Source organism: Natator depressus, chromosome 5, assembly GCF_965152275.1.
Source record: "Natator depressus isolate rNatDep1 chromosome 5, rNatDep2.hap1, whole genome shotgun sequence".
In the NCBI taxonomy this organism is placed as follows: Eukaryota; Metazoa; Chordata; order Testudines; family Cheloniidae; genus Natator; species Natator depressus.
This window is the reverse complement of record NC_134238.1, coordinates 88714710-88849165: the sequence shown is the minus strand read 5'-3', so window position 1 is coordinate 88849165 and position 134456 is coordinate 88714710. Positions and strand designations below refer to the sequence as shown.

The window sequence follows — 134456 nt, the reverse complement described above, 5'->3', positions numbered from 1 at the left end:
AGGTTGATGCTCTGCAAACATCAATAATGGGGATGTTGTTGAGAAAAGCTATCAATGCTGAAAGTTCCCTGGTAAAGTGTGCTGGTCCTGTTGGGGCTTGTAATTGATGCTTTTGATAACAAAAGTGGATGTGCATCCTGATATCTACTTGGATAGTCTCTGTTCTGAGATGGTTTGCCCTTTTGATCATTCCTTTATAGAGAAATAATCTCAGTGATTTTCTAAACATTTTTGTTCTTTCAATGTAGAAAACTAATGCTCTTTGAACGTCCAGTGCCTGGAGTGATGCCTCTTTTGTCTGCATGAGGTTTTGGAAAAAATCCAGGTAAGTAAATGGGTTGGTTCAAATGAAAGGGGGAGGCAACCTTCAGTAGGAATTTGGGGCGTGGTCTTAAGGTAACTTTATCTTTAAAGAAAGTTGTGTATGGAGGGGCTAGGGGATGTGCCATTAAGACACCTAGTTCTCCCACATGTCTGGTGGACGTAATGGCGATGAGGAAAGCCACATTCATAGATAGGTGGAGTAATGAACAGGTGGTCAGTGGCTCAAATGGGTTTTCCATAAGTCCGTGTAAGACCAGGTTGAGGTCCCACATAGGAGATGGGTTCCTTATTTCAGGATAAGTGTTCTCAATGCCCTTGAGGAAACATGTAGTTGTTAGGTGGGTGAATATGGTGACTCATCCACCTTATCATGGAAAGCTGTGATATAGCTGCCAAGTGTACCTTGATGGAGCTTGTGGAGAAGCCCCAGTTTGTTTAGTTCTAATATGTAATCCAGTACCCTTGGTAAAGAGGAGAATGTTGATGTGATATTTGTCCTGGCACCATATGTTGAACCATTTCCACTTATGAATATATGTCTATCTTGTATTTCAGAGGTTCTCAAACTCGGGGTCAGGAGCCCTCAGGGGGTTGCGAGGCTATTAAATGGGGGGTTGCGAGCTGTCAGCCTCCACCCCAAACCCTGCTTTGCCTTCAGCATTTATAATGGTGTTAAATACATTAAAAAGTGTTTTTAATTGATGGGGGGGGTCACACTCAGAGGCTTGCTATGTGAAAGGGGTCACCAGTACAAAAGTTTGAGAACCCCTGTTGTATTTGGTCTACTATTGTTCAGTAATATGTCTTTTACTTCCTCTGAACAGGTCATTTCATTTCCTCTCAGCCCTGGAGTAGCCAGCCCTTGAGGTGAAGTATTGAGGTTGGGATGGTGGATGTGTCCCGCATCTTGGGAGAGGAGATGAGGTATGAGAGGAAGATTTCAAGGTGGGCACACTGCCATCTTTTACAGGTATGGGAACCATGTTTGTCTGGACCATCTAGGTGCTATTAGGATGACTTTGGATTTGTCCTCCTTGATCTTGTTTAGGACCCAGGTTAGGAATAGGGTCGGCGGAAATGCATACATTAACGGTGCATCCCATTTGACGAGGAGAGCATTGCCTAGGGAATGGGGTCCCAGTCCAGCTCTGGAGCAATATTGTGGGAACTTGGTGTTCTGTGCTGTTGCAAAGAGGTCTATGGTAGGGAATCCCCAGTTTGAATATCGTAGGTAGAACTCCAGGGTCCATTTCCCGCTCATGATTCTGTGAAAACTCTGTTTAGTGCATCTGCTTTTGTGTTCTGACATCCCAGCAGGTAGGATACTGATATGTCGATGTTGTACCAATTCTAGAGCAGTATTGCCTCTGTGCATTGGGAGTGTGATTGTGCTCCTCCCCCCAACTCTTTGACGTTTATGTAAAACATGCACACTACATTGTCCTTGAGGATCCTGATGGCTTTTTTTTTATTAGTGGTAGAAAGTGCTCGTATGCGTTGTGGACTGCCCTTAGTTCCAGCAAGTTTATGTGCATGTTGGACTCCAGTGGGGACCATCGGCCTTGGACGGTGTTGTTGAGTAAATGCACTTCCTAGCCTATTAGGGAGGCATCCCTGGTGAATTGTAACTGTTGGAGTCGTTTGTAGAAATGGGATTCCTGTACAGACGTTCTTCAATTGTGTCCACCATTTTAGGGAGTCCTTTACCTTGTTTGCCATTGTGAGATGTCTGCTTAGGGTGTGCCTGTGTGGTATGTGCACTGTTCGAAGCCAGGCCTGCAGGCATCTCGTGTAGCTTGGTGTGTTTGACGACAAACAACATTACTGACATATGTCCCAAAAGTTGTAGGCATGTTCTGGCAGATGTTTGTGGACTGTCTGTCACTGTTGATATTAAGTTCACTAGCGTGATGAAGTGTTGATGAGGTAGGGTTGCTGTAGCTGTTGAACAGTCGAGACATGCTCCAATGAATTCCAGTTTCTGGACAGGTATCAGTGTTGACTTTTGTGTGTTTGTTTGTAATCATAAAAAAGGGTTATCATACTCTGTGTGGCATTTATAGCTTTGTGTTGGGGCCTTTATGAGGCAGTTGTCCAGAAATATCATGACTCCATGTCTGCAGAGGTGTGCTGCCACCACTGCTAAAACTTTGGAGAAAGGCCTTCGGGGGGTCATAAGCTGAAGGGTAGTACTTTGTATTGGAAGTGTTTTCCTTGGGTGAACCTTAGGAATCTTCTGTGTAATGGTAACATAGAAATATGTGTCCTGTAGGTTGAGGGCCGAGAGCCAGTCCCCCTTTCCTAATGCTAGCATTATAGTTGTTAGTGTCACCATTTTTGAAATGTTGGGTTTTACAAATTTGTTGAGTTTTCTTAGGTCCAGGATGGGCCTCCACTGTTAGAAAATAGTGTGAGTAAAACCCTTTGCCTCTATGCTGTGTTGGTATGGTGCCACTGCGCCTAGGTGTATAATGTGGTTCACTTCCTGTTACAGCAGGTATTCGTGAGAGGGGTCCCTGAAGAGGGATGGGGAGGTGGGATGGAGATCAAAGGGGTGAAATAACCAGTCTGGATAATTTCCAAAACCCATTTGTCTGCAGTGATGGTGCGCCAGACTCTGTAAAACAGTGACAAGCGATACCCAAATGGTCGGGAGATAGTTCCAGCGTTAGAATGAGTGATTGTCTCGTGCCCTCGACCACACCTTCAAGAGTGCTGTCTCAAGGTGGATTGTTGGGACGTCGAAGGTTGATTCTGGTTTTGTCGATGTCTGGTCTACTTTGCTTGTGGTGTTGGTCAAACTGCCTGTGTGGTTGTGTGTACGGTGGCAATGGGAATTTCTGTGTATAATACCTATGCTGTTTCTTTGTATTTGCAGGTGTGTAGATGCCCGGGGATTTTAATGTTGCCCTAGAGTCCTTCAGAATACGAAGGGACTCGTCAGTTTTGGCCACAAATAGTTTTGGGCCTTTGAAGGGCAGCTCCTCAACCGTTGACTGAACCTCTCTCGGGAACCCCGAGAAATGAAGCCTTGATGCACAGTGCATGACCACTGGTGTTGCAATGGAGCATGCCGCTGTTTCCACAGAGTCAAGTGAGATCTGCAACGCTGTCCTGGCAGTGAGATGGCCTTCGGCGATGTTGGCTTTAATTTGTTCTTTTTTGTCTTCTGGTAAGCTGCCAATAAATTCTGACATTCTCGAAAATATTGTATGTGTGTATTTTGACAGTAGGGCTCCATAATTAGCTATGCAAAACTGCAGTGTTGCAGATGAATACACCTTGTGACCAAAGAGGTCTAACCTCTTCCATTCTCTGTCATATGGGGTTATTATAGTATGGTGTTGCTCTCCCCTCTCATTTATAGCTTCCACCACTAGTGAGTTTGATGTGGTGTGTGTTAACAAGAACTCCACTCCCTTAGATGGCACATAGTATTTCTTATCCGATCTTTTGCATGATGGGGGTGATGTTGCTTGTGTCTGCCAGATGGTTTTGGCAGGCTCCATAATAGCATCTTTAATCAGCAACACTACCTTCGTCGCGGTAGATGTCTGAAGAATATCCAGTAGTTTATGCTGCGATTCAGGTTCCTCTTCTAGGGATATGGTCAGGGACAGCCACCCTTTTGAAGAGTTCCTGGAATTGTTTGAAGTCATCCCCTGTGGTAGGGGGTGGGGACATTATAGTTTTATCTGGTGATGATGTCTGGTTTGCTGATGGTAAGGCTTCTTGGTCTGAGATTTCCTCATTTTCTTCAGTCACCTCCTCCTGCATTTCTGAGGATCCTGGTATAGGTAGTGACGGAGATTGTGGTGCTCTCGATTTTGGTGGGCTGGGGGACTTGCGATGTTGTGCCCTGTATACTGCCTACAGGTCCCAGTAGGGCCAATTTAGTGAGAATGACATGGGAGGTGGCGCCCCTGGGTGCCCATACCAGCTGTGTGCATCTGAAGATGAGTGGTATCCTGTTTGGTGGGATGGACCTGGTCTGTGTGAGGAGTGATGAGGTGCACATATCTCGCCTTCATCCTCATCATCGCTGGAGATGGGGAGCCGATCTAGGTGGAGTGGTCAGCCAGCTCGGTACCGATTGAGTTGGAATGCTATTGGTACTGAGGAGCAGGGACTCCAGTGTTAAGGCATACAGATCTACTGGTCTCCTCAAGAATTGGTGTGGTACCATGAATGCCAGTACCGATGTCTGCATTGCTGGCAGTACAGGAGTGTGAGTAGTAACCGCCGGTGCCGAGGATCTTGTGTTGTGCTGTGTAGGTACCACAGGTGGTTCCATTGCGCCGCTCGGTGCCGAGTGTCTTCTTGGCTCTCTGGGTACTGAGGCGGAGGGTTTTACTTTGTTCTGTGAGCCTCCATCAGAGCTTTCTTGCTTATGGTCTTTCGCTCTCTGGCGGTCGGTACCAACGTAGACTTGGCAATTGGGGAACACTTTTTCTTAGCAGATTCCCACTGGTGAAGTCTGAGCCTGCTTTTTTGTAGCCTTCTTGGACAAAGGCTCTTTTGTAGGGGCTGTTGAGGCAGGACCTCTGTCAGAGGCTGCCAGTGGCCGGGCAGGGTCCGAGGCAGGTTGCAGAGATTTCTCCATCATAAGGATCTTACATTGAAGATCTCTCACTTTTCTTGTTCTGGCCTTCAGATTACCGCAATGTGGACACTTTTGAGGGATATGTATCTCACCCAGATAGCAGACACAGCGTGCATGTCTGTCAGATATAGGGATTGACAGCCTGCAAGTCAGGGAGTGTTTAAATCCCAGCAATCTGGGCATGCCAGACAGGTTCTGTCCCTCACTGAGAAGGGGAGCAGTAACATTATAGAAGCCTAAACTTATTTTCCTAATAAGGGGGATAAAGAAAGTCATTCTTACCCTTTATGCTTTTTTTAAATTATTTCTATCTCATTTGACTATTAACATAGCTTTATAGTTATCTAAAAATAGGTAAGAGGTGCTGCTAATTGCTCTGACTAAAGCCAAAGGCAGTAGAGAAGGAACTGAGGTACAGTTGGTCACGCAGCACTATGTAACTGCCTGAGGCAGCACGAGACGGTGACAGCGCATGCGCGACCCCGCTAGGCACTGCTACTAGACATCTCCAGTTACAAGCAGAGCGCATGGACACCTGAAGTGGAGCACCCACAGGGACACCCCTTGAAGGAGAAGCCAACCTTCCCCCTTCCACACCAGCCTGGGTGGTGGTTGGGTTTTTTTTTCTTGTTCCTTTGGAGAGCTAGTTGGAGAGGGAGAGTGTTTCTCTAGACAGCTGTGAATGCAGGACTCCTCCCGTAGTCTGAAAACCAAAATCCCAAACCTGAGGCTCATGTCACAGCTACTATGCCAATAGGATGGACTGTATCGAAACTAGTTAATAAGTACACTTATTTGATTGGCTATAGTGAAGCTGTGTGACTGATGTATTGTAGCTTCATCTGTGTTAAGAGTTCAAACAAAAGACTACATCTATATCTTTGAGTTTTACTTAAAAGTCCCACTACTGAAAGCAGAAGAAATGTGAACGATCACCTCCACAGTCTTTGATAGTGTTACAGAAAGATCTCTTTTGTTCCATCCCAGTGTGATATGGAAGGAGCAGTGAGTTAGCTGACTGTGTTAATTTGTGTTAAAGATAGCTTGCTGCATCTGCCTTGGTACACCACAGCTTCTCATGCTCTCTTTGATGTCTCTGTTCCCCATTGTCCTACACTCCAGTTTAATATATTGTTGAAAAATGGAGGAGCAAAGATCGTGTGTATGTACATGTATATATATTACACGTGGGGGCACTGCTGACATGTATTTTTTCCTCTTTGCTTCTGTTCCTGTGGTAGTCTTTCCCTGGGATTTGTAGGAGGGGCTGTGTGCATGGCTTTGGAGCTATCTGTCCTGCACCATGTGCAGGCTACTGGTTCTCATGCCCTCTCCCCTTGGTTTTGTTCCTACTTTATTTATCTGAGACGTTATGGAGGGATTGTTGAGGATCATCCGGCCCTCTGACTACTACCCCATTCTTCTTATCCATGTGGACACTAATGATACTGTGGGGTATGACCCTCAGCAGATGAGAAGAGACTACAGGGCTCTGGGAGTAAGGGTGAAGGAGATGGGAGCGCAGATGGTGTTCTCTTCGATCCTTCTGGTCAACGGTAGGGGCCCAGGCAGAGACAGGTGCGTCCTGGAGGTGAATGCCTGGCTGCGAAGATGGTGTCGCCAGGAGGGCTTCAGCTTCCTTAACCATGGGATGCTGTTCCAGGAAGGACTGCTAAGCAGAGATGGGGTCCACCTATCAAAGAAGGGGATGAGCATATGTCAAGGCTGAATCCCCACTCTGGCACTTGGAGTGCAGAAGATGGGGGCCCGCAAGGATTTTAAAAATTAATACTTGACACTGCAGGCTTCTATTACACTCCCAAGGTTACAGCTTTTCTCTGACCTTGGCTTGGTAAACGCTGCCACCACCCAAATGCAAAAAAAACCCTGGGACCCAGGAAGGAGCACTTGGGAATTCCTGTCGGGTACCCTCAAGCCCTTTCACCCCCCTCCAGGGAAGAGCTAAGAAAGAAAACAAAGGAAATTAGCTGTTGCCCCCAGCTAATTAAACAACATATGCACAAACCTCTTAGGCCACCAAAAATCCAGTTCTGTTCTTTATTAAAAACAAAAAGGAAGAAAATACATCTGGAACTTAGACTTTTGCTAGATTTTAAAGGAGCAATTCCAAAAATTAAGCACCCAGAAGAGCTTTCTTGGGGGTTCAGCTTAAAGGCTACAAGCAAACAAAAGCATCTGGGGTTAGCACAGAGGAGATCCACAAGCCGAAATAAACCTGATCGCATCTATCTAAACATTCCCTGTCCCAATGATTCCTTCTAGGTATGGAAGATAATTTTTCATACCTGGTTCAAACCTTACACAGCATTCCTGCTTATAGCATTGCTGCTCTGTGTCCCTGCAGCCCAGAGAGAACAACAGACAACAAAGGGAAGGTTTTTCCCAATTTTAAAAAGTTTTAGCCCTCCCATTGGCTCTTTTGGTCAGGTGCCCACTTTTTTTTTTTTTAAACCTGTCCAGTGAGGCTTTTTAACCCTTTACAGGTAAAGCAAGCAGAGAACAGCTACCAAGAGGGATTTTTACAGCTAACTGGCTGGCTTGGTGTCCATAAAAGGGAGCTATCCCCACTTCATTTATCACAGCATATTTGGATACAGACTGGCTAACCTAGAGAGGAGTGCTTTAAACTAGGTTTGAAGGGGGCAGGTGAGCAAAGCCCACAGGTAAGTCAAAGCCTTGGAGACCTGGGAAAAGGGTCAGAATTTGGGGGGAGCTTGGGGTGTTATATCAGGGATAAAGGAGAGAAGGCAGAACTGGGGGGTGGGGTGGGGGGGAAGGAATCTAATCAGTATCTTATGGATTCTCATATGGAGAATAAGCAGGAAGAACTTGAAATGCTAGTAAATAGGATGAAATTAAATAAGGACAGATGCGAAGTATGTCACCTAGGAAGGAGCAATCAGTTGCACACATACAAAATGGGAAATGACTGCCTAAAGGCATCTGGGGGTCATAGTGGACCACAAGCTAAGTATGAGTCAACAGTGTAACACTGTTGCATAAAAACGCGAATGTCATGCTGGGATGTACTTTCAGGAGTGCTGTAAGCAAGACATGAGAAGTAATTCTTCCACTCTACTCTGCGCTGATTAGGCCACAACTGGAATATTGTGTCCAGTTCTGGGCACCACATTTCAGGAAAGATGTGAACAAATTGGAGAGAGTCCAGAGAAGAGCAACAAAAATGATTAAAGGTTTAGAAAACATGACCTATGAGGGAAAATTAAAAAATTGGGTTTGTTTAGTCTGGAGAAGAGAAGACTGAGGGGGGAAATAACAGTTTTCAAGTACATAAAAGGTTGTTACAAGGAGGAGGGAGAAAAATTGGTCATCTTAATCTCCTGAGGATAGGACAAGAAGCAATGGGCTTAAATTGCAGCAAGGGCGGTTTAGGTTGGACATCAGGAAAAATTTCCTAACTGTCAGGGTGGTTAAGCACTGAAATAAATTGCCTAGGGAGGTTGTGGAATCTCCATCATTGGAGATTTTTAAGAGCAGGTTAGACAAACACCTGTCAGGAATGGCCTAGATGATGATTATTCCTGCCATGAGTGTAGGAGACTGGACTAGATGACCTCTCAAGGTCCATTGCAGTCCTATGATTCTGGGATAAAGGTTAATGGGAAGAGAAGCAACACCAGCCATAATCTCTATTGCTGCAGGGTGGGAGTGTGAATATTTGGAGCAAAGATTTAACAACTTAAAGATGGAGACCTATTTTAGTTGCTTCATACTTCAGCAAGATCCTCCTCAGCTGTGTCATCTTTCTCCTTAATATTCCCTATTGCTAGCTAATATGTGCCCAAGCAACACCAACTGTCTAGATTTATTTGTACTTACTCTCTGATGCAGAGGCATTTGTCCTAATTTTTTTAAAAGTTTAACTGCTCAGGAGTGATGGTTTCACAATTAAACTTAAAAACAAGCGTAAATGCTTGATGAATTAATGTAGTTCTTGTGAATAAAAACTTTTACACAGACGGGGTGCAATATATTTTAGATTGTAGGGCATAAATCAATATTAATCTTCTTTACTTGCTTTTCTCAATAAAATAGTCACCTGTAATGAATGACCACTGGGACAAGTGTTGCCTCTCTTGTAAGAATAAAATAGTCAATAACTTTTTCTGGTGTTCAGTTGAACCTTTCAGTTATGTGCTAGGTTAGGTGCTGGGGATGTTGACAGTGTATTATATTGAAAACGTAACAATTATTTTTTTAAAGAAAGGCCTTCCTTTTGCCTCCCTCATATCCAGTCCTAATATGCCGAGAGAACATGTCAAATATTCAGCAAAGACATGGGGGTGGTGCAGTGAAATATGATCAGAGAGACATGAAACATCCCAAGGAGACATAAGAAGGCAAAGCTGTTTTCTCTATAGCTAAAGAAAACAGTATCAGGTGAGATTAAACAGCTGCCATCTTGATTTGTACTTAGGAATATTTAGCCTCAGAGCCATATTTTCCAATAGTAATGGCTTAACTGCGTATACAAAAGTAAACGTTTGTGTGTGTAGACCAGCATTGTGTGTACAAATTGGCTAACAGAGCAAGCATGTAGCGCCTCTCCAGTGTCAGCAACACATTATGAATATTACAATTTAAAAGTGCAATATGCTCTTCGAAATATGTTCAGTTGGGTGTTACCAATGGGAACAGGCATCACATCGATGGACAAACTCCCATTGACTTCAATGAAAGTTGGCTCAGGCCCTCAGGCTTAAAGCAGAGTTTTTATAGATCACTTCAGGGACTTGTAATTCTAATCCTATTTACAAAAAAGTAATCTATGCTAAAATCCAACTGGAGAAGTGGATCATCACTGAAGGTATCCTCCACTATAATTTACATATAAGTTTCCTTGTGAACCAAAAAAAAAAAAAAAAAAAAAAAATAGAAAATTGAAGCATATAAACACTAAACACTCACCCAAATATTTTGAAACCTTCCAATCATAAATTTACTAACAAAACCCTAAATATTAGAAAGTCTGGGAATGCACAGGCAATACTTCCAGCCAACCCCCACCTGTGGTATTTAATGGTCAGTTATATTACCACAAATAATTGTGGGCATCTAAATAGCCATTTTAACCTAAATTCTAAAGCCAAATTTTAAATAAAATTAGACACTCAATCAAGCAAAGACAAAGCCTCAAAAATTTCAGCCTCCGGTAATTATTCAGAAAAGCATTAGCATGTGAAAATAGGAAGTTGTAACAAAGTATTTTGAAACCTGCATTAAAATGGGTATTATATTAAGTGCCTGTTAAAACTGATGCTTGGACAGAGATGCTAATTTTCCCTGTTACTTTCTTTGAATTTTTAGTTTGCCTTTAAACTTGACATCACTCTGACTGCTGTGGGTAGACAGGGTACATACCACAGTGTAAAGGCGATATAACCTAAAAATGTAATGCTGTATGTTTTGAGGGAGAAAATGTATTCTGTTTAATGAAAAGGAGTACTAGTGGCACCTTCGAGACTAACCAATTTATTTGAGCATAAGCTTTCGTGAGCTACAGCTCACTTCATCGGATGCACTGAATGCATCGGATGAAGTGAGCTGTAGCTCACGAAAGCTTATGCTCAAATAAATTGATTAGTCTCGAAGGTGCCACTAGTACTCCTTTTCTTTTTGCGAATACAGACTAACACGGCTGCTACTCTGAAACCTATCTGTTTAATGTTTTGCGTGGCAATATTTTCTTTTTACTGTGGTTTCTCCTCCTCTCCCCCAGGAAAATTCAGGCTTTACTGACTGTGCTATCCAGTAGAGATTTGGTTATATTATAATCCCAGTTTTGTAAAAGTGAAGCTCCTATCAGAAAAAAGAGCTACTAACATGTGATTCCTCAGTAAAATAACTACTCTGGAGAACAAAAATCCCACCAGCTGTGAAGTGCCCTTAGGTTCAAATCAGTTCTTCTGCAGATTCATTCAAACACAGCCTTAGGAGCACAATACTGAATTTTAAAGTTTTGGGACAAGATTCTAAAAGGAGGAGGAAATCCACACAGTAATTGAGTTTATTTCCTACAGCTTAGTTGTGCATGCAAAAAGGCAGATGCCCAATTCTCTTCTTTCTAATGTATTCTTCAACACAGCACACATTATTTCTCTCTTACCATGTGCTGCCATTAGTGTGACTCAGATCCTTTGGCCACACACTTGCAGCCAAATTAATAATTTGGAGTTTGGTTCTTTGACCCACCTTTAGATAGCTAACAGTGTTAAGAAATTCACCAGTCACTTAAATGTGTATAAAAGCATTTATGTATTGGTCTACATTCTCCAAAGTATCTGATAAGCAAACTATTCTTCACAGCACAACCCTATGAAACAATTATCCCCCCAGTGAGGCTGAGACTAGAACTCTTTATCAAGTGCTCATTTTACCTCAGCCTGTGCGCTAAGAATTAGATATGCTGCCTTTATATGTATCTGAAAAGAGAATGTGGAATAGGTTATTTTTTTAAAAAGTCATCCTAAATTTGTTGCAATTGATATGTAGTGTATGTTTTTGTTTGTATTACTCTGAATTTTTCTGTGCCTTCCTCTGTGAGAAACCTAATTTAGAACCTAACCCTGCATTTTCTGGGCACACAGAAATCCCTTTGGAGTTTATGGGGACTTTGATTTTTACATTCCTTGCTCATTCTATTCACCTGAATTCATCCTGTCTGATATATAAGGATGGAGTAGTTTATCACTTTGTTTTATATTGACTGAATATCCTGATCACAGTTGATTTGTGTGTTTTTATTTAATGATGTCATCTTCTCTGTAGTTGAGTTAAATGGTTGCCTGTATCTTAGATCTCTTGATTCAGTGGGGAGCTTGACTGAGCCCATTTGGAAGGCTTGCAGGATCAGCACACAAAAAAAATCCTGTCATATCACATACCTGAGTTGTGAAGTGAACTTCAACTCCAAAGTACCTGTAGCTTTTGACATGAGCCTCAGGTTTGGGACTGTGGTTCCCAGGCTATGGGAGGAGTCCTGCATTCATAGCTGCCTAGAGAAACACCCAACAATAACCCAGGCTAGAGTGGAAGGAGGAAAGATGGCTTCAGAATGAAAGGTGAGGGCATCCACAGAACCTTGCTCAATGTAACTTCAGCTAAAGGCTGGAAGACTTTATACTTGCATGTTTCATGGCAAAAGGTACTGAGGGGGAGGGGGCAGGAGGGAGCCTATGGGATAGGGAGCAAAAATGATTTTTATGAATATCTTCTATGGAAGGGCTGTGGGGTCTCTCTATGGCCACTTAGCTCCATAAAAGCATTTATCTTTCACTCCCATCCACAATCAAAGAAAACAACTTCAAATACAGGGTTGATTGAGCCATTTTATACACAGGAACTTCTGTATTTTGCTGCCAGGCAAATAAGCAGTACAACGAAAACTAGAAGTAACCCACCAAGGAAAGACTGAATTTTAGTTTTATGATAAAGTACCATCACCTGAATGTGGTCATTTTGTGTTAGTCTTTGGCTAAAATGTCTCAGTGTGTAAGTAAACAGATTTATGAAGTGATGAATTTTAGGATATATATACACACACTAACTCAATGGAAGTTAGGGACCTAGCTCCCTTGGCCCCTTTGAAAATCCCAGCCTACCTCTTTAATAAAGATGTAGACATTTGGTGAAAGGAACTATTAGTCTTAAAACATAACACCTTTTAAATAAGTAGTTAGGATAATATAATTTTACACTTGTATCAAGAATACTTGGAATTGTAAGTACAAGATAAGGAGAAATGTAGAAATTTCAAGTTTTAAGTTTTTATTTCAAAGTCATAAATAACAGTGGTTTCATTTTTACCATGTATTGATTCCTGCCCCCCCGAGAACGGGGTATGAAGGTATAGTACCAGCTCCAAAAGGACTTCAAGTAAATTTTAAGATGACAACACTAATTAAATCATTGACTGGCAGTTGGATCCTCTTCACAGGAAAAATGAAAAGCATTTAACCCCCATCCCCCATGGCTGATTATCACTTTTTTTCTGCCTTTTAGCAATTGTCTGTTGTGTTTTATAGGCCCTGGAAAAGATTCTTAGCAGCATCAAACAGGACTAACCTGCTTCTCAGTCTTTCTGTACACAAGCACAGCAGCATATTAACTCAACATCACAAAAGGAAAAAAACAACTCAGTGGCAGTGTGTCCACAACAGTTTCACAAAAAAGTTTACTAATGTTTGTTTTCAATTCTCCGCAGATAAAATGTTTGCAAATACATCAGTAGTAGTCCACAAACATTTTAAACATTTTACACAAGGATTCAGTAAACAATCAACATTAATAAATAGCATTTCCTCCTTCAAAAAAAAGTCAATTTTTGAAGAAAAATAAAACATTTGGCTTGCACACAATTTTGGTGCACTTTGAATGTTAAAATCTTGAAAATGAGCACCTGCTCTTATCTACACCTTTTACCTAAAACAAATACAAACATCATGGCTTTCTATTAAAATGTTCAAATAATCTATTAAGAGCAGGAGTCCATAGTAGGAGCACTGCATTAAAATCCATTGTCTTGGACTTTTAGCAATCTAATTAAAATAAAATACCATGTTTTCTTTAAACTCAGATTGAAGATTGTTTTGTGCTGCTGTCTTGTGAGCCCAGAAGCTTTAGCCAAAATGAACCTAATTTTTGAAGTGATTGGATGGCCTGTATTGCAATTTCAGAGTTCTTCAGTCCCCTCATGATTCTTGGTGGGTCCTCTTCTGTGAGGCTTTTCCCTGAGCCATGTATTTATTGGCAAGGCTGCCTAAACAGAAACCAAAAAAGAAAGTGTCACATTACTGAAGTTGTAACCAAACAGAAAAACAATGATCTGAAAACAAAAACAAACCATGCTTCCAAAATCTTAAGCATGCTCCACATTGCATGTTCCGTAGGGGGAAAGAAACTGGACACACTTGGTCTGAGCCAGATTACATTCAACCGTGGTAAACTAACGATTGACACCTCAACCTCTGACTTTCAGAGGGTCAGGGAACACCTATTCCTCTGCTGAAAGTCCCCATCCAACAAAAATCAGACTGCTATAAGGTATCAAGCTTTGGGCATGCAAAAAACAAAATGGTTAATCACTAGTCATTTCTTAAAACTTGGCCATAATACCAAATTAAAATAGATTTTTTTAAACAAGTGAAACAGGTGTGTAAGGGGGGTGACCGTTCTATTCTGCTTTTAACAGTGAATTCAGAGTGGGGATCTGGTGCAACTATAGCTCCCTTACTAAGGGATCTTTTTACGTAGGCAGTGGTTTTCATTGTTTTTAAAGCTCTCGCTTGAGCTTAACTATCCTTTGGCATGATCTGATTGCTGTCTCCTACTCTGCTTGATAGTTGGTTTATACAAAGAACCTGCTTTAATACCCTGGCCCCAAAGAAATTAATTGATCCTGTGGATTTCTAGAGGGTTATTTGAAGGAGGTCTCACATATGGTCCTTGAAAGGAACACTCCAAGATACATAAAAAGACTCAATTAGGCAGAAACAGGAGGACAGAAGGAAAAGGAATTGATACAAACAAAAATAGTGTACTCTGCTGTCACCCCTCACCTCCCCCATAAAAAACAAAGCCAAGTAACTATTGATGGTAAATAAAGAAATAAAACTAACAAGTAGGGCAGAGCTGAACTGCCTCACTGATTCTGCTGCCAGAGGGAAAAAAAACTTCTGGTAGACAAGAGGCTGGGCTTATCCCACAGGGTGCTAGCAACAAATCTAAACCGCCTTCAGTATCAACACAGAAAGCAGAGCACCCGTCAGTGAGGACTGGGGGAGATGCTCAATTCCCAAAATATGCTTTTAGGTACTGTAATTTCAATAAAGAAATTAAAGTTACAGTAGATTCCGCTTATTAGCGACCCCTTGGTCAACAGGGAAACGTTGCCATTATCCAGCAGTTGCCAATAAGTGGAAGGTGGCTTTGCAAGGCTACAGCTAAGGAAGGAAGTGCTGGTAAGTACATTCCCTGGCTGCGGCCTGCCTGCAGGCAGGACAAGGGGGCTGCGCTGTTTTCTCCAGGGATCAGGACTCAGCACATCCAACTGCTCCCTTCCCTGGCTGCAATCTTAAGAGAGCTACCATGCAGCTCTGGCATCCAGCTGCCCTCCAGCTACTGCCCTGCTCCCGCTCAGCTCACAGCCCCTTACCTCCTGTGCAGTCCCTGTGTAACAGGCAGGCTTGCAGGCTTGCAAACCTGCCTGTGATGGGTGCGCTCAGCATGTCCCAGTGCCTCCTTTTCTGGCGGCAACTGTGAAAAAATGTTCTTGATAAGTGGCATGCTGCTGCAAATATCCAACTCCCACTAACATTAAAAAGTCAATGGGACAGGATTGGTCCCCAGCAAAATGTTGCTGTTCAGTGGAATCTAATGTACAAACCTGTTTGGGGACTCAGGAATACTTTTCCTTTTTGTTTCCTGTTCTCCTCATGTAAAAGTATTCCCTAAAAGAGAGACATAGACAAAGATAGGGTGACCGGATAGCAACTGTGAAAAAAACGGGCCGGGGGGGAGGTGGGGGGAAGAAAAGGCGCCTATATAAGAAAAAGTCCCGAAAAACGGGATTGTCCCTACAAAAATGGGACATCTGGTCATCCTACATATAGATAAGCGAACATATAAAATTCAGCTATTAGGCAGGGAACAGTTCATTGGATTACAGATAAACAGCGTTGTACCTACAAAAGTGTACTGTAGTTGAAAACTGGTGCTTACTACTGTAAATGGTATTAAGTATACTAAAGAAGAATGTGATTCAGAAAATTATGCAGTGTTGACCTGATTTACTCTACCAGCATGTTTAACAGCACTGGGTGAAGAAGGGGATCCACATGAACCTTCTGACTTTGATCCACCTGAGAAATAAAAATAAAGTGAAAATTTACTGAAAAGGTAAAAATATTACCTTCCAATTAGAAACTCCAACAACTTATCATTATCTATATAAAGGCACTTGTATGCATGCCTCAACCCCCATCACCTCACAATCTTTAGTGTATTCAACCTCAACACCCTTAAGAAGTAGGGAAGAACTATTATCCCCGTTTGACAGAACTTAGGCACAGAGAGAGAAGTGACTTGCCCAAGGTCATACAGTAAGCCAAGGGAGACCAGGGAATTGAACTTTGCCCCCTTACCACTGGATCAGAGAACACTTTTGGGGCCACACAGAAAACAGAGTACAAAAGATTTAATCAACAGGACCACCCTCTCCAACACACATGTAACGATAGGCAACGGCCACCTCTGTGATTAATGTAGTTTACATATATATTCGACAACCTCATCACCACACTTATAGGCTAGAAGTGACAAAGGTCAATATACAGCAGGTCACCTGGACTGAAAAACAGCTGAAGCTGCTCCCACAGCAATGAATACACAGACATCTTGAATGCAGTAAAATATATTTTAGTCTTCACTCTCCCTACGTCACACTTCAGAGATGGGACAGAAGAAGTAAATTTTTAAGAGAAATGTGAATGAGGTATGAGGAAATCTGACCAGTTAGGTTTGGGAAGTGAATTCCAGGGGTAGGGCACAGGATTTAAAAAAGACATGGAGAAACGTGTGAGATAAGGTGGCACTGGCAGAATGAAGCTAGCATTGGCAGAATGAGGGGGCCAGGGGAAATGTGAAAGGAAACAGTTCAGAGACACAAAGCCTTGACGGTAAGTACAAAACGTTTATATCTGATGCACAGTGAGGTGGAAAACTAGACAAGCGACTCAGGGTCAGAAACAGGGTGCAGCACAGATATGAAACTTCATTTCAGATCTATTTGGCTAGAATCCTTGAATACCTTTTCTTCTTCAGCTTTAGTTGACAGCCAATAGGTGATGTACGTAATGGAGTATCTACACAGACACTGCACCACCCTAATTACATAGACCTAAGCACTACGCCTCTCACACAGGTGGAGTTGTTAGGTTGGTGTAGTGGGTGACTTACATCAGCGGGAGCAATGCTGTAGTGTAGAATAGGCCCGATTTGAGACTCTCCTCATGGAGAGAATTGATATGACAAATGCTGCTTTAAATGGCCAGGAAGAAGAGGAACTTTTTTCAGTGGCTTTAAATGTTCTGGGGGCTTATGTAAAGGTTCCAAGGAGGGCATCTTACCACCTCGGGAGATACTGCAATTCTCCATTCCTTCAGAGGCTAGTGATTAACAAAGGGGGCACTCCCTCACCTTTTCTTAGGAAAGGGCTCTATTTTAAACGAGTCCTACAAAAAGTGGAAACTAGGTCAAATAAAGGATGAATATAAACAAATAACACATGTTTGTGAAGGGACAAAATTAGAAAGGCCAAGCCGCAAAATGAGATTAAGCTACTAGAGATGTAAACGGTACCAAAAAAACGTTCTACAAATACTTTAGAAGCAAGAGGAAGACCAAGGACAGGGTAGGTCTGTTACTCAACGAGGGGAGAACAACACTAACAGAAAATGTGGAAATGGCGTAAGTGCTATACGACTTTGTTTCAGGTTTTCACAAAGATGGTTGGTGGTGATTGAACATCTAACATAGTGAATGCCAGTGAAAATGAGGTATGATCGGAGGCTAAAATAGGGAAAGAACAAGTTAAAAATTACTTAGACAAAAATTACTTAGATGTCTTCAAGTCACCGGGGCCTGAAGAAATACATCCTAGAATACTCAAGCAGCTGACTGAGGAGATACCTGGGCCATTAGCAATTATCTTTGACAAGTCATGGAAGACAGGAGAGATCTTTGGCAATCATCTACTCATTGAAGGAGGACCTGGCCTCATCCTAGGTATTCTGTATCACTCTTAAAGTCCTTCCCGAATCAGTGGTCTTTGAGAAAAGTAGCATTCCCCGCACAAGATAATGACAAAGGCTGCTGCAGGAAATGGATCCCCTCTGCCTGGCTGCTGATTTGAGAAGGTTCATTTCCTTATCCTGTTTGAATAGTAACCACTTTGTGCTTATTAGGAATGGTTTAAAACCATTTATGGGGGAAGGGGTCAAATGCTTAAACTTATTCAGAATGCAGTAGTTTAAGATGACAAGAATAGCTCTGGTGCCAGCCTTTGTGGATGTACAATGCAATGAAATGGAATCTAAAGTTTGAAAATGGAGCTAACAGGGATTCTGAGAAAAGCGGAAACAGCCTCTGGAAACAGGAAAACTAACTCTTCCCCACACGCAGGCCCAGATCCTCAAAACGTATTTAAGCACCTAACCTCCACTGAGCTTCAAAAAGGTAGTTAGGCACCTACCTTCCATTGATTTCAATCTAATTTAGGAGCCTAAATAACTTTGAGGATCTGGGCCATGCAGCTCTAATGGAAATCATGTCTCGTCTTTCCAGGTGACGGGGGTGCCCTTAAGGCAGGAGGAGGACTAAGAAGGGAAATTAGACAATTGCATCTTGTCCCCTTGAAAAAGGAAGGTTCAGTACTATGTCAGTATATTTGATGAGATATTACTCCAGACCCATTTAGCCAATCTCATTAAATACTCCAAAATGATAGGGTCTGTTTAAGATGTCTTAGAATGTATCTGGGTTTCATACCTGCAGCTCCTTTATACTGTGGGCACTCTTTTTTAATGTGGCCTTCTCTCCCACAGTTAAAACAACGTTTTTCTCTTAAGTCCCTGTCCTCCTGCCGCTTCCACTTCTCTGCTGACTGCCTGGAAGCCTTCTCTCTTCCTGTGTCCAGTGTTGCTCTCCCTAGTTTGTTTTTCTGAGGTGTACATAATATCGTTCCTTCCTTCACTGAGGTATCTTTTTCCTCTTTGCTTCTTTTCTCGTTGTTCTCGATGTACCTTTGGTTTTTAATATCTTCCTGATCATGTCGTCGTCTCAACCTGCAGAAGCAAAACAGTGACATAACAACAAATAGGCTTTGTCAGATGGAGAAAAGAAACTTTGTGTTAAATAGTATATTCTTAAAGAGGATTTATGTGACACGCAACAAAAATGAATAAACGTATCTCTCTTTTTCCTAAAAGTCTACGTGGTGGGAGAACCAACATAAAATATTAAATAAATTTAGTAATATTCATTTATGTAGTTGAGGAAAAAAAACTGTCTGCTGAACTCTAATGGAAAATATGAGCAATATGTAGTAAAGAAGCACCATACAATCAACTATGGCGAAAAAGCAAGAGACATCTTTACAACCAAAGTGTCTAACTCTAGGAGTAATTTTCATGGATTTCTCATCTAGCTGTACAAACTTCTACCCGGTTACAAAACCCTGAATATAAAGTACTCAGTCCACATTAGATTTGAAAAAACTTAAACCAATCTGGACCGACAGCACTGTTATACAAATAAGAAATGTTGACTTTTAAACATGGTGGTTTCATATTACATACTGTATATACACAGAGACGCATCTAAGGGAAAAAATTTATGACGTAAAGCTCAAAAACCCCCTCCACCATACAGTCAACCATGGCTGCTGCAGTCCATCCACTTAAGAGAAAGGCTCTAAGCAAAATGCTAAAAAGAAATTTAATATAATTAAAACTGGAACCAATGGTGGTAGTTTCAAAAAAAATGCTTGTGTTTCAGAGCCACTTAGAGGCTTTTGAAAATATACCCGATATTCTTTATTTGGGACTTCTGCTATGCTACATTTGCTTAAGCCAGGGTGCATGGGTTCTTAACCTAGATGTCTAAGCAATATCCATTTCACAATTCACTAATCAAATATAAAACAACAACATCATACAGAAAAGGATACTTCAGACAGTTTCTGCTTGCGTTCCTGATTTGCTCGCTGCCAAGAAAGTGTTTTGTTGCTGCTTTTTTAAAGTTTGTTGAAGGTCTTCAGGCCAACTGGTTCCCCCCAAAATAGGTTTGTTTCATGTCTGTAGCATGGCTAGGAATACGATTGAGTCACATTTTCCCTTCAAGGAAAGCGCTCTTAAGGAGGCAATCCCTTACTGCAAAAGCCCATGTTCTTGGAGTCAGTTGGTGAAGAACATTATCTGATCAACACTGGACTACTTTCTCCTCAGACATTTAAACGGTTCTGCTCAAATTTTCTAACTACAAGGATGAACTCTGATTTCTGTTACTTTTACATTTCTATCAGTAATCCGAGCCCCTTAAACACTGGACCCTCCACTTGGTCAATTTTCAGTATCTCTTGAATCCAACATTTCAGAAATTTATACAAACCCCTTGTACTACCAAAACCACACAACCCTTAAAAATATACGTACTTTCTCCTCATGGGACAGTCTTTCATGAAGTGTCCAATTTTACCACAAATTCTGCAGCATCTGTCATTTGGGGCCAGTTCTCCTTCTGTCAGGACTTCTGGGTCAAAGAAGTATTCCTAAAAGGAAAGAATGTAGTGTTGTGCACCTATTTTTTTTCCCCAAGATTTGGAAACCTAAGCCAGCTATGACTAGTGCTAGTGTAGACATGGCCTTTTTTGTTGGTCAAGGGAGTGAAAAAAACCACTGACAAAGCTACCGCTGCTCATTGGGGGTGGATTTATTTTGCTGGCAGAAGAGCTGTCTCCTGCCGGCAAAGAGCAGCTACACGGGAGACCTTTCAGTGGCGCAGCTGTAGCGGTACTAGTGTAAACACAGCCTAAGCGTGAGGCCGTATTAGCGCAAGCAGCTCCCCAAAAGAGTGAAGGTAGGTGTGCTTTGTATCACTCCATTGTGGTGCCTACTGTAGAATCAGGAAGGCCATCAACTGACCACAGCTCTACAAAGAACTCAGTTTAGCCTTCTTGAACTCCTTCGTGGCTATGAACATTATAGTCTGAAGGAGAACAAAGTTACAGCCATGTTCCACTCTCTGTAATGGGACTGCAATTCAGAGCTGTATAACACGGTGACAGGTGAGGGCTTGTCCTAACTCGCTCTCTGACACACTGCTGCTTTGCTCTAGGACAGCCTGTTTAACACAACACAACACAACACAACACATTTTAGACTAAGCTGTTTGGGGTAGACGACGATTTACTCTACGCTTGTACAATGGAGCCCCGACCTGGTTAATGTTAACAGGTGTTGCCACAATATAAGTGTTAAAAAAACCAAAACAACCCATCAACAACTTATAGGCAGAAGCCAAAAGAACCACCACGATGGAAGTTACCGCTGAAATTTGAAAGGAAACTCTTCATTTCCCATGCATAAATTACCAATAAGTTCTTAACAGTGTGCAATTGTTTTCATCGGAGTCATGTGTGAAGCTTCTCTTTTCATCTGAGTCATGTGTGAAGCTTCACAGTAGGTAAGGGATTTAGATACACACCCACTCACCCTCTACATTGGTATCGCTACATTCTAAAGACACTTACCATTTTTGAGGGATATTCTTTAGGAAATCCTTTTATTGGGGTACCAAATACCCTTCTGCCATTGATAAAAGCCTTCATTATAAAATTTGTCACTAGGAAATAAAAGAAAAAAAAAAATCAATTGTCTAAATAAATCAAGACCCTCAGCGGATTTGTGGAATGCTTGTGGACCGGGTAACTTACTTTTTCTTGATAAGCCAGCTCCAAGATTGTGGTTCAAATCAAAGGGATCTGTGTGAAGAAATCTGTAGGTATTACTAAAGTCCATACGAAAGCGAACTATGAACCAAACTGATTAATATGAACACAAACAAGCTAATGTTGCTATTACTGATGCAGAATCAATACACTGAAATTGATTTCTCCATATCCTGAAAGAGGATATATTCAGAAGACAGAATCTCAGCAGTCCAGCTATGAACCAAATTGACCGAAATGTTGAAAAAGAGCAATTTTTGAAGGTGAGAGGAAACCCCTCCCACCCCTGCAACCTTTCTATCAAAGTTAGATGAGCTAGAAAAACAATGTCTGCATTGACAAGATTTCCCGCACATGGACCCTGATGCAACACAGCACTGAAATATTTGGTGAACTTCAACTAAATTTTATCTCTGAGGGATTATTCGTATGCATAAAAGCGAAGCATGGATTTTTTACGTACTTTGCTGGATTAGGGTTTCGGTCTTCTAACAAAAAGGAACTGATTTAAAACATAATGCATTGCATCATTTCAACATTCTGCATAATGCTATAAGAAAGCTAACTGAAAAAATGTTTAAGCCAGTCAAACTGATTTGAAACTAGACACTTAATCTTTTCCAAATAAGGGATAGGATAAGAACTAAGTGGAGCTGGAGTAGAAGCAAGCTAAAAATCATTTTCAGCTCATCTGTAAAACATACTAGCCAATGTCATTGTTAGTAACTAGCTTTTACATTCATCTCTGAGTCTGAAGAATCTCTGAATCTGAAGAATCAGGGAAAAGATTATACAGTGAGACAGACAGACTATGGACTGAATTCCAGTTTCCTTAACCATTCTGACAGTCAGCCCTCAAACAAACAAAATAAAATGTAAAATTCGCTTTTCAACTTTATTTCAGTTGAAAAATAAGGGCTAAATTCCAACCCTACTGAAGTCAATGGGGGGTTTTGTCCCTAACTTCTGAGAGCCAGGATTTCACTCAATGTACTTAGCCGGAGGAAATATCCTAATCCAGCAGGATGAAAAAGTGAAAAACAACATGTGAGAAGAGCAGATTTATTCAAATGGGTTTTAAAGCAATTCCATCCCTCAATGAGCTCTGTATTAATTCTTACAATACCTTCAACAACAATATATTTGGAGGTCCACTGCTTCTTGAAAGTTGTAAGCAGATTTTTTCTTCTGATGCAGATAACATGTTCTTTGAAATCAAATTCTTCCGTGTAGAAGCGGAGAAGTCCCAGCCATAGCTCCCCAACAGATTCAGTGTTTGAACCATAGTCTGGCCAACAGGCTGGCTGGAAGTTAGAGAGAAAGATTTCTTCTTCTCAGGTTCAGCGATTCAGACAGATTAAGCAAATGCACATTCATCATTTCAGAGTGTTAGATTACACATAATTGTGGTTATACACAAGTGTGGTTTAGAGTTACTCTAAATCACTTTCCATCCTTTTATATAATTTGAAGGTTAATACTCAAATTTTGCCATTTAAATGGTCGGTGGGTATTTTTAGCGTGAAGAGTAGCAATGTGTTGTTTCTTTTTAAACAACTTGCTGTTTATTTTTGATAGCATGCAAAATTGATATGCATATTGTTAGTTTACGGTTAGGCTGGGTGCCCCTTCAACACAAAGTTATTTCATTGAAGGGTTATGTCACCTATCATCAGGTGGGAAGAAAGCAGCAGTATGGCACATCGGTGGTTATCCTTTAACAAACCTGATAGGATTACTGTTGAATGCAAAGCATTCAGGTTTTGCAAAAATATTTATTCACAGGTGCACTGGTCTCTTGTACTGTAGACAACCAACTATGTTATGGTAGCTTGACAGCACAAAATTGGGATTTTCACACATTTCCATTATATGTCAAATAGTTTTGAGTGAATGGCTTTATCCCCTATACCGCCTTGGAAATCTCAGCTTTGAGTGTTTTAATAAACTCAGAGATTTATATTTTGGAAGGTCGATTGTATTTTATTAGGCTAAGCCAATAAATATGCATATGTACAGTTCTATACAAAAAGAAAAGGAGTACCTGTGGCACCGTAGAGACTAACAAATTTATTTGAGCATAAGCTTTCGTGAGCTACAGCTCACTTCATCGGATGCATTCAGTGGAAAATACAGTGGGGAGATTTATATACCTAGAGAACATGAAACAATGGGTGTTACCATCACTCTCGTTACAGTGTGCATATAAATCTCCCCACTGTATTTTCCACTGAACGCAGATGATGAAGTGAGCTGTAGCTCACGAAAGCTTATGCTCAAATAAATTTGTCGGTCTCTACGGTGCCACAAGTACTCCTTTTCTTTTTGCGAATACAGACTAACACGGCTGCTACTCTTGAATTCTATACAAAAGTTTCCTGGCATGCCCTTTTACAAAGAAGGTACTCTGCTTTCAAGTTTCATGCTTGGCTCTCTGTCTTGAGTAACATTACTCTTTTCTCCTCCGAACAAAGTATCATGTCCTAAGGCATGTGCTGTTATAACAGTACCTGGCTCCATTTAACAGCGGAAAAATATTTAGCAGATTCTTTTAAGAACATTTTCAGCATAGTTCTGAACATGTTTAGATTACTAAAGCAAGGTGCTGAAGTATCGCTTCACACTTCCAATTGTAAAGGCTGACACAGCTAGGTCCAATAATAGCTGACATTTTATATAACTAAATGAGAAGCTCTCATTTTCAGCCCGTATGTAAAACGGATTAGCAAAAGTCATTGTTAGTAACTACCTTTTACAGTCATCTCCTGCATTTTTCAAATGCATGCCTTACCAGAGGTTAGTTTCACTTTACAGAGTTATTGCATGATAATGCTGTATCACAAAAGTGAATAGAAGACTCACCAACTCATCTATTTTGTCAAAGAAATAAACATTCCAACCATCAACTACAATTTCAGGCTTCTTTGGCTCCTTGTAGATCTAAGAACAGAAAGTTAACTAGTTAGAGCATGGCTGTTCAGACTTGATGATTTTGATCCCTATTTTGGTCAAGAGTGCACCAAAAAATATCTAACTGGGACCAATTTATTTCTTGACATACGGTACCTCTTGGAGAACAGGAATGACGGGTGGATTTCGCTGCTGAAGAAAATAAAGCACCATAAGAGTATATGCATAGGAGGACAGGCTACCTCTAGATGCATCTCCAATGTCACACATCTGGAAAGAGAAAAGCAAATTATAAAACTCTTTACTGGGGCTGTTATCACTTTCAGAGTGCCTGAAGCGTTACTCACCTTTGTAAAGACTTTCATTGTGTAACACAGATATTTTACTCTGGAATCAATGGCTGCATAAGAGGACAAGAGTCTTGTGTTATGCAGGGCCTGTAAATAAATAAGGAAGTCAAGTATGGGAAACGGCGTGAGGTGGAAAAAGTGGTAGTTAGCTAACGCCTCTGACCAGGGAGGCTTTGAAAATGACCTATTTCCTTGAGAGCTACAATGATTCACAACCACTTGCACTTGAAAAGCTTGCATATGTATGAGGGCTGTCGATTAATCGCAGTTAACTCACACGATTAACTAAAAAAAATGAATCGCGATTAATCGCACTGTTAAACAATAGAATACCAATTGAAGTGTATTAAATATTTTCAGATATATTGATTTCTATTCCAACACAGAATACAAAATGTACAGCGCTCACTTTAGATCATTAGTTTTGATTGAATTTGCATTGTAAATATGAGAAACAAAAGAACCAGTATTTTTCAATTCACCTCATACAAATACCCTCGTGCAATCTCCTTATCATGAAAAAAATACAAAATGTACATTTTTGTGTTACATAACTGCACTCAACAACAAAACAAGGTAACTCTTTAGAGCCTACAAGTCCACTCGGTCCTACTTCTTGTGCAGTCAATCGCTAAGACAAACAAGTTTGTTTACACTTACGAGATATACTCTGCCTGCTTCTTATTTGCAATGTCACTTGGAAGTGAGAACAGGCATTCACATGGCACTTTTATAGCTGGTGTTGCAAGGTATTTATGTGTCAGATACGCTAAACATTCTTATGCCCCTTCATGCTTTGGCCACCATTTCAGAGGACCTGTTTCTATGCTGATGACGCTCGTTAAAAAAATAATACAGTAATTAAATTTGTAAGTGAACTCCTTGGCGGGAGAATTGTATGTCTCCTGTACTGTTTTACCCGCATTCTGACATACATTTCATGTTAGAGCAGTCTTGGATGATGACCCAGGACATGTTCGTTTTAAGAACACTTTCACAGCAGATTTGCCAAAAGGCAAAGAAGGTACCAATGCGGGATTTCTAAAAACAGCGACAGCACTTGACCCCGGGTTTAAGAATCTGAAATGCTGTCCAAAATCTGAGAGGGACGATGCATGGAGTATGCTTTCAGAAGTCTTAAGAGAGCAACCCTCAGATGCAGAAACTACAGAACCTGAACCACCAAAAAAGAAAATCAACCTTCTGCTGGTGGCATCTGACTCGGATGATGAAAATGAACATGCGTCTATCCGCTCTGCCTTGGATTGTTATCGAGCAGAACCCATCATCAGCATGGACGCATGTCCTCAGAAATGGTGGTTGAAGCACGAGCATGAATCTTTAGCGCATCTGGCACGTAAATATCTTGACACGCCGGCTACAACCGTGCCATGCCAACATCTGTTCTCACTTTCAGGTGACGTTGTAAACAAGAAGCGGGCACCATTATCTCCTGCAAATTGTAACCAAACTTATTTGTCTGAGCGATTGGCTGAAGTAGGACTGAGTGGACTTGTAGGCTCTAAAGTTTTACATTGTTTTATTTTTGAATGCAGTTATTTTCTTGGATATAATTCTACATTTGTAAGTTCAACTTTCATGATAAAGAGATTGAACTACAGTACTTGTGTTAGGTGAATTGAAAAATACTATTTCTTTGGTTTTTTACAGTGCAAATATTTGTAATCAAAAAGAAATAAAGTGAGCAGTGTACACTTTGTATTCTGTGTTGTAACTGAAATATATTTGAAAACGTAGAAAACATCCAAAAAAATATTTACATAAATGGTATTCTATTATTGTTTAACAGCACAATTAATTGTTTTAATCACTTGACAGCCCTAATATGTATGAATATACATGTGTCTGTGTGTGTACAAATGTGTGAGCACATACACTTTCATCTATTTACAACTTAAACTGTTAAGTGCACTGAATTAAAAGGCAAACGCTGCAGCTGTTTGGAGCTCAGCAAAACCACTTACCTAGTTCTGCACATTAAACCCTGTTTTATTCAGGCAGGAAGCGTTCATCAGGAGAGTGGGGTTACCACCTGCTCTGGTGGGAGGAGCTTATCAAGATTCTTAACTTTCGTCTGCTCACAAACAATATGCAGAAGCATCCAAAAGGTAATATCTCAGAAGAGTGAAGCATCAAGCTACTACTGTATTTCTAAGGCATGTGGTAGAGCATAAATTCTGGGGCAGTTCCTAAACCCACAAACCTTTCATCCCAGAAATGCAGGCACTACCAACTGACACATACAGACGCGTAACCTGACGAACAGGCTTTCACCACACCTAGCATTTAAAATAATCTCCCTCGGCTGATACAGAGACTTACTGTCTCAATGAATTTGCTTTTGAAGTCTAGAGTCACTGATTAAATAGGTTCTTTAAAACATTTGGCCAAGTACTTGGGACATAAATTTTGCTTCCATGGAGAAGGCGAGCTGGGTTTGGGACCATTCTCAAAGTCCTGCTAACTGTAGCACCCGGGGCTTTTCATAATCCAGATAATCTACGGTTAAAACCCTCCAAGTTAAAAAGGCTTGTGTGGCCAGATTTGAATCTGGTAAAAGGAAGATTAGCTGGAAACAATGTTTTCCACCTTTCTCCAGCCTAATTCTCCAGAGCATAGCGTGCAATGGAAAGCGACTTATTTTGTTAGAGATGAGACAGCCCTGATACCTTGACAGTCCCCACACTTAACACATGCAGCGATGGTCTTCTCGCTGCCCAGGATGTTACTCCTTTCCCTCCAAGTCCTACAAAAGGATCAATGCACCCCAAAACACTGGTGTTTGCTATTATTAAGCTAACTAAATTTACTACTAGCGTACAATTTTAGCAGAAAACAGCTGCTCTGCCTCCTTTCACTTCACCCAGAAAGAGTCGAATTTTTAGGATTAGAACCTAAAAATCTAACTGGAATAGGTGATTTATAATCGTGATCTTACCAGTGTATTATATAAACTGATGTCTACTTCAAGACTGCTTCTCACATGGAAGAACTTGACAATTGGCACTTTAGCAGTTGTTATTGGCAAGACATTTCTTAGACCTAGGAAGGAATATTAAGTTTGGCTTTCACTTTAATACAATGATTATTCATTATTCATAGCATTTCTGGCATTAGTTTTCATTTAACATTAGCTGAAAACTAAACTGTTGTTTAAATAGCAAAATAGCATAAATACTTATATCTGGTGCAGAGTGAATGAAATGCTCACAAAAAGGCATTTACATGTGATTTTTACAGGAATATACTGTTACACTAAACTGTAATGTCTAGTGTGTGCCATCTTCAGCATTATTAATATTATTATTAATGTTATGTGTGAACAAATAAAAAAATGGATATGTAAATACAAACCTATAACCACTGTCCGAAGGGTCAAACTTGTAACTTAGGGCTTGTTTTCACGTATGTTATTAACACAGTATCAGAGTCTAATTTAGGCCTGGTTCTATAAACCTTAGAACCCTTCAATGGGCCCGGTCATGCAATGAAGGTCTACAAATGTTCACAATCTAAGTCCCCAATCCTGCTAACACTGAACTCTTCAGTGCATTAGTTATCTTAATGATATCTGTGTACTTATACCCCTGAACCTTCTGACTCCATAAATAGTATACAAATTCATGTACACAGAACTGTCCACTCTTATTCTCTAGGAAGGTACCTGAATGTTTCTTAAGCACTCTTGCTAATTCTTCAATGATTCTTATGCAATCAAGTCCCTGAAAAAGGAGAGAAAAAAAGATTTCAGTGCACTGATAATGTTTTGTGCCCATCGCAAAATTCTAGAAAAGCTCTATGTAATCATTACTATCAGACCATGTCCTAGCCAAGCCATTTCAGTTCATGTGCCATTCATTGCCCGTCATTAGGCTTAAAGCCATATCATTAAAAAGACACCTAAATTGTACACGCAGCGGCATTCATACCAGACAGTTTCAAAATGTAGAGTATTTTCAAGTCAACACTAAAGGATACCCTAATGTTCTTAAAAGAGTTTATGCATGCATAAACATGCATTTAAAGCATTTCCTAATTTATATAACCAAAAAGAAAGACTTGCTTCTTTCTCACCCCATCTTTGTTTTCTACCTTACCATGCATCAACACTGTGATGCTGAATCAATGTGCCTCATACATTTCCCTGTCAACTAATATTAACATTTTGCTGAAGAATGTACGAATAAGCTCAACGGTAAAGGAAGAAAAGCTTAAACCGGGTTAGCTGACACAGCAGCAAGACGCTAGCCAATTTACGTTTTTTGGTAGAAGTTCTATTTCCTTTTTCAGCGACTGCGCAAGTCCTTTTTGCAAAAGGATGTCACGAGACAGTGGTCACAGCAACAATAGCTCTATCTATAAAATACCAGTACAAGTTATACAAAAGAGCTCTAAGTCTACCTCAGAAGTTTCCAGTCCATCAATTGTCATACAGATATCAAGGTCACTTTGTTTGAAGCCAAAGCCATTTTTTGATGAGCCAAACAAGTTCAACCTGGTTCCTGTAAAGGACACGACACTATAACCACCTCTGATACACCATCAGTTCAGTTTTAATAGCTAGGGTCTGATTTGGCCAATGTTGAACACCATTTTTCTGTAATAATGGACTTTACAAGGAATATTTATTAAATATAGGGCATATTTCTTCATTGTCTATGGACGATAACGCTGTACACTTACTGGTCTAATTCACTACCTTTTAAGAGTAATAAATTAAAAGGCATGTGTGTCAAAGCAATGACTAAACCGTACAGCAAAATTTTCATCATTTTTGGCATTAAGAAAAAAAGGATTCGCAAACAGCTGTTCTTTATAGCCAGAGTATGCACACAATTTTCATATTTCCATTTGATCTACAAGATGACAGTATCCCTGCAATAAGCTTTCGTGGGCTACAGCCCACTTCATCGGATGCATAGAATGGAACGAATAGTAAGAAGAAATCTGTTAGTCTCTAAGGTGCCACAAGTACTCCTGTACTTTTTGCGGATACAGACTAACACGGCTGCTACTCTGAAACCTATCCCTGCAATGTCTCTTCTCTGGCTTTTGTTAATTTTTTGAACAACTTTAGTAACCTGCAGGGGCTTACGGAGCAGGTGCAGTAGTCATAGATGATTTTCAGGCCCCTATGGCAGTCTGAATAGTAATGGGGATTTGGACTGGAAGAGAGAGCCTGGAAGTAACTAAATCAGTGATTAACATAGCCCTCCACCTCTACCCTCCTCTGGTGACAAGCCACCAGTCTTAGGTATAATATAAAATTTAGGATAGGTATCAAAGTTAATATATTTACTGACTTTTCAGAGATTTCAAGGCCAGAAGAAAACACTGCGATAACGGAATGTGACTTCCTGTGTAACTATGATACTCACAGTGTTGGAGTCCTTCAGAAATAATGAATTTAACTTCACGTCACCCCTTTGAGGCAGGGAAGAACCCCCATTTTACAAATTGGAATGAAGACACAGAGATTAAGAAATTTACCCAGGATCAAATAGGAGTCTGACACACCCAGGAACAAATTAAGTGGCAAACTAACTAGATTAGCAGCACGAGGATTTGACAAAATCCTCGAGGATCTGGATAAGCGATACAAGAACTCTCTTTGGGTTACGACAAGTCTTTACAGATGCAACAATCTTTGGCCAAAAATTCCACATGCAGCCTGCATACAAATTTGGCAAGACTATGAACTGAAGCCCAGGTGGTTACCGTATATATTTCCAGAAATAGAAAGCACAGCTCCAGTCTACGGAGCTTTGCTGATAGCCAAGAGTTATGCCTCTGCTTTAGAATACTCCCAGAGTGATATACAGGCAGTACATTTTTCCTTCTACACTGAGAATAAGGGCAGAAAAATAAAGCTATTTCTTAGATGAACTGAAAAGGAAGGGGATACTTTTGGCCTGATCAAGATTCCAAGGTGGGGTGCCAGGGGTTTCAGAAAGTCTGTAGCGGTCTTACAAGAATACGACTGGAACAGCGAACTTTGACGCATGAATTTGAGATGAAAATGCTAGTTATGAAAGTTTTATTATAAAATTGTGATCACTGGTTTCTTAAACAGCTATTGTTCATGCCTGCTGATGTCATGATCTTTTCTCACCAACAGGATGTAAAAAAAATATAAATGGACATGTTTTTGGAGCTTTTTGTTTGTTTGTTTTAAGAAAGAGCACAATCTCAAGGAGGCAGGGCATAATCATAGAATCATAGAATATCAGGGTTGGAAGGGACCTCAGGAGGTCATCTAGTCCAACCCCCTGCTCAAAGCAGGACCAATCCCCACCTAAATCCTCCCAGCCAGGGCTTTGTCAAGCCTGACCTTAAAAACTTCAAAGGAAGGAGATTCCGTTACCTAGGGGAGGTGGTAGAATCTCCTTCCTTTGAAGTTTTTAAGGTCAGGCTTGACAAAGCCCTGGCTGGGAGGATTTAGGTGGGGATTGGTCCTGCTTTGAGCAGGGGGTTGGACTAGATGACCTCCTGAGGTCCCTTCCAACCCTGATATTCTATGATTCTATGATTATGCCCTGCCTCCTTGAGATTGTGCTCTTTCTTAAAACAAACAAACAAAAAGCTCCAAAAACATGTCCATTTATATTTTTTTTATAATGTATGAGGTGGAAACATCAAGCTTTAACAGTGAGCTGAGATTATTGCAACAGAAAATATTCCCAATTAATCTGAAGGCCTATAGCAGAGTCTTAAACAGCTGAACAGAATATTTTAAGAAGAAGTTTAAATTAGCTCACTTTGTTCTTTATACTGGTACAATGAAATTGTTGAAAATACTAAAAAAGTGAAACTTTAAAAAAAAACTAAATATGAGTATGAAAAGAAGCTACACAATTACCTGGAAACTCCTGTCTGATGAAGCTTTCCAGATTTTGCCGTATATGTTCACGAGCCTGATCCTCTATAATATTTGGAGCAAAATCCTCTTTAAAAAAGCCAGAAACACACCCATTCAGGCAAAATATGTAAAAACATTGCCACAGTTAAGTGACAGGAAGGGGGAAAAAAGGAAATTGATGTGGGAGGGGAAGGCAGAAGCAGACAAATACTAAGTCAAACAAAAAAATACATTAGGAAAACAGTCGTTTTGTCTGGTCAGAAGTGAAGGGTGCCATACTGAAAGACCAAACGAATGGGGGGCGGGGGGCGGGGGGGGCGCGGCGCGGAAATGGTTCAAAAAATCTGAAGTCAGCATATCGTTCTTTCTAGTAATGGTCCTGCCTTTGTTCTTTCAAACAGCAATTTCTGGTAATGAGATACAAAATATCACACAAAGAACCGCACTGAAGAGGGTCGGACAACATTTCTGGAAAAAGGATGCCTCAGATAGGCTCTGAAGTCTACGTATAGATGCCTAAATTTCAGGAATATCCAATATCCAGCAGCTTTCATTGACTCCATGTTTAGTTCAAGGAGTCATGAGATCAGCCTACACACTTTGGATTTTTACTCTTTGGAGGTACAATTTAGACTTATGAATACAACAAGTATCAGGTGCAATTTAGCAATTAAACTAATGTCATTACCCTACAGAATCTCACCTGCTGTACTAAGTTTGCTACTTTCAAAACCCAGCTCCACTGATGCTGTTGACCTCAGAGAATTCCCTAAAGTACTATTAAAATCTAGCTAACTAATTCATATTTTCCATAAACATATTGAAAGAGTGCAGTATTGATGACTTACTGTAACACTGGATGCAAACTTGATCTAAAATATTTGAAAACTTGGGTGTCAACGCTGGCAAAGGGTCTAGCTCAATTTTTTTGAAGTCTTCTGGACAATCCCTCTTTAGGTGACCTTCTCGTCTGCACAAGCTACATACAACCATAGGAGACTGCGTGAATAGAATGCAAGACGTTTTTTAAGTCTACGGCTCTTTCATGAATCAGAACTCTACTTAGTAATATTTCCTGGTGGTTAGATGTTAAAAGCTTACCTTGCCCTTTGTGAAAGCGGGTTTATTAAATTCATAAAAGAGCTCAGATTCCATAAATTGTCCTATTAGTATGCCCTCTTCACAAAGGCTTCCTTTCTCTAGAAAATCCTCTTCATTCAAATCTACCCTTAGAGATTTATCTACATGTTTTCCCAGCTCTGTCTCTTCATATTTAACAGAGACGGACAATTCTTCCTCAGACAGTGCATCTTCATCCCCAGATGCAGTGTAAGTATTGTCCAGCTCATCATCTTGTCCAGTCACAATACCACCACTTTCTCTTTGGTTTAGGAGAAAACTCTGTTCTCCCTCCTCTTCCTCTCCTTCCTCATCTGAGTTATTCATTTCAGATAACGAAGGTGCACGTTTGTTCAGGGAATCATCCAGTTCATCAGTCCCCTCTGTGCTCTCCTCATCCATGTCAGCCTTATCGTCGAGTATTACGTTGCACTCTAAACCAAACTCATCACTCTCTCTGACTACAGTGCTCTGAACACCTTCAGAGTCCGAAATACTGTATGTTTCAATATCATGCTCACTTGCTGGAATAGGGAGATCTCCATTTTCACTGTAGTCATCCAAGCCTTGATCAATAACTATCCCATTTTTCTGCCATTTCTCATCTTGGTCATGTTCTTCCTCTTCCTCTTCCTCCTCCTCCTCCTCCTCCTTTCCACTTTCTGTCTCTACACAGCTTGGTTTAAAGTTCTCATTATCACCAGAAATCATCTCTTCAATTACAAAGTCTGAATCTTCCTGAGCAATTCCCAAATGTCCTATATCATCTGCCAATTCTTCTTTGGTCACGCTTTCAGAGACAAACACCTTTGAAGGATCAACTGTACATGCCTGAGGCGTGTCTATACTTCTGTCAATAATATTAGTACAATCAGCTGCTACCACTTCCCCCATTTGGTCAGTTACGTTTTGCGTATGGGTGGCATCATGCTTTATGGCATCCTTTTCAGGTTCTAATCTTCGTGATGCCTCCTCATTGACATTCAAAGGCTTTTTGGGGCTGGATTTTGTAGGTTTTTTGTGGGGCAAGGCAAAATATTTGTAAGTTGCCCTTAAGCAGTGAAGAATATATTCATAGACTAGCTGACTGTTCAGAGTTCTTGCCACATTCCTCTTTACTGAGTAAGGGTCTGAAAGAAAAAGAAAGCCAGGAGCTGACTGAATACAAAAATCTAACACTTCATTGATGGATATAAGGAAGCAGCAAAGACAGGTTTGATTAGTCCTGTTTTGTTTTACAACAAATTTTAGATATATTGTCAATTAATTTAATGAACTGTTTTAGGAACGCATTAGCAATAAAGAGAGCTCTAGACTTTGTGGAGGAAACTGTATATGTTTAAAACATTTTATAATATCACACAGAAACATATGCCTGAAATTGTTTTGCTAACATATCTGACAGCGTACTTGGTAAGTCACAGGGCCGATAAGTCTTAATTGACAGACTTCAGGTACCTTCCACAGCCATGCGCTTTTTAGGCCAGTCCTTTGATTCACGAGACACTGGTTCTTTGAGTCGTATACTGATGACCAGATCAGCCAAATTAAACTCCAAGGCATAGAAGCGAAGCAGTTCTACCCAAAGCTGCCCAACTGGTGCTGAACACTGGTGTCCTGAATCAAACACTAAGGGAACCTGTTAATTGGAAAGCAAAACCCTCTTCAGTTTTAAGGTGGACGAAAAACCCTCTTTTATGGGGCAGAAAAATCATTCTGCCAGTCTTAAACTTGCTTTTCACTGACACACAGTCACACGTCTGCGACGAGTGTGCAGTCTCAACAATAAAAATTAATGCTCTACTCAAACAAGGGAAACTACAACATTATGAGAGTTAAACACACACTTTACAGCTACAGAAGAGGACAATTTAAAGAGAGAGTTATCTTAATTTACACTAACACCTCAAACTCTTATAAATCAAATGTAATAACGGTTGGACAGCGTATGATTATGGCTAATATTAATCATGATTGTGTATTTACATAAAAATGTTCTTGTGCTATAACTAATACATTTCAAAGTGAGCATTTCAGAGCATAAAAACCTCAGTTAGCGTGACAGATATAGCCTCATCAAATGCAAAACACTCTTCAGAAAGAATCACCCCGCATGGTCACTTAAATGTACAGGCACAAAATGTGCACTTCAAGCAAGAAGGGGAAGTGACAGACAGAGCAAATTACACAGTTTAAAATCTTTGTGGATATTTATTCTGCCAACTCTGAAAGTTTGTCCTCTTTGGTTGGAGTTGTTTCTTAGGGCTAACCATCAATAATTTGGCATGAAGCAAAAGACGTGGATGCTGGGATTGAGTGCTAATCCAGTTTGGTATTGTGACAAATTATTGACACAGTCTTTTAGAGTACATTATGCTTTTCCTTAGATTCAGGCGGTCCTAGCTTTTACGGCTATACATTATCTTAATATACTTGTAAGAATTTAGTTTACGTGAATTTTATAATGGCTCTGATTTATAAACACAGCACAAATTATTTTTAAAAGATTTCATATTTTTGCTATACAAAGATTGCTTAGTATTTTACCAAATAAGATCTTTTTAGACAAAGGTCATGGAGTATTTTACCCTTAAAAAATTATAAATGTTAGCCATTGCTGGATTAAGTTTACGTCACTTCTGTATTATAAAACACTCCCATGTGCGATTTGGACTGAATTTATACAGTTATGCTATTTCTAAAAAGAGCAATGCTATTAGATAAGAAAAATAGTAGTTTGAAATTAAGAGTTACTCAGTTGACACAGTCAAGTTTGAAAAAGGATTTTTGGAATTCTGTCAACTACAGTTGTCCCCTAGTTTAACAAATATTAACAACCCAGGACTGTGACCCTGGGACCTCTTGGTGCCAACTGGCTGAGGGCACAGGGGATCTGGTATCTGCATACTGGTTCACTGAAGCGGTCTCTAATGAAAACCTGTGGCACACTGGTCAGCATAATCATTGTGAGATGTGTGTACCGATAATATGTAAGGAGTTACGTATACATAGACCTTAAGCACATAATTTTCAGTGCGAGTTAAGGCAGGTCACCAGAAGGGGATCAACATACTCCTGCCAGGCAAGAGAGAAGAGATGCTTATCTCTGGCTGGCTGGTCAAGTGCATTATGTATTGTCTACTTCACAAATGGAAGCCTACCTACTATCTGAGCACAAGGCTAATCAAGAGATCGTAAAAACCGACAAGAAAGGAGCACAGAGGAAAAAAACAACTAATGGGAGGAGAGGAGGGGAATCCTGTTCACAAGTTAAGACAATGGGTTTTTGTACGGTAACTGTAGAGAGACAAACTGCATCTTTCACCTAGGAGACAAGCTGACAGCATGCTTCTCTTATGAACAGAGGGTCACAACCAACCTTGCTGCTAAAAGCCGGGAGAAAGATTTTTTGGATGAGACAACCTTTATCAGACAGGAAAAAAGTGTTGTTCATTAAGTTTAGGCCTTGGCTCTTTTTTGGTAAACTTATACTTGTTTTCACTATAAACAAATCTAAGTGCCATGTGTTAAGCTGACCTGTGGTCTAAGGAGTAACTGGGAAGCTGTGGTGAACTGCTCCTTTGGGAACAGTGGGTCTGGTAATTGTGTGAGTGTCCAGTGGTGTAGGGACTGGACACTGCAGGCGTGCTTGGAGGACTCGGGTGCTGGAGTGTGCCTATCACTAACCTGGAAAAAGAGAGAGTGGGGCCTGTGGAGGTCTGGAGGGGAAGTTTGCGTTGCCAGTAGCTGATGGAGTCAGAGAGTGATCCACAGCGGGCATAGAAAAGGCTTCCGCATAGCGAGGTGCCTTACAACCCTGGGTATCCCTGGCAAGCATCACCAATACCTTAAGACTTAGAATTACTTCCTGGTCTCCTACTACTTGTCACATTTGTCTTTAGATGTCGCATACGCAACAGAAAACCAGTCACTGAATTAGAGAGACAAGGTGGGTGAGGTAATACATTTTTATCACCACCCACTTTGTCTCTCTAATATCCTGGGACTGACACGGCCACGACACTGCACACAGCCACTGAATTATGCAGGTTAGCTTCGCAATACACCAACAATTTTACTTCACTTAAAATAAAGATGGGTGGTCATTGCTGAGAGTAGCAGTAGTGATTTCTAGATTACTACTGAAGTAACTGAAATGGTTCAGACCTTGCCCCTTTTAGGAGAAGCTTCTTTTGGAGAATCAGCATCATCAACAGCAGGATTATACTCCCAGACCACGATATCATTCTCAACATCTTTAAGGTTGAAGTTTACTAATTTGTTTAAGGAGAATCCTCCAATCTGGAGAGTGCAGAGGGAAAGAGGAAAAAACACCAGACACCTTTTTTATCTGAAGGATTTCAAACCAACATCCTCCATACTATTAATCATCCAGAAAAAAGTCAGTATTTCAAAGACGTACAAAAATCATCATATACTATACCCATAATAAAGACAAGCTTACTGAATTCTCATTCGATAGGGTTCTTCCTCCCCAGGTAATCGGCTTTCTGATTAAATGTCACCAATGCGCACTACAACTCCATTAGTCGATTTTCAAAATAAGAAATTACACGCAGTATCCATCTACTTATGATTTCTATTGGTATCTTTACTTTGTTAGAGGTTCCGTCACGTGGCTTTAAATAAAATTTTATACATACATCGATTTGACTCGTTAACCAAGATCAAGAGCTGTATGTAAACAGCAAGTCTGTAAACAATTCTGAAATATGCTAATGATAAAATAGATCAGTGTTTGAAGAAGTTTATTATAGGCCTAGGATAAACGTTAAGTGCCTAAGTCCCACTCAAAAGTTAGAGAGTTGTTTTTGAAAAAAATTACACATAGGATACCACCTTAATTAATCCCCCTTGTGCCCAGGCATGATTATACAGTCTTTAACTACATAATTGCATATTATTTTTTCCACAGGACCCCCGCCACATCAGTGCGCAGTATGGACCTGCGGTATGGGTGAATCAGGACTGTGCAGCCAAGGAGATGGGGCCACACACTGAACAATGAGAAAACAAAAGAGCGAATAACTGCTCATTAAGTGAGCACTGTCCATTCCGTGCGCTGAATGAGGCTAGTATCCTGTGGAAAATAATATGTGATCACGTAATTAAAGACTGCATCATAATGCTTGCGCACAAGGGGAAGGAATTAAAATTGCTCAACCAAACTTAATTGTGGCATATTCTTGTCACATATATTATGCACACAAAAACTATATTGATATTTTGCTGTTGGTGACTAAGTGTCTTACTGTCCTGCACAAGGGACAGGCAAGACACAAGCAAGTAATAATTTACAATTATAACAGAAAATATCACCCTCAGATTGATAAGACTTAAGTAGCACGTACCCACAATCCCAAATAAACAGGCAGAAATGGCTCTTTCCTCTGTTGTAGATAGAAAATGACCATTAAAGCAAACACGTAAGATGGCAAACCTCCTTCTTCAGGACGATCAGCACAACACAGCTGTAAAAAAAATTGAAACACGTTAATATTTTTCCACATCAAGCTTTTTATTACAAATAGTCTTTTTGGTATCGATCATCATTCTCCTATTTGCAAAACCGTCAATTTAAATACCGGAAGAGAGCGCGAAGATTTACATAACTCGTTTGTCCCCACGTTGTGGGATGTGTTTGGTTCCAAAGGACTTCATGTAGTCATTAAAATCACAGCCGGTGTTCTAGCGTAAGAATACTGAAATCACTTTTCTCGTATGCATTCCATTCTGACAATCTTCCAGCCAATCAAGCTACTGGCTGTACGCAACAGTTGGGATTTGCAGTGAGGGTGAAGGGAAATCGCGTCAATGAGATCTCGGCATAATTCCCTTCAGCTCCTTTAACGAACTGCTCATTTTCAGTTTCAAGAGTTATGGTATAATAAATTCAGAATCGTGACTCTTATCTTTGTACTGTAATCTTCTCAAGCTATTTCAGAAATCAAGACTTAAGGTGGCATATACGGTATGTATACCCAGAGTACTGTCTAACATTCACAAAGATGACTGGCTTATTTAGGACTTCAAACTTCACCATTTTCAAGCGACTTGCTACATGAAATAAACATACCCTACCTTCCGTCAAACACATATCATACTTGCATCAAATACGCAAAGCTTTCACTCATTTTGTCCACATGAACTCTTCCTAATTTGTTTCCATTAACTTCAAATGTGAAAATTACCTCATATGACAAATCTTAAGAATTCTTCACAAATAATCTTCCCCTTCTATGCACTTGAGGCACTTTTGCAGCTGGTACTCAGGTGCAGAGAAGCTGGGATTTCATAAGCAATTTTTTAAAAGACTAACAGACAAAGATATGCATATCAACATCTTTATAATTTCTAAGCGTTGCTATTAATGTGGTTAGACTCTCAGCAATCACGTAACAAAAGAGCTTCTTAAGCAACATCATGGTGGATTCTTTTTGGTACAAAGTCAAGAAATTCCAGCTAGAGTTTCACATCAACCTCTATGATCATATACAAAATGCTGCCTATGTAAAGAGATCTTTAACTAGAAAGGCAAGGTGGCACAGTTGCGGTTGCTGTATGCACTATATTTTAGTGCAACAATTAGATAATCTCAGTCAGTGCATGCACGTAATTGGCAAAGAAAATAATATACTGCACATAACAAATACTGTATTCCTCAGAGGAGGAAAGCCTGTGGGTCACGTTTAAAGTTCAAAGACGTTTTTGAATTATAAGAACCTAATAAAGCAACTGAAAGTTTCTTAAAAGCGTGAAATACTGTTATATTTAGATCATTGAAGCAACTGAATAGATTCTTTTTGTACAGTTAGAAAAAAAAAGAGTCACTCAATCTAAACCAGCGATTTTCAGCTTTCCATACAGCAAGCCCCTTTTCCATAGCAGGGCACACCGTCTATCCAACCCCTAATGGAGCCATATGAAGGACAGGGCAATTGCAATCTGTTTGTGACCGCCCGCATCCCCCAAGGTAGAGAACCCCTGCTCTAGATCATGCAAAATTTCAGACCAAAGAGTAATTTTTTCCCAAGAAGAGACTTAGAGCAATCGCATTCCTAAACTACAACTGGAGATTTACTAGCAGGACATTAGACTAAAAGATAAACACCATGAAAACCAGGATGTATCTTGGTTAAACTTTTGTACACTGCCTACCTTCTCTTATCCAGGTGCCTGTTTTGAGAAACTCATCACACAAGAGTTGGACAAAAAGAACGGTTTGAGACGTACACATCCATTTGTGGTTTTTATCAAAAAAAGACTCACCTTCGCCCAGTACCTGAAGGCAATCACTAGAGGTACAAGAGTTGGTTCTAGTTTTCCAAGAGTAGCCAAATGGTTTGTCGTCAGACAAGCATTTTCATTCCCTGCGCTTACTTTACAAACAAGGCCACTACAATGACAAAGAAACAACCTGAAAATCCTGCAGGTGTTTTAGGGAAAGCCGTATGTCAGACGAAATCTTACAACCTATCACAAAATTGAGGCTATGATGACAGATTTAACAGCCTCAGAGACTTAACATTTACAATGAAAGGAAGCAAACAAAACCAGTTTGACCTGTGTATTTAGTTTTACAATTTAAACATTTAAAGCTTTTACAAGAGCAAAAGGGATTTTAAAATTCACAGCAATTCATCACTCACTTTCTGGAGATTTTTTTTAAGCAACTAAATCATTTAGTCAATGAACTAAAACATCACACATTGTCATTTACTTCCGTGAATCAAAATAATTTCACTGTACCAAACCCAGTTACTAACACAGTTCATAAACTATTTCCAGAGTGCAGGAACAAAATCAGTAATGAAAGACCAAGGAGCTGCAAACAACTGGTGATAGATTCTACATCAGTAGCTAGTTACACAATATTTCATGAATCTGAAGTGGTATGTGGTAAGTGGGCAAAATAAAATGCCTCACTCCTTTCCTCATAGCACTAAAGCTATTTAAGCTCCCCTTACATTGTTTTTTAGGTTTCTTTCATTTGATATTAAATCTGCATCGTCTAGAAGGGAAGAAAGGAAATTTTCTACTTTAGCAATCATCCCCAGTGCAGAGGGGTGCACAGTGAAAAAATAAAAGGTTTTTTTTATTATTTTTTTTTTTATTATTTTTTTATTTTTTTTTTTAAAAGGGGACTGGGGAAGAGGGGGTTGAGGAAGAAATAACCCTTACCCTCTTATTCTAGGCTAGGAATGACTTGCCCATAAGTGTTTGTGTCAAGATCCATGGAACTGTAATAATTTAGTACAGAAATGTTATTTTTTCAGGTGTGGGTATGTGTAATTTACATTGCTATATGCTATTAGAACACACAAATTGACAACTGAGACCTTTGCTTTTCTCTGCACACCACCACTGGTACTCTAGCATGGAAATCTGCATCAACATCAATAAAAGATTCTGGGGGGGGAAAAAAAAGAAAAAGCCACATTAAGCACATTGTTAATAATATTCTTTGTGTTTAAGGAGAAACTCATGTAGCGCAAGGAGTAGAAATAGATTTTGGGTCTATCAGTCTGGCTCATAAAAGGATCACCTCCAATTAGAAACCTGACTAACTCAAGCACGAAAATAGAAAGTTAAGTCTGGTGGGTCAGTACTATCAGACACTGTGTTAATTTAGATTTTGAAAATATGAAAGGAAAAATGCAGTCCAACTATATAAACCTGCAGTGTTTCCAAACAAGATCACATTATTGTTGGTAGAGGAGGCAGCGACTTAGCAGTTGTGTTAAAGAAAATGCTACAAGGGAGAGAGCGGAAAGAAGGGTAAAACCTCACACACACACACACACACACACACACACACGGTAACACACGGTAAAACAGAAAAGGAGCCACCCTCCCTCCCTTTTTCCTTTGCGTATGTTCTATTTAGATTGTAAAGACCCCGTTTTCAGCTGGGTTCAACCCAGTCTTCACTGATGTGCATAAATTAGGACTGAGTGGCATTTTTTTAGTACCTCAACATGCAGGTGATGAGTTTCCATATACACATTCCATCTTGTGGACGAAACATCAGCACACCAAAAATGTATGTGCAGATGTGTGCACAAAGTTGTATATACATGAAAGGAGGCTAGGATCTGAAAATAGGGCCTTAAGTACTTTGGGACAAAGACTAGTCAGTCCTATTTCAAGTCAGAAGCACCATGCACACTTATGTCGCTAGGTAAATCATCCTCACAAGCTAGCCTGTGGAAAGAGGGGCATCCCCATTCCTGATGTGAATGAGAACACACAGTTAGAATTTCTACCACTAAAGGACATACTGTAGCTAGTATTTGAACGAAATACTAAAGCAGCTAAATTCTTTAGGCCCTATACAAGTGATGCATTTAGTATCTACCATTATCGATTCAGGGTAAGTCATTTGTTGGAATACACATGACAAGCCTACACTAAACAGCTTGTCTGACGGCATTAGTTCTGTAGCGTTGTTGTAGCCGTGTCAGTCCCAGGATATTTGAGAGACAAGGTACGTGAGGTAATATCTTTTATTGGACCAACTTCTGTTGATGAGAGACTCCAAGGCATGTAAAGGAGCACACCTTACTCTAGGGAGATTTGCACTACATTATGGGCTAGCAGGGGAATATTACAATCAACCTTTGTTTCTGTGATCCCATCAGCAGCGCTCACAGAAAGAGCTAGGGGATCATTACAGAACGTTACACCTTAGAGTGTTGTGGTACACACAATTTTAGGCTACCACTACATAATTCTATCCAAGGCACCACTCCTGCAAAGACTTAGGCCCCTGCTTAACTTCATGCACTGTGTAGTCTCATTTACGTCACATGCTTAAGTCTCAGCAAGGTCACTGACCAAGTAAATATAGCAACATAAAAACTCCAACTCTTTTCCCTAGCTGTGAAGGGATTTTGGAATTCAATGTACAAAATGCTCCCTCCTCCAATTATGTAAGCTTAATACCTTTACTCTTGTACCTGACAATTTACTAGTGTAGAAGAAGAATGAAACTACATATGGAGACAGACTTACATTATTCTGTAAAAATCAAGTAAGCATTTGAGCTGATGCATCTATTTAAAAAAGGTTTTGCATTCAGTGAAGGAGTACTGTGAGAACGGCAAGGGGTGCTTTTGAAATGAAACTGAAAGCAGTGAACAAGTATTTCTTACCACTATTCTTCAGACTTTCTTGTACAAGTAAGAGAACATCTGGTTGAGCCATCTGTGAAATGGAGTCAAATCACAGAAGATTATTATTTAAGCTTCTGAAACATTTGAAAAAAATGTGGTTTTTAATGATGGATTTTTAATACTTTCATATTGAAAAGACAGAGGAGGATCACTGTGACACCTAAGGCAAATCACAACATCTGAGGCCCAGTTTCCCCATCTGTAAAATGGGTATAAATCTCCTGCTCTGCCTCACAGGGTTGCTGGGAGGTGAGGTTTAACTCATGTGTGTTTGTGAAGTGCTTTGAGTTCATTGGATTGAAGATGCTATTAGCACAGAGTAATACCACTACTTTAACAACAGATTAAGATGATTTTAGTTAAGACGCAGTTAACAATAGCTCCCCTTGGAGCGATACATTTTGGTGAATAAAAATCCCATTACCACTTGGCACCTTTGTTATTAACTTGCTTAAATGTTACTATAAAAGGCAATTCAGCCAATTTTACAACACTCATCATAACCTACTTACTTACATTGGCTGGAAACTGGACATCAATGTTTATGTCAGATGTTCTGAAACCAAATCTGCTACAGGAGGAGCCGTACAGCCTTAGCGAGCAATCTGCAAAGAAAGCAATTTTTTTTTTTTAATATACTCAACATCTTAATCCAAATCCTGCGTTGGAGCGCAGCCACTTTGCAACGCCTTGCCAGCAGATTCTAGTCCTAGAACTGGCGTAGACAGCCATCAGAGGATCACCCCAATTCTGAAGAATCTTTCAGTAGCACAACAGTTCCTACACCTTATCCCTGCTGCTGGCGAAAGGGATTGAGGCCACGCCCAATAGGGCATGGCTTGGGCCTCCTCTAAACCCTGCTGATTCCCAGCCACTCGGTCAGTGGCAGCTGATGTAATTTAGAGCAACCTTCAGGCCAAAATACTGGCACCACGTCACCAAGCAGAACATACTGACAAAAATCAAATTCTATTATTGGTAGAACTTGTCAAAATCAGAGATTAAGATTACTCTTGCAGAGAAAAATGCTTTTTCTTTTTAGTATATTTGACCATCAAACCAAATGGCAGAGTTATACCTGGCAATTTTGGGTGCAATAAATCTTCCATCGCTGTTTTAATTTTGAGTCTTTGTTCCAAATCCTCATTATTTAAGCCAAACTCTTGCACTACGTTTTCAATGGCAACACCAATAGCTTGTATCTGGGAAGGTGTTGGTGGAGGCAGGGTAGTCAGCAGTTGTTCTTCTTGCTTTTCCTTCAAGGACAACCATATTTTAACATATTTAAATGACTCTCTTCAGTTGCTTTCATGAGGTAGGGGTAGGTACACACAACCTACCGCCATAAACATTTCTGTGTGCCCATCTATATTACGGAGCTAGTAAGCAGTTTCAAACAGTTGATGCGTTAGGACACAATTAAGGTCTAGAGAAAGATGATATACAATGATTCTATCTAGATAAAGAGTTAGAGACGTCACGAGGCTCCGGTAATGTACAAAAATCCATACACCTATATAAAAGGCATAGGAAAACATCCCTTTCTCCTTATAAGGAGTGGTATGGGATAATGACGGTGAAGACAAAAGGGAAACCCTGTACGTGCCTTTCAATTCCTTTGGTCTTCTGGGGCAAAGGTGGGGAAGGAGGGCAGGCGCAGCAGAAGTTTCTTTCAGTAATAATAAAATGTCAAAGTGCAGTTATGCTGGCCATAGTTTTCAATATATATAAATATAACGCTGTTATTTTAATTATTGATATATATTCTCTCATACTGGAGTATTCAACAACCCTTTCATATTATCTAGGCTATTGTCCAAATGGCAATTAAAAATTTTAAATTCATTCTTACCAACTCATTCTAAAACCAAGTATATTATAGCTGTCAGAACGCCACTAAATGACATATTAAGAAGAGAGCAGATACAGTTAATGATACCATTACACAACTCATGAACAACAAATAAGGTTAAGTTGTGACAGCTTTTTATTACACACGCAAAAAAAAAAAAAACCTTTAAAAAAAACTTATGACCTGCACAATAATACTGAATTATACATTGAATGAAAGCTCCCTTTAATGATGGTTATTAGGAGATATCAGTAATATCCTAGAGGCAGTCTCGAGTTCACTCTATGCTGGAAAAAAGTCTCAAACTACGTATTTGTTGCTTTTACCAATGTCTATGGACATTGGTAGACATTATATAGAGAAGCACTCTGTATAACACTAGCAGAATATTAAGCATGGTAAGAACAAGGCAAGACTTCAGGGCTAATATAATTGCATCATCATTAGCAGGATAACAATACTGAAACAAATATAAAGCATGGATTTCTAAAAGTGTCATTAACTCACCTTTATGTTTTTCTTGTGCTTCTTCTCTTTAATGTGCTTATGAGCAAATGTCACTGACTCAATCAAAGCATCACATAATTTGCAGGTATACTTGGCTGTGGGGTAGTTTCGAGGACGCTAAAATTGAGAGAGATTATTGACTAAGATACAGAAAGATGTTACCTTCATTTCATACATCTGCCACGGTCAGTTAAATTGTCCTAGGAAGTCCAAAAATACACCCTCCAACTTTCCTGGCAACCCGAGGGTTGCCACCTTTATAATTGCTGGTAACCGGACCCTCGAGACCCCGCACCTGCTCTGCCTTTTTCCCCAGGGCCCACCCCCTTCTCTGCCTCTTCTCCCCAAGGCCCTTGCAACATCTTGCTGGATCATCTCAAGGAGCCTGCCTGCCTGCAGGTAGGAGGTGGCCCCAGCTGAGCAGAGGCTAGCGTGACCTGGCGCCTCCCCCTGCCCCGTGGTAACCAAACTTTGGGTCTGGGTGCCATTTAGGGTTGCCAGGTCCCCTTTTCGACCAGACTTCCTGGTCAAAAACCGGGCACCTGGCAACCCTAAATGGCACCCGGACACAGACACCAAAAACCGACCGTCCGGGTAAAACACGAACGAGTGGTAACCCTACCTAACCCCAATCTTAGAGCCAAGCAATTTGAATATTACATCGAGGGACACTTGGAAATTCGAATACTGAACGTAGTCAAAAGCAAAGGTACACTCGTCTTCTTTTTATTCACTTCCAGCCACTGAACATCCATTTTGTTAAAATTTTATGGATTGGATCACTAACAACAGAGCCTTTAGCTGCATAAAGTGGAATTCTTCAGGAAGAGTGCAAACCTTTGATCTTTAATTCATAAATTAAAACCTGTATGTGATAAAATATCCAAATACTGTATATACAAAAAGAGAGTGGTGTCACCTTCTTTAGTCTGTAAATGCAGTCTCTCTTTAATCGCTCTTCAGCCTGCTGCAACCCTAGTAGTTCCTTCACTGACAGCATCGACTCATCTATAACCGGGCTTTCCACATCGTCATCTTGATCATACTCCTCTTTTCCTGTCCTTCTTGATCTCCTTGGCTTCCTATGTTTCTTCATTTCTTAAAGAGTTATCAGAACAAATATACTGTAACATCATTTCAGAGCACACAACAGAATGGAGAGTGAACCCAATGCATTCAATAAAGCAGACAAGATTCTCTACTTGTCACACCATTTCCTTTTCTGACATATGCAAGTCATCTTTTCTGACAATTGCAATACCTCCCACTCCCCGGTGGTGCATATTCATACTGTCTCCTAAGGTACGTTTGTTTTGACTCTTACCGACTACTGGAGAATGACCTCTGAAGTATCAACAAACAGGTTGACCCACAAAAAGTCAGTAACCGGGCTATTTAGAAATTCTTGTTTGATCAACACTGGTTAACGCTAATGGCAACAGGTTCTATGGTCAGTTTAAGACTCACAAGTTCGAAGGGATTAGGATGAGATGACTTACTATCCCTACAGAATTATTGACACTGGATGACTCCCCACTTCTGAACCTGAATACTTTCATCTAGGAATTTTGAAACTTCAATATTCCGGAGTCCCTAGGAACATGACATGAAGGTTAGCACCCCCTAAACCTAAATTATACCCAGGCAGTAAACAGTGCATGTGTCAGATCAGGCAGCTACAGGAGTATAGCTGACATGGAGATTTTATTTAATCATGTATATAAGACAGTGCACATTTCCCCCCCGAAACTCCCGTTCCTTACTCCCACGTAAAGTATAGCCCTCATGTCAAGATACTATGGTAACACTATTTGTTTTATACCCAGAAATGAAAGCTTCTTGCTCTTGTGGTGTCACCCGCTCTTCAACTGTACCAGTATATTGGCTCGAGACAATTAAAATAGCAAATTAAAAACAAGACAGTGATCCTTTTTAGCTACTCAGAAGAGGGAAGCAAAGCCCCTTTTTCACCTCAATAAAGTAATCCACTTGTGTAAAAATGGATGTACTTATCTTAATACAACTAAGTCTTGCAAAATAAACAGTATGATACATTTGTTGTGTTTACAGCTAAGCTTGTGGCAGAAGTCTGGCTGTAAATATACTGCCTATGCTTTGTGAGCAGCTTTATCAGCATTTTTGCAACAGTAGTTACGGGTCCAAAGCGTACAAATAAAAAAAACAAGTGATCTTTGGCTCCAGCAGGAATGAGTAAATACTGGCCAGAGTTTCAAATGAGAGCCAGGATTACAGCTCACCTCTAGTTTAGGTACCTAAATAAAGTTGCCAGAACAATGGCTCTTCCAAGTGCTTTTGAAAAATCTTTCTTACTCTGAAATCCTTCCACTGGGATCAGATTTTTTCCTCTACCGACTTTTAGAAGCCAACTCCAACAAGCAGAAAGTGAATTCATACTCAGATATTTAGGAAGGTTGCCCTTAAACACCATCTCTTTCAAGAGGCACTGTCAACTATCCTATCGTACTTTTCTTAAAAAAAACAAAAACAATGTTGCTATAACTTTCAGAGTAGCAGCCGTGTTAGTCTGTATCTGCAAAAAGAACAGGAGTACTTGTGGCACCTTAGAGACTAACAAATTTAGTTGAGCAGAAGCTTTCGTGGGCTACAGCCCTCTTCATCGGATGCATAGAATGGAACATATAGTAAGAAGAGATATCTATCTATCTATCTATATACATACACACACATTCACCTTTTCATGTTGTGTGTGTGTGTGTGTGTGTGTGTGTGTGTGTGTAAGTAGCCACACCAACTGTAGGAGGCTAATTAATTAAGATGCGCTATTATCAGCAGGAGAAAAAAACTTTTGTAGTGATAATCAACGTGGCCCATTTAGACAGTTGACAAGAAGGCGTGAGGATACTTAACATGGGGAAATAGATTCAATATGTGTTGACCCAGCCACTCCCAGTCTTTATTCAAACCCAAGTTAATGGTATCTAGTTTGCATATTAATTCAAGCTCAGCAGTTTCTCACTGGAGTCTGGTTTTGAAGCTTTTCTGTTGCAAAATTGCCACCTTTAAGTCTGTTACTGAGTGACGAGAGAGGTTGAAGTGTTCTCCTACCGGTTTTTGAATGTTATGATTCCTGATGTCAGATGCGTGTCCATTTATTCTTTTGTGTGGAGACTGTCCGGTTTGGCCAATGTACATGGCAGAGGGGCATTGCTGGCACTTGATGGTAGATGTGCAGGTGAACGAGCCCCTGATGGTGTGGCTAATGTGATTAGGTCCTATGATGGCGTCACCAGAATAAATATGTGGACAGAGTTGACATCGGGCTTTGTTGCAAGGATAGTTCCTGGGTTAGTGTTTCATGTTCTCTGTATGTCTGTATATACATATACATACACACACACACACACACACACACACACACAGACACCCCTTCTTACTATATGTTCCATTCTATACAGCCGATGAAGTGGGCTGTAGCCCACAAAAGCTTATGCTCAACTAAATTTGTTAGTCTCTAAGGTGCCACAAGTACTCCTGTTCTTTTTAACATTGCTATAAGGATCCCCTAAAGTTACTAGCGGTGAAAAAATTCGGATTTTTTTTTTCAGTTTATTTGGGCATTTGATGGCACTTTGTCTAGTTAGCTTCCCATTTGTGTAGGCCATCCCCAGCAAGAGGAAAAATTAAAATAAACCCAAACAATTGATTGTGAAACCACAAAAATTGACAGGGAGATTCAGCATATACAGTGTCTCAAACTGCTTTTAATTGAAACTATGCAAACGAGATTTCAAGGTGATGAAAGGAATGCCATGTCAGCTTCTGTCTAGCAATTGTCTGATGCTAAAAACTCCTAAAAATGAAAAAATGCTGGTCTTTGTCCTCCGCAATTCTCTCTCTCCCCAGGAACTTCATCCTTCCTTCAATCTGCTGCAATAGCTGGGAAAGACAAGTCCCTGGTACTTTACTCATCTCTCAACTTAAAAAAAAAAAAAAAAAAAGAGAGAGATTCCTCCTCACCAAATAACTCCAGTGCCTTCATCTGCTGTTCACAGCTTTCTTCTAAAAGCAGTATAAAAACCACTCATTTCACTGCTGCTCATAGAATGGCTTGACAACTTAGCCCAATGGTTAAGGATATGTCTCCGCAGCATTTTGGACAGAGCAGAAGCAAACCGCCCAGCCCACGTTGACAATCTTGGGCTAGCGGGACTCATATTAGTGTTCTAAAAACTACCTGTGAAGACAGCACTTTCAAGTTGTGGCTCAGGCTGGAGCTTGGGCTCTGAAACCCACCCCGCTCCTCAGGCTTCAGAGCCTGTGAATTCAACAGCAGCTTAGTGGCCAACTTTCTTCTCTTCCCTCTCAAGAAAACAAGCCAGCAGCTCTCTAGCTTCATGCAATCCACTCACCTGGTCAAAATATCTATTCATTCTAATCAAGGGAGTTTTCAGACTCTAGCTCTCTGGGTTCTGACAGGCAGCCGTGAAACTGATCACAGCCCTGTTAGTGTCACTCTTCTATAGCTTGGCAAAGCTACCAGGAACAGAGCCCTCTACCTGCACACTCCGCAAGATAATACTGCATCTGCTTACAGCAGGAACTAAAAAATTTTTTAAAAAACTTAAAATCCTGCAGAAAGTGATGGGAGAGGGGCCAGAAGACTTTTACACACTGCTGAAGAGCATGTGAATCACAGTTTGAAAATTAACAATAGTTCCAGGTACTCTAAGAATTCAGCAATGCGAGATTTGTTTAGAAGCCTCTCAATAGCCAATAAAGAAGTCAAAACTTGGAAAAAAAATCTAACCACCCACATGCCAATAGCAAGTAGGAAATATTCCTGGCAAGCAGGAGGTCTAAACCATCAGTTTCTGCTCAACTTTCAAAAAATAAATTCTTAAATTTCTAATCCTTTTGGAGTCCACCTTTACCACCATGCATGTAGCTTTCATGCGCACCAGGCAGCGCGTAACTGACAAGACTAATGTAAATTTCACTCAGCTGCCATTTAGAGAAAGCTATGATCAGAGGCTGCAAGTAGAACTCAACACCCAAAAGCAGACCAGCACAACCCACCATTCCTGCAGCAGAGAAGAGGCTGCAGTAAGGCTAGAGGAGCAGAAACCCCATCTCCACATAGCTGCAGCAAGGCTGGGCAGAGAGTGTGTTTTCTCCCTACCAGCAGCAGGTTAGTGAGGTGTCCTTCAAATTTATCTGGGACCTACCAGCCAGAAGCTGATAGTAAACAGGGACTGAGCAAACAGCGTCTAGGGATAGGACTCTGCTAGAAGTCCAAAAGTAGCAAAAAAGTAGAGAAGGAAGTCTGACTGGCTTTTCCCCACCTTGACTTACTTGGTGTCACCCCCTTCCTGCCATTCTCTCATACTATTTGAGCATAAGCTTTCGTGAGCTACAGCTCACTTCACTGGATGAAGTCAGCTGTAGCTCACGAAAGCTTATGCTCAGATAAATTGGTTAGTCTCTAAGGTGCCACAAGTACTCCTTTTCTTTTTGCGAATACAGACTAACACGGCTGTTACTCTGAAATCTCTCATACTGACTCTCTAGCTAATGGCAGGAAAACATTTGAGCTCTGCAATAGTCCTGTCGTTATGCTCTTACAGAACTCTGCCTCCCCATGATCAATATAAACGCTCTGATTAACACAATTTGGATATCAAATAAGTGACAATGCATGGAATTCTGCTCCTCATCATAAGTTAAAACTAATTTTTGTGAGCACTGAAATAGTTGCTTATAAAACAACAATATGCCAAGTAAGTAAAAACTCCTATCATTACTTGGTAGCTCCAATATTGGTTGAGACTAAGTATTTATACAGAGTATAAAAAGCAACTCATCCCAGGTCCTCACTGGATGATCTTTCTTTTAGTTCTTAAAAATGAAACAAGAAAGCTTACGCCACCAAATCTCTCACAATCTGAATAGTCTATCCTCTTATCACCTGGTCTGAAATGACTGCTTAATGGATAGAAACTCTTTAATACGGTCAGTTGATCTGCATGGCCCCACTTATCTAGTATGTTTAAATTTGAGATACTCATTCAGTATCAGTCAAGTACCGGAGGAGACACAAATATAAGCTATGAATTTCCCTAAGAGGCCACCAAAAGGCTCAGCGTACATCCACACTGCAAAAAAAACCAAAACACAGAACAGTGAGTCTCAAAGCCCAAGTCAACTGACTCACGCTCAAACTATGGGGCTAAAAAGAGAAGCGTAGGCATTCTCGCTTGGCCTGGAACCCGGGTTCTGTGATCCACCGCCTTGCCGGGTTTCGGAGCCCAGGCTCCGGACTGAATGGGAACATCTACACTGCTATTTTTAGCCCCGTAGCAACAGCTCGGGTCAATTAACCTGGGCTCTGAGACTACCCGCTGCAGGATTTCTTTGGCAGTAGAGACATACCATTAGCGCCCGAGGTTAAGCTTCAATCTTGAAACCTGGTTCACTTATTTATTACAGGTTGCCATCAGTTCAGTTCAATCAGCCGCCATGAGGCGAACAAAAGCCCCTCTAGGAAAAGACAGGCAGTGCTTGAGAAGCTACCAGACGGAACATGGGGAGCCAGAGGTTCCATGGCAGTTGACTGAGTGAAGGAGCTGAAGGGATGGGGAGACATCATAAAAACTTGTTAAGGACAACCAAGGCCTGGTCTCCGCCGGAAACTTAGATCGGCGTAGCTACGTCTCTCAGGAGTGTGAAAAATTCCTACCCCTGGGAGACGTGGCTATGCTGAGCTAACCCCTGGAGTAGACAGCGGTAGGTCAACGGAAGAATTCTTCTGTTCACCTAGCTACCGCCTCTCAGGGAGGTGAATTAACAACAGAGCTGTCAGAACCCCTCCCATCGCTGTAGCGAGTGTCTACACTGAAGTGCTATCGCTGTGCCACTGCCACGTTATAAGTGTACACACAGCTAAAGCGTGCCACAGGGACTCAGAGTCAAAGCCAAGTCTACCTCAGGGTGGACTGTTGTCAACTAGTATTCAAGTTATCTAACTGCAGAGTACCATATTTAAAGCTTTCATACAGGAAACAATTTGTTTCAGATCATTTATGCCAGTGGTTCTCAAACATTTTTTTTTTTTTTGGTGACCCCTTTCTAGGGTGACCAGATGTCCCGATTCTATAGGGACAGTCCCCATTTTTGGGTCTTTTTCTTATATGGGCTCCTATTACCCCCCACCCCCATTCCGATTTTTCACATTTGCTGTCTGGACATCCTACCCCTTTCACAAAGCAAGCCTCTGTCTGTGACAACCCCCCGCCCCATAAGTTTAAAAATGGGGGCATTAATTTAATGGGGATCAGGGATGTCAGCCCCACTGAGCTGACAGCTCGCGACCCCCTTGTAGCCACCTTGCGACCCCCCCTGAGGGGTCACGACCCCCAGTTTGATGCATTTGTTTTATACATAAGTATGTTTATTTTATAGAAGTATGATTGTCTTGAAATATTTGGAAGACCGTTGCAGTAAAAGGACATAAGACAAATATCCAATTTAAATGAAAACACAAAAATACCACCCCTTCTTCCTCCCACACATGACCTCAACAACTCAAAGAATTCTCTTTTGACCTTTTCTGTAGCAATGTTCTGGATCATCCTGATAAATGTCAAATGGCCTTCATTTCTTCTTCACGCCTCATTTTCCTACATATTTTATCTCTTTAGTTCTTCCATTACTGTTCCATTTCTCTCTTACTTCTACCTCATTAAACCCTCTCAAGACCCTGTATTCATCATCTTCCATCTTGCCTATACTGAATTACTAAGTGAGGAAATGAGAGAGGTCTATAAAGCCATGAATTTTGTGTGAAGAAAATGAATTAGAAAGTCTTATTTACCCCTTCACATACCACAAGAACTAGAGGTCACACGATGAAAATAAGGCAGCACGTTTAAAACATCCATAAGGACGTATTTCTTCTCACAACGCACAGTCAACATGTAGATCTCATCGGAGGACCTTGAAAAGGCCAATAGTATAACTGGGTTCAAAAAAGAATTAGGTAAGTTCATGGAGCATAGCCATGCCATCAGTGGCCATTAGCGAAAATGGTCAGGGACACACCACCAGGCTCTGGGTGTCCCTCAACTTCTCACTGCCAGAAGCTGGGACTGGAGGACAAGGGACGGATCACTCGATAATAGCCCTGTTCTGTTCATCCTGGGCTAGATGGACCATTGGTTTGACCAAGTATGGCCATTCGTATGTTCTTATATTGTCAGTCACCTCATTTAGATCTCCAGACACAAAATGCTATCATATACCAATTTAACAAAATTCCCCTTTTATCAAGCTATTCTAGTTCTCACTCACTAGCACTGCGGCAGTGGCACTGCAAATGTTCACATCAAGAAAGTTTAACAAAAGACAACGTCTAGATAGCAGCCCTCAGCATAGTTAAACTTTACAAGGTTTAGCACAAGGAAAAAAACACACACACTCCTCACCCTTTTTGGGGCCGGGCAGGGCAGGGCAGCAGGGGAAGAATAGAGACAAGTCACTCATTCATTGTTCTTTTTAAACAACTAAAACCTTTCTAAGCATGTGGTTTACAGTGTCTCACCATCCAATTTAGTGCTTCTCTACTTGAAGGTCACTACGCTATCAGGATAACACTTTATGCCAAGATTGGTGAATATGTCTCTATAGTGTGGATCTTATTCTTCTCTCCTTACAGAGGAAAAGTTCCTATTCAAATAAGAATAAGCCCCCCCCTCCTCTCCCCCATGACAACCTCCTATTTTACACAACACTGTAAGACTTTTACAGTTTTTATTTTAAAGTTACAGATTGAAACACGTATAGAAGTTACCTGCATGAGAAGATAACATATTAAGTTAGCTATTTTCCACCTTGCCTTATTCCCATTTCCTTTTCACTTTTTTTAGCTAACTTACTGAACAAGTTGTAAGTTTACCATGTGGTCTTGCAGCAAGTAATGCCAATTACCTGTGCAACTTCTTCAACAATGCTTAAAGACTGGAGAGATTTATATCAAGCTGTATCTTGGAAAAATGAAAAATATTGAAGTTGCAGACTAGGACATCACACTTGTCGCTATATACTTGTCTAACGTTTATAAAGCGATTGACCTACCAAACCAACAAGATGGCTTCATAGTACGACCAGTTTATAAAAACAATCTTTGTATCATATACTGTTACAATATTGCTTAAAATGCTGCCATTGAGTACAGTGGATACTTTGCAAGATAGAAGTGTTACGGAACAGAAATGGTTTTATTTAATTTTTTGCATTAACAGTGAACCTTAAAGTTGTACTTTCCGGACATACACACAGTAATCGATTTTACTTTAAAAGCTATGTAAAAAATGTGTTCATTACCAGAGTTTCCTTTCTGTGTGTCTGACATTTCTTCATTTAAGTCTTTCTGAAGCGGTCTTCTTACATTTCTGCTTCCTGCACCTTCAACCTCATGAAAAGAGTCTTTTCTTGTCCTGTTAAGCACAGGAATCCGAACTGTAGATTTGTACTCTCTCCAGCTGTCTGAATTGCCACGATGGTCATCGGATATCCATTTCTTAATTTGGTCTTTTTGGGTATCATTTATCCTCACCCCTTGGTTGTGACCCATGTTTTTAAAAGAATTTGAGCTATTCAGAATACAATGTGGTCCTTTTCTGGGACTGTTTCCACAGTGAGCTTGTGTTCCCTTTTTCTTCGGAAAGCCTATATCTATTTTTTTGCCAGGTCCGTAAGCATCCATGGCGTGGCAGTCCTGTTGTAAAGGGCTCCTCTTCAATTCCTCCTCATCTAAAACTCCCCACTCCTTTTTTCTTTTGGCAAAGCAAGGTTTTGCAGCATCTCCCATTGTAATTGCTGTTCAATAGAATACTTTGCACCTGAAGGGGAAAAAAAACAAGGTAGTTTCAAATAATCAACTGTTTAACAACAGATTCAAGAGGAATAAAAACATAACAGGTTTAGGAAATGAGTAACTCACGGTTTTCCTCAGTACACATTGCATATCTTATCAAGACTAAAGCTGGGCAATTTCTTTCCCGCAGGAAATTACAAATTGACCAAAATATGAATTTATCAGGGCACCAAAACTATTTGCCAATATGGAAAATAGTTTTAACCAAAAACAATTTTTTTTGACATGATGAAACATTTTATTTCAACGGTCATTTTGAAACAATGGTTTTTTCAATTTGCAATCAAAACTTGTTTGTTTTCACCTATCCACCCTCCCCCCCCCTTTGCTTTTGGTGAGAAATCCACAAATAAGATCTATATAAGTAAATGTTAAGCATTTGCATTGTCTTTTTACTGTATTTCTTTATTCTGTATCAAAGCAATATTACTAATTTAATTTGAAACTGAACGGTGCCTGCCATCATATATATATTTTTTCAGGAAGCTGTAGCTCAAATTTAAGACAACATTTTGAAGGGCTCAACCCAGGCATGAATAAACAAAACACGTCACCCATCTGAAAAGTATTAGGTTTAGCTATACCAGGACACACGAAGAGGAAGAAAAGGTCAGATGTACAAAGGTATATAGACACCTAAAATTGAAGACAGGCACTTTTGAAAAATCCAATGAGGCACCTAAGTTTATGTCTACACTGCAATAAAAAACCTGCAGCACTAAGTCACGGAGCCTAGGTCAGCTGACTCAGGCTTGCAGGGTTTGAGCTGCAGGGCTAAAAATTGCAGTTTCCATGTTCAGGCTGCAACCTGAGCTCTGAGACGACCCTCCCCCCGGCCTGTGCACAGCAATTTTATAGCCTTGCAGGCTGAGCTGCAGGAGCAGCTGTGGCCATGCTGTGGGTCTTTTATCACAGTGAAGATGTACCCTGAGTGAGTTAGCTTCCCAATTGGCAAAAAGAAAAGGAGTACTTGTGGCACCTCAGAGATTAACAAATTGGGACTTACATGACTAACCTGCTGAAGTGCTTTCATAAAGCCTGCTAGGCCCTACACCTGCATCTTTAGGAACCTAAAGACATCTGTACATCTGACCCTAAGTTTTTAATTCTCTCTCTCTCTCATACATTTTATGAAACTTTCTATAAATAAGAATAGGTTATTTTCAAATGAAGCGCTTGAAACCACACAGACATTGCACTTAAAATGAAGGCATCATAAAGTAGGCAAATGCCTAGATGGGTGTACTGGTACTAAATCCATAATTACACAGTGTTGTGGAGCTCCACAATTGCTACTGGATAAGGGGAGAGTTTTACACCCTTCAAGATAATCTATGGTGGGTGGGGAAAGGTAACAAAGAATCAGCTATGCAGCTATATATTAGTGATCTAACAACATGTTTTATAATGGTCCCGGAAAAACCCAACTACACACGCAACAACAAGGGAAGGTTATGAAATGCACCACGCACACAGGGAGGAAGCGCAGAGTCAAAGTACAGGACGGGATCTGCCCACGAGGCTGACCTGTCAAACCGCCGCTGCTTCCTGGCAGGGTGCGCCCGCCTTTGGGTTTCCTCTCCGCCCCCGCCGGACCTCACGGGCTCCAGCAAGGACCGGGGACACGCCAGCCCCGCTCGCACCGGGCGGCCCTGTCCCAGACACTCGCGCTGCGAACTGCCGACCCCGCGAGGCCGCCAGACCAGGCCGGCAGCGAGGGGGGCCCGCGGCCCCCGGGCAGCCGGTCCCCGCAGCGCTCAGGAACTCAGGGGCCCGGCCCCTCCTCCTGTGCCTGCCCCGGCACGGGGTTCCCCGGAGACTCCCAGGAGCCGCGGGGCAGCGAGACAGGCCGGGCGGCAGGTGGTGGGGGGAGGGGGGAAGTAGGAACATAGGACCTGGGGGGCGGGAGAAGCAGCTCCCCAGTCACCGCGGGGGGTGGGGGTGGGGGTGGGGGGAGGTGTCAGGCTCGCGCGCCCGGAAGCCCAGCGGTCGTGGGAAAGGCCCGGGGGAGGCTCCGCCGCCGCGGCCCCGGGAAGGACACTCACCCTCGGCCCTTCCGGTTATTGCTCCCTCTTCATTGTGCCGACTCGAGGCGGAAGCGCCTGAAGCCCTGCAGAAACCCGTCCGGGCAGCCCTTCCGGAAACCCTCCCCCATTCCGTCATCGCGCACCTTCCCCTACCCGGCGCGTAGCGATGACGTCACACTCCGGCCGCCATGACACCGGAGGCAAACTAGAACGCATTGCCCTGTGCCCATGGACAACAGGAGAGGACGGGGTTGAGGGGCGGAATGGCCTCCTCGGTGGTCCGAGCCACGGTCCGGGCCGTGAGCAAGAGGAAGATACAGGCCACCCGGGCCGCCCTTACTCTGGTGAGTAACGCGGGGGGTTGCGCTGCGCCCGCGACGGCTGTTAGCCCCGGGGCCAGGTCCGTGGGGCCGCGGCGGGGCGGTGAGCGGAGCCCGTTTCCGGCGGGCGGGGGGTCGCTTCTCCGGGCGATGGCTGTGCAGCCCCCTCCCGTGGTGAAGGGCGGTTCCATGGCCCGGCCTGCGCAGCGCTCCCGCGGGGGCGGTGAGGGAGCAAATGACCGGAGCCCCCCCCCCCGCCCGGCCGCGCTGTTCGCCTGCGGGCTCGGCCAGGCGCTCTCGGTTGGGTCGCTGGTGAGAGCTGGGGCGCGCGCGGTGGGATGAATCCTGGGTCGCCGACTGTCGAGGTTTCATTGCGAGGTTGGCGATATTTGATGCTTTTCGGAAAGCCCCTGCTCCTGGAATCACGAGATTACACGAGACTCTTGGCTTTCACTTACCTTTAAAGGAGCCTTCACCTCTCGGGGTTAGGCAGGAAAGCTTGAACGGGGCAAGTGAACGCACGGTAAGGGCTCAGGAACCAGAAGAGACACAAAAAGATCCCTGTGTAGAAATACACTCACAAGCACAAGTGTATGTTTCCAACCTCCAATTTCAAACCAGTCTTGTGATTTTTACGAGACTGACTCACTATTTTGAATGTTTGGAGTTGGCAAAATTGTTACCTCCAGTTACAATTCAAGAATCTCTCGCTGATGCCACCTACTCAGCCGTAGAGGGATGTCGCCTGTGCTCTGGCTGAGATATTACAGTGTGTTAACAAGGGGGCATGGGAAGAAGCTGTGGTGCTGATAAGTCAACTGTACCAATGTTCACACACATCCACCCTGTGTTTCTCTCTACCCATCTGCACAAGTACAATCAAGGTTCTTTTAATCCATGATTGCCCTATCGAAATGTACCTCTCAAGTGGCCCGTGGCTTACATGGCACTTTACGTTAAGGGTACTTTCCTTGTGCTGTGTGCTACTAAGGCCCCCATTGGACTGCTTGTAATGTGTTTGCATAAGTACCTGTAAATAGGTAAGATTTATACTTATGACCACCCGTTGCTTTTTTTCTTTTGATGTCATGTCAGAAAAGATCTCTATGGCATGTCATCATCTAAAAAGGCTCAGAAAAGGGCACTGACATGAGCAGGCACACTTGTGAATGAGGGGACTTCTGATACAAGGACTAGTTTCTTTAGAAAAGACGAGTAAGAAGACCAATGATAGAAATGAAAGAGACAGGGGCCTACTTAGATGTTCTTATGTATCCTTCCCCCCACAGTATATAGGGTAAAAAGAAAAGGAGTACTTGTGGCACCTTAGAGACTAACCAATTTATTTGAGCATAAGCTTTCGTGAGCTACAGCTCACTTCATCGGATGCATACTGTGGAAAGTGTAGAAGATCTTTTTATACACACAAAGCATGAAAAAATACCTCCCCCCACCCCACTCTCCTGCTGGTAATAGCTTATCAAAAGTGACCACTCTCCTTACAATGTGTATGATAATCAAGGTGGGCCATTTCCAGCACAAATCCAGGGTTTAACAAGAACGTCTGAGGAAGGGGGGGGAGGGGGTTGGTCAAACTGGACAGTCTCTACGTAAAAGAATAAATGGACACAAATCAGATGTCAAGAATTATAACGTTCATAAACCAGTCGGAGAACACTTCAATCTCTCTGGTCACGCGATTACAGATATGAAAGTTGAGATATTACAATAAAAAAACTTCAAAACCAGACTCCAACGAGAGACTGTTGAATTGGAATTCATTTGCAAATTGGATACAATTAACTTAGGCTTCGATAGAGACTGGGAGTGGCTAAGTCATTATGCAAGGTAACCTATTTCCCCTTGTTTTCCTAACCCCCCCTCCCCCCCTTTCTCAGACGTTCTTGTTAAACCCTGGATTTGTGCTGGAAATGGCACAACTTGATTATCATACACATTGTAAGGAGAGTGATCGCTTTCGATAAGCTATTACCAGCAGGAGAGTGGGGTGGGGGGAGGTATTTTTTTCATGCTTTGTGTGTATAAAAAGATCTTCTACACTTTCCACAGTATGCATCCGATGAAGTGAGCTGTAGCTCACGAAAGCTTATGCTCAAATAAATTGGTTAGTCTCTAAGGTGCCACAAGTACTCCTTTTCTTTTTGCGAATACAGACTAACACGGCTGTTACTCTGAAACCAGTATATAGGGTGGCACTTGATGGATAAAAAAAAAAAGAAAAGTTAGGACCTAATTCTCCCCTCCATTGCCCATTCTGTCTCTCTCGTTCATGGCGTCTGCAGACCAATATTCGAGTAATATAATTGTAGGTCCGTCAGCCATTTCCCAGTCTCCTCAGAAAGTGAAAGATGACCTTCATGCAGTCCCTGCTGTGAAGTGATAAACCGTGACTAACGTCATCAAACTGGCCACTAAACTTTGACTGTCAACCTCCCAGTCAAAAGAGCAACAAAATAAGCACACAGACAAAGTGCTCATTCTAAAACAGGGCTTGTATGCAGATAATCGAGTGTAGAAATTGGCCTTCAAAATTGACAAAAGGAGTATGATTATTAAATTACATGCTTAACTTGTAGAACTCACATGCCACAGGCTATTATTGAGGCTACTTGATCAGTAAGACTTATAATTGGACACTTGTAAATTAAAGGGGGAAACTATATTAACATCTGAAGTGTTGCTTCTCCAAAAATAAAGAAATACAAAATTAGTAGGGCTGGCAAGCAATTAAAAACGTTAATTGTGATTAGTCTCACGATTTAAAAAATTAATGTCGATTAATTGCGTGATTGATCGCACTGTTAATAGTAGAATACCATTTATTGAAATATTTTTGGATGTTTTCTACATTTTCAAATATATTGATTTCAGTTACAACACAGAACACAAAGTGTACAGTGCTCGCTTTATATTTATTTTTGATTACAAATATGTGTGCTTTAAAAAACAAAAGAAATATTTTTCAATTCACCTCAATCAAGTACTGTAATACAATCTCTTTATCGTTAAACTTGAACTTACAAATAACTGCATTCAGAAATAAAACAATGTTAAACTTTGGAACCTACAAGTCTATTCAATCCTACTTCTTGTTCAGTCAGTCAGCCAAACAAGTTTGGTTGCATTTGTAGGAGATAATGCTGCTCGCTTCTTGTTTACAATGTCACTTGAAAGTGAGAACAGGCGTTCACATGGCGCTGTTGTGGCCGGTGTCGCAATGTGCCAGATGCGTTAAAGATTCATATGTCCTTTCATGCTTCAACCACCATTCCAAAAGCAGTGCATCCATGCTAATGAGGAGTTCTGCTCAATCACCGTCCAAAGCACTGCAGACTGACACATGTTCACGTTTATCATCTGAGTCGGATGCCACCAGCAGACAGTTGATTTTCTTTTTTGGTGGTTCGCGTTGTGTAGTTTCCGTATTGGAGTGTTGTTTTTTTAAGACTTCTGCAAGCATGCTCCACACCTCGTCTCTCTCATATTTTGGAAGGCACTTCAGGTTCTTAAACCTTGGGTCGAGTGCTGTAGCTATCTTTAGAAATCTCACATTGGTACCTTCTTTGCATTTTGTCAAATCTGCAGTGAAAGGGTTCTTAAAATGAACACGTCCTGAGTCGTCATCTGAGACTGCTATAACATGAAATATATAGCAGAATGCGGGTAAAAAGACTCTCCCCCAAGAAGTTCAGTCACAAATTTAATTAACGCATTATTTGTTTAACGAGCGTCATCAGCATGGAAGCGTGTCCTCTGGAATGGTGGCCGAAGCATGAAGGGGCATACGAGCGTTTAGTATATTTGGCACGTAAATACCTTGCGATGACGGCTACAGTAGTGCCATATGAATGCCTGTTCTCGCTTTCAGGTGACTTTTGAAATAAGAAGCAGGCAGCATTATCTCCCGTAAATGTAAACAAACTTCTTTGTCTTAGTGATTGGCTGAACAAGAAGTAGGACTAGTGGGACTTGTAGGCTCTAAAGTTTGACGTAGTGTTGTTTTTGAGTGCAGTTACGGAACAAAAAAAAATCTACATTTGTAAGTTGCACTTTCACAATCAAGAGATTACATCTCATACAATACCATAATGCATTGACAAATACTATTTCTTTTGTTTCTCATTTTACAGTGCAAATATTTGTAATAATAAATAATAATATAAAGTGAGCACTGTACGCTTTTGTATTCTGTGTTGTAATTGAAATCAATATATTTGAAAATGTAGTAAAACATCCAAAAATATTTAATAAATTTCAGTTGGTATTTTATTGTGTCTGAGGTGGTTGCTGGATCTTGAGGTAATGTGGTGATCCGTGGGTTTCTTGTGTAATGTCGTTTGTAGGGTTCCACTGTTGAAGCTAATGATGGTGTACAGGAAGTTGATGCTGGTGTGGGGAATGATGTGGGAGTGTTGATGCTGATGTGGGAGTGTTCTTGAGAGAGATGGATGGATGGATGGTGGTGGTTGAAGTTGCGGTGGAAACCTGAAGGAGTTTAGGTCTTCTGTCCAGACGATGAAAATATTATCAATCTATCTCGGGTACATCGCTGGTTTCATGATTGATGATCTTGCACTCATAACCGTACGTCTCTCTTTTTTGTAGGTTTGTTTTTTTAAATTAAAATAAAAAACTTCTAGTGGTTATCTGTGACCGTTACTGGCAAGAATATAATATGAATCCAAAGGACTGTTGGGGCATAAACTGATTTCCAGCTCGGGTCAAGAAATTTCCCTTCAGCATATAAATTAACCTTGAAAAATTAGTCAGAAGACTTATCTGAATAGCTGCCAACACTCCAAGTGCATACAGGATTTGGGGGACAGGCTTGGAAGGAATTGATTAAAAATTCACAGATTAGAGATGTAATAGCTTTACCCCTCAAAACTAAGACACAAATGGTTTTAACTTCAGAACTCCTCAGTGCACGATCTGCTCGCTTGGGCTGTGTGCTGAGATCAGGACATGAGACTTAGTTGATGATTTTGTCCGATTCAGAAGGAAAACTGCATCAGAGTACAGTTATTTCGACTTGAGAAGGTTATCGTCACAACTATAAAAGCAAGATTTTTTTTTTTTTTTAATTTTGATTTATTTATTTATTTTTAATGAAAACTAAACTTCTGTAGAAACTGCCCCCTATTTTCACCATGGAAATTTCCTGCTCACCATTGATAAGTGAGAGAATGCATTTGTCAGTTTTGGCTTTATTATGGTAGATTTATACCATTATGAGGGCTTATATTTTCCTTTGCATTAGCTGTCAGTCTTCACTGTGGGAGACATGCTACTGATGTGTTTCCTCTCTGGTATTGCAATTCCTGTGTTTCCCTGGTGATTGAACATCAGACAACTTGCAGGTATACAAAGTAGACTTCTTTGATGGCTTTATTTGTTTCTGAAGCCAGTTCTCTGGCACCTAGACCTTGATAAGACAGATTTGTGCAGAGCCAGAGTCTGGCTAGCTTCTCATAGAAACACTGTCAGATTAAAGATCATAGTTTAAACACAAGAAAACTTATTTTGTTATCTTTAACTGAAAGCATTTCAAAAGTCTCAGTCTCGCGATCTATTTAGTTCTTCTGACGTTTCACTCAGACTGGGCAGTGAAGGCATACTAACGTTTTCTGGGTTTTATGCACTTGCACGATATTGCAGATATGGTTGCAAAGTTAACAAAAAAAAAAATATTGTGACAAACTTTTCTTGAGAAGTTTCTCAATTTTCAGTATTGTATTTTTCAAAAAGAGAATTTAAATTTTAGTCCCAAACTTCCTGTGATGTATTCATTTATTATCTACAAATGTGTTGTCTGTCTGGTGGGAGGCAGGGGGCTATTCGATCCCCTTTACATTATGGTTTCAGCTTGTGGTGAAGTTAATTTATAAACTGCCCTTTTCAGTAAATCCTCATGTGCATTAACCAGGTTAATTCTATGAGACCTTGTCTACGCTAAAGGGAAAAGTCGATCTAAGCTGCACAGTTTGAGTTACATGAATAGCGTAACTCAAATCGACGTAGCGTAGATCTACTTACCGTGGGGTCCACACAACACGACGTTGACGGGAGAATGATCGGCGGTCGATTTAGCGGGTCTTCCTTAGACCCGTTAATCAACCGCTGATGCATCGATCGCCGCAGCATAGATCCTCCGGTAAGTGTAGACAAGCCCTGAATCTACGTCTGACAGACAGGGTAAAATTGTGCAATTTAGGGTGTTAATTGTGGTTTGTAACTGAAAAACACAACAAGTTGAATGGCTAGTTTATACTCTCGCTAGTGACACCGATGCGAGAGGTGGACTTCTAATGTGCGGGAGGAGAAGCTGAACTGAAAACTTGAAAGCTGTGAAGCTGGAATGAAACAGTGCTTTTATTTGCAATGGACAGTAGAAGCAGTAAGAGACTGAATATTATTCAGAACTGTTAACATTTTTCAAAGCAGGGAAAAGTTAATAAAATCTCTTTATTTTTCAGACTCCGTCAGCTGTACATAAGATCAAACAGCTTCTTAAAGATAAACCTGAGCACGTAAGTACAAATGGAAGGCATTCTTGTACGCTATTCTAATAGTTTTAGCTTACCTTATGGAGAGCACTCTTAATTAGTATTATACTAGCAGCTGTCCTGTGAAGTACTTGTGATCAGTGTACAACAATGCAGCTTGAAACAATCACTGTGGACGCTATATAGACACGAGATCTTCCTTTTTTTTTTTTTTTTTTAATAAATGCGTTTATCCAACAAGCTTTATTTTCATGTACAAAAATCAATGAGGTGGCGGGAAATGACTATAATGACAATAAGTCAACTGTCATAATCTTTGAGACAGATTAAACTCCAGCATGCTTTCCTTAAAGGTTTAACAAGATTTTAATGTATGTCCGTACTACCACTTTAATGAAACTAGTCTAATCTGTTGATGCTAGTAAGGTAACGATTTCCTCGTATGACCAGAGATCTCCAACTATTGATGTGAAGGTATTCTTCAAATAATTTTATGAAACTTTTGAATTTCTCAAAGCAGGTTATTTTGTTGTGAAGTATGTTATGTCCTTATAATGTTGCCCCTTCTGACCTGAGGGTTAGCCAGTATTTGGGGTCTTGCTTGTTTCCGTTAGGAGAAGACATTGATGCTACTCGTCAGGTATTTCTTTGGTGTGATCCTGTTTATTTACAAGAATGTACACACAGTCCTGTTTCTCTGAACACAGTAAAAACAAACAGCAAGTGTTTTCCTTACTCAGAGATCCAAGTCTGCTCCAACAAGTACTATGCCCAAAAGAAAGTCTGTCTCTTATTTTCTTACCAGGGCCACTCTCACGACTACTTCTCTCACTTTCTGTTTATCACACACACAACTACAACTTGTCAAGTCCCTCGTCCCTGTGTTTGTAACTAGTCCCAAGAAACCCTCTTAGCCCACATGGTTTAGCTTCTGATCGACTTTGCCACGTGGCCATTGCCTTGGGTGGTGGCCTGCTTGTTTCCAGCTATCGCTACATATGGGGCATTTAATTGTTATATGCCTGTCAGTTTTTACAAGGTCTGTGATTGTCATAAATTAAAGATCTTGTTGGTGGCAGCCATTAACACTGTCCAACACAATAATTATACAGATCATTTCCTTTCCTCCCTTATTCATAATTATGTAGTAAAGATTTTATGTGTAGCGTACAATGTGGCTGTTTGGAATAGACAGCGTCACTGTGCAGAGTGTTTTCTGGTCCACATGTCCCTGGCAACTTCTCCTCAACTGTTGTTTATGCAGATGTTCTTTTTGGTCTGATCTACGTATAGTTAGTGGTTAGAATATATTGACTGAATTATGAGTCAGTATGGCTTGCTGGGTCAATGTAGAGCAGATGTTAAAAATGGGAAGGGCTGAGTGGTAATATGGCTAATGAAAATTGCAATCCATGGAACTTTTTAGTATATTGTGAAATAGAGGTTATCTCCACTAAGCAGCATAGCAATGCTGTGAAAATGTAGCTGTATTTGGCTCAGCCTCAAACTTGCCAGCATTACATAAATTGTTTCAATTGCTCCTACAATGAGGAGAAGTAAGCGCCGGCCTGCAACTCATTGCAACAGGCATAGAGAAGATCCTGTACTACGATTTTTACTGGGCGGGATGAGAGCCGGGTGAGAGAATTTGGAATGCAGCACATTAAGCTCTAGAACTGGCTTGCTTTCTGTGGTGAGTGTGTGTTCAAGTTTGTAAAGTGCTGTGGACGGACAGTACTGTATAAAGATAAACTGTCTCATTTGAAGTTATAAAACCATTTGGCTTTGAAGCAAGATTTTCTCATCCAAACTGTTTATAAGGCCAAACGCCTACAAGGGTGCCAACAGTTTTATTATTGAATTACATTAGAACGCTATTTTTACACACTGTAGGTCTTTGTCCACAATAGGAACACTCATATGTGTAGCTTTCCACTATTGCAGCACTGCGTGTGATAGCAAAAGTAGACGGGAAGTTGTAGTGTAGGCAGGGCTTAGGCTAACCCTGACAATATGATGGTAGAAGTGCCTCTGCTCCGTTGACATTTTCACCACTATTACAGCCACTCGTGTAGAATTATAGGTCTCAATTGTACCGGTGTACTGCATAGGAGTTAGGCTTCAGTTTGAGTATATATTATGCATTTTATAACTTAAAAGTTCGGACTCACTTTTCTAGTCAGTCTGTACCAAGAAAGAAAGAAACCCAAAACATTTCGGCTCTTCAGTCTTAAAATGAATTCCTCCTAATTTTAACCCTAGATGACAGGGGGAAAACATTGAGTGGTAGCTATCGAGTTGATTCGTTCACTGAGTTTCCAACTCTCTGCTGGCACACTATAAATTTAAATAAAAGTGACTAAAACGCTCTTATATTTCAGGTAGGTGTGAAAGTTGGAGTCCGTACAAGGGGGTGTAATGGACTTTCGTACACGTTAGAATATACAAAAACAAAAGGCAACTCCGATGAAGAAGTAGTTCAAGATGGTGAGTGGTTTATTTGTTCTTATCTATTTGAAGCAGTAAAAAGGAGGGGAGGGCAGGTGCAGAATAACTTGATTACTAAACTTCCAAACTATAATGGAGTAGAGACAGGCTAGAATTTGCTAGCTGCATGAAGTTACTAAGAGAAATCCTTGGATACCCTAGTAGGAATTGCTGTTGCTGTCCCTTTAGATTCCATTGTAAAAGTACCCACTTGTTAAAACTTCCTGGATTAAATTTAAATACTGCAGCACAGAGGGTACAAATTGCATCCTTTTTCCTCCCCACCATATGTCCAGGCGGTACCATGGGTTGGACTTCTCCAAGAGCTGGGAGGCTATGTTTACATCTGGTGGTGGGGTGGCAGCTTTAAGTTAAGGCTCGGGTATCCGGATCCTCCTTGTGAAGGTTGCTTAGTGGAGCACATCCTCCAGCAGGCTCTGGTCACAAGCACTTCTTTGTCAGCACAGCCTACTTCTTTTGGCTAACCTTGGAGGCTCCAGGCCCCTGGGGTTGCTGCATCCCTGGGTTAGATTGATATACACTGGCACAGAATATGCTAAAATGAAACAAAGGACCTTCCAAAAACCACTGCTTTTATATAAACTAATGGCTTCTCGTCTTTGGCTTATAATTATTGGTATTGTTTTTTATTTCTTCATCTACAAAGCCAAATTGGCTTACTAAAATGAGCAATCATAAATAGTCTATAAATCAAAACTGCAGTCTTAATGTTCAACATCCTGCAGCCTGTGAAACTTCTGTTTGCTATTGGAAAAGGCAGGATTTCCAGGTGTTAAGACTTCAGAAGCACTAATTCCTAGCCCTGATCGTTTGTAGTATATTGGATGGATCTTACACCTCCCACTAGTACAGAACTAAATAGTGCTAGTAATTCAGCTTCACCCACATAACTTTGGCAAGGGGAAGGATAGTCCATTTGAGAAGGAAATAAGAAAATATTTTTGAGGCAGGTTTTCTTTAAAAAGTCAGCTGCTTGAAAGCAGCCCGGAGCTTTGGACTGTTAGTAATGCCAATAGAAATGGATTAATGAACATAATTCATAGACATCAAGGTCAGAAGGGTTCATTGTGATCATCTAGTCTGACCTCCTGTGTAACACGGGCCATAGAACTTCCCCAAAATAATTCCTACATCATATGTCCTTTTAAAAAAAATCCAGTCTTGATTTAACAATTGTCAGTGACAGTGAATCCACCATGGCCCTTTAAGTTGTTCCAAGGGTTAATTACTCTCACTATTAAAAATTTACATCTTATTTTCAGTCTGTGGGAGTGTCAAAGCTGCACTTTATTGCACAGTTACACAATTACGTTGGTATGACCCCTCATGAAGTGTAAATAAATATACCATAATATCAGTACTTAACCATTTACAGATAGCAAGCGATAGTCCAGATAGCCCTGGCTGGGATGATTTAATGGGGGATTGGTCCTGCTTTGAGCAGGGGGTTGGACTAGATGACCTCCTGAGGTCCCTTCCAACCCTGATATTCTATGATTCTAATCTCAACTTGAGTTCTGTAGCAGAGGCAAGAAAAGGATGAATATCGTGAAAGAAGCAAGAAAATGCAACAATAATTACATTGTCAGACTTCAGTTTTTAGCTTCATTTTATATCCTCGTTATCTACCAGATTGTACTGTAATACAAGAAGAGTTCAAAATGAGCAAAACCTTTGTCAGATTACATAACAGTTGTTTTGTGTTTGTCCCATTCTAGGAGTCAGAGTGTTTATTGAAAAGAAAGCACAGCTGACACTTCTAGGAACTGAAATGGACTATGTAGAAGACAAACTATCCAGTGAATTTGTCTTCAATAACCCAAACATCAAAGGAACATGTGGCTGTGGAGAAAGCTTTAACATTTGAAATCTCAGGAGTATTACCTTGGCTTTTAACACCATGAAACACTTCTTCATGACTTTCTAACGCTGTCACATTTCTTCCAGGTTTTTAGGCTTTGTAAAATGTGTCTGCGTTTCAAGGAAAATAAAGTGAATGCATTTGGGAAATGTAACCTGTGTGTTAAATTTCAGCACTGGTATATTTATTCAGTCATTTGGGGTGAATTGGGCTCTGGATGGTCAGAACAGCAAGGTGCACTAGCACTTCTGTGTTTTCATATGTGAAGGGAAATAAATCTCAATATTTCTCCTTTTCTTGTCATTTCCCTCTCCTTCACCCCTGCCAGCCACCCAAAAAGTGTTCTCTGAGAACACACGGCCTGTGCATTCTGCTTTAATTAGAAGAAAACTATAAGACTGTATATGCATGAATAGGCTTCAGAATTAACTTACCTTCTTTTGTGTGTGTTTTCTTTTTAAATGAGTGTATGTATCTGACAGAGGTTTCCAATGTCTTCACCCCTTGATACTTTGAGCATGGCTTTACTGGTGATCTGTTCTCCAAGGAAAATTAATAAGCTCTAAAAGGGAGGAAATCTTGCCTCCTTGTGCTCAAATTTTCATGTTATGTCACCAACCGTGGCTATATCTTGGAATGAGCTAATTCAAGTCTCCAAAGTTGTGCTCACCCTTGCATTTTGAGTTATCTGATTCCCTATATAAATGTTTTCCTTTCCTTGTAGCAAGCACAATCTCCTTGCTGCAGCCAGGAAGACAAGCGGTGTGGTGTTCAAAAATAATGTTGCATCTTCAACTGTTTGAATGTTAAGGCAGAATGTGCTCAGGCCTCCTTTTCCCACACCCCATATTTCTGTCTTTGTCCCCAGTTGACCAAGACAACAAAATTCCTAAACTGCTTCCAACCCAGGTCCTCGCTTTTTGCAGTACATGTATGTATTCCCCCTATGCTGTCTGGTCACCCAACAAGGAAATTGTTTTATAATGGTGGAAGGAATTTTGTCACTTTCCTGTGGTCATACTCATGACTGACTTTCTGTCACAGCTTGAATCTCATTGGTAACTTGAGTAGATGTTAGGTTTTCCTGTGTAAAGTTGACTCTAAATTCTGTTCAACAGTTGTTTGGGGTGAAGGTAACTTTATAAAAGGTAAATTTCACTGTAGTTTAAAAAACACTTCAGAATCTTTGTTTTTATACAAGTCATAATGAAATTAGTTCTTTTGTGAAACTGACACTGGCATTAATTTAAAGGAAGACAAAACTTATTGCTTGGAAGAAGCCATTTGCTTTGATAGAAAGAAACTAGTTTAATCCCCCTCTCGCTCATTAAGATCCTTCTGGCTACGCACCAATCTTCCCAACTTGTATCATTCTTCAGCACCTCCTCCCCAGCTACTCAGGCATCAGTAAACATCTCTCCAGGCTTTCCGGAAAGCCAGGGTAATTCTAGTGGCTAGGAATGCACCAAGCCACTCCTGCAGCTTGCAGGAGTAGAGGGGGAAGAAGCTATTGTTACTAGAGCAGTTGAGCTGAAAGTTTGCCAAAAAGAGTGGGGGGTGGGGGGGAGACGGCGGTGGAAGGGAGCTCACAAGGAATACCTGAATGCTGTCTTTAAATAACAAAGGAGTTTGAGTCGGGGAAGGAGATGGGACTGAATAAGGCATAAAGCGTGGAGAGTGACTATCCAGGGTTGAATTCATTCTGGAGAGCTGTTTATTGGTACTTGAGAGGGAGAACTGTGGACTGTTACTTGTTGAGGGAGTGGAAATGTGGCTAGAACTGGCTGAGGGAGGAGGAGATAAAACTATGGCATCCTCCCTGCAGTAGTCAGCACAGCCCACAAAGCACAGCCCACAATAATAGAAGGTTGAAGCTTCCACATGTATTGCTTAATTAATATTCATACTTGAATTTTAATTTTGTAATGTATGCAATTTTGATGTAAAAACACTGGAGTTTTCATTTATCAACTCTCATACACAAATAGTTGCTTTATTATATAGTAGTTATAGAACAGTAATAAAGTAGATGGGGAAAACCTGACAACAAGCTCAGTAGATTTGAATTTTTATTGCCACAGTCCTCCATTCTTGCCAAAAAATAATCAAGTCTATGTGGATTTGTAGCGCTAATGTCTAAAGTAGTCCAAATGAGAGACTAATTCTCACATTTGTAAATCTGTTCCTTACTGGAAAGTTTAAAAAAAAGAATGTAACTGGTGGTTGGTAAAAGTGCTATCCTTGTATTCACTCTAACTCTGTTTTTGAGTTCTTGCGGGCTTTTGCATATTCATGGATTTGTGTATATGCTCTGTGAGTGAAAGTTTACACTTCAATATTCTGTGAAATAGTCTCTGAAGAGAGTTGTCATATTTACTAAAGCACCTAACGCACAATCAATTAAAGTACATTTATGTAAATGCTAGTAACTTATGTATGAATATAGTTTTTGTTAATCAGTCCATCTATAATGTGTGCAATACTGTATGTAGAGTTTTCAGCTGTAATAAATAACTGCCTGTTGGCAAACATTAAATACTCGTGTCTTGCACAAACTATAACAAATGAGCACTTCAGGGTCATACAAGTAGCTCAGTTATAGCATAACGTATGGCTTGTAAACTGATGTTCACAGAGGAATATTCACTTCATGTTTTCTAAGTACTAATAACACTGGAAAAATACAGTAGGTATGTAATTGTCAGTTTTAAGTATAAAAATGAAAATATTTTGCTTGTCAATATACGTACATTGAAGTCGTTTTTATACCTTAACGGGAAAAGTAGGGTGATAGAGTAGTTAACGTTTTTTGTTAAACTGTTCAGCTTTCTCTCTTGAGGCTGAAATTCAAGCAGCCAGATGTTCATTTTTAAAATGTCTACCTGCCAAATACACATATCATAGATTCCTCTAAGAGGAGGAAAAGATTGTGTGTTGGTATAAAGGTTTTATTTACGTGAGTTTGCAGTGTCTGCGTGACTCCCAAGTGGGAGAAATCATGAATTATCCAGGTCATCCCAAAGAAGTGCTAGTAAAATCTTTATCTACACCAGGGGTGGGCAAACTACGGCATGGGGGCTGCATCCGGCCCTTCAGATGTTTTAATACAGGCCTTTAGCTGCTGCCGGGGAGCGGTGTCTGGGGCTTGCCCCGCTGTGTGCTGTGGCTACTGGAAACAGTGGCATGTTCCCTCTCCAGCTTGTATATGTAGGGGCAGCCAGGGGTGCTCCGCACGCTGCCCCTGACCCAAGCGCTACCCCCGCAGCTCCCATTGGCTGGGAACTGAGGGTAATGGGAGCTGCAGGGATGGTGCCTGTGGACAGGGCAGCGTGCAGAGCTGCCTGGTCGTGCCTTCATGTAGGATCAGGAGGGAATATGCCACTGCTTGAGGTGAGTGCCACCCAGAGTCTGCACCCCTGACCCACTTGCGGGCCCCAGCCCTGATCCCCCTCCTGCCCTCTGAATGCCTTGGTCCCATCCTGGAGCACCCTCCTCCATACCCAGCCCCACCCCAGAGCCTGCACCCATAGCCAGAGCCTTCATCCCCTCCCGCACCCCAACCCCCAATTTCATGAGCATTCATGGCCTGCCATACAATTTCCATAACCAGATGTGGCCCTCGGGCCAAAAAGTTTGCCCACCCCTAATCTACACACACACCACATTGTATTTTCTTATGCTGAGTTTTAGAAAGTATTCCGCTTTTTATTATCCTTCCACCTGTAGTGGCCACCTTACCATGTACGGACTTCTGAGTGACAGGAGAAATTAGGAGAAATACATTTTTGTAAATCCATTTGTCATTTATTTTAAAGTTCAGTATCTCATGATGCAGGAAGGGTACATTCAAGTGTTTTATATAATTAGGGAGTCTGGAATTCCAGCAGGTGTCTTCTAGCTCTGCCAGCTGTAAGTACAGGATCTTAACACAGTTTCTTGCTCAGCACTGACTATAGCAAGTCACTTTACCAGATTTGCCCTTTGCGGAATGTCAGGGCATGTTCTTTTGGGGGAAGAGAAATAGCTGTTTGAAAGCAGTTAATAAATTTGGTATGTTAATAGTCCAAGATGGATTAATGGGGAAGAGTGTACATGAGCTCAAAGGTGCAAAATGAAAGTGGTTAATCCCAGGGCTTTAGAAAGAAAGGAACACAGTACATGGATATAGTCACCCTACCGTGTAATGCTCTTTTCCTTGCTGGAATTAAGGCTCATCTAGCACATATCACTTCTGGTTACATTCTTTCACTTTTTTTTTTTAAGTTGCCACTTCACCAATGAGAGTACTACAAATTTGTAAAAGTATTTCTTCTATTTTGGTTATCTGACCACAGAGTAATCTCATTCCTTGTGCTATAGTATTTTTTAATGACACTGCATTTTATACAGTCACCTCTGACGGGTTTACTGAATGAGAGCTCCTTACCTTAGGGGAATAAACTGGTAATGTATGTACTTAGATGATTTTTTTGTTCCTGAAAGGCATTAACAAGAATTCTTGAAAATATGTCGGTGTTTTAAAATAACAATGTACAAGGCATATTGGTTAGAGATGGGTAAAGACCAAGTGGATTTTAACGAAGCTGCTGTACTTTGGTGATTTGGGTGGTTAGCAATCAACATTCATAGTCATGTTCTCAAAGGAAAAGTTTAATGAAATTATATTCCCTGTACTCCATGGAATATAGTATTAGGGAGTTTTGTAACTCTTAGAAATTTGAATTCTAGCTTTTGCATTGTTTTTCTTGTCTAGTGTGTGCTATGATGGTTTATACCATTGCATACATTGAGAAATCATATTGTAATAATCTGATAGTAACTGAGTCAAATTTGAGTCCTAATGTGCAAATTAAGACAAATACAGTGATTTTTGTGATGTATACAAGGAAGAGTGGAAGCTACACTGATTCAGACTTCAAATTCTCCTTCCTCTCCATGGCATTCTGTAGCTGTATTGCCCTGATTAATAAAAGTCCATTAGAGTCAGTGCAGAAATGTCACTACCCCAGTGGGAGCTCTGGGAAAAATAGATTCTTCTTTGAGTAGTGTCCCTGTGGGTGTCCACTTTAGATGTCGGTGTGTCCCTGCATTGGAGATCACAGATTTTTGGTAGCAGTGCTTGGTCAGGGCACACGTGCACAGTAGTCATCTAAAGGGGCCATTGGCGCCTCATCGAGTGCACGCACGACCCAACCCTTCAGTTCAGTCTTTACCGCAGAGCTCTGTGAATGAATTCTGAAGTAGAGGGGAAGAGGGTGGGTAGTGGAGCTGCCACAGTGGGACGCATCTCAAAGAACCATTGTTACTACACAGGATGAGTAACTTCCTCTTCTTCTTCTAATAGTGTCCCTGTGCGTGTTCCACTTTATGTGTCTGTAGAGCAGTGCCCTTCTGTGGATGGTAGGGGCTTCAGAATTGTACATGTGGTGGCAGAGAGCACGGTAAGACCTATAGCATCTGACATAGAGCATTGAATAATGGCATAGTGTTTTGCAAAGGTGTGCTCTGATGCCCAGGTGGCAGCCCTGCATATATCTAATAGAGGGACATTGTTTAGGAAGGCTATAGATGTAGACATGGCACAGGTAGAATGGGATCGGATGATTTGTCAAGTTGTCAAGATACAACTGTTTTCCAGTAGTGGCTTTAGGCTGATTCTAGCTACATATCCAAGGGTCCACCACACGAGTACCAAAGTTACCCACACTTAACCCACCAGCTACAGCACCACCGGGCCACTTACAGGTGGGCAGAGAGCTGGATAGGACCCTGAAATTCTCACTTTTCATAGAAGCTCACTGGCCCTGCTGCTCGTGAATTATATCTTGGTTCATATTTATGACTGAATTTGAGAAATTAGTTATTCTCACTAGATGGCAGCAGATTCAAATGCATTTGAAAAAACATTACCCAAAAAACCGGTCCATCAGTTTCTCTTTACAAAGAAGTTCTCCTGTCTTGCGAAATTTCTCTTTATTCTTCCTCTTCATACATCCTAGACACAGAAGCCATTATGTATTTTCTTGACAGAGAAATTAGCAGTACAGTAGCGGATTACCATCATTCCTTTAAAAAGAACCCTACAGCTTCATTATTTGATATTTTCTTGAGAACTGTTGTGTATCTATGGCAACATTGTAAGTTAAATCACTTTGGAAATAAGTGGCCCCACACTAATCTCACTCATACTGGTATAAATGAGGACAAACTCCCCCAAAATCTGTGGAGTTACTTTGGTGAAACACTGGAGTAAGGGAGGTTAGAAACAGGCCCCAAAACTACTTTGAAGTACCTTTATTTGTGAGCATCTAAAATTCACCTTTTCTTACTCTTCTTTTCCCCATTTAATCTTTCTACAAGAGTAGTTATGTTCAGAGGCAGGCAGAATATTTTTCACACAAACAACAAAGAGCTTCCGTGGGTTGATAAAAACTTACATCAGTGTAAATCAGAGGTAATGCCAATAAAGTCAAAGACATTATACTTCTCTGTGACCAAGATATGGGTGCTATTGGAACATGCGCTAGGTTGCTGCTGGGCTTAACAGCTGGTCTTCTGAATGTTCCAACCAATCAGTTAGTATAGCCAGTCAGGCAGCCAATTACACACCAGCTGGGCTTGTTAGGTAGCCCAGAGATTGGCTCTGCTGCAGGGTCTGAGGTAGAGCCAGTTTGGAAGCAGGGCCTGATTCTTGACAATGCTGTTAACACTGGTGTGAGAGAACAAAACTGGCCCTCTAAATCCTACACTCAGGCACCAGAACACTAGGCTCCTGTGCGATAAACAAAGTTGGGGGATAGCTCCCTTTGATGGACACCCAGCCAGCCAGTTAGCTATAAAATCCCTCTTGGTAGCTGTTCTCTACTTGCTTTACCTGTAAAGGATTAAAAAGTCCCCCAAGTAAAGGGCAAAAAAAGAGTGGGCACCTGACCAAAAGAGCCAATGGGAAAGCTACAACTTTTTAAAATGGGGAAAGAAACTTTCCCTTTGTCTGGTTTCAGAGTAGCAGCCGTGTTAGTCTGTATCCGCAAAAAGAAAAGGAGGACTTGTGGCACCTTAGAGACTAACAAATTTATTTGAGCATAAGCTTTCATGAGCTACAGCTCACTTCATCGGATGCATGCAGTGGAAAATACAGTGGGGAGATTTTATATACACAGAGAACATGAAACAATGGGTATTACCATACACACTGGAACGAGAGTGATCAGGTAAGGTGAGCTACTACCAGCAGGAGAGAAAAAAAGCCTTTTGTAGTGATAATCAAGATGGGCCATTTCCAGCAGTTGACAAGAACGTGGGGGGGAGGGGGGGAGGGAAATGGGGAAATAGTTTTAGTTTGTGTAATGACACATCCACTCCCAGTCTTTATTCAAGCCTAATGTAATGGTGTCCAGTTTGCCTGTTGCTCCCCGAGAAAGAGGGGAACAGAGGGCAGCAGGAATGCTGTGTAAAGCTTAAGCCAGGTATGATCATAAATCATCAGATCATACCTAGAACTACTTATATGAACTCCAAATGTGTATGTAGATCAGAATGTTTAGCTAGACACGATCAGGATTATTTCTGTTTGTTTATTTTTAAGGCTTGTGCATCTCCTCTGTGCTAATCCCTGATGCTTTTGTAACCTTTAAGCTGAACCCCCAAGAAAGCTATTTTGGGTGCTTAATTTTTGTAATTGTTTCTTTTAAGATCTAGTAAAAAGCCTGAGTTCCAGATGGATTGTTTTCCTTTTTGTTTTTAATAAAGTTTACCCTTTTTAAGAACAGGATTGGCTTTTTGGTGTCCTAAGAGATTTGTGCAAGCAGCTCTGTAGCCCCTCTATACCTTGTGGGGAAGAATCCTCCCCTCCCTGTCCAGCTAGTCAAGGTGGAGGCTGACATGTGGGTTTAGCCCTTCAGCTTCCAGTGTCCATCAAAGGGAGCTATCTCCCCACTTTGTTTATCACAGCCGGATTCTCTACTTTCTTGCACCTTCTGTTGCACATTTACAGCTGTGCCAAGTGAGTGTGAAATGCTACCATTCTGAGCTGCAACTCTTTACATCCACTTTGTTTCACTCATTTTGCTTAGGTGTAAATGACCACACAAGGTGCAAAGCAGTGGAGCATCACACCTACAATCTCCATCTCAGGCCTTGTCTACGCTGTACTGCTAGAGTTATAGTGGCAAACCTTCCCCTCCCCCAGTGGGGACACAGCTTAGAATGCTTTTGCTGGTATAACGTATTCCAGTACACCAAATGAAAAAAGCTACACTGATTTTTTTGCTGGTATAACTACACTAAGGCTTTTGCCAGCATAGCTATGTCAGTTAGCTGCTAACTGACATAGCTATGCCAGCACATCTTTTAAGCATAGACCAGCCCCAAGTCTCTGTATTCCCCTGTGATGGGATAATGAATTCTGGGTGTGACAGTATTCTGGGGCAGCAATCCAGGACATGTGCTCACCTCATAAAAATCTACCTCTCCTACTCTTACAGCAACCAGAAGGTTTTGATGAGGTTGCTGATGTTATGGAAATTATTAAGTAATAATCTCCTACACCCCACTGATTCCTAACTAGTCAGCTAACTGGAACATTTTATTACTGTTTGATTATATTGGATAGTTTTACAATCCCCATGTGTGCTCCATTTGCTAGGTCACCTAATTTCTCAAACACCATCATCCTAAATTAGAAATGCAGAATATAACAGCTAATCACTTTAATGGTGGTAGGAGGAGTATATATAATTTTACTATTGACTGATTTATTTTTAGCTTTCAGAAAAAAATTTAAATTGTAAAAGTGTTAAAATAAAATGTAAATTATAAATATATTATATATATATATATATATATTGTGTGTATATATCTAGCTATCTCGAGATAGATATAATAGGCCAGATCCTCAGCTGATGGAGCCAGTGAGGTCAGTGGTGGAGAGGCACTACCAAACACAATTCAGGACACGAGTCCATTGGACAAGAGGATCCTCTGGTGCAAGCAGCTCTGTAGCCCCTCCATACCTTGTGGGGAGGAATCCTCCCATCCCTGTCCAGCTAGTCAAGGTGGGGGCTGACACGTGGATTTAACCCTTCAGCTTCCAGTAGTGTCACCACAGTATTTTGTAGGGCTGTATAAATCTTTGGCTTCATTAAAAATCAAAAAGTAGCCCACTGGATCTCCCAGTGTATCCTGTTTTATCTTAGGGAGCATGATGGATAACCAATTGAACATGAGCACCCCATGTGATGCAGTTGCTGAGAGAGCTAACAAAATCCTTGAACCTATAAGCAGGGGAATGTCAAGTGGGGGCTGAGGGGTGGTGGTATTATTTCTGTATACAGGATTAGTGAGACCATTAATGAATATTGTATCTAGGTCTGGTGTCCACATTTCAAAAAAGATGCTGCAAAATGGACAGGGTTCGGAAAAGAGCTATAAGAATGATTTACAGTGTGGAAAACATGCTTTATTATTACAAATGTAAGAAGCTCAGTCTACTTAGTTTATCCAAGGGAAGAGGTGACTTAATAATGGGGAAGAGATTTATAGAAGTTAAAGGCTTTTTAATTTAGCAGTGTAGTGGCTGAACCCTTGCAGTAGGGGGCATGGCTGAGAATAAGAGGGCATAGCTATGGCTATTGCCAGCTGCCAAAATGACTCTGGGGGCATGTGCAGATAAATGTAAGCAAGAATACCTCAAGGATGCGCTGATTTCTCCTAAGGATCAGACTAGACCACATCTAGTTCCAGAATCTGGGGTCTGAAAAGATGGCATAAAGTAACTGCTCTGCAATTTATGTTACAGGTAGCCTGTGCAATGGAGTAAGGCCTTGTGTGGCTGTATAATACTATTGGTCTATAAAGAAGAAGATAATGCTGGGCAAGAGAAAGGGGCACAAAATATATTAGAGAGGTCACCAAGGCTTTGTGTCTGCAGCAAACAGACAGCAAGACAAGAGAGATAAAGCCCCAGGAAACATGCAAAGTGAGGTACAAGGCCTTTGGAGCAGAAGGAAGCAGGCTGGTACTTGAATTAGAGAGAGCAGAGAGTTGGATCCTAACAATGCAAAAGGAGAACTCGAGAGAGAAAAAGACCTGGAAGCAGAGAATGAGAGAGGAAAAAAAGGCATATGGAACACTGGTGAGCAAAGTTGTTTTTGGCTGAATTTTCCCTTTCTAGCCCATATATTCTCAGGAGAGCAGTTGACATCAGAAAATTTGGATTTAGTCCCAGTGAGCATTAAACACATGGCACTGGCTTTTAAGAAAATTTTAACACCATTATTTGATGTTTTTTCCAAATGTTGAATCTGCATGATTCCTTTGTGAAAAATTGACTCTATTTCTACTACAGGACCACAACCCAGCAGAAAACCAATTACTTACAATAGACAAACAAGTGATTGTATTTTAACATATATGCCTAAAACAATCATCATCATCATAGTACTGTATATCCAGTGTTAGGAATGTTATGTTAATTTATCTATTTATAAGTATATAAAATGGCATATATGAGATTTTGGGAAAAGATATTTCAGAGATGGAGAAATTGGCTGTTGGGAATGTCAAAAATGTAAACTCTTAAACCAAAATTTTGAGTTAACTCTGTGTGTTTGATGTTGGGTCCTTAGATATGTGGCTTATGTGTGAGAACAGGTTTGTGTTGGAAGGGAATATGTTATGGTGAGGTTTAGGATAGAAATATGGATGTGTATTGTTATATGTGGTTGTGAAGAAAGTGTGTGGGTGACTCGGAAACTAATACAGTGGAGGTGCAAGTTGTTAGCCACAAGCCTGCAGGGTCATTCAGTATAAGAACTAGTGTATTTGCCTCAGCCATGGAGCAGAACCTTTCTGCCTTTAACAAATCTTTTGTGATTAATAAGAACAATGAGCAAATGTGATAAATGAATTCTATAATAAAAACAGATCGCATTTTGAATGCAAAGAGAAAGGACATGGGATTCTTAATTACAATCAAACCTATATTTATCATGTTTCAACCATTAATCTAGAGTCCATTATGGGAAACCAAAACAGAAATATAATGTCCCAAGCAAACAAACCAATCAAAGCCCACTGTGCTACAATCCCTGTGACTGTCTTTAGGATGTGGCGCTCCCAAATCCCCTGGATTACCAGCCAGACACTCAGAAATTGTATGAAGCAGCAACAGATTAAGGGACATGTTCTGATATCTTTACTCGTGTTGGGTAGCACCTTGCTCTAAGTAGTCATGCTGACTTTAGTGGGACTTTGTGGAGTGAGGTACTCTTCCTCATGAATAAAGGTATCAGAATCTGGCCCTAAATTATAATTCCCTAGACTTTTGGTGGTTGTATTAATGAGAAATGCTCTTAAAAAAGCTTAAATGAAAATTATCAACTTTTTTTGTGGTGGATTTATATGTCTATGTGAGCGTATGTATGGTGGTTATGTTAGCTTGCTGCCGCAAAGCCAGTAGAGGCAAACACAGGACATTGCTTTTCAGCGGCTCCTATGTACTGTAAAGATATGTTGTGTGGTGTGCTTTTTAAAACGTAGTTTGTTTTTTGAATTTTAGTTTGCTGGGAATTAAACAATGACGACTTGTGAACTCTGCTGGGGCGGGGAAGAAATACCCAAAAAACCTTAAACAAAAAGGCTACTCTAGGTAATAGGTGAATTTAAACTACTGTATCATGGGTGCCCGGTGTTCTGAGAGGGGGCTAAAAATCTCTAGCCTGATGGTGATAAAAATCATGGAGACCTTAGGGGAAAACACCTGCAGCAGTGCATTATAGTGTGAGCCTGCTGTAGAAATCTAAAATTAATTTAGCCTTTGATATTTCTCATTTATCATCATTTTTGATCAACTAGCCAAGTGGGCAACTGCAGATGTTAAGAAAGAGTTTCATAAATTAGAGGAAAATTCTATTAAAATTGAAATTGCTCCATAAAGCTCATTAAGTGGGAGACATTATGTAGCATATAGCTTTGCTGCAGTAATAACTTCCTCTCCATCCATCAGCTGCTTCACATGTAAAATGCTGACTCCATGTGGAATCAAGGTTTTAGTGCAGTTTAAATGGGAAGTTATCTTCAAGGTCTGCTACCCTGCCATCTTGTTCTGATGATGTCTAGAGATGTGCTTATTCAGTGGATTCATTAAGCAATCTTAGCAAATGGGGCACCTATGGAGTTCCTGGCAGAGATCAGAGATGTCCTTCCCCAGAGAGCAATGCCATTCACACTCCCTGGGGTGAATCTCACCCTGTTATTCAGCAGGCCTGGCTGGTTCAGGCCTACCTGGTTCAGGCCTACCCCAACATCTCTGCCTCAGTCCAGTGATGTGCAAGATGCACAAAATGTGAAGAAACACCTATGATTTTATATGAACACAAGAATGGCCTTACTGGGTCAGACCAATGGTCCATCTAGTGCAGCATTCTGTCTTCTGACAGTGGCCAGTGCCAGATGCTTCACAGGAAATGAACAGAACAGTGCAATTATTGAGTGATCCATCCCATGTTGTCCAGTCCCAGCTTCTGGTTTATGGACACCCTGAGGAGGGGGTTGCGTCTCTGAAATCTTGGCTAATAGCCATTGATGGACTTATCCTCCATAAATTTATCTAATTCTTTTTTTAATCCATTTATACTTTTGGCCTGCAACACATATCCTGGCAATGAGTTCCACAGGTTGACTGTGTGTCGTGTGAAGAAGTACTTCCTTTTGTTTGTTTTAAACCTGCTGCCTATTAATTTCATCGGGTGACCTCTAGTTCCTGTGTTATGTGAAGGGGTAAATAAGACTTCCTTATTCACTTTCTCCACACCAGTCATGATTTTATAGACCTCTATCATATCCCCCGCTTAGTCGTCTCTTTTCTAGAATGAATAGTCCCAGTCTTTTTAAACTTGCCTCACATGGAAGCCGTTCCATACCCCTAATAATTTTTGTTGCCCTTCTCTTCACCTTTTCCAATTCTAATATAGTTTTTTGAGACTGGGCAATAAGAACTGCATGCAGTATTCCAGGTGTGGGTGTACCATGGAGTTATATAGTAGCATTATGATATTTTGTCTGTATTTACTATAATTTTGTAAATTGCTACTAGGAAGGAGTGGGAAATATTCTGGAGTGATATCTTTCTGTTTTTCTACTGAAAAACAAACTAATTCTGATGCTGGCAAAAGTTAGTGATTTGGCCAAACATGGGATTCAACAACAACATGTTGCATTTTTATAGTTTGTCTCAGGATCTAAAAGAGCATTTCAGACATTAATGGAATCATCTTATTACACCCAGTGTGATGGGTAAATGTTATTATCCACATCTTACTTATAGAGAAACTGAGGCACAGAGCGATGAAGTGACTTGCCTGAGGTCACAGAATGAGTCAGTGGCAGTGCTGGGAATAACAACCAAATCTCTTGACTCCCCATTCAATGTCTTAACCACAATACGGCCTCTGCAGAGAGTTCCCCCACACCTAGATTGCTGCTTTTTTGTTTTACGGTATAGACTCAAAATCACAAGTGCTACAAAGTCACAAAATCACAAGTGCTACAAAACTGAATTTACACCCTGCAGAACATATTCCCATTGCACGATATCACCTCCACTGGATTTTCTGTGTCCCTACCCTTGGACTGGTTATACTTGTAGGCACTATTTGACTCTGACCAACAGCAGAAGGCAGCAAGTAGTATCAGAGTAGCAGCCATGTAAGTCTGTATCCGCAAAAAGAAAAGGATTCCTTTTCTTTTAGCAAGTAGTATGTTAGTGTCTGCACATCTGTGATGTATAGAGGGAAGAGATAGTACAGAGTGCAGCGAGTGACAAACTGAAATTAAAGAAGTTCCCTTTCCTTTTTTTTGGCAACAGTTAAACATGCACCAACAGCACACCTTCCATTACTGATATTCTGAAACCTAGAACAGCAGAGTTCCTCAAACCGCAGTCCTATAACGTAATGAAGAATACACACAGCTGCAGTAACAACCACGTAATTATTTAATTAGTTTTTGACAGCTTCAAATTGCACAGGCAAAGGAATGCATGATCCACATGTGGAAACCTGCCAACAAAGATTTTCTGTGTACACAGATGGCTTTAGCTATTGTAAATGCAAAGCCAGGTTACTGTACTTTTACTGCAGATTTTTATCAGAGGGAAAAAACAGCATATGCAATTATTTGCCCCCTGTTCATATCATAGTATTGCTTGCTAAGATCAGAGAAAGAACATTTTAGTATCAGGTTAAGTAATCTGCAAGTAATGCCGACTTTGGCATTTTAAAGCTTCAAGCGAGCAATTATAATACCACTAATTACCATTTATATATCCCTTTATATTTCAAACCCCTTTACAGAAACAAACAAATTAATACTGCTTTGAGGTAGGTAGGTATTGTCATCCTTATTTTGCAAAAGGGAAACTGAGGCACAGAGAGGTTAAATAAAATTGCCCGAGGCCACAGACTGAGTCAGTGGCAAATCTGGTATAAAGCTAAGGATTCCCGGAGTTCCCATGCTCAAACCACAAATTCTGAGTACAGGAAAGTGGGAAGAAAAAAAGTGCCTTCAGGAGCTAAAAGGGAACTGCTGAGGATGGAATTGGCATTAGCAGTGATCTGTTTCTGGAATACAGATTATTCCAAAGAGAAGGAATATAATTTAGAAATTAAGTGAAGCATGATGTACTTTAAATATCTGCTCTTATGCGGCTGCAAAAGCTGATATCCATCTCATAAGTCACTCTGAAGGGTTTGTAATTTCCATGACTAGCAAGCTTCATGATTTTATATTAGAGGGGAAGTGATTTCTCATTAGTACACCTACACAAGGTAAAATAAGAAGAGACTCCAACTTCACTCCAAATTTTGTCCGAGGTTCAGAAAGTGAAGTCCACTTTTTTCATGTAGCTGCACTTTTCATCTTTTCCAGCCTTTGCTTTTTGCAGGAATAGGAAATGCTTAAAACCCACAAGAAAAGGTTATCCTTCAAGAGCCATATGAAATGTTCACAACAAAACCCCAAGGCATGCATAGCACATGTGGTTTCAGGTTGTGTAAGAAAGTCAAAACCAGGTCAGGGCCCAGTTTCAGGCAAATCTGAACTGATTCATGGTTTCAAGTTGAAACCATGCAAAATGTGCACTTTGGCACGGACTGAGATGAAAACTGGCAGATTCAAATGAGCTTCGTGCACACAATTATTGTTTATGCATCACTTATGTTTGGAGCAAATCTCCAAAATCATCTCGCTGATCCTTCTCCAGATCTTCAGGTTGGCCCTGTGTGCAATGAGTGATTAGGGTGGACTGGAATCAGCTACATTTTGGGGAAGGAAATTGATTTTGACGGTGCTCTCCTTTCCCATACGAATAGGAAGGCCAGCTCTGGTAATTAATCAGCTCACTGTGAGGTTGGTAACTGCTGCCCACTCAGGCACCTGCTGAGCCCTGGGTTCTATCCAATTGCTTTTGTCACAGCCATGACACTTGCTACAGTGGGAACATCTGTCCTCCATCCCAGACCAGTGCCATTAGGAGTGAACCAGCAGGTGTTCCACTGGGGCACCAGAATGAAAAGGTAGATCATGCTGTCTGTGCAATGAGTGAGAATGCTGCAGCTGGTGCAACCTCCTTCTCTCCCTCTCAGACCTCTCTGCCCAGGTTTGTAAAGCCAGTTGTGGGAAGGAATTTGGAGCCTCACTCCTAGGATTACCTGCTTCCCTACCTGATTTCTCACACACCAAGTAAGAAAGGCTGCCAACAATCAAAGGAGACCTACCCACCTCAAGGGCCAAAGGGGACCCATTTTCCAATTGACCTCTGTTGGGGGATATGCACACCCCGTCCCCCTTTTGAGGCAGGGCAGGGCTGTGATACCACTGCTGTTACAGTCTCCCTGACAGTCTTTAGGCCAAAAGTGGCATGGCCCAGAGGCTGGAGACGGTATAGCAGCCCTTGCGTTCAGGGCAGCGTGGCTTAGCGGCCAGAGTCAATATAGCCACCCTCAGGTGTAGGGCAATATGGCATAGTGGCCAGAGTCCATATAACAGCCCTCTGGTACGGAGTAGTGCTGCCTAATGGCCAAAGTCAATATTACAGCCCCTAGATGCAGGGCAGTGTGACTCAGTGGCCAATACCCAGGAAGGAGGAAGGGGCTGCCACTAGGGGGATGGCAGCCCGGGTAGGGAGGCCCACGCAACTCCACCGGGGCTCAACCCATTGCCCTGGCAGTGGTGGAGTGTTTTGGCACTGGGTTAGCGGGGACTCCCACCAAAACATGCTGACCTCACCCGGGTGGGAGGTACCACTCGCGCACCCTCCCTCGGTCACTTCCTACTGCGCTTCCAGACACTGTAGTCCATTGAGCATTGGGATTTCCAGGCTCCTCAGCACGGGTGATTCCCTGCGGCTCCGTTGGCCACAACCCTTCAGTCCAGCTCTCAGATCTCCAGTTTCCACAGGCAAAGGCTGGCACCTCTGCTCAAGGTCCTTCACCTCCAGTGATCAGCCTAGAGTGAGCTGGGCTGCTCCCTTTTATACTGAGGCAATAGCTGGAGCATGCCCAGCATGGTCTGAGAGGTGGGACTTCCAACATCCATAGTGTGGGGTTAACCCTCTCTTGTCCAGTGCGGGATATGCACACCACGTCACAACCTCCCAGCTCACCATAACAGGGGATCTCCTTCTCATCCAAATGGCCAGACATTGCAGGAAAATTGACCTGTTACTATAGCTGGTAATGGCAGCAGGACATCCACCTGCTCCATTGCTCTTTCTGTGAAGAACAGCTGTCATAGAAGAGACCCATCTAGAGAAGTTTCCATGAGGTGGTACGGAGAAGGAAGTATGGTGGATTGAAGGGACAAGTGGGATTGTAGAAGGATTGTTGGGCAGAAGGTGAGAAAGAGTATGAAATTGTTGGATTTCTGAGTAGTGAGAATGAGTATAGAATTGATGGTTTTCTTGGGGTGGAGTGAAATAGTAGCTTACTCAGGGAACGTCACACTTACCACCTGCTAAATGAAGTAGAATACTTTTAGGGAGCGTCTTGTTAAAATATTGGCAGTACAGGCACTGCTGTGTCGGGGAGAATGGAACCTTCAGAGTGACCCTACAAATATCAAACCCAGGAGAGTATTGGAGAACTCACATGAAATCCCTTGGACTGCTCAGGTGCCATACTGTAGGTCTCTTGCTAGAAGACTGGGAGGAAAGGGGAAGAGCCCGGAAATATTTAAAGACTATTAAAAGTCTGTGTTGAATTTCACTGACTTTGCTGTCATTAGATTTATGTTAATGTCTCAAGCCCCATGGAAATAAGTATAACCTTATTTTACTTAAGAAGTTTTTGTCTGATTAAGAAACTGAAAAACCACAAAGGTTATATTAGAAATGTCTGCGTAGTCAGACACTCCTTCTGAAGAAAATATACAAACAAAAATGTTTGAAAAATTTAATTATTAGCCAGGATGTCTGCTTCAGCGTGGAGTTCGGAACAATAACACAGGAAATACACTTGAAAATATCACTGCATTTTGCAAACTTTTTTAGATGTAATAGAGAGAGAGAAGCCAATTATTGGTACTATTATTTAGACTCCATGATCTAAAACTAAATCTATAGGGATGATGTCAAGATAAAAATTATGGGCTAAATTCTGGTGTTGCCTGGGTGTAATTCAGTACAATTTGTCCCAGTGTCTAAAATTTCCTTAATTATGTTTTTAATACTTTCTATTATTTAAACTGAAAGGTTTTAAAATCAACCCTACTTTTAACAATCTATACTTTTTGCTTGCTTTTAGCATTTCACATATCATGAGCAATGAAAATTGGTGTGCCCATTTTCAATTGTGGTTATAATAATGTAAACAGAATATAGCATTCTCTTTACAACCTGGTTCATTTTCTGTTTCTCCTACGCCGGCACAATTCTGCAGTGTTTGGGGAATATTTAAATGTGAAAAACTGTTTTTACTGAAGTAAAAAAACAACAACCATTTCTACTCAGATTGGGCCAAAATTTCAGTGAAGAACAGAGCAAATGTGCCCAGTGTGCATGGGCACACTAACATACTTAAGTGAGTGTAAATTGGATAACTACATATCAAACTACCCAATGGCGTATACAGCTTCCCTATTTTGTCATGCAGTGCATGTTTTCAGTTGCACCAGTTATGGCCACGTTTGGCAGCTAATCCCACCAAAGCTCTGATTCTCCACCCTTGCCTGACTTTGATTAGGTATGAGATCCTAAATAACAGTTCTGTACATGGAGTCTTTGCAGGATTCTGTCCCAATGTTTGTTCACCTCCCACTGTTTTTCTTCCCAAGCTTCAATTTGTGGCTTTAAACAACATGTCTTTTGCTTTCAAAAGTTGAATCCAACATGATTTTGCTCCAAATGTTAACAAATGCCTACTATGTGTAATTTATACCTATGTTATTACATTCACAGAATCAAAGAAATTAGAAACGAAAGGGACCAACTAGAACCATCTATTATCCTGCTTCTGTAAGATCAAACCCTACAGCACATTTACATACCTTGTCCTGTCTAACTGTAAATTCCCCAACTGATGGGACTTCTATCATTTCCCTTAGAACATTTCAAACAAGCACCTTTGTGCTTTCTCCCATGGCATCCCTCATGCTTGAGGGGAGCTCCCCATTAATATCCGCAAAGCTACCTCATTATCCTCCTTCAAAACTGTCCTTAAAACTCTCCTTTGCTGTGATGCCTACAAAAAACTTGACCATGGTTAGGTTGGTAGTGTGCTGAGACCACCACTTGTAATGCTGACCAATATTGTTTCTTTGTACTTCCCTGTCTGCCTGCATCTGTCTTATTCTTAGATTGGAAGTTATTTGGGGGCAGGGACAGTCTTTTTGTTCTGCATTTGTACAATAAGGTCCTGGGCCACGACTAGGGCTCTGAGGTGTGATGATAATATAAACAGATCATGATTATTTTTTGCCCTGCCGCTTAAAACATCATATCTTTTAAGCCCTGATTCAGCAAGGTACATAAGTACATTCCTAAATGTAAGCATGACTTCAGTGGGACATGCTTAAAGTTATGCAATGTGCTTTAAAGTACCTTGCTTAACTGGGGCCTTCAAAAGCAGCAGGGAGTGAAAATTCCCCTCCATTCAGATTAATCTGATCAGTGTAGTTATCTTTACTAGGAGAAATGGAAAATATGAAAGTATCAAATTAAGTTCACTTAAGCAGAGAGGAAGTGGAACATCTGTTCTGCTTCATCCCAAAAACTTTTCTTCGCTTATCTTGCAATGTTTGTCAACATAATTATAACAAATAGAGAAGATCAATTCAACAAGTGATTATTTTTTTTAAAGAAAACACATGAGGGTGTATTATTTTGAGGAAAGCATACTTATTTGTAATGAGGGCAGCACAAAAATGTCAACCTTTTTGTTTAAAATGTTCCCTTGCTATGTCTGAGCCTTCACTTATGTTGAATTGCTCGTGTTTAACAATGAGATTACTTGTTCTACCAATAGAAAAAAGAAAGAAAGAAAAGAATTGAGTTGAATCTACTGTTGTGCCAAACCACAGCTTCTCAGCTTTGTAAAGTCAAGCATATGGGCATGTTTCCCACTGCAAAATCAGCATAAATATCTCTCTAAGCACCATTTCATTCCTAAATAAAAATAAATAAATAAATAAAAATAAAGGTTGGCAGTTTCTCATCAATGTTCCATCCATCCATAAATTGATATGATACCAAACAATCTTGAGCCTCATTGTCAACATGTTATGTTTAAAAAGGGGATTAGCAAATATATTTTCATGTAGGAGACAGATCTTTTATTGCAGGGTGGCCAACCTGAGCCTGAGAAGGAGCCAGAATTTACCAACGTACTTTGCCAAAGAGCCACAGTAATACGTTAGCAGCCCCCCATCAGCTCCCCCCAGCTCCCAGTGCCTCCCGCCCACCACCAGCCCTACAGATCAGTGCCTCCCCTTCCCTCCCCACACCTCCCGATCAGCTGTTTTGTGGCATGCAGGAGGCTCGGGGGGGGGGGAGCAAGGGCACGGCAGGCTCAGGGGAGGGGTGGGAAGGGGTGGAGTGGAGGCAGGGCCTGTGGCAGAGCCAGGGGTTGAGCACTGGCACATTGGAAAGTTGGTGCCTGTAGCTCCAGCCCTGGAGTCGGTGCCTAGACAAGGAGCTGCATATAAACTTCTGAAGAGCCGCATGTGGCTCTGGAGCCACAGGTTGGCCACCCCTGTTTTATTGCATATGATTTTGTATCAAAGTTCCTAGAAAACTGTCGGCACCATACTACTACGTCTTATCCTACCTCCCTTTCTCATTGTGAATAGCACCTGACTCCATAAGTAGCCCCATTAATGTCATTGGGGCTACTTACAGAGTATAGGGCTACTCAACAAGAGTAAAAGTAGCATAACCTGGCCCTTAACAATTAACAGTCATCACTCTGTATATTCCCCCCACACACACACAGCAAAAATGAACGAGCACTATTTTACAGATTAATCACATTGTAGTCATAAGGCGGTGTGTTTTCTAACTTCCAATGTCATTCTATAGTGGACAACTATTTGCGGTACCTGTTTTGGATTATCGTTAAATGGCAAATATCACCTCAAAGGATGGTTAACTACCTTACCTGTCAGTTTGAGCTGAAGGGAATAACTGCCATTGACAGTTTTGCTTCTTGGCAGCCAGTTTTCTTCATCTCAGAAGCTAATTTTGCCTGGTATGGTGGGAAAAGTGAACAAACAAGGAAATGCTTTCAAAATTACCAGCTATTAAAGAACAGTCACTTGTCATACTCCACATCTGGGCTCCACCCAGGTTCCCTTAATTATCTACAAGTGTAGTGCCTGCTGCTGTCTCCGATTTTCACTGAATGTACTAGTTTAATCTGAAAGTTATTTTGATGCACAAGTGAAAGAATATTACATTGATGGTTAAGAGTAACAGCCGTGTTAGTCTGTATTCGTAAAAAGAAAAAAGAAAAGGAGTACTTGTGGCACCTTAGAGACTAACCAGTTTATCTGAGCATGAGCTTTCGTGAGCTACAGCTCACTTCATCGGATGCATAGCATATCGTGGAAACTGCAGAAGACATTATATACACACAGAGACCATGAAACAAAACTTCCTCCCACCCCACTGTCCTGCTGCTAACAGCTTATCTAAAGTGATCATCAAGTGATCATCAAGGAAGGCCATTTCCAGCACAAATCAAGGTTTTCTCACTCTTCCCCCTCCCCCCCCCCCCCACACACACAGACACACATACAAACTCACTCTCCTGCTGGTAAGGAGATTAGATGCTATAAAGCAGTAACAACTAAAGGTAACTATTTTTCAACTTTTAAAACTAAGATACCCTTTTATTTTATGAAGATCATGAAGGCTTAATTGTCGCAGAAAAATATTTAACTGGTCAGTAAACACCACTAAAGGCTCATGCCCAGATCCTGGCTCCCCATTAAGGCTTCTGTCTGTACTCTGGGTGACTTAATTCAGAGTCCTCTTAGGTTTCAGAAACTTTTTTTTTTAAACTCCTGATGTGTAGGTGAATTTAAGAGAGTAAATGGTTCACTCACTTTCAAGCCCTGTTCACATTACAGATACAGTAATATTTTTGTAACCAGTGCATAATGGTTACATCAAACATGGTTTGAGTGGTGTCCACACAATAGCCTATCTGCCCCACAATCTTGGCTGACCTGTGTTTGTGCAGCCACACCCACCACATTGCCTCACCATGTTTGTATCAATGTATTCTGGGAAAGTTTGGGTAGCTGGCCCATACTACCTCAACAGGTGACAGACTATGGAGAGTGCATGCACAAGGGATGACACTGCAGCTCGAGGATCAATGCACTCTGGAGCATCCTGCTGCACAGATAACTGAGATGAAGAAAGACAGGACAAACTTATTACACAGGCACAGTTCTGTCTACATTGCAAACAAAGTGCTAAACCAGTTACAGGAAATAAACCATGGAGTGTTTCCCCCATTGCCGAAGTGGAAACACTGCTAGAGTTACAAATCGAGTATTAACTATATGATGTCCGGACATGGACCATGCGTAGAGCCTACTGTGCCACTAATCAATGCAAACATTGGAGTGTAGACAAGATGCTAGAGGGTCACTGAAATTGTAACTCCCAAAGTTGCTCTGTCTTCAGACTAACTGGAGCATTTCCTAGAACTTAGAGAAAGATGACTGGACAGCAAATCCTTGACCATTAGAGCCCAAGAAAAAATATCTTCCTGGTTAGGGTGCTGGATTCTTTGGAGAGGATGAGTTTTCTTAACCGTAGCAGCCCTCTGCATAGCCTGTGCATAGCTGCTGTTGCTTCCCTATGTCATTGCTAAACTCTTCCCAGATGACCTTGCTCTCAGTCAGGAAATGAGAGCAGGTCCCATTAAAGCTAAAATACTATTTAAAAAAATAAATGGATACAATGACTTTCAAAAAGACAAGTTCAAGGTTAACCCCTTAAGGCCTTTAGTGCTGGCAGACCTGTGTTGGAGGGGAGATATTTTCATCACTGCCTAATTCTTGGTCTTTTTAGTTATTTTGATGTATCTTGGGCTTTCTGTACAGAATTTATTGAATTCTCATTCTCTTTCTTCATGGTGAAAGTTCCTTTGATGGTGATTGGGCCAGAAAATTTGCCAGGAGGGAATAAGCCCATTGTCTGCAAGAAGCTTTATTTTTCTCTAAGGAGGATATACTGTATCCATTATTTTACCCCCAAATTCCTATCTAAATATTGATTGTATCTTAACACATTGCAAATGGGTGTTGTCTGAGAAAAGAGAACCAGAGAATAAAAGCCAGACAGTTATTACTGTAACAAAAGTGGCAGAGCTCTATAGTGAGGAGGGACCCCAGCAGATAAACCCAGGTGAGGTATACAAAACAGTTGTGTTTAAGTTATTTGAAAGAGCTTACTCAATCAGAGATACCAAATATTTCAACTTTGATTCACCTCATTGTTCTAAGATATGGAAAGAGAGCTAAGAAAAGCGAGGGATCTGAAATACAAAGCTGGTTGAAAATTTTCTATCAAATCTGTTTTTTTGATGGAAACTGAGATTTTGATTAAATATTTTAATGTATTTATTTATCCTTACAAAAAGTGTCTGCTTTACACAGACATTTTTGACCTGTCAAAAACTGAACATCTGAAAAGTTTTCAGTTGGATACTAAAACGTTTTGATTCAGAAATGCTGCCACACATGGGAATTGTAGTTCAGATGCCCAAAAACTCCACTTAGCTCTATGGGCCAGGCTCCCCTTCTCCTACGGTGCATCACAGCCCAGGGACTCCAGAGACGAATTTTGGCAGATCAGCAAGAGGTGGACCGTCACCCCTCCTAGGCGATGTAGCCTGACGAGGGAGCCATTTCATAGAGGAGAATGGGGCACCTCCTCTGAGGCACCTCCTCTGAGAACTACACCTCCTCTGAGGCATCACAGAGGCATTTCCAGATCAAAATGTTCAGTTTTCAGCTGAAAGATCCAGATGAAAATTTTCCAACTTTTGATTTTTCAGTGAATTTTCTACTCCTATCACACTGCTCAACTGATAATTGGGACAGGAATCATGTGGATGGGCCACATGGCCTCTTTTTCTGTCCCAAAATATTTTTTATCTTACTATTATTCCCCTGCAGCCCCCACGCTGGCCCCATCTAAGTCCCACCTTCCTCTCTTTTTATTAAAGGCCCTCTGCGTAAGATGTGCAAGTATGTCATTTGTCATCCTGCTGGTTTGAGTTCTTTCAATCAGATATAATGTGAACAAAACTCCTCAGAGTCAACTTTTCAATTACCTTTGTTTCACAGAACTGCTTTATCCAAGGCTTTAGCTCTGCCGTTGACCCAATTTTTGTTTGTTTTTATTTTGAAAATAGAAAAAAACCCTGTTCCCGAGGTTAAGTTTAGCATTGTTTTAATTCAAAGCTGCAGGGAAAAAAAAACCCCTTAGATGGTTTCCCACCCCCCTGCCCCTGAATTTTTCTTCCTTGGCACCTCATTGAGGGCCTGATCCAGTGCTCAGTGATGTCAATGCAAATCTTTCCATGGACAACAGTAGATGATCAGTATCCAAATGGAAATGTAAAAATGATTAAAAAGCATCATTTTGTGTAAAGAAAACAATAAAAAGCACTGGGCACTTGGGCAGAAAAGTTATGTTGGCAGGTTTCACTTTGTTACCTACATTTCTGGGAACGAGTCTGGTAGACACTTGGTACTGTTCCTTGCTTACCTAAGCTCTTTGCTGGAATGAATGGGAGAGAAGCACCTGGAGTGTTCATTTTTCTTTTCAGATCAAATATGTAACATAGACCTGTTTTTTAAGCAAAGTTTCGTAATCCATATGAACAGTTTGTCCATCTGTGTTCCCTTAACGTTGTATTGTCTTGTTTTAAATAAAATAAGAAATCTTTGGATCTGGTTCTCCTCTCACACTATTGTAAATCAGGAGTGGCTCTTTTGAAGTCAATGGTCTTACATGCTCAGGGTTTAGCTGATCGCCATATCTGGGGTCGGGAAGGAATTTTCCTCCAGGGCAGATTGGCAGAGGCCCTTGGGGTTTTTCGCCTTCTTCCGCAGTGTGGGGCACGGGTCACTCTGCACCTTGAAGTCTTTAAACCGTGATTTGAGGACTTCAATAGCTCAGACATAGGTTAGGCGGGGTTTATTACAGGAGTGGGCAGGTGAGATTCTGTGGCCTGCATTGTGCAGGAGGTCAGACTAGACGATCATAATGGTCCCTTCTGACCCTAAAGTCTCTGACTCTATATAAGCAAAGGACTGGCTGCTCCCTGCAGCACTATCCCATCCCCAACCATACTCCACTGCAAAGCCCTGACCATACAAACTCCAGCAGTGGGGCACCTGCAGGACTCTAGGGAAGTTATCAAGGTGGCACTCCCTCCATTCCATAGGGGTAGAGGTGAGGAGCAGAGTTCAACCTGCAGGGAGGATGCCTAAGCCCTGGGGTTTTTAAAAGCTTCCTCTTTTAATATTCTTCAGCTTCTTTTCTAAAACTCCCTACCCCTCATTCTTTGTTTTGAAACGTTGACTTCAAACTCAAACTTGAATTTCATCTTTTTGCTATACAAGGCCAGATCTTCAGCTGGGGGGTGTAGCTTCATTCGTTTCACTGGAGCTATCCCTATTTAATGCAGCTGAGAGTCTGGATCACAGAATCTGCTCAGGTTTCTGCACATTGCAACAGTTTGTAAAGAAATCCATCCAAAATATGCTATTAAACCTCTTCAAGCCCCATTCATTAGTGGCACCAGTTTGAGGTTTATGTTTTCTTGGTATTGTACAGTGTATTAACTAAGAAACCAAGTTAAAAATCTTTTCTTCTTTTCCTCCATGTTTTTTAGTTGGCCGGCTTAACTAAAACATTCTCCAGGAAAACTAATTCTATAGAGTAGACATCACCAGTTCCAAATCACCTAGCTGTGTGATTCTTGAAGATTTTATTTAAGACAAATTGGAACCTTATGAACTATCAAAGCTCCCTGCCAGAAACAAATGTCAGTGTGATGGATATCTAGAAATTCTCCTTTTAAAGCCATTTTTAAAAAGTCAAGTTCCAGTCCTTAAGTTCCTGGGAGAAACCTTGCTAAAATTGCTTTTCATTGTCCAGTTACTTAAAATACCCTAACCAGAAACAACTCAACTATATTAATGAAGAAAGAACAAGAAAAAACAGGTGAGTCATATGCAACAAAATCTTTGGTGATAATATGGTTGGTGGGTTTTTTTGGTGTTTCCATTTTTATTAGCCAAGAGGAAAGAAAAAGGGGGATAGCACTTACTCATATGCTTAAATCTATCCTTAATCAGGAAAGCATATAAGCTTAAATTTAAGCATGTGCATAAATCTCCTTGAAGTCAATGGGACTTAAGCACGTGCTTAACTTTGAGCACATGCTTAAGTGTTTTGCTGAATAGAGATGCTTTCCTGAATTAGGGTCTTGGAGGGCCAGATTCAACAGTATATTCTGCCATGTTTGCACCACTCTGTTGATGTGAAGCTGTTGTAATCCAAGGCAGGTTTTTGGCTGTGCAGCTTTGCCTCGCTGGAATGTGCTGGTGATTCTGGCCCAGAAAAGGTACAAAGAACAAATATTTTCAATGTACATTAAACCTCCTAAAGATAAGCCAACAACCCACAATGAAACTGGACAGACTAAATGAAGGAGAAAAAGTATTAAAAAAGAAGCTTTTTTAAAGAAAAACATCATATTGAGTAATTTGCTAGCATTTCTGTGAGTGTGGTAGAAATATTTTATGTATTGAAACAAATACCGGGGCTTGGCATATCTTATTAGGTTTGACTTCACATGGAGCTTTCTCTCCTAATGCCAGGAAAAAGTGTATTTTTAATTCAGCAAATAAATACACTGATAGCCTCAAGGAAATTTTGCAGCAGTTGTCAGAGCTGTTTGACTCAATTTGTTCTAAGACAGAAACATGAGTTATGCTTTCTTGTTGCTACCTGTGAGTTCCTCACAGTCAATGCCCGTCTAAGAAGGCTGTGGTGCCAGTCTGGCGGCATTACAGCAGCCGCCGCCTCATTTGCTGGCTGCTAATCGCATGTGGGTGAAGAAAAATAGTGATAGTTTGGCCGACTTAAATATAACACCTTCCAGAATATCAGTCAGGCAGCATTAGTCTCATCCAACAAAAATGGGCTCTCCGTTAGTGTTAGCCATTAAAAAAACACACACGGTGGTTCAAAATGTAAAAAGGAGATTTTCAAAGAGTTTACCAATCCAAGATGTGAATGGGAGCTGCATGCTTGGAGTGATGACCTCAGAAGGTTCTGAGAAGGTTCTTAGAGTTTGTACTTTTTTGTCCTGTTGACATTTTGGGATTTTGCGTGGGAGTGCATGACTGGATGGAATAGTAACAGCTGAACAAACTTATTTGAAAGATGCAAAGTCAAAGCCTGGGCTTCGTGGTAAGCTACCAGAGAGGGGGATCACGCCTTAAGAACAGCTTTGGGGTGACATTAAAAAAGAGAACAGTGAGCATTCAGACCGTGTATACGCTGGAAGAATTAGAACACGTTGGAGCAACTTCACGCAATGAGGCTGTTGCACGAGTGGTAGCAACGCTGTAAGTGCCAACGTAGACAGGGCCAGATCTGTCGCTTCAAGGAGGTTTTTGGAGGCACTGTCTCTCCAGCTCTCACCTACTTCTTCCCCTGTCAGATTGCAGAACTGGCATTAATTCAGCTGCAGAACTGCGGTGAACCAGCCACAGAGTGTACCGTGCCCAGTCAGATAGGAGAGAGGACAGTAACATAATTAGTGAACACAAAGGGCCTGGTTCTCAGTTACACTAAGCCCACACTGCTTCTGGTAGTGCAAGGGGGCTTTAATGTAAATGAGAATCAGATTCAGAGTGTGCAGACGTATTGGTGCAGGAGGACTTTGTATAAGTTGAGTTTCTACTGTAACAATGGCAAATACTGTATTGCTGTGAAGGCAATTTATTTGTGTGGATCTCACCTGAGAAGCAGAGAAAGAATTGAGGGAGGGTCTGTGAGGATAAACAGCATGTGCAATAGTTTAGCTGAGGAGAAACTAAGCCAGAAACTAAGGTACAGAGGCACAGGATGCGAATCTTAAAAAAAAATAAAATAAAATAAAAAATGGAACATTGTCCTGTGGAAAGTCATGGAACAGAGGTTAGAGTGGAATAATCATAATCTTGTAATAATGAACTGTTGAATGATGTGTGTCCTGGAATGCTTAGTGAATCCAAGAGTGGACAGTTAGCAGAATATATTTTGTCAATTGTCAATTTATTACTATCTCAGACTTTGTAAAGAGAAAAAGTGTCTTGGTGATGGAAACATTTCCTGCTCAAACTGTATTATCCAGATTCCTTCAATATAATAAAAAACAGTTATGCTGGGGATTTAGATGAAATTCATTCAACAAGAAAATAATTTAACATCCGAATTTGTCATCCATGGATAGCAAACAGAATGCATTTCTTTAAAAAGGAAAAAATAAGTACTGGGAGCGGATTATAGACAGTAAAAATCAGATTAAAACTCAGTAATTACAGATTAATTTGCTGCATATCAGGTTAGGAATATATTCTTTTAAACATAGTTACAGTATATTATGCAAAGCAAAAATCTGCATCTTTTCCTTTCATACAGCCAGCTTTGCAGGGGGGTTTAAATTCTTTAATAAAACTTGTGGGAAAGAAACAAAGATTTACAGCAATGTTACTCCATACACAGAAGGAAAAACAGATTTGTTACGATGCAGCTTTGCTCCCCACTGAAATCCTGGAAATCTTAGAACTGTTTTGTTGCATATGTTGAAAGGTGTATACCTGTGCCGATATGCAGGCTTTTAAATATGTAATCCCTTGTACGTGAAAATTAGTCTAGACCTCCTTAAGCATTGTATCACATTTTGCTTTGGAGAAACTGGGCAGGGGAAGGGGAAGAGAGTAGCTGAGAAGACAAAGTCCATTAAAAAAAATAGTGTGAATGATCAAGCAGAGAGGAGGCAGAGTGCAAAACAAAACCTGAGACTGTGAAAAGAGTGGTAAAGAGGGAGTGAAGGGGAAATAGAGTTTAATTAAAAATTACTAGTCCATATAATGTATATATGCTTCCGTTTGTGCCAGACTAGCTTTTGGGGGGATTCTTCTATTCTTGACTTCCTTTAGGTAGAAAAACCTGTTTTTCTTTTTAAATGGAATCACCATTGGACAAAAAGGGTTTAAACAACAGGAAGAACAGGTTCTAACACTCAGATTAGTTCTAGAAACCTCCAAATAGTTTGTGAGGTTCTCATAATGCTGCACTCCACAAGGCTTGTCTGAACTGCTGAGAAAACTTGTCTTCATGAGATCACCAGTTCAGTTTTGCAGAACAAAGAAAAGCACCAGAATATTTGGGTGCTCATCCACATGGAACAACCAAACCTTTTCTGATTTGCTCATCACCTTTTAAAATAGAGGAAACTTGTAACAAATATACATTGAGACAGAATGTATCAATGGTACATGGTCAAGATTTTTTACTGTGTCCCCTTTGCTCTTAGTGAAGATAGTTCAGGCAGTGCAAAGGGAGCCACAGCTGGCTTCAAATTCCCACTGGGGATTCCCCTGCTATGAGGACAATCCTTGTTAGCAGCAAAACCAGCTTCTATGGCACCCAACGCACAGCTACCTGGAGTCAGGGTCATGTCAAGGGCAGAGAGAGGTGAAAGAGGAGTGATCAGAGCGTGCTACACCCAGTAGTCCCCAGCTGTCTCATGGTCCCTTGGGGACCATTGCCAGAGAATGCATATTACAGCAGCCTCTAGGCTACTCTTATTTGCACCAAGATCTGGACAGAGAATTAGGGACCCATGACCATCTTCCTGCCAGCCCCTCTTACGTGTGTCCTGCTTCCCAATTGTATTTTAACATGGGAGTGTTTTCTTTGCTTCCCAGCCTTCCCTTCTGTATGCATCAGCACTGATGTTATGATACTTTGCTAGTGATGTCACAGACTATTGCCTTGAAGATGATTATGATGTCAAAAATTCCACATTATGGACTCAATTATGGCCACCTTTTATAGGTGTCTGGGAGGAAAGGGAAGGAGACAAGACAGCTCCTTTCCCATTCGCACAACTATGTAGGAGGCATCCATAATTTGTTTGTGTTTCCAGAGCACTAAGCAAGGAGTTAGCCAGTACTGCAGATACTAGTAAATGGGTCAGCAGGGGCATTTTGGGAAAGATGGGGGTGTGGTCACTGTACCACTGCCCCCTGCAGCTGCAGAGGAGCACAGGCTATGCTTGCAGAACAAGAGCAGCAGCACCTTCTCTGCATAGGTGTAATGCCTACAGGGCCCTGTGGCCATGCTGTGCTCCCCCTTCCCACACCCACCTAGGCGGTGGTTCATAGAGCTGTAAGTGTACTCTGTGATCTCACTGCAGGATCATCTGCTTCTGGTTGGCATATGCTGGGATTAATCCCTTTATAAATTGCATTCATGTAATAGCAGTAATTAGCAAACATGGAAATAAACATATGAAAACACATGGGAGGTTTAAATTAGTTTTGTCTGATCTGGTTGTACTTTCATTTTACATTTTCCTGAGAAACTTCAAGTCCCCCCTTAAATACAACCCTTCCTCTCTCTTTCCTCTGGCTTGACCTTTTCTACACTATCGTGTTACGTCGACATAAGTTATGCTACTCCAGCTACGTTTATAACATTTATAACGTAGCTGGAGTCAATGTAGTTTAGGTTGACTTACTGTGGTGTCTTCACTGTGCTGCATCGATGGGAAATGCTCTCCCACTGACTTACCTTAATCTTCTCGTTTTGGTGGAGTACCGGAGTCGATTGGAGAGTGCTCTGCGGTCAATTTAGTGGGTCTTCACTAGATCTGCTAAATCGATCCCCGCTGCATCGATTGCAGGAGCATCGATCTGCTGTAAGTGTAGACATGGCCCTAGAAACAAATTTAAAGCACATCAACTTGAAATAGTCACATGCCATTAAGCACTGAATCCTCTAGGCAAACTACTTCTACTTGCACTCACACTAAGGACATTTGGATTCATACACACACTAGCTTTATGCCATAAGTCAACAGACATTAGTTATCACTAGGTCTGTCCTCTCTAAAGCATCCAACTCTTAGATAGCAAAAGAATTGTATTACCTCTGACATTTCTCTGTTAACCTGTTTTCTCTCTCTTTTTGCATTTCAATTTAACTCTAATGTCCTGTTATCTAAATACTGCATTCCAGATACTTACAAATTTTATTATTGACAGTTAGTATATTCCCAGACAATAAAACTGCATTAAAACGGACTGAGTGTATGTATTAGTAACTTAATGGTGAAAAACTTTATAGGGGCATTGTAATTATCCCAATTATCCCCAAGCATTACAAACCCAGGAAACTAATGAACTGTTAATACGCATCAGCTGGGTCCACATAGACAGTCCATGGGAAGTTAGCATGGGATAGATTGCTGCACACTAAATGTTCATGTAGACCAGCGGTAGGCGACTCACACTGCCTGGGTCCTGGCCACCAGTCCGGGGGGCTCTGCATTTTAATTTCATTTTAAATGAAGCTTCTTAAACATTTTAAAAAACTTATTTACTTTACATACAACAATAGTTTAGTAATATATTATAGACTTATAGAAAGAGACTGTCTAAAAACGTTAAAATGTATTACTGGCACGCAAAACCTTAAATTAGAGTGAATAAATGAAGACTCGGCACACCACTTCTGAAAGGTTGCCGTCCCCTGATGTAGACAAATCCTCAGCTTCTCTAGAAGCCTCATTTAAAGTCTAAATAAGTTATGTGCATCCGATGAAGTGAGCTATAGCTCACGAAAGCTCATGCTCAAATAAATTTGTTAGTCTCTAAGGTGCCACAAGTACTCCTTTTCTTTTTGCGAATACAGACTAACGCGGCTGCTACTCTGAAACCTATTATTAAGTAACATTCATGCCCTGTAAGGATTTTACTTGCTTTACCTTTAAAATTAGGGCCTTTTTGATTAACCTTATTTCATGAAGTCTTCCTTTGTAAAATTTCATCTTACTATGTCTGTTTTTGATAGCTTAGCTGCCCCTTCGATGTTGAAACAAATTATATTGTGGTCATTATTGCTCAATGGCTCAGCTAATGTCACTTCTTGAATGAGCTCCTGTTTATTACTTAATAGTAAGTCAAGAATAGCCTCTCCTTTCTGTACTCTAGAACAAGCTGTTCCAAAAAGTAACCACTTAAAATGTCAAGAAATTATTTGTCTAACTTTGTCTCGTGCTATTTCACTAGTTTATAGTTGGGTAGTTGAAGTCCTCCATTATTATTAGTTCATTCGATTTTGTTGCCTCTTTGATTTCTCTCAATATTATGCGCTCAATTTCCATTTCTTGATCCAGAGTCCAGCAGTATAGCCCTATTAATATTTACATTCTGATAATGTAGGGCCTTTCCCATCAAAATTTTTATCTTGCTAGATTCTATAGCATCCTTTAAATACAGCACAACTCCCCCACTTTTCAGCTTAGTCTGTCCTTCCTGTATAGTTTGTAACCAAGGATTCAAGAAGACCATTATTTTCTCATTCCACCATATTTCTACAATAGCAATTATATTAAGGCCCTCCTCCATCACAAGGTAATCTAGTTAACCTATTTTTGCTTATAAGCTTCTTGCACATAGACATTTATAAATAAAAACAGGCATCTAGTAAAAAATTAATTCCTTAATCTGACATGTTGCTGATTTTACAGAATTTAATTTCTTCTTATCCTGTCCTTGCTCGAGTTCAGTTGTACTTTGCTTCCAACCCTTTACTGTGTAAACAAATACTGTTTTATTACTGTCTTTAACAGATGTGTCTCTCTGATGTGTGTGCTCCCTCAATAGCTTCAGCCAGCATTCCCCCTGCTCTTAGTTTAAATATTCCTTCCGAATCTTATTTACTTTACATGACAGCAATCTGGTTCCATTTTGGTGGAGTCTATCCCTTCTGTATAGGATCCCTCTTCCGCAAAGTGTGGGCCTAATAGACCTAAACTCCTCTTCTTTGCCCCACCTTCTCAAACACACTTGTAAGTTTCCACTGCCTAACTGAATCTGTCTAGGGTTGCCAGGTGTCCATTTTTTTACCAGAATGCCTAGTCGAAAAGGGACCCTGGCGGCTCCAGTCAGCACCTCTGAGGGCGGGGCAGTTAAAAGTCCGGTTGGCGGCGCAGGCATGCTCCCTACCTGGCTCTGTGCGACCCCCGGGAAGCTACCGGCATCTCCCTCTGGCTCCTAGGTGGAGGGATGGCCATGGGGGCTCTGTGTACTGCTCCTACCCCCAATGCCAGCTCAGCTGCTCCCATTGGCCAGGAACCATGGCCACTGGGAGCTGAGGGGGTGGTACCCATAGGTATGGGCAGTGCACAGAGCCACGTGGTTATGCCCCGACTTAGGAGCTGCTGGCAGCTTCCCGGGAGCCATCTTAGGTAAGCGCCTTCTGGAGTCTGCACCCTGAAATCCCTCTCACACCCCAACCCCCCACCCCAGCCCCGAGCCCCGAGCCCCCTCCTGCACCCCAAACCCCCGCTCCACCCCAAAGCCCGCCCCCCCCAGAGGGAGCCCTTACCACCCTCCTGCACCCCAACCCCCTTCCCCAGCCTGGATGCCCTTCCTGCCCCCTGTACCCCTCATTTCTGTCCCCACACCAGAGCCCACACCCCCCCAGCCAGAGCCCTCATTCCCCCGCACCCCAACCCCCTTCCCCAACCTGGATCCCCCTCCTGCACCCCAAACCCCTCATCTCTGGCCTCACCCCAGAACCCGCTACCCCAGCTGGAGCCCTCACCCCCTGTCATACCCCAAACCCTGCCCCAGCCTGGTGAAAATGAGCAAGTGAGTGAGGGTGAGGGAGAGCGAGTGAGGAAGGGAGAGGAGATGGAGTGAGCAGGGGGGGTGGCCTCAGAGAAGGGGTGGGGCAGGGGGCGGGGCAAGCATGTTCGGTTTTCTGCACATACAAAGTTGGCAACCATAGGGCTGCCCCTGGAACCAGAAACATTTCAGAGAAAACTACTATGAAGGCCCTGGGCCTAAGCTTTCTACTTAGCAGAGTGAATATATATTCCAGGACCCCTCTCATATGTCTCCCTACATATGAGGGAGAGGGCAGGCTATTTCTGGTAAACTTAATTATCTTGGATTTATGTTTTGATTCCTGGCACTGTTGGTAAGGTTAGGAATTCTCTGGTGGCTGGAAAGTTGCAACTCTCTACTTTATAGACATAGTTGAGCTGTTTGATTTAGAAAGGCTTTTGTGTGAGGAATCTGGCAATATTCCTGTCGCCAATGGTGGTAGAGGAGATCTCTGCACACAGCATGCCTTTAAAAGAGAAAAAATAATATTGGGGAGCTGAGAATATCCTATAGTAAAGGGAAACCCTTGCTTGATTCCACTAGGTGGCAGAAAATACATTCCTTAGCATTTTGGTGTTGAAGATATTTGAAGCCCGGCTTCATGTTGGTGCTGTTCAGTAACATCCTGTTCATTGGAGCCTTCCTTATTCATAGGCCTTCAACAACTGTTTGGCCATTAATGACTCCAAGACAGATTTACATCTTATGGGGCTCTTGTACACCAAAATTCTGATTGACAATCTGAGACCACATACCTTGTTTGCTATACACCACAAGCATGAAGTTGCATGCTGAGATTAGCCACTAAGCCATCCTGTTCCCTTCTGCCATGGATAATATAGTCCATGACTTGTTTATCTAGTAGCTAATAAGAAGTTTAGAAGTTTTCAAAGCAGTCACTTATCATATACTGTAACAGGCAGATATAATGAGCACCACATAAAACCTTTAGTTATAACTTGGGTATCCAGGTGATTGACAAGATCGAGACAATTTACATGAATCAACAGATTTTACCTTTAAGGCTCAGACAACTTAGTACCAGTGCATGGGCTCCCCTGCATGGTAATCAGTTCCGATCTAATTCAGTGTGAAGTCTGATGTCCACCTAAGAAGTGGGTATCCACATTCCCACTGTGAAACCAAATGCCAGCAATACTTACAGGCTGCTCCATACTCTAACCTAACCACTACTAAAATTAGTCAAGAAGGGTGTTTCTTTCATAACTCTACATGAAATATTTCAGTGAGGTATAAAGTTAGTATTCCCCTCCACTGACATTCCCCTCCACTGACATTCTGAATGATATGCCCCTAAAGCTTGTAGGAAAAGTTAGCAGGGAATAACAACAATGTAAAAGCACAAATACTCTGGCTACAGTTCAATATACATTAGTCAACATGGTACATAACATAGTTGGAATCAATCCAAATGTAATCAAGCAAGTTTCAGACTGCCTTTTCTATCACATCACATAGGAGCATTTCACTTACATGGGATTAATGTCCTAACCTCTTAGCTAATTAGTGTGAAACACAATCATGTTTATGTAATAAGATTAGGCAATAGAAGATGAACTCAATACAAATTTCTAATCAATTTTCCACCAGCTAGAACATATAATGAGGGCTGGTAGACTTATAACTTAGTATCTGTTTGTGCACATTATGGAAGTCATCATTAGTCTCAAGAAAAATATGATGTGGTTTACATTGCTGTGCTGCTCCCCACACAGGGATCTGGGATCTTACGACTAAGTGGATAATAAAGCTTGAACAGTTGAAGGACATTCTTGAATAAGATTTAGTGAGATTCTGTGATGGGAAAGGTCTGATCTGATTACCCAACATACAGGACTGAGACTTAGTTGAGTGGACTTCAGATGAAGACAATAATTCCTCTAATGGGTCTGATCGATTAGCCCACTGAAATCAATGGAAAGACACCCGTTGGCTTCAACTGGCTTTGGTTCACACCCTGTATTGCCAACAGGAAATTTTGCCAAGTGATTCACTATAAATCATTCTTGTAAATGGTCTAATTTTCTCCATCTGTCCCACTGGACCTTCATTTTTGATCTCATAAGATTTCCGTAAGATTTTCCAATCATACAGTATCTTTCCTCCTAGAAACTGAAGTTGTAGGTTATTATTAAGAAAATCATTATTTCTTTAAAGGAAAAAGATGCACAGAATCTGAAATTTTTTTTTCCAGTCATAATTATTTAAAAAAACCTTTGTGGTCTATTGTCCATTTTTAGTCAGAAAGTACACAGCCTACAAAATAAAATTGTCCTGTGGAGCTCTACCTGTCCTGTCAGCAAGGACACTGATGACTCCAAGATGCATCTCCTCTCACCTATATAATTTGTTTTAAATGTAACCTCTTTCAAAATTTCTTTAAACAATGACTACTTACTAGTACCGTCCTATGTAAGAACAATGTAAGAGCTGTATTTTTTTAATAGCTCACATAGACCCCAGTTCAGCACAGCACTTAAGCATTTAACACATGCTTAAGTGCTGTCCTTAATAGGCTTGCTTTCCTGAATCAGGACCATAATATAACTTTCGTATCCTCGTACTAGGGAGATTCATTTTCCAAACAATGCATGAGAGACATGAAGCTAAATTCTCTACACATTACTTTGAAAATTCCCCTTGGAAGCTGTGGCAGCAAAGGCTGCATAGCATTAGTCTTTACAATTCAACTGAATCAGGCAGGAAGTTAGCATTGCTTGGTGGGTAGTCATTGTGGCTACATACTAGTCTTTTAAAAAAGGATTATATTTTCCACAATATATTATTATATAAAAATTGTCTGAACAGAAAACCTACCAGTTTGCCCTGTGGTAAAGATTTGTCAAGAGCCTTCATATAACAAGGTAATTTTCAACAACAAGAAAGTCATTTTGTCAGTTGAACACACTGTATAATTAAAGGATTAACATTTTCTTGAAATGGAATTAAGAAAGAGACAAGTTTTGTGTTAACTCTTTCATGAGTAAATCATGTGTCATGAATTTTTAGGTGTAAAAATCAAAATGTGAAGTGTACATGTCAGTTATAGTTGTGCAAAATATTCTCTTGAAAATATTTTTGATGGAACTTGCAAAATTTTCTGTCAAAATTTTGAGAGAGACTGCTAACGGAACCATAGTCTCAGAGACAGGACATAAGAATATAATACATAATAAGAATAGAACAGAGCAATTTGTGACTCCCAGACCCAGTACTCACTCAATTTACTAGACCAGGGCGTGCCCAGTAGATGCAGGTTGAAAACCTGGAAGTGTGAATTCTGAGGAAATGTAACTTTTCAGTGTTTCATATGCTTCAAGGAGAAAAACCTTCATTTTATACATTCATAATCTGATATTAATGAATCTATGTACAAGTCACAGGCTGACTTAATATATGAAGGCTATTTATACTAGTCATTACTTATGTCCACAGAGGGCCTTTAAGCTCTACAAAACCTATATATGTACTTGCCCTTCCTTACTTTTAGGATGCTATAAATATCATGACTAATCTCAACTCTACTTTCAAAGAAAGTCTCTTGTCCTTTTTGTTCCAGAACAAGCATTGAGAATGCAAATTTACTTTTAGGAGTTAAAGTTTCTTAGTGATTAAAAAAACCCACAAAACTAGTTTATCAGCTTGTTTCTCCCCTCTACCCCATCAAACAGCTGACCATGGCTAGTCTTTGGCATGGGCACCAGGTTTGTATAATTTTTAGTGGTGCCCAGAACCGATCCAAGCAGAGCCATCCTGTCCATAGGGTGGACCGGGGCAACCGCCCCAGGCCCTGCACTTTGGGGGGCCCTGCGCTTTGGGGAGCCCCATGCTTCAGAGGGATGCGGGGTCCAGGGCGACCTAGGGGTTGGCAAGGGGCCTGGTGCCAGCAGCAGTGAGCAACCCGGCCCCAGCCCACCGCACTCCACCTCGCCCTGCTGGCTCCGGAGTCCCTCAGGGGAGGGGGTGGAAGCCGGAAAGAGTCGGGGTGAGGGCTTGTGGGAAGGGGTGGAATAGGGGAGGGAGGGGGCGGAGCAGGGGTGGGAAGAGGTTGGGCAGAGGCGGAGCAGGGGTTTGGGGGAAAGGGAGGAGTAGGGGCGGGGCGGCTGGGCTGGGTAACTTGCTGCTGCCAGTGCCAGGCCCCCTGCTAAATCCCCAGGTTGCCCTGGACCCCTCATCCCCCTGATGTGCGAGGCCCCCCAAAGCATGGAGCCCGGGGCAGTTGTCCCGGTCTGTCCTATGGATGGGATGGCTCTGATTAAATAAAAGCCCAAACATTGGTGTAGCCAGGCCCATGTTCATGAACATTGGTGGAGCACGGGCACCATGGGCCCATATAACTCCCCGCCTATGGTCTTTGGGACCCAAGAAGCTCATGGCAGTGAATCCCATGTTTAGAAGAGATCCCTGAACCTGTGACTGCGGAGGAATATCTAGTGTGCTGCTATTGTTGGCAGAGCTTTTGAAAACTCCTTCCCAGTTTACTGCAAGCAGTTAAACTATCTTCTCTGACTTTTGGATATTAGGAGATATTGCATAGTCCAGTTTGCTAGGCATGAAGGAACAGTGGTCCTCTGCCATCCTAGTGTGGCTCTCACACGGATTTCCACCCTTCTCTGTTCCCCTCATTCTCTGTCACTATTGACATTACCACCATTTTCTTTACCACTCAGGTCCATGATGTGTAGGTTATCTTTGACTCCTCCTTCTGCTTTATCCTGTCCAGCCAGGCGATGTTCATTTGGCACTCCAAAGTATTTTTAGATTCATCATCTTTCTCTCCACAAAGCCAGGGCTGTTGCTCAGGCCCATACCAACTCCTGTGTTGTTTACTGTAATCTCCTTACCTCCTACCTATAATGCCTCCCTCAGGTTTATGCAAGATGTAGCTGCTGAGATTCAATTCCTTGCTGTCTTTCTGTCACATCACTCCATGCTTTGAATCTCTTCACTGGCCTGGTCTACACTGTGGGGGGGGGGGGTGTCAATCTAAGATACGCAACTTCAGCTACGTGAATAAAGTAGCTGAAGTCGACGTACTTAGATCTACTCACCGTGGTGTCTTCACTGCGGTGAGTTGACTGCTGCCGCTCCCCTGTCGACTCTGCCTGTGCCTCTTGCAGTGGTGGAGTACAGGAGTCAATGGGAGAGCACTCAGGGGTCAATTTATCGCGTCTAGATGATCCGGAGGGTAGTATAGACATACCCACTGTGTCCCACTATGCTGCTGTCTCAAATGCTTTGTGCCTTCACTTTCAAGGCCCTACATAACTGTGCCCAACTACTTGTTCATTTTTGTCTCTTACTGTGTCATTTCCTAGCCTAATTTGCTCCACTAACATCTGCCTTGTTCACTGGTCCGTCAGCTTCTTACACAAACTTCTCTGTACCTGCCTCCATCCTGACCCTTGTGCATGGAATGCCCTTGGAACTGTTTCATTAGGCTACTATCTTTAATTCAGATCTCTTCTCAAGACCAGCCTCTGCCACAGTGACCAAAAGAAATCAATCAGTTAATGATATCTTTAGGAACAGATGGGTTAGTTGGCACTTTATCTAGTTAAAAATATTTTTATTACTGTTGCAAATGTATATTAAAATTTTATCATTTGATTGCATATATCTCTCCTCCTGCCCTTTGTATGTTGTTTATTATCTTATATTGCAAGCTCCTCACAGCAAGAACCATGTCTTTGTATGCATTTATACATCACTTACTGCAGTGGAACCCTACTACTGATTGGCTACTATAGTGTTATACTAATATTAAATACTAAAAGACTATACTAATCTTTGAATACTATATTACAATATGTAAAGCAGAGGTGAGCCTGTTTGGAGATTCTTTCTGCTGTCATCTGCTGTCGAATGGTGGGGCTTGGAGGAAAGAAACTGAGTTTCCAGTGTTTCATCCACAATTATTATTTCATCTAAAGAACACTAATTCTCTAACTTTTGCATAAGTAGCTCTGATTGTTTTAAAACTCTTAAAAAAAACCTAAAATCAAGCAGTGAAACAAACCACAAGTTTTCCAGATTAGTCATTTGAAGAACATAATCTAACCTAAGAAGTGCCATGTACAATAGATGCAAAGCTGAACTGGCTAAATTATGTTAACAGTAAGTTAATAGTGCTGCACTTTGCAGAATGTTATGGTGATGAGCTGACTGCTAGCTTCTCTAAATCCAACAAAGCCTAAGGATTTAGAGGATAAACAGTAGTATTTTTCGACTATATCCAGACAGATACAGACAAGAAGAATTACCTATATGGTAATTATACTCCCTAGGTAGGTGATTAATGCAGTGTGTGATAACTATTTTTAACATGCATCAGTTCTGCTTAGCTAGAAAAAAAATATCCTTTAAAACTCAAAAACTTCTTGCTGAACAACATATTGCATCTCTCTAATTTTTGAAGTATTCACTTAGGTTCTGACCCAACTCTTAATAGGGTCAATAGCAGTCTATTGACTCTAAAGAGAGCTCAAAATCAGCCCTAAAACAAAACAAAGCTTATTTAGAATGGTGTTATAAATTATAGATGGGTCAAACCAATTCAGGTGTGTCTAAATACTGACATGCTTAATACTCAGTGTTGGCATAACTGGCAATTTACTGCTCACACACTATCTATATGCAACTGATAAGACAGAAAGTTTGCATTATACTGCTTAGTTGTCCAAAGCAGCCTTTAAGAAGTTATGGAAGGCTCCTCTTGCCTCAGCAAGCCCTTGATCTGTCTGTGGCTTCCTGGCACTATGAATAATTATTTTGGTCAAGTCTCTGACCATGAGACAAACAACATCAGGTCTGTCTCAGCAGGTGGAAAACCAGCTATCGGGACATAGCCAGCCCACTATTGTTCCTTGGCAGCAATTGACAGGACTATGCTCACCATGATCAAACACAAAATAAATGGCTTCTTATACCCAGCATTTAAACACCCATACAAGAATAAAGCTGTTTGTCTTGAAATTGTAGCCAGGCTTTTGCATTTTTCACATGTCTCAGAAAGTCTACTCAACTTTGCCTCCTAAGGCAGCTGACTCCCTAATTGATCTAGTCAAATTATTAAACTAGAATAATTAAACTGAAGAATTTAGCCTTTTTTCTCTTTATGAATCATCCATGATTGGGTTGGTATACAAATGTCTTTGTTATTTGTAACTGTTCAACAATTTATGTAAACTTATTTTAAACGAGCCCTTCTTGTCTCCGATAGGCCTACCCTATGTGAGAGCAGTGCACTGAAATTAGTTAGACTGGATAACTGTGACCACCACACCATGAACCCTGGAGGCAAGCAATGTAGGCAACCCAACTATTAGAGTCATGTGGACATCTAACACTCAGTGGCAACATGCAGGAATGAAACTTGCATGCAGGGGTCACAAAACCAAAAAGGAACTTAACTTCCAGGTTGGCTGGGACAAACTTAGACCCAGGTTAGGGAGCAGGGTATTTCAATAAAAGTGGTTACACTAAACAACAACAGAGAACATTATTAAGGCATAACACAATTAACAATTCTAATGATCTACAAAGCTCTGTCCTCTGCAGGCTAGAAAGCTGAGGCGGTCCCTGTTACTGTCCCGTGGCTGAGGTTCCCCCTCTTGGGCCACCATGCCTTGCTGAGCCCTAACTCAGCCCCAGAGCTACCTCTTGTTGTTAACTGGCTTCCCAGCTATGTTCTTGGCATGCTCCTTTTTCAGATTACTTTTCCTGGGCGATTTCTTCCTGCATTGCTTTCCTTACTAAAGTACAGAGAACTTGTATTTAACTCCTGCATTCATTTTACATAACTCTAACACAATAGCAACTAAATCCTGGTGTTGCCTGCAGCTGTGATTCCTGCTTACCAAGATGGAGGATGGCCTTTGGTCTCTGCAGCCATACCCAGATCTTTACACCACAATAGCAGCTATTGCACACACTGTTTGGGTCTTTACTCAGGCCTCACCTTTCCCGGGCTGGATCCACAGAGCCTCCTTTTTTCCCCCTTGAAGCCTAGAGGGATGATGTGCTCTCTCAGGTAAAAGTCTCCTTATACCAGGTCTTTCCTTCCTCAAGCCAGTTCCCGGAATGTCCCCTTCTTCCTCACAGTCCAGTCCTGCAAAATTGCTTATCAGTCCTTGACAAGTTCCAGAACTGTAGCAGCTCAGCCCTCTGCTAGAGGGACAACAGTAGCTCTTTCAGTGTCTATTAAAATATTTTAATCTATTATTTATTTATGAAGTGGTTACAAGGAGTACTTGCTATCTAGTATTCACTATGCACGCCTGTGATTGGTCATCTAAGTCACAAGGTATTGTTTCTGTTCCCTGATTACAAGAGCTAAGCTCCTTTAAAAAAAAAAAAAAGCTTATCAAAATGGCTATTCTAATACAGAATAAAATTCCAAATAGCTGTGAAAACACTCCTGTGCAAAAACTCTTAAAATGTTTTTTTCCATGGGATATTTGCAACTGTGTTGATTTTTCTCTGTGCATTCTTGTGAATAAAAATTCACCCACTTGAACATACCTGAATGAAAGAGATTGTAATTCCCAGCAGAAGAAACTGACAGGTCATTTTGCAAAAATATCCACAAATGCTTTTTTGTTGTATTCCCCCAACGCTTCTTTCCAAACGCTCTTGATTCTGATGTTGTTTCCTCCATTTTAATGAGATAAATCAACAAGAAGTGACCTCAATTCCATTCCCACCATGGCAAAGTTCCTGTGAAATCCTTGCACCAAGGGCTGACACCCATAAATCTGTGTATTAGGGATAGTGTCTTTAACTCCTTTCCCACCAAACATGGGACAGAGTCATACCCAACTAGCAAACCCTGAAAAACATTAAAAATATCTTCTCAAAGTATGGTTTTGTCTGAAAATGTATTCAATTTTTACTTTTCAGACAGTTTAGTGTTTGTGAATCCAAGTATAAGTCTCTCTTGTGTCTGCAGTATCTTTGCTCTGCCTGTACTCTCAAGCGATATTGGTACAATTTGCACTTACAATGGGTGAGCCTCCAAAAGTTTAGATCAGGGGTTCTCAAACTGGGGGTCGGGACCCCTCAGGGGGTTGCAAGGTTATTACATGGGTGGTCACGAGCTGTCAACCTCCACCCCAAGCCCTGCTTTGCCTCCAGCATTTATACTGGTGTTAAATATATTAAAAAGTGTTTTTAATTTATAAGGGGGGGTCACACTCAGAGACTCGCTATGTGAAAGGGGTCACCAGTAAAAAAAGTTTGAGAGCCACTGGTTTAGATGTTCAGTATGGATAGGTATCCAAAAGTTTGGGTGACTATCTTTATTGTCCCAAGATTCCCCCAGCTCTTTGCAATCACTATCAGGCTCCCTTCTCCTGAACAGCCCTGGCTCCCTGTTACTCTCTGTATGGTTTGCTTCTCATTTTCATTGTCAGGTCTCACTGGGAGCCAGAAGAATCGTTCTAATATGAGGTCTCCTCTTCAAGAGTTGGTCAGGTAAGCAAACTCAGATTTCATATCAGTATATCACAAACAGAGCTTCCTGTCCTTGACAGAAATTAAATGGAGAGTTTTAACTATTTGTAGTTTTTATCTGGGTTATTTTCTTTTATGTAGTTGTTTTTTTGGGGAGGAGGGGGAACTTGAAACAAGAATACTATGTACAAGATTCACACAGATACCTGATATAACTGCTGACCCCTCTACATATCAAACATAGCAGATATGCTTGTGGCTTGAGTTATGGCAGATGGGGAAGACTTTTGGAGTGAAAGTCCAATGTACAGTTAGCAAATAGTGCAGTTTCAAAGAAGTATGTTTATCTTTTCATGCCTAGTTTGTGTGTGTTTCAGGTAATTTCTTGTGCATACCAAACAGGTCAACTTACACTTTGGAGGTAGGAGTACCACATGGGATTGGTTAACTGGTTATGGATCAGTACTTCAGTCCCAGCCCAATTCTTTCTATAACCATGTCTAATAATCATAAGAACAGCCATAATGAGTCAGACCAAAGGTCCATCTAGCTCAGTATCCTGTCCTCTAACAGTGGCCAATGTCAGGAGCCCCAGAGGGAATGAACAGAACAGGTAATCATCAAGTGATCCATCCCCTGTCACCTGAGCTTTGAACTTGATAACAGATGTAATATATGCCATCTGATAATTATATACTCTATTAATGTGAGTGTTTTTAACACAAGGGTTTTTAACAAGACATTTACCGTAAATGGTTGACGAATTGGTTTGGGGAACAAAATTTTCACAGTAGAGCACCTGGGTGAAGTTCACGCAAGACCAAAAATGAATTAAAATACTATATACTGGTCATGGGAAAGATTCCGTCTCACCACAAAAGGACTTGGAGCTTGCAGAAATATGCACGGCATATCTATAAAAAGGGTGGAGTTCTTTTTGGAGGTCTTTTCTACACTGACTTCATTTTCACCAGTGTCGGTATACTGGTACAACCCCCTAGCCCTAGTGTAGATTCACTACATCAGTACGAACTGTGACTTCTGCCAATGTAGCTTACCCTGCTTTTGTTGGTGCAGTGTTTCTACTCTAGGAGGTTGTGCTGGCACAGCTACATCAGTGTAACAGCACTAGTACAAAAATCCATGCGTAAATAAGGTCTTAGACAAATTATGGAATGCAGTTTGGGGGGCTGGGAATCAGGGATACTTGAAAGCTTATTCAGAATATTGTTCAGTAAAAATGTTCATCCAAAATGTAGATGAAGGTGAACTTTGAACCATATCTGAGGTTGTTAGTCATCACATCTGCATGGCAGTGATGTTACTTGTGAACAGCTTTTGACATACTTACGTTACTGAGGTGGAAAATGCATTTTAAACACCAAGTTTTGACTGGGATGTACTGGGGCAAAGCTGTCGGTTTATAATTGCACCAGGGAGTTGCACTTTTATCCATATTGGGCCATGAACTCTGTTTCCAGAAACAGACTAAACAGACTGTAATTGTAAAACCACTTCAGGCTAAAATAGATTTAATGTGGTTGAGCTGGCCACTATTAATGGGGCCAAACCATTGTTCCACACTGACTGGCTAAACCACATTGAACCGCTTTAAGATGAAGTGTTTTTCAACAGTGTTTAAAGTCTTTTCAGTCTAAAAACAATTTTAACACAAGTGTAGATGTGGTCTCAGAAACTATAAACTCAGTGTTAGGACTGGTCAAAAAATTTTCATTGCAACTCTTTTGCCATGGAAAATTTTTTGATTAAACACAATTGTTGATGAAAAGTGTTTACTTTCTGCAGAAAATTTTTACTTTTCACCAAAAAAAATGAACACCGGTGGAGTACCGGAGTTGACGGGAGAGTGATCAGTGGTTGATTTAGCGGGTCTTCAGTAGATCTACTAAATTGACCTCCAGGGCATCAATCGCCGCAGTGTCGATCCCTGGTAAGTGTAGACATGCCCTTAGGCTTCTGTAAATGGAGTGTATAGGAATTGGGTAATATCCCTTTAAATAGTTTGGAAGCCCTCCAGTGGGCCTCCCTGTATTCTGTTGCAGAAACCTGTAGAGCCTAACATAGCAAACATATATATGGGACTAATCCTTGTATATTACAAGCTAGAAAACACAGTAATTGGGAACTCAACTGTGGTTTACTCATATTCTTAATATTGTGTAGAGAGCAAAGACACAACAGTGAGGCATTTGACTTACACCCATATGGTTTTTGGATAAAAAATTAGCAGTACACAAAAATCAATGAAGCCCCTATTAAGAATGGATTAAAAGCTGTTTAACAGATAAAACTCAAAAATAATATTAAATGGAAAATGAACACCCTATGGAGGGTGCTTATAATGGGTACTTGCAGGGATCTGCTCTCTGCCGAATGCTATTCAACATCTTTATCAATGAACTGGAGAAAAATGTAAAATCATTGTCGGTGAAAATTTGCAGATGATGCAAAATTGCTAAAATAGTAAATGATGGGGACAGGTCAGTTATATGGGATCAGTGTGGATTGCTTGGTAAGGTGGGTTTATTTGAACAATATGCATGTTAACTCAGCCAAATGTAAGGTCACACATATAAGAACAAAGAATTTGCAGACTTTATCCTGGGAAGCAGTGACTCTGAAAAGTACTTGAGGGTCATGGCAGATAACCAATGCAACATGAGTTCCCAGGGGAATGAATGCGTTTGTTAAGTTAGTGAATGTGATCCTTGGGTTCACAAGTAAGTGAATATCAAGTAGGAATAGGAATGTGGTATTACCTCTGTATACCACATTAGTAAGACAAGTACTAGAATATAGTTCTGGTGTCCACACTTCAAAAAGGATGTTGAAAAATTGGAAAGGGTTCAGAAAAAAAATATAAGAATGATTCAAGGTATTGAAAACATGCTTTATATGGAGAGATTTAAGAATAGAAGTCTCCATCTATAAGAAGCTTAATCTATAGGATTGATTTTAAGAAGCTCCGTCTATTTAGTTTATCCAAGAGAAGGTTTAGAGATAATTTAATCATAAGTCTATAAGTATTTGCATGGTATTTGCAAGTCTATAGTCTATAAGTATTTGCATGGTGAAAGAGATTTCTGATAGTAGAGGGCTCTTTAATAGAGCAGAAAAAAAGTCATAATGAGATCAAATGTCTAAAAGATGAAGCTAGACAAATTCAGACTATAAATAAGGCATACATTTTTAACAAGGAAAGTAATTAATCTTTGCAAAAACGTATCAAGGGATGTGGTGGATTCTCCATGAGAACATAAGAACTGCCATACTGGATCAGATTAATAGTTCATCTACCCCAGTATTTTGTTTTCCAACAGTGGCCAATGCCAGATGCGTCAGAGGGAATGAACAGAACAGGCAATTATAGAGTGCCTGTTGCCCACTCCCAACTTCTGGCAATCAGAGGCTAGAGATACCCATGGCATGGGGTTGCATCCCTGCCCATCCTGGCTAATAGCCATTGATGGACCTATCCTCCATGAACTTATTTAGTTCTTTTTTGAACCTCGTTATAGTTTTGGCCTTCACAATATGCCCTGGCAATGAATTCCACAGGCTGACTGTGTGTTGTGTGAAGGAATACTTCCTTTTATTTGGTTTAAACCTGCTGCCTATTAATTTTATTGGCTGACCCTTAGTTCTTGTCTTATGTGAAGGAGAAAATAACTCTTTCTTATTCACTTTCTCCACAACTTTATTGACCTCTATAATATCCCCTCTTAGTCATCTCTTTTCCAAACTGAAAAGTCCAAGTCTTTTTAATCTCTCCTCAGACGGAAGCTATTCCAAATCCTTAATCATTTTTGTTGCCTTTCTCTGTACCTTTTCCAATTGTAATATATCTTTTTTGAGTTGGGGTGACCAGAACTGCATCATTCAAAGTCTTTAATTCAAGACTGCATATTCTTTCTAAAAGATTTGCTCTAGCTCAGGAAGAAGTTATAGGCTTCTTGCAGAAAGTTTTGGGTGAGGTCCTATGGCCTATGTTATACAGAAGATCAGACTAGATGTTCATAATGGTCCCTTTGGCCTTAAAAATCTATGAATTTTTGTGCTTTTGGCCTACTTTGCCAGCTTAATGAATGTGGTAGGAAGATAACTAAAGGGATCTGTGGTGTGTGAGGCTTATCAGACTTTCTAGGTAAAATTATTCCAGAATTCAGTATATGTTGTACAGGCAACATGTTATGGAATTTAAAAAGTCAGCTGCTGAATATTTTCAGACCAAGACCGGCTGAAACTCATTAGAAGCAAGATATGACTTTAAAATCAGTTATGATGACTACCCTAACCTCATGTGATCATGTTTCTAACTACTCAGCATGTATGTGACAAGTCTGCTGTTCTGCTGTTTCCCTCAGCTTGAATTGGGCTTCAGATACTTCAGGTATGATCTATGAACTTTCACATCCTGAATGCGCAGGAGTCAACCAAACAGCTCTCACATATTTGAATTTGAGACATCTTAATGTAACTCATGACTAATTCTGAAATATTTTGCATATTTGGCATATGCAAAATAGTCACAGAGAATGTTTTCAAAGTATGGATAAGAAGGTATCCCACAAAGTTATGTCTATAAATTGAAATGATAATGTTATTTCCTTGTGAATTCTGGGCCGTAATTTTATGGCCAATACACAAACTGCCCATAGATCTCTGCATCTTCCTGCAATTTTGTTCTGTCTGTAGGGGCTAGGCAGGTGTCCTGCAGCGATTATTTATATCTTATCACTAACAAAAACACAAAACTAATAATGACTCAAAAACAGCTAATTGTACAAATAGCTAGTCTTAGGTAGCCATAGGTTGCAATCACTGTGACCCTTGTCTTGCCTTCCTCATTTTTTGTAACACCCTGTCACAGGGCAGAGGTATAAAACCTTTGGATGCCCTGCTAAAGACCTGGCTTCCCCCTGCTTCCCTGTAGGGTGGCTGGGTACACGGGCCAAGACCCAGCTGCAGGCCTTAACAAGGGCAGACTCAGTGTAATCTGCTGAGCCAAGTGGATCCAGCTGTGTTGATGACTGGGAAGAAATATAAACCCAGGGAAGAGCTCAGTGGGGAAAGTCTAGCCAGGCAGGAGGATAGGAGTGTTGTAGCTCTGTCTCTGCTGGCTGACACAAGCCTCAAAGGCCAGAGGACCCAGTGAAGGGTTGGAGCGGTGACCGGTGTTCGGGGAAGTGGGACTGTACAGCCACTGTAAATAAAAGAACACGGGTGAAGCACCTGCAAGAGGCGTCTGAGACCCTTTCTTTTGCGAGCCCAAGCGCAGGGCGCAGGGACAAGGGGAAGGAAACTTGTGCCGCCCTGTGACACACCCACTTGTTGCTACTTGTCTTAAATTTTGAGTTTACTACGTGTCTGCAGAGGATCTAAAGCAATGAATTGTTGGTTTTTGTTGTTATGGCAGGCATCAGCAAGTGGTACTATTGCACATACTATTCCACCTTTTTCTTAACATGCAAGCAAATATTCTGTCTTGAGAAAACATGCTAGGCTAGAATTTGGGCTGTCTAAATTTCTGTGTAGAGGCAACTTCTAGAGAGAGGGATCTGTGTGAGCTGACTTGATATCTAATTGGACTCAATTCTTGAAGCAGAGTTGCTCCCTGAGCATTGGTGTGGAATTGATACTCCTGAAAGAGGGTTTGCCTAGATGCTGTCTTCCCATCTCTGTTCCAGGACTGGTGAATACTTCTAATAAATCAAGTTACACTAAGCCAATCTGCAAGATCACAGACATGTAATACCACTTGTTAGAAGTGCAAAAATGGCGTCTGAATGGGACACTGGTATTGGAGGAAGGGGCATCATTATAATATTACATTCCTACTATTTTAATATTTATTTACTTACCCTAAAAATAGAATCCAGGATGTTATGAAGGTGACAGAGTTAAGTGTCAGCGTCCTAAGTGGGTTGGTAACTAAATTTGCTCCTACTGAACTGCTCCTCCCTGGGAAATGCTGTCTCATTAAGAACACTTTGCTCAGGATAGGACTAATTTATTTTACGCCTAACTGTTAGCCGATGGCCAGGGATGTTTGGTGAGGTGCCAGCTATGCCCGTTTATACCATCCGTGACTTTAACCGCTAGGACGCACTGTCCCTTCGCGGCGGGCAGCCCGGGCTAGGCTGACGGATGCCCCAAGGTCCTAACCACCCGTGACTTTAACTGCTAGAGCTCAGAGCTCCTTCGCAGCGGGCAGTCAACACTGACTGACAGGTGCCCCAATGGCAGCACTAAGAGCCTCTCCACACCCGTGACTTTAACTGCTAGAGCTCAGAGCTCCTTCGCAGCGGGCAATCAGGATTGACTGACAGGTGCCCCAAGAGTTTGCCCCGTGGAGGCGGCACAACTCAACGCTAGGCTCTTAGTACTCTCACCTAATGGCCAGGCTTTATAGCCAAAACGGCTGAGGTTCTTTAATTGTGTTGGCTGCTTCACAGTAAACCAGAGAAACAAGTCAGGCTTATGCATAAATGGTTACCAAAATTTATTAAACTAGATTCTAATCATGTGGTTACAAAATTGCTAGTGCCTACTTATTTAAGTGTAGAGATGTTACACACACAAACAAGTTACAAAACTGAAGCTACAATCCCAAAGAAAGAAAACAAAGTATAGAGCTCTATTTCAAAATATGTGTACACTAAAGATAGGAGATCAGGTGTGGGTGCTTCTTACCCTCCTTGCATCTCTCGATTCCAGCGGTGCCAAGCCAGGATCGGTCACTCAATTCCGCAGAAAGACGAATAAGGGACAAGGCTTAGGGACCCTCTTAGCTGCAGAAGCCTTGGGAGGCTGTCACTTATCTGACCAGCAGATAGATAGTGAAAAGCACTCAAAAATCATGGTGCTGTAGATCCCCTACTTATACCTCTGTACTCCTTTATTCTCTTTCTCCTTTCTATGCCAAATTGGGGCTGGTCTGTCGGGGTGACGCCAGCTCTCGCAAGAGTAGTTCACACTTGCAAGGGAGAAACAATAAGTTTCGACTACTGGACACTTCTTTTATCAGGGTAAATATTTTCCCACCTAGGATGTTGGTGTGTGTGCATCATGCTGTTTTAGTAGGGGCTAAGAGCCATGTCTGTCACAGCGCCTCTGCCTGCTGTGAGCCCAATTGTTGTATACGTTCCCAGAGGCACATTGTCGCAGCACACCTGTGCTTCTCTCAGCTTCAAAGGCTGTGCTGGAGTGCCCTGGTGTTTTGGCTCCCGTGTGTTTCCAGCAATGCTGGTCTGAGGGGGGGGGCTGGCTGTCTGGCTACATTCCACCCCCTGATGCACCACACTACATCCCAGATTGCAAGGTGGCGGTGATGCCAGCACCTCTTGCCCTCCTTGGGGAAATCTAGAAATACCCAACAACCAAATTAGAGGATGAGGGTTCGCGGAATTGGTTAGGATCCCTTTTTAGCTCTAGGTATCTGATTTGTGTGGAGGAAAGAGCAGTTTGAATCAAACGCTTCATAATACATAAAGTTACACAAAAAACAATTACAATAATTAAAATGGTTAAAACAGTATTTACAACCGAATGTAAAAATGGGGAGAGGGAAAATCCCAAGTGTATCCCGTTACATATTCCACAGGCCGTCCCCAAACAGTGCGATGCCATTGTCCCACCCCCCCCGAGTCAGTGCGAGGGTTGTTGGTGTACCATGCCGGTCCCCACTAAAAGATGTCGCTTTTGTTCCACCAATCATTTGGCTGAGTGGTACAAATTCAATTCCCAGTCCATTGGTTGAATCTAGCAAGGTGCACATCCAGCAATTTGTAGCACCAGCAGCTGAGGCGATGGTTTGGATTGCTCCCCGAAGAGGATGTTCTGGTATTGCCAAGGTGACTGGAGCCAACAGAAGGATCATGAGGGCTTGCAGGAACATATCTCTGGTGGGTCGTGGTCTAGCTAAAAAACTTATTTTAAAACCAAAAGCAAAAATTACACCTGCTATTATAAGTAATGGCAAATATATCAACAGTCCATAGTAGTCTCTAGTGATCAAACAGGTCTGCTGCATGGTCCATTTTGCTGACAGGTTAGCTGGCAGGTTGCTCGGAACCATGGGACCATTCCTGCAATAAATCACATGGTCAGCCGGTCTTGGATGCGATCCAAGCCTCTGTAATGGTTATTAGCCTTTTATCAGCATTTAAGGCACTCCATACACCTTTCTCTTTATAGGCGTGCAAAACACAGGTAAAGGTTCCCAGGGCTGGGTGTTTAATCACCACAGTGTCTCCGGGAGCATACTTGGAACTGTGCAGTGGTGTTCTGGCAGGGGAGATAGCTTTCCCTGTAGGGAAGAATCCCCTGCTGATTGGACTTCCTGTAGGAGTCTGTCTGTTGTTTAATCTCTGCACCATTTCGTCCAGTCTGTCTCCCCATGTGCCATCAGTAGGCTTCAAGTGATTCTTTAGCAACCCATTCCAGCGCTCGACCATGCCATTAGATTGAGGTCGATATGGAAGGTGGAAGGTCCATTGGACTCCATGGTTAAGGGTCCATTCCCTTATAAGTTTATTCTTAAAATGCGAACCATTATCTGATTGGATTTCTTGAGGCATTGGGACAATTGCTGTTAAGCGGTTTAGTCCCATAATTGTGGACAACCCTGTTGCCAATCGGGTTGGATATGCAAAACCAATCCCTGAAACAATTTCTACCCCAGTCAAGATGTATTTCCACCTCTGCCTTGTAGTGGGCAGTGGTCCGACATAGTCGACCTGCCAGGTTGCCCATAGTGTTTTCCCATCTCTTAGCCTGGCAAATCTTTGTCCTTCTGCTATATGTTTTCTAGTCTCAGCACAAATAGTGCAGGCTTGCACCAGGTCTCTAGCCTGTCTGTGGGTGATAGGCCACCCCCTGATATGTGCTTGCCGAACTAACTCATCACTTCCTGTGTGTCCTAAATTATCATGTAACCATGAATATAAGCGTTCCCATTCTACTTGTGTGGTAAAGAGCTGGGCAGCTGCATCGGCTAAATTGTTTAACTGTGCAGCTGGGGTATTATTCCTCTGATGAGCTGAGACATGTCCTATAGACAGGGGTTGTTGCAGGGCATGCTGATATAACCACTTCCAGTATTCCAGTCCCCATACTGGTTTACCTCCTATTTCCCAGTGGTTATTTTTCCAGTTAGTGATCCACTGAGTGGCACCTGCCCATACCGCATAGGAGTCCGTATATACTGCGGTGGCTCCTGCTTCACAGGCCAGTTTAATTGCAGCCAATTCTGCAAGTTGTGCTGACCCATCAATTTCAGCAGTTAGGGGTGCTGCAGAGGTGTCTGCAGGCACTGCTGCAGCTTTTCCCTTCCATTTTCCTTTAACCAGCCTGGCACTGCCATCAGTGAACCATACTCCCTCAGGCTTAGAAGGATCAAATGGGGCAGCATCCTTAATAGGAGACTGCTGTGGAGGTAGGCGGTATTCATCAGGCATTCCTACTTTCCATAGGGATTCCTGAATCATAGTGGGGTTTTGTGCAGTGTCTGCACTACCTACCCTGTGGTGTATGTAAAGTGTCCATCTTTGGATAGTTATTTTTTGTGCTACACCAGGTGGTAACTCTTTCCCTTCCAATATAGGTTTAATGATTGGAAGAGGAGTGTGAATTGTGATGTCCTTATCCTGAGTTAATTCCTCAGTTTCTCTCAAGGCTGTGTAAGCTGCCAGGAGCACCTTCTCATAAGGCGTGTAGTTAGCCTGTGACCCTTGCCATGACTTGGAACCAAACTGAATTGGTCGTCTGGGAGCAGTGTCACTTTCTTGCCAGAGAGCATAAGACATTCCAGTGGCTCCCACAGTTAGGTACAAATGGAATGGGGCTTCAGGATGTATGGGACCCAGAGCCTGATAGGTGTGTATCTCCCCTATCAGTTGCCTGAGGGCTTCCTCATGGGCAGGAGCCCATTCCCAGGCAGCACTTTTCTTTAACAAATTGTACAATGGTCTGGCTATAATGGCAAAGCCAGGTACATGTTTTCTCCAAAACCCCAGGGTTCCCAAAATCTGTCTCAATTGATCTTTACTTTCAGGGGAGGGTGCCTGATTTAGCTCTTGCACAGTGTCATTAGGCACAGACCTCCTACCTCCCATCCATACAGTACCTAAGAATTTTATCTCTTGGGAGGGACCTTGGCATTTCTCAGCTGGTAACTCTAAATTAAGGGCTTCTAGTGCTCCTTTGATTTGATTCATAGCCTCCTGTACCTCTTCTGAGGTTTTCCCACCTATTAAGATGTCATCAATGTATTGCACAGTTTGTACATTGGCTGGCAGTATAAGGTCATCTAGGACCTTTGCCAGTGCCCCATGGCAAATAGTGGGTGAGTGTTTAAACCCTTGTGGCATTCGGGTAAAAGTGTATTGTACACCTCTCCAAGTAAAAGCAAATCTTTCCTGGTCAGCTGGTTGCAAAGGGACCATGAAGAACATGTCCTTTACATCTAATACTGCTAGCCAGGGTTTATCTATGTTGGTCCAGTGCATTACTGTGGGTTCATCTCGGTCTGCTGGGTAAATTCCTCTTGCCCATCGACAAGGCAGAGACCAAAGTGTTTTAGGGGTATTCCCCTCTGAATGTTCCAGGAATATTCCTGCACCTAAGTTAAGGCGCTCAGTTTCTTGGGCTGTCAGGCGTATATATCCACCCCCAGTGTCCCAGAGGCGGACCAGCCACTCTATTATACCTTCCTCAGACTTTTTAGCAAAATCTCCCTGGATTGTTTTTAACTCCATGGGAGTATATTGGCGGGTGGTAATTTTGGTAAAGTGTGTTGGAGCTTTATTCCCTTTTCCCTTTTTACCTCCCCTCTTTGTTTTTGAAGAGGTGGATGGATCATTGTCATCCCCTTCTTCATCCTGCTCTGCCCCACTCAAATTTCCCTCATGTTCTTCTGATTTGTGCTGTGTGATAGCTGGTCTTAATTTTACAGAGGGACCTTCCTCCTCAGAGGAGGGGGACTCATCTGCTGAATCCCAAATATCTCCATCCCATTCCTCAGGGTCTAGCCAGAGAGCAGTCTCAACTTTAGCCCGGTTGATTCTGCGTGTTTTAATCTCCAGCTTTTCCCTTCTTTCTATCCCTTCTTTCTCAATTAAGGGAAGTAATCTTTTCTGAAGATGTTCCATATCCCTATTCAGTGTTCTTACTCTGGTATCTAAATTCTGGCATTCCTTGCGCAGTGTGTCCCTTTCCTGTTGTAGCCTATTAAATTCTATTGCCAGACTATGATAATCCTTACAGGCAGCTTGCCACATGTTAGTAAGCAGCCATATACAAGCACCTTTTCCTTTCCCTTTCTTCATCTTGCAGGCAGTTCTCCAGTTACAGAAATGCTGCCAGATCTCTGCTGGTTTTCCCCAATATTTCTCCAGCAGTTCTTTGCTCCACAGAGGATTTCCCCATCCCTCTTGGGTCAAACTTTTCTCTAGCTCAGGGAATTCTGTGGTGTTTATCATGACTGGTTTCATTGTGTTACTGTAGTGCAGCCTATATCACAATCCTGTTCGTGACGCCAAATCTGTTAGCCGATGGCCAGGGATGTTTGGTGAGGTGCCAGCTATGCCCGTTTATACCATCCGTGACTTTAACCGCTAGGACGCACTGTCCCTTCGCGGCGGGCAGCCCGGGCTAGGCTGACGGATGCCCCAAGGTCCTAACCACCCGTGACTTTAACTGCTAGAGCTCAGAGCTCCTTCGCAGCGGGCAGTCAACACTGACTGACAGGTGCCCCAATGGCAGCACTAAGAGCCTCTCCACACCCGTGACTTTAACTGCTAGAGCTCAGAGCTCCTTCGCAGCGGGCAATCAGGATTGACTGACAGGTGCCCCAAGAGTTTGCCCCGTGGAGGCGGCACAACTCAACGCTAGGCTCTTAGTACTCTCACCTAATGGCCAGGCTTTATAGCCAAAACGGCTGAGGTTCTTTAATTGTGTTGGCTGCTTCACAGTAAACCAGAGAAACAAGTCAGGCTTATGCATAAATGGTTACCAAAATTTATTAAACTAGATTCTAATCATGTGGTTACAAAATTGCTAGTGCCTACTTATTTAAGTGTAGAGATGTTACACACACAAACAAGTTACAAAACTGAAGCTACAATCCCAAAGAAAGAAAACAAAGTATAGAGCTCTATTTCAAAATATGTGTACACTAAAGATAGGAGATCAGGTGTGGGTGCTTCTTACCCTCCTTGCATCTCTCGATTCCAGCGGTGCCAAGCCAGGATCGGTCACTCAATTCCGCAGAAAGACGAATAAGGGACAAGGCTTAGGGACCCTCTTAGCTGCAGAAGCCTTGGGAGGCTGTCACTTATCTGACCAGCAGATAGATAGTGAAAAGCACTCAAAAATCATGGTGCTGTAGGTCCCCTACTTATACCTCTGTACTCCTTTATTCTCTTTCTCCTTTCTATGCCAAATTGGGGCTGGTCTGTCGGGGTGACGCCAGCTCTCGCAAGAGTAGTTCACACTTGCAAGGGAGAAACAATAAGTTTCGACTACTGGACACTTCTTTTATCAGGGTAAATATTTTCCCACCTAGGATGTTGGTGTGTGTGCATCATGCTGTTTTAGTAGGGGCTAAGAGCCATGTCTGTCACAGCGCCTCTGCCTGCTGTGAGCCCAATTGTTGTATACGTTCCCAGAGGCACATTGTCGCAGCACACCTGTGCTTCTCTCAGCTTCAAAGGCTGTGCTGGAGTGCCCTGGTGTTTTGGCTCCCGTGTGTTTCCAGCAATGCTGGTCTGAGGGGGGGGGCTGGCTGTCTGGCTACACTAACCAATCTCTAAAAGATGGGTGTTTAGTTGAGCCTTCCTGGAAGTCTAGTCTTCAGACTAGATAGACTAGATACCCATGTATTAGTGTTGGTTTGGGATTAATTAAATCAATCCCATATCTCTGAAGGGAGATAGGTCCATTTACAATAGGTCCTTCTCGTGTCTTGCTTACAATACTCTTGTTAATACATCCCAGAATGATGTTTGCTTTTTTTGCAACAGCGTTACACTGTTGATTCATATTTAGCTTGTGATCCACTATGACCCCCAGATCCCTTTCCGCAGTACTCCTTCAGAGGCAGTCATTTCCCATTTTGTATGTGTGCAACTGATTGTTCCTTCCTAAGTGGAGTACTTTGCATTTGTCCTGATTGAATTTCATCCTATTTACTTCAGACCATTTCTCCAGTTTGTCCAGATCATTTTGAATTTTAATCCTATCCTCCAAAGCACTTGCAACCCCTCCCAGCTTGGTATCGTCCGAAAACTTTATAAGTGTACTCTCTATGCCATTATAGAAATAATTTTTGAAGATATTGAACAGAACCGGACCCAGAACTGATCCTTGTGGGACCCCACTCGTTGTGCCCTTCCAGCATGACTGTGAACCACTGATAACTGCTCTCTGGGAATGGTTTTCCAAGCAGTTATGCACCCACCTTATAGTAGCTCCATCTAGGTTGTATTTCCCTAATTTGTTTATGAGAAGGTCATGCGAGACAGTATCAGCCTTACTGGTTTCCATCCTGAGTCGCATACTTTCCTTGCTTATTTTACACCTCCAGGATTGACTATGGCTAAAGGGGCCAGAAATTCTGTTTTCAGTAGGATAAATCTCAGTGTGCCAATTAGCATTGCATGAGTTCTGGATGCAATGCAAATAATATGAGTAAAACCTCACAAGGAAGCTATAATTCTTCAAAGACTACCCATCACAACTCTGAAAGGAGATTTCCAGACAGAATTCTTATCATCCCCTCCTCCAAATGCAGCAGCTTTTTTGAAAGTGAGATGGTGCAAGGTCTTTCCCCTATTCTCCATTCCAAGTACTTTGGTCAGAATTTCTGAGCAATGCCTGGTTCTCTTCAGTTGCCCTCTTCTGGGTTAGGTACTTTATTTCAGCATAGCAGTAAACTACTCACATGAAGTATAAATCTCTGGAGAGGGCTGTTTTCTTTTCTGACCCAGTAACTGAAGGTTGTGATATACAGTGTAACTGTTTTCTCATCTGTTGCAACTACTCCCTCGGCAGTCTTCCAGGCAGTCTTGACCTTTTCATTTTTCTCAGTGACATTTCACTAGGCATTAGAGACCTTTGGTGATAGCAATTTCTCTATCAGAGATAAGAGACATTATTCCAAAGAGAAACCACCAGAATTTAAACCCAGCCTATGGTTTCCTGCTTTAAAGCTTTGATTGGCCATTTTAAGTGGCCCTCTCTCTCTTATTCATTTTCCTCCTTGGTTACAGGGTACTTTAATAGAGCAATCTGATCTTGAAAGAAATAAAGTAGGGATGAGGCAAACTAGGGAAAAACAAATTATTAGTGGAAAACCTCAAATAGATTTAGTAAAGGATAGCTCTGCTGAGCTGACTATGATTATAACTGAGTCATGTTTTCAGAGTTCAGGAGACACAGTGAAAATTTCCAGTATTAAGGTGTAGACAAAGGGGAGTTAGATGCCTGAGTTGTGTGAGCCCTTTCAAATTCACTCTGGAACAGGTTTGTCAACTTTGCATCAGAATCAGTTTATGGGGATGTGCAGGACCTGAAGCGTGAAAATGTATAGATTTGAACAAATTCATATTTCCCTGAGCCAAACCTTGTTGTGAATCCATAGGTAAGGCTCAGATTCAGTGGGCTTGTGCATGTTTGCACAGGTTCACCTCGTACAAGATTTGACCTAAAATGAATAGCATAGCTGGAAGAAAAACGTTTAAGAAAGTATCAAGAGCCGAGTCCTTCCATAGCACCCCCAGGGAGTCTGACGGGGTCATTTCCTCAGTCAGGCGTTTGTCATCTGAGTTGGGGCAGTTAGCATCACCAGTCAGAGGACGGAAATTTTATCAGTTCCAGGGTTCAGAAGGAACAAAAAGAAAGGTGAAGGAGAAGAAAAGAAACAACCAACCAATCCCAAAGCAGCTTCTTTCCTTCAGCCAGGCCTTGGGTAAATTGCAGTCTGGCTCAATGTCCTCTGGTCAGCCACCCCAAAGTATCTTGGTAATTGTTTAGAGTGCAGACCACCTTTCTCTCAGGGTGCTTGAACTGTCTGTAGGCTTTGGAGCAGGATCTGCCATCTGTCAGGCCTTACCCTAGGAGCTAGGTAGACTAGAGATCCATCCTCCTCTCAGAGCTACCTCTTTTGAGCTGGGCTTCTTCACTTTTGAACTCTTCCTCCAGTCCTGATATTCCTTGCAGGTGTGTGTAGCAGGGGAAGGGCGCTATCTGAGCCCATAGCAACTTCTTAACTGCTTCCTGGCAGGTACAGGGTTGAAATACCCTGTCACAAGAAGATCGTCATTAGAAGGAGTTTGAAGAACCACTAAGTTTGGTAATGAATTCCAGTTAGTTTGTTTAAGAAAGCTAAGTCATGCAAATGAGTGAAAGAATAATTGGAACCTACTGTGTGTGTTGGGGGTGGGGGCTGGGGAGCGTGGCGGGGGAGGAGGGGAAAGTGATGTTGTGTAGACTGTTGATAACTTGCCAGTAGCACATACTTTACCCATGTCTGACGAATACTGAATTCTGCGTTCACTGGTATATCCAAGTTACACACACCCAGTTTGACTGAATTTTTCCATTGGAAAAAGATTGCAAAACAAGACACATAGAGACATAAATTACACCCCAGGCTCCCCACACACAGATGTAGTATGGCATGCTATTATATCACTGTTGTTGGGTCTGCCATAAAAGACAAGGGGACTGATAAATGTGAGTAATTTATTCCAACTATTGGGATAATCCCTCCCGCCTTCCCCCAACCAATCTCTTGGCTGAACTATGAATTCCATAGGCCAGCTGGATGAGCTCTCTGAAAGGAGTAACAGATACCAGAGCTCTGATAAGAAACAGAGAACATTCACTCATCCTAATTACAGTAAGAGAACAAGCAGCATCAGATTTTCTCTCTCCTGAGGAATATGCGTGTTTATTCAGTCTGTCTTTTAGGAAAGCAGTACAAATCGTCAGTGTGGTGTTTAGCAATAGGGTGGCATCCCTAAATAGGGTGTGAGCCCTTTAATGGCACTCAGTGTTTTATGTTTAAGATGCTGCCAGAAGCCAACTGTGCAACAGCATGCATATGTAGCTAGACCTTGCAAGTTCTGTGTGTATTTAGTAAACACTGGAAAAAAAATAGAACCAGCCATGACCATTCCCCTCCGCTCCCACTGGGGAAAACAGGACTTCTGCCCCTTCCATCCATGGATAAAGAGGCAGGCAAGGGGCTGGGCTTTCTGCTCCTACCCCACAGGGCTTTTCTGTGCATCACTGCAGACTCGCCTTGGGGGTGAGTATGGGGAGCACTCTAAGGCGTGGCACTAACTACCTTACGTAAACCCTACTGGCATGAACAAAAGAGGTACCTTGTGTACATTGATGTAGTCCAGTTTCAAATTGGACTACATCAGCATGCAGTAGGTAACTTTTAGCTTGCACCAGCAGTATCTACACAGGACAGTTAGAGCAGGTCTACACTACAGGGCTCAGTCAACCTAAGTTACGCAACTCTAGCTACATGAATAACGTAACTGGAGTCGACGTAGCTTAGGTCGACCTTTTGCGGTGTCTACACCGTGCTGGGTGTAACTCTCCTGTCGACTTACCTTATGATTCTCGTTCTGGTGGAGTACTGGAGTCAACAGGAGAGTGATCAGCAGTCGATTTAGCGGGTCTTCACTAGACCCACTAAATCGAACCCTGGTGGAATGCGTCAATCCCCCGGTAAGTGGAGACAAGCCCTTAGGGTGCTACACATTAGAGTGCTACACTTGCACACAGCCTTAGGTCAGTCTGTGGCACTCCTCCAAGAAATCTGCCACCCTAGGCAGAAAAGTGGACAGGCCATGACCTAGGTGGTTCTCCCCTGCCCACCCACCATCTCCCGTGGATAAATGCTCCTAGTCAGCTATTTCTTTTTGTTACTGGAAAGGGCTCAGCTTGCAAATGCCATCAATGTTAGTACAGAAAAGAAAGTTCAATAGCAGGCCTTTATAATTATGTTAAAATTGAAGACATACCAGCTCTTCCCTTGAAAATGAAAACAAACCCTTATTCTATAATCTGGAAAAGAAACACATTTATTAATGGAAAAATACCTAACAGCATCCAAAAAAGAGGGGGGGGGAAACAACTTCAAAACAACAACAAATAAATCCCAGACTCTTTACATTTCAACAACGTTTAACAGAAAGAAAATTTCTAAACTGGATATAAATAATGGTGTATCCTCAGCTCAGCAGAAAATCTCTCTCCAGTAGGATTTTTGTCACTAATATAACTCAGAGCTCATTCTTGCGACACTTTATTGTGTTTGTTTGGAGTGGCTATATACAAAACTTTGGGGTTTCTATTCCAAAAGAAAAATAAAGCACCACTGCCTTGCTACAGTTGTGTGTGGATTTATCAAAACTCCCCACCTTTTTTCTAGACAAAGCTGATTAGGGATGTACAAGCTAGTGTGCTGGTCAATGCTAAAGCCTGCTGCTAAAATATCACAGCAATAAATGATGACTTCAGTCACCTTGTTTAATAGCAAATAAACTTCTTCTTTATACTAGTGTGCCATAAAACTAAGCCTTATTTAACTATAGTCATTACCTCTTTAAAAAACATAAGTCCTATTACAGGATGGCAGACCTGTGAGGAAAGAGGCTGGACAACAGCTATTTGTCCATTTAATGGTGCAAGCTTTTCTGTAGTGTTGCTTTCTATGGAGATTATGGTGATTACGGACTTGCTCTTCAAAAGTGCTGAACACCTGCTTCTCTGACTTAAGTCATTCAATGGCAGTAGCTGATGCTCAGTGTCTCAGGACCAGACCCTACTTCTGACAACTTGGAACTACTTCTCAAAGCACTAAGGCCCATATTTTCCAATGGGAGTTAGGCACCAAAATACTGATGAGGATCTGGGCTTCAAAGGAGAGCTCTGCTTTTTTTATTTCTACATGACTCTGTTCTGAGATGCCTTGTATAAAGGTATATAAATACATATGGCATTCAACAACATATTATCCCATAAAAAACAACCAAAAAAGACTTCTGTTTATCTTAAAATCCTTTTTATAAAATATGAAACCAGAGCAGCAGAACCCACCAAAATCAATTATAAAGTGAAGGTAGGTTCGATGTTATTAGTTATCAAGCACTGATAATAAAAATACAGTTGTCTATGAAAATGTTTGAGAGTTATGTATAATGCAATTTTTAGCAGACTCTGGGTATATATTTTCCCCTCATGGTCTGAACTTCAGTCTTCACAAATCCTGCTATTCAAAATACTTGATGTAACAGAGAGGACAGTGATGTCAGATTACTTCACATGATCAAGACAGTGGGTAATTGTTAAAGTACAAAAGCAAAATATTTGTAATAAACTGGTACATTCTAAGTCTGTTTTATCAATTATCCTTATGTTTCTCCATACCAATTTTGGCTAGATACCTGAGTTGGAATAACTTTGATTTTTAGATTGAGAACAACAAGCAAGAAAGACCAAAATTAAAATCTCTATGAATGAGCACACAGAGTGTGTGTGCCTCCTTTGTAACAGTCTGCATTGAACTCAAACTAAATGGCTGATGGTCTCTGCAGATAGTGAATCCTTTTGATATTTTTAAATGGGTTAGATACAGAAACGTTGTCATAGCTACATAGCTTTAAATGCCAGTAGACACACTTGGGGCAAGATTTTCAACAGTATTTAGGTGCCAAAAGATGCAGATAGGCCTCTACAGGGATTTTAAAAATCATGTAAGCAGGTTAGGTGCTAGGGGTACCAGGTTTCCGGTTTTCGACTGGAACACCCAGTCGAAAAGGGACCCTGGCTGCTCCGGTCGGCACCGCCAACTGGCCTGTTAAAAGTCTGGTCAGTACCGCAGCGGGGGCCCAGGGCTAAGGCAGGATCCCTGCCTGCCTGAGCTCCACACAGCTCCCGGAAGCAGCCGCCAGGTTCTTATGGCCCCTAGACGCATGGGCAGCCAGGGAGGCTTGACGTGCTGCCTCCACCCTGAGGACCGTCTCTTCAGCTCCCTTTGGCTGGGAACCATGACCAATGGGAACTGCAGGAGTGGTGCCTGTGGGTGCAAGGGCAGCATGCGGAGCTTCCCTGGCTGCCTATGGGTCTAGGGGCTGCAGGGACCTGGTGGCCACTTCCCAGAAGGTGCGGTAAACTATGCCGGGACTCCGCACCCTGAACCCTCTCCCACACCCCAACTTCCTGCCCCAGCCTGGAGTCCCCTCCCACACCCAAACTTCCCCCTGGAGCCTGCACCCCTCCCAACACCCTACCCCAGCACCCTCCTGCACCCCAACCCCCTCATCCCCGGCCCCACCCCAGAACCTGCACACCCAGCCGGAGTCCTCACTCCCCTCCCACACCCCACCCACCTGCCCCAGCCTTATGAAAGTGAGTGAGGGTGGGAGAGAATGAGCAACAGAGGGCGGGGGCATGGAGCAAGCGGGGGCATGGCCTCAGAGAAGCAGCAAGGCAGGGGTCGGGGCAGGGATGTTCGCTTTTGTGCAGTTAGAAAGTTGGCAACCCTATTAGGTCCTAACTTCCATTGAAGTTCATTTTGAAACTTCTGAATTTTGAACTTTTGAAAGTCCTACTCGGTGCTTCTCTGCATCTTTAGGTGTCAAAATACGTTTGAAAATTTGGCCTGGCTGTATGTCCTGGGTATTAAGGGAAATATTTTCCAACTGAAGCAGAATGAAATGTTTGGCAAAACAAACTGTTCTTACACCATAATGCTAGAGACTACATACTCTTTTTTTTTTTTTTTAGTTGGCTGACAAAATAATTGTGAAAGGTCATGTTTTGGGATCATTAGATGGCTTTCAGAATTGCCAGAATGATGAGAAAGAGTCAATGAAAACATTACATTTAAAGAAGAGACCAATAACTTTAACATAACATGCATTTGTGAACTTTGGGTGTTTGTTGTTTTAAGAGCAACATGGACAATCTGTTCATCATTGCTGCTGCTTCAGCCTTGCCAAGGTACAGAAGTTCAACAGAATCCTGTTAAAATGGTCAGTGAAACTTGAACTGTGAAAAATCTTTATTGGATGCACAAAGCTGGAGAACCTCAATCACCATCATGTGTTACCAATCTGGCTCAGCAAGGCTCTGAAGTACTTGTTTAGGTGCTTTCCTGTATCTGGGTTTTAATTCAAAGCATGCAAGAATCTTTAAAATTCCCTATTCTTTTGGTTCACTGAGTTGTCAACATGTTGCAATGGCTAATCCTGAACCAGATAAACTAAAACTGAAAAGAGATGCCAACTAAACTATGCTGCAATTGATCAGGAAAGTCCTCCACACTGGCAAATAAATGTTCTGCTGATCTACTGGAAGTGTCAGCTACATGGGGAAAGGAAATGTTGATTGCGAAGATGAGAGACAACAGTTCTCCGATAAATTTATCCTAAAGTGCACTACTCCTTTATCTATAAAGGAGATATGTGTGGGGCCAGATTCTCAACTGGTGTAACTCAGCAGCGCTCCATGCTGTATCAGTTTACACCAGCAGAGGTTGTGGCCAATGATTTTTAGTGGGGAAATATTATAAGTGACCATTTATAAAGATCAAAGGGAAATAAACAAGAGCCTATAAAGTGATAGCACTGTGACAATGCAGTATGGTAAAAGTGGCACTGCATATGAGGTATCAGTATCTCTTTGCCTTTGTTATAGTTTTAATTTTGGCAACAAGTATCAGAGGCGTAGTCGTGTTAGTCTGTATCCACAAAAACAATGGGGGGTCCAGTGGCATCTTAAAGACTAACAGATTTATTTGGGCATAAGCTTTTGTGGGTAATAAACCCACTTCTTCAGATGCATGGAGTGAAAACTACAGATACAGGCATAAATATATATTGGCACATGAAGAGAAGGGAGTTACCTTACAAGTGGAGAACGAATTTAGTAAGGGTGGATGTAGTCCATTCCCAATAATTGATGAGGAGGTGTCAATACCAAGAGAGGGAAAATTGCTTTTGTAGTGAGCCAGCCACTCCCAGTCCCTATTCAAGCCCAAATTGATGGTGTTAAGTTTGCAAACGAATTATAGCTCAGCAGTTTCTCTTTGAAGTCTGTTTTTAAAGTTTTTTTGTTGTTGAAGTATGGTTACTTTTAAATCTGTTATTGAGTGTCCACGGAGATTGAAGTGTTCTCCTACTGGCTTTTGTATGTTACCATTCCTGATGTCTGATTTGTGTCCATTTATCCTTTTACGTAGAGATTGTCCAGTTTGGCCAATGTACATGGCAGAGGGGCATTGCTGGCACATGATGGCATATATCACATTAGTAGATGTGCAAGTGAATGAGCCTTTGATGGTGTGGCTGGTGTGGTTGGGTCCTATGATGGTGATGCTAGAGTAGATATGGGGACAGAGAAAGCAAGGGGGTTTGTTACAGAGATTGGTTCCTGGGTTAGTGTTTCTGTGGTGTGGTGTGTAGTTGCTGGTGAGTATTTGCTTGGGGGGCTGTCTGTAAGCGAGGATTGGCCTGCCTCCCAAGGCTTGTGAGAGTGAGGGATCGTTTTCCAGGATAGGTTGTAGATCGTTGATGATGCGCTGGAGAGGTTTCAGCTGGGGACTGTACGTGATGGCCAGTGGTGGTCTGTTATTTTCCTTGTTGGGCCTGTCCTGTAGTAGGTGATTTCTGGGTACCCATCTCTAGTGATGAGCTGCCAAAATCTTAACAACCGGTTCCCTCCTCACACCACGAGGGGATCGTGGCGCACCCCTGCCCCTGGGGACCCCCACCCCATCCAACCCCCCGCGTTCCTTGATGCCTCCCCCGGACCCCTGCCCCATCCACCCCTCTCCCCTGTCCCCTGACTGCCCCCAGAACTGGGCAGAGCGGGGCGGCGCATTCAGGGGAGGAGGCGGAGCAGAGGTGAGCTGGGGCTGTGCACAGGGTGGGGTGGGGAGCTGCCTGTGGGTGCTCTGCACCCATCAAATTTTCCCCATGGGTGCTCCAGCCCCGGAGCACCCACGGAATCGGCGTCTAAGGCCAGCTCACCACTGCCTGTCTCACTCTGTCAATCTGTTTCCTCACTTCCCTGGGTGGGTATTGTAGTTTTAAGAATGTTTGATAAAGATCTTGTAGGTGTTTGTCTCTGTCTGAAAGATTGGAGCAAATGCAGTTGTATCTTAAGGCTTAGCTGTAGACAATGGATCATGTGATGTGTCCTGGATGGAAGCTGGAGGCATGTAGGTAAGTATAGCGGTCAGTAGGTTTCTTGTATAGGGTGGTGTTTATGTGACCATCACTTATTTGCACTGTAGTGTGCAGGAAGTGGATCTCTTGTGTGGACTGGTCCAGGCTGAGGTTAATGGTGGGGTGGAAATTGTTGAAATCCAGGTGGAATTCTTAAAGGGCCTCCTTCCCGTGGGTCCATATGATGAAGATGTCATCAATGTAGAGTAAGTAGAGGAGGGGCGCCAGGGGATGAGAGCTGAGGCAGCGTTGTTCTAAGTCAGCCATAAAAATGTTGGCATACTGTGGGGCCATGCGGAAGAGCATTGGAGACGCCCCTGAGAGCTGAGAGAGGAGCAACAGCAGTAAGGACTAAACTTAATTAAATAACTAAATCCTCTTATCAGTGCTACTATTGTCTTCCCATCTCCCTTTGTAGCTGTAATTCACCGGTTTTAGATTGTAAAGCACTTACAGGTGGGGACCACGTCCTGGAGACTGGGTAAATAATTGATGTTACTAGTAATAACTAATCTTCATTGCCTATCTCATCACTTTTGAAGAGCCAGCACCCTCTTTTGGTGAAGGGCTTGATCTAAAGCCCATTGAAATCAGAGGGAATCTTTCCATGCAAATAGACTGTTGATCAGGCCCAGATAGAGATGCTAAATTTACTTTAATTTTTAGCTCAATGTGAAATAAATGAGCTGTTTTCTTCTTAAAAGAAAACCTCAAATTAGCCTCCGCATTCTGGGGTCATTAGCTACGCCAAACCAATGCCATCCTTCACATTACCAAATAGTCAGTGT

General features: G+C 41.6%; 2 protein-coding genes across 5 annotated transcripts; one reads left to right on the top strand and one right to left on the bottom strand.

The window, feature by feature from the left end:
- Positions 1-12792: 12792 nt before the first annotated feature.
- On the bottom strand, positions 12793-57366 carry LOC141987639 (terminal uridylyltransferase 7-like). Of its 4 annotated transcripts, none has more exons than XR_012639593.1 (30): positions 57246-57366; positions 54648-55165; positions 46207-46385; positions 45288-45404; positions 44007-44184; positions 43445-43533; positions 42908-42959; positions 41093-41162; positions 40023-40149; positions 38105-38224; positions 36900-37034; positions 34191-34371; positions 32715-33862; positions 32462-32612; positions 31614-31700; positions 29156-29256; positions 28419-28476; positions 27693-27796; positions 24731-24820; positions 24540-24653; positions 24336-24413; positions 22600-22777; positions 21459-21506; positions 21276-21367; positions 20179-20294; positions 18515-18810; positions 15752-15828; positions 15354-15417; positions 15123-15223; positions 12793-13727 (listed from the first exon to the last, which is right to left on the bottom strand). XR_012639593.1 is itself a non-coding variant. In XM_074953164.1 (29 exons), exons 2-29 carry the CDS (start codon positions 55132-55134, stop codon positions 13660-13662), a joined length of 4605 nt encoding a protein of 1534 aa, XP_074809265.1. In that variant the 5' UTR covers positions 55135-55165; positions 57246-57366; the 3' UTR covers positions 12793-13659. The 4 variants fall into 4 exon arrangements, 2 of the variants coding, with proteins under 2 accessions (XP_074809265.1, XP_074809264.1); XR_012639594.1 differs by lacking the exon at positions 57246-57366 and adding an exon at positions 56728-56873; XM_074953164.1 differs by lacking the exon at positions 15123-15223.
- A 13-nt stretch (positions 57367-57379) lies between these two features.
- LOC141987640 (iron-sulfur cluster assembly 1 homolog, mitochondrial) lies at positions 57380-69682 on the top strand. Its single transcript, XM_074953165.1, has 4 exons — positions 57380-57571; positions 64045-64098; positions 66456-66561; positions 68301-69682. Exons 1-4 carry the CDS (start codon positions 57491-57493, stop codon positions 68447-68449), a joined length of 390 nt encoding a protein of 129 aa, XP_074809266.1. The 5' UTR covers positions 57380-57490; the 3' UTR covers positions 68450-69682.
- Positions 69683-134456: the final 64774 nt, after the last annotated feature.

Coding starts and splice junctions, on each gene's coding strand:
- LOC141987639 (XM_074953164.1), bottom strand. CDS start 55,134: ATGGGAGATGCTGCAAAACCTTGCTTTGCCAAAAGAAAAAAGGAGTGG. Junction 33,863..34,190: donor AAAGCGCATGGCTGTGGAAG/GTACCTGAAGTC, acceptor TTTTTCTTTCAG/ACCCTTACTCAGTAAAGAGG. Junction 32,613..32,714: donor CCGCTTTCACAAAGGGCAAG/GTAAGCTTTTAA, acceptor CTATTCACGCAG/TCTCCTATGGTTGTATGTAG.
- LOC141987640 (XM_074953165.1), top strand. CDS start 57,491: ATGGCCTCCTCGGTGGTCCGAGCCACGGTCCGGGCCGTGAGCAAGAGG. Junction 64,099..66,455: donor TTAAAGATAAACCTGAGCAC/GTAAGTACAAAT, acceptor CTTATATTTCAG/GTAGGTGTGAAAGTTGGAGT. Junction 66,562..68,300: donor TGAAGAAGTAGTTCAAGATG/GTGAGTGGTTTA, acceptor GTCCCATTCTAG/GAGTCAGAGTGTTTATTGAA.